Source organism: Phycodurus eques, chromosome 7 (genome assembly GCF_024500275.1).
Source record: "Phycodurus eques isolate BA_2022a chromosome 7, UOR_Pequ_1.1, whole genome shotgun sequence".
NCBI lineage: Eukaryota > Metazoa > Chordata > Actinopteri > Syngnathiformes > Syngnathidae > Phycodurus > Phycodurus eques.
This window is the reverse complement of record NC_084531.1, coordinates 30,368,011-30,484,053: the sequence shown is the minus strand read 5'-3', so window position 1 is coordinate 30,484,053 and position 116,043 is coordinate 30,368,011. Positions and strand designations below refer to the sequence as shown.

General features: G+C 46.7%; 9 protein-coding genes and 1 long non-coding RNA gene across 22 annotated transcripts; 2 read left to right on the top strand and 8 right to left on the bottom strand.

Moving 5' to 3' along the window:
• Window positions 1-3,043: 3,043 nt before the first annotated feature.
• Window positions 3,044-21,761, bottom strand: pak1 (p21 protein (Cdc42/Rac)-activated kinase 1). 2 transcript variants are annotated; one of them, XM_061681813.1, is made up of 17 exons: window positions 21,621-21,761; window positions 12,593-12,806; window positions 11,898-11,992; window positions 11,501-11,575; window positions 10,804-10,876; window positions 10,686-10,723; window positions 10,274-10,387; window positions 9,407-9,677; window positions 9,256-9,279; window positions 8,463-8,526; window positions 8,289-8,337; window positions 7,671-7,783; window positions 7,479-7,596; window positions 7,307-7,406; window positions 5,726-5,922; window positions 4,769-4,906; window positions 3,044-3,222 (listed from the first exon to the last, which is right to left on the bottom strand). In XM_061681813.1, the coding sequence occupies exons 2-17, from the start codon at window positions 12,783-12,785 to the stop codon at window positions 3,136-3,138; spliced, it is 1,749 nt and encodes a 582-aa protein (XP_061537797.1). In that variant the 5' UTR covers window positions 12,786-12,806; window positions 21,621-21,761; the 3' UTR covers window positions 3,044-3,135. The 2 variants fall into 2 exon arrangements, with proteins under 2 accessions (XP_061537797.1, XP_061537798.1); XM_061681814.1 differs by lacking the exon at window positions 9,256-9,279.
• Window positions 21,762-22,767: 1,006 nt separating this feature from the next.
• clns1a (chloride channel, nucleotide-sensitive, 1A) lies at window positions 22,768-30,608 on the bottom strand. 2 transcript variants are annotated; one of them, XM_061681449.1, is made up of 8 exons: window positions 30,208-30,608; window positions 28,716-28,852; window positions 27,091-27,246; window positions 26,755-26,865; window positions 26,346-26,359; window positions 25,296-25,467; window positions 25,079-25,142; window positions 22,768-24,646 (listed from the first exon to the last, which is right to left on the bottom strand). In XM_061681449.1, coding segments are annotated over exons 1-8 (774 nt in total). In that variant the 5' UTR covers window positions 30,327-30,608; the 3' UTR covers window positions 22,768-24,645. The 2 variants fall into 2 exon arrangements, with proteins under 2 accessions (XP_061537433.1, XP_061537432.1); XM_061681448.1 differs by lacking the exons at window positions 22,768-24,646; window positions 25,079-25,142; window positions 26,346-26,359 and having other exon boundaries at window positions 25,321-25,561.
• A 1,610-nt stretch (window positions 30,609-32,218) lies between these two features.
• Window positions 32,219-42,920, bottom strand: rnf168 (ring finger protein 168). 4 transcript variants are annotated; one of them, XM_061681974.1, is made up of 8 exons: window positions 42,842-42,920; window positions 37,640-37,878; window positions 37,284-37,485; window positions 36,868-36,932; window positions 35,717-35,872; window positions 35,263-35,348; window positions 34,539-34,611; window positions 32,219-33,865 (listed from the first exon to the last, which is right to left on the bottom strand). In XM_061681974.1, exons 2-8 carry the CDS (start codon window positions 37,820-37,822, stop codon window positions 33,299-33,301), a joined length of 1,332 nt encoding a protein of 443 aa, XP_061537958.1. In that variant the 5' UTR covers window positions 37,823-37,878; window positions 42,842-42,920; the 3' UTR covers window positions 32,219-33,298. The 4 variants fall into 4 exon arrangements, with proteins under 4 accessions (XP_061537958.1, XP_061537956.1, XP_061537957.1 ...); XM_061681972.1 differs by lacking the exon at window positions 42,842-42,920 and adding an exon at window positions 42,195-42,274; XM_061681973.1 differs by lacking the exon at window positions 42,842-42,920 and adding an exon at window positions 39,742-41,302.
• Window positions 42,921-43,318: 398 nt separating this feature from the next.
• On the bottom strand, window positions 43,319-50,872 carry LOC133405203 (zinc finger protein 345-like). 2 transcript variants are annotated; one of them, XM_061681968.1, is made up of 8 exons: window positions 50,775-50,872; window positions 50,341-50,652; window positions 48,688-48,871; window positions 47,253-47,569; window positions 47,076-47,145; window positions 46,263-46,444; window positions 44,713-45,296; window positions 43,319-44,131 (listed from the first exon to the last, which is right to left on the bottom strand). In XM_061681968.1, the coding sequence occupies exons 2-8, from the start codon at window positions 50,470-50,472 to the stop codon at window positions 43,321-43,323; spliced, it is 2,280 nt and encodes a 759-aa protein (XP_061537952.1). In that variant the 5' UTR covers window positions 50,473-50,652; window positions 50,775-50,872; the 3' UTR covers window positions 43,319-43,320. The 2 variants fall into 2 exon arrangements, with proteins under 2 accessions (XP_061537952.1, XP_061537954.1); XM_061681970.1 differs by having other exon boundaries at window positions 47,253-47,566.
• Window positions 50,873-51,912: 1,040 nt separating this feature from the next.
• exoc3l2b (exocyst complex component 3-like 2b) lies at window positions 51,913-74,556 on the bottom strand. Of its 3 annotated transcripts, none has more exons than XM_061681358.1 (15): window positions 74,359-74,556; window positions 66,332-66,799; window positions 65,653-65,891; window positions 60,202-60,461; window positions 59,361-59,612; window positions 58,318-58,436; window positions 58,132-58,246; window positions 57,079-57,189; window positions 56,706-56,806; window positions 56,478-56,594; window positions 56,147-56,288; window positions 55,324-55,446; window positions 55,107-55,262; window positions 53,717-53,838; window positions 51,913-53,460 (listed from the first exon to the last, which is right to left on the bottom strand). In XM_061681358.1, exons 2-15 carry the CDS (start codon window positions 66,772-66,774, stop codon window positions 53,136-53,138), a joined length of 2,625 nt encoding a protein of 874 aa, XP_061537342.1. In that variant the 5' UTR covers window positions 66,775-66,799; window positions 74,359-74,556; the 3' UTR covers window positions 51,913-53,135. The 3 variants fall into 3 exon arrangements, with proteins under 3 accessions (XP_061537342.1, XP_061537341.1, XP_061537343.1); XM_061681357.1 differs by lacking the exon at window positions 74,359-74,556 and adding an exon at window positions 72,806-73,042; XM_061681359.1 differs by lacking the exon at window positions 74,359-74,556 and adding an exon at window positions 66,895-69,243.
• Window positions 74,557-75,201: 645 nt separating this feature from the next.
• Window positions 75,202-77,889, bottom strand: LOC133405408 (claudin-7-like). Its single transcript, XM_061682310.1, has 5 exons — window positions 77,673-77,889; window positions 76,694-76,858; window positions 76,532-76,613; window positions 75,526-75,645; window positions 75,202-75,378 (listed from the first exon to the last, which is right to left on the bottom strand). Exons 1-5 carry the CDS (start codon window positions 77,887-77,889, stop codon window positions 75,279-75,281), a joined length of 684 nt encoding a protein of 227 aa, XP_061538294.1. The 3' UTR covers window positions 75,202-75,278.
• Window positions 77,890-79,409: 1,520 nt separating this feature from the next.
• LOC133404917 (presenilin-associated rhomboid-like protein, mitochondrial) lies at window positions 79,410-86,413 on the bottom strand. 3 transcript variants are annotated; one of them, XM_061681443.1, is made up of 11 exons: window positions 85,881-86,413; window positions 85,516-85,692; window positions 83,447-83,666; window positions 82,588-82,728; window positions 82,463-82,511; window positions 81,691-81,786; window positions 81,456-81,605; window positions 81,316-81,386; window positions 81,090-81,191; window positions 80,909-81,006; window positions 79,410-80,219 (listed from the first exon to the last, which is right to left on the bottom strand). In XM_061681443.1, exons 2-11 carry the CDS (start codon window positions 85,590-85,592, stop codon window positions 80,096-80,098), a joined length of 1,128 nt encoding a protein of 375 aa, XP_061537427.1. In that variant the 5' UTR covers window positions 85,593-85,692; window positions 85,881-86,413; the 3' UTR covers window positions 79,410-80,095. The 3 variants fall into 3 exon arrangements, with proteins under 3 accessions (XP_061537427.1, XP_061537425.1, XP_061537426.1); XM_061681441.1 differs by having other exon boundaries at window positions 81,456-81,786; XM_061681442.1 differs by having other exon boundaries at window positions 81,456-81,786; window positions 85,891-86,413.
• LOC133404916 (nucleotidyltransferase MB21D2) lies at window positions 85,956-92,700 on the top strand. The gene is made up of 3 exons (XM_061681440.1): window positions 85,956-86,338; window positions 87,159-87,541; window positions 89,282-92,700. Exons 1-3 carry the CDS (start codon window positions 86,089-86,091, stop codon window positions 90,161-90,163), a joined length of 1,515 nt encoding a protein of 504 aa, XP_061537424.1. The 5' UTR covers window positions 85,956-86,088; the 3' UTR covers window positions 90,164-92,700.
• Window positions 86,844-94,870, bottom strand: LOC133404920 (uncharacterized). 2 transcript variants are annotated; one of them, XR_009768890.1, is made up of 5 exons: window positions 94,405-94,870; window positions 94,250-94,323; window positions 93,235-94,167; window positions 89,222-91,005; window positions 86,844-87,543 (listed from the first exon to the last, which is right to left on the bottom strand). It is a non-coding gene; the product is annotated as an uncharacterized LOC133404920 (long non-coding RNA). The 2 variants fall into 2 exon arrangements; XR_009768889.1 differs by having other exon boundaries at window positions 94,250-94,870.
• On the top strand, window positions 93,993-114,892 carry LOC133404919 (fibroblast growth factor 12-like). 2 transcript variants are annotated; one of them, XM_061681444.1, is made up of 6 exons: window positions 93,993-94,777; window positions 95,509-95,855; window positions 110,634-110,744; window positions 111,536-111,639; window positions 113,197-113,395; window positions 114,652-114,892. In XM_061681444.1, exons 2-6 carry the CDS (start codon window positions 95,828-95,830, stop codon window positions 114,807-114,809), a joined length of 600 nt encoding a protein of 199 aa, XP_061537428.1. In that variant the 5' UTR covers window positions 93,993-94,777; window positions 95,509-95,827; the 3' UTR covers window positions 114,810-114,892. The 2 variants fall into 2 exon arrangements, with proteins under 2 accessions (XP_061537428.1, XP_061537429.1); XM_061681445.1 differs by lacking the exons at window positions 93,993-94,777; window positions 95,509-95,855 and adding an exon at window positions 107,718-108,866.
• The last annotated feature ends 1,151 nt before the right edge of the window (window positions 114,893-116,043 follow it).

The window sequence follows — 116,043 nt, the reverse complement described above, 5'->3', positions numbered from 1 at the left end:
GAAACAAACAACCGTTCGCACTCACATTCATACCTACGGGCAATTTAGAGCCTTCGATTAACCTAGCACGCATGTTTTGGGGATGTGGGAGGAAAGCGGAGTAAATTGTGATTGGCCGGCAACACCGGTTATATTCTACCGTCTATTGAACGCAGGATAGGTGGACTCAGCAACATGAAACTCGGTAGGCACGGCCTTGACGAGAACCACCACCACAAAGATTAAAGACGCAGGAAGTCAGCCATTTTGGCTCAAAGTGGACATTTGAAGTTCATTTTGCCCATTTGCGGGTTCCTTCAAAGCTTTCGAAAACTCAGCCCAGCGAAACCATTTCGACTCAGCGATATGAAATTTGGTTCACACGTCTATCCGGAACGGCACCGTGGACGACCGGTGAGCACATCGGCCTCACAGTTCTGAGGCCCGGGGTTCAATCCGGCCCCGCCTGTGTGGGTTTTCTCCGGGCACTCCGGTTTCCTCCCACTTCCCCAAAACACGCCTGGTAGGTTGACAACTCTAAATTGCCCGTAGGTGCGAATGTGTGCGCAAATGTTTTTTTTTTGTTTTTAACATGCCCTGCGATTGGCTGGCGACCAGTTCAGGATATACCCCGCCTTTCGCCCGAAGAGAGCTGGGATGGGCTCCAGCACGCCCGTGAACCGCATGAGGATAAAGCGGTACAGAAAACGGATGGATGGATGTCCATCAAGAGTTGACCTGCAAAAAAGTCTCAGGAAGCCACGCCTGAAAAGACACAGGAAGTCAGCCATTTTGGTTTGAAGCAGCCATGCGAAGGTTCCCAAGGTTCTTTCAAATATGACCTTAACACGAAGACAATGTCTTCTATTAACGTAACAATGTCGAATGTCAAATAGTTGAATTGCGCGTTTGTACATTTTGTGTTGCACAGTATGAGGTGCCGTGTGGTTCAGTTTCAAGGCGGGAAGCAAAACACGACACGGACTCGTCGCACTTTATTTCCGCATTTGTGGAACTGGAAGAGTCGTCATCACTTTTCTAGCGTACCGAGAATAAAAAAAAAATAAAATAAAATAAAAAATCGAACCAAAAACATGCACATTCTTTGCATCACCGACTGCCTTTTGGCAGGTTGCATGATGGGTAATCATCAGCTACTTCTCATCAATTAAAGGAGACGTATTATGTTTTGAAAAAAATATCAGGGTTAGCAGTTCTTTTAAGATTTTTTTTTTTGAAGCTTGGCTGAAATTAGCCCGTTTCGGGGGGCGGTTCTGTCTCATGCAAATGCGCCACTGCTCACCCCGCCCCCTTCTACAGTGGGGCCAATGCCTTCGTTACCGTGACAACCAGGTCACGATGAGGCGAGTGGCTACTGCGCGCCCAAAAGTGAGTAGTCATTAAGATTCCATTTTCGCCGGTAGAGGCAGCACTTCATCACCGAGCCGCCAAATTGCATTTCGTGAGTAGCGGATGCGCGCAAATAGCCTAAACTTTGAACTAGCTGGATACATGACTTTGAAAAGTACATTTTACATAATATGTCCCCTTTAAATGCTGACTTGTTGGACTTCATTTGTCTTTTTTTTTTTTTTTTTGCATCAACACTTAAGAGCATTCACGCACAATTTCTTCTCTGCGCTCTCTAGTGCAGCTTTGCAAACGTTTGGGGTCCAGGGACCACTCACAGGGGAGACATTTTTCCAAGGGTGCCCTCATAATCCAACACAACCACCATGTGTGCCACTTAAATCCAATGGGAATTGGGAATTACAAAGGCGTAAATGTCATGAAGGAAACGAGTCTTAATCTTTACAAGAACAAAGATGGACATAAAAAGACGTACTCTTATCAGAATAGTCATATTTCTCCAAGATAAAGTCAGGATATTATGACATTATCAAAGTTTAACAAAGGGAAAGAAATTTTTCATCAAGTGAATTTCAAAAATATTTAAAAACTTTTTTTTTGGGTTTTTTGTTTTAAATGGAGAAGACTCCTTCATTCTCTAAAACAGTCATTCTAAAAGTGTGGTACAGCTCGCTCTAGTGGTACATGAAAGTTGTGTTCAGTTGTCCAAACGGCGAAAATCACTACGAAAGCATTGAAAAAAAATATATATATATTATTGAATTCATGGAGCTATGCCGCCAATAAGTGTTTTTGGGCTCGCTCCCAACCCCTCCCCAAAAAGGGGAAAAAAGAGAAAACAACAACAATACAAATTCAAGAAAAATTAGCGAGAGAAAAAAAGCAAAAAGAAAACTATGAAAAACAAAATCCGGGAATAGGTGAAACCGTGGGTGCCCAACTTCGATGTTGCCCAACATTTGAATTCAATCATTTAAGTTCAGTGTGTGCATAATGTTACAGTGGCTTACAATGACATTTACTTTGGATCTTTTTATAGAAGACCCTTTGCCTTTGTTTTGATTACCACTTAGGCCGACTATCCAACTGTCTTTGAATGATTGCGGTACGTTGAGCGCTAAGTTATGTTTTTAGGTTGCTACATGGTGTGAAAACGTAGGACTCCATTCTCCCCCAAAATACACTTTTTGTTTGACCCCTCCCCCCACAAAAAAAACTTTTTTTTCAAACAAGGACGTCACAATCATATCAGAGCTTTTAATTGGTCCAAAAGTTAAGGGAGGGAGGAGTCATTGGTTGGTTTATTTTTTTCCCATTGGCGCGCCAGTCCGCTTATGTAGGTCGATTATTTTTGCCGTCCCCCAAGCTTTGGCCCGTGGACCCCAGTTTGAGAACCCGTGCTGCAGTCAATATTATCACGAAAAGAATTCTTATTCATCGTCGTCTCTTCCTCACAGTGCCGACTGGACCACGGACGCAGCTGCGCTACGCGAAGCTAAGCCGCGTCGATGCTACAATCACTTGATTTCCCAGCATGATCGTTTCTCTTGCTCTCTCTCGCACACGCACGCCGATTTTAAAAAAGAAAATAAAAACGACAGCTGCACATTCAGATAGCTGACAAAACAGACACGCGCGCGCGCACACGTAGAAAACAGCGAACCGAGTCTCTCTCTGCTGATGACATCATCGATCGGACCAATGACATAATTGGCTGGGTGCCCGCCCCCTCCTCCGAGAGTCCGGCGTAGAGGAGGAAGAGGAGGGGCGGTGGGCGTGCGCCAGCTAGCGGTTGTTCTTGGCGGCCTCCTTGGCGGCCACGATGAGCGGAGTCAGGCTGGAGAGCGGCTTGGCCATCTTCAGGAACTGGTGCTGAGCACGGAGGGGGGAGGGGACAGATGCTTGTCAAGAACATGGCTCAGAATTCGGAATTACACCGAGCCCGCAATATCGCTGGTTTTTAAGCCAGCTTTTTTTTTTTTAAAAACACTCCTTACTGCAGTACCGCGTCGTGCCACAAAATGCCGACGGCACCGAGCTCTATACCGGAAGACATAAAGCGGAACGAAAAACAAGAAGAAGAGACGGAGGAGGTCCCGCGTTTACCGCAGTAATCGTGCACGTCACAGAGAGAATGGTCCATACGCCCCGAGTGTCCTTGTCTGCTGTTCATGTGTGTTGCTGCTCCATGAGTGTAAAGTAGCAGTTGTCGGAGGCTTCACAATTACCGCAACATCTACCGCTATCATCATTTACAAATATTTTCAGAGACCCTCCTCTGTTATTCGCTGAAAAACTAACATATCCGTTTGGTGCTCAGGCCAAAGTCCTGTAAAACAACAAACAAGTATTACTTTTCTTCCATTTTGAGGCATCTTGGTGCCAAGGAACTATGTTGAAGTGAGTTGAGAAGTGTCATTCAGACAAAAGTAGCAGTTTGCTGCCAACTTGTGGCATATTTTGGCACCACTTAACTCTCTTAAAGTGAGTTGAGAGCTGCTTTTAGACAAAAATAGTGCTTTGCTGCCATCTTGCAGCATTTCGGTGGAAATGAACTATGTTTAAATGACTTGGGAACGTTCCTTTAGACAAAAGTAGGGCTTTGCCGCCATCTTGTGGCCTTATATACCTTTTTGGCAGACGCAGCATCAATATTGTCGCAATTCGCCGCCCTCTAGCGATAGTGAGGAAACACTACCTATGCTTTTTTGCTCTTTACAGATTAAAAAAAACAATTCCAATTTGTCAAAACATGCGCATAAACATAATCCTGAATAAAGGAGCAATTTAAGCGGTCAAACCTCATGAATGCATGAGTGACACTGCACTCACTCCACCTCCATTTTCTTATGGAGCGTTTCGGCCGTGTCGGCAAATCTTCGTTTGTTTCATATTTCTCATTTCTTTTTCGTGTAAGCCACGGGTGTCCAACTCATTTTTTTTCACGGACCAAACTTTCCCTTAAAGGACTGTTATGACTGTGAAACCATATAAATGTATAATCGCCCCATCATATTACAGTATTACAGACTATATACACACACACCAAGAAAATTGATGGATACCCAGTTTTAAAATACAAAGTCAAGGAAATGTTCGGCTATTGTTCAATTTTAAGAAAGTGGTTTGGTGACACAAAAAAGCTCGCAATCTCTCAACATGATTAAAAGTGCCGACTACTTGCAGATTCGGAACCGATTTTTAGCGAGAAAGATGAAGTCGACGAACACCATTTTCTTTCGCGGGCCACATGGAGCGATGCGGCGGGCCGCGGGTTTGAGACCTGCGGTGTAAGCGGTGAGCATCAACGGGGCCCCGCCCGCTCTGATCTACAAAAGCCACCAAAAACAAACAAACCAAAACAACTCTCCGTGGCAGGTCCAACGGGAATGTGCGTGCGGTTGTCGTTTTGCGGTACCTGCAGCAGCTCCTTGGCCGAGCCTCTCTTCTCCACGTCCATCTCCAGACATCGGTTCAGGAAGTCCCGGAAGGTGGCCGAAAGTTTCTCGGGGTTCTGCAGCTCCGGCGTCCCGTTGGTGGCGATCAGATACAGGGCCTGGATCGGAACAACGCACCTTTGTAACGACGGCAAAGACCGAGGCCGCGGCCGTCAAACCGGGTTCGGCAGGAATTGTTTGTAGCCGACTGTTGCGCTGTATCAATTTCTAAAGTTCAGAGCTAAATATGAGGACCGGCGCTACAATAACAAACCGATGACTCCGCCCTACTTTAGCTTTGGCCCAATTAAAAGCTCTGAAAATGACTGTGAGGTTTCCTCACAGACATCTCTGCATCAATAAAGTTGTTTTTTTTTACAACATAAGGCAAATTATTACTGGAATAAAGTTCTTTTTTTTTTTTTTATAAGAACAAGAAGCTACTACATAGTCCTATTCCAGAATAAAGTTGTATTTTTCATTGTTCGCTGACTCGTCACCATTTTTGTGCTGAAGCCAAATGACAAAAGTAGGGTTTTGCCGCCATCTTGTGGCATTTTGGTGCCAAGGAACAATGTTGAAGTGAGTTGAAGCGCTTCCTTTTGACAAAAGTAGTGCTTTGGCACCACCTTGTGGCCTCTAGGTGCAATTAACCAGTTGCAGATTTGCGGCAGGGCTACCCAATAGTTTTCCATAAAGGCGTCGTATCGCCGGAGCTTGAAATTGAACTTCAAATATTTTCTTCCCCAAGGAAACATTGACTTGGCAAAATGTATCCTACGTTTTTTTGTTTTTTTTTTACTGAAAATGAGGCAACTTTTTAATTCATAAGGCATCTGTGGCTACACGCGAGGGGGTCCTAGGGGAAAACGTAACCCCCTGTGAGTTTAAGAAGCCGCGTGCTAAGAACATGCAGGATTGTAAAGAAAGGCGCTGACCCTGAGCGGGTTTTCGTTGAGGTAGGGCGGCTCGCCCTCCACCATCTCGATGGCCATGATGCCCAGGGACCAGATGTCCACTTTGGGCCCGTAGGCTTTGCGGGTCACCACCTCGGGAGCCATCCAGTAGGGCGTGCCCACCATGGTGCTGCGCTTGCTCTGCTCCGGGGTGATCTGAGCGCAGAAGCCGAAGTCGGCTGCGAGGCAACAAAACAAAATCAATAAACTTCTTTACCGGAGCTTCAATTGTGCACTGAGGAGGAACACGAGAAAAGCTGCCGACGATATTTCCAACGGCACCGCAGCTCCTCCTACTGGTCCGAATGAGCAACAGCAACAACAACAACAACAACAACAACAACGCGAGTGAGCCGCTGACGTGGACCAAAGCATCGGGTCACGTCGAGATTCTCCACCGGCGACGATCACCGAGCGGGAGGCAAAAGTGGCTCGGGAATTTCAACTGCGTCAAACTTTTCAAATCCAAGCGCTTTCATTCCTCATTTTCCTCGTTCACGAAATATGCCAGTATGTGGCTTTATTTAATGCATTTTTCATATCAAACTTCATCATTAATAATGTCTATCTAACGAGCCAAATAACAATAGACTAACTAATTAACTGACTCACCAAATGAAAAACTAACTATCAACTTTGTAACCAACCCACTAACTGACTAACAGCTTGCATATGCTGTAAATGTCCAAAACGTATAGCACACTTTACACTTGCGTGAATGTGTCCATCGGGCCCGACCGATATGGATTTCTGGAGGCCGATTGCGATATTTGGCCGATTAATTTTAAAGATACATAACGAATAAAATAACTTCTTCTTTGGTCCTCTCATCCTTACAACAACAAAGATACGAACATTTTACCATCCATCCATTTTCTACCACTTATCCGAATTCGGGTCGCGGGTCAGTAGCTTTAGCGGGGACGCCCAGACTTCCCTCTCCCCGGCCACTTCGTCCAGGTCTTCCGGACCCCGAGGCGTTCCCCGGCCGGCCGAGAGACGTAGTCTCTCCGGCGTGTCCCGGGTCGTCCCCGGGGTCTCCTCCCGGCGGGACGTGCCCGGAACGCCTCGCCGGGGAGGCGTCCGAATCAGATGCCCCGGCCGCCTCGTCCGGCTCCTCTCGATGCGGAGGAGCGGCGGCTCTACTCTGAGCTCCTCCCGGATGACCGAGCTTCTCGCCCGTTCTCTCAGGGAGAGCCCGGACGCCCTACGGAGGAAACTCATTTCGGCCGCTTGGCTTGTTCGTTCAGTCACGACCCGCAGCTCGTGACCAACATTTTACCGTTTACAATATTTTGCCCTTCACAACAGAGAGAAAACTGCAAAAATCTTCACATTTTTTGGAGCGATTTTTGCTAATTTTACTTTGAATGTTTGTTTGAACGTCATTACCTTTGTCTTGGGTAGTAACGTGTTAATTTGTTCAAATCTGCCAAAATTTGGCCGCTTTTTGACGGTTCGAAAAGGGCCAATATCGGCCGACTGCTTAATCGGTCGGGCCCTCGTCAATCACGCAAATCGATCTGCGCTGATCATCCTGGTCACAGAAGGCGGGCTACTGACTGAGCTTGACGGATCCGTCCATGCCGAGCAGGATGTTGTCGCTCTTGATGTCTCTGTGGATGACTTGGTTGCAGTGGAGGAACTCCAGCGCCTGCAGACACTAGGGGGCGACACGGCCCGTCACCGGCCGCTTCCATTTTCAAAACCGTTTTTTTTTTTCTTTTTTTCGTACCTCTCTGCACACGGCCGCTATCTGGGCTTCGTCCATGCAGGTCTCCGTGACGACGTCCGTCAAGGAGCCGCCGGCCAGGTACTCCATCACCACCCACAGCTCGTCGCCCACCAGGTAACTACGGCGACCGACGGCAGGACACGGATTTAGGCGCGTTCCCTTCGGCGGCGAAAAGGCGAAAAAGTGTCCGACCTGTCCAGGTAGTTGACGATGTTGGGGTTCTTGTTTTCCCTCATGACCAGGATCTCGTTGATGATGAGTTCTTTCTTGGGCTGCTGCTGCAGGTTCATCTGCTTGATGGCCACCTGCCGCGCAACAAACACGGTCGCTGTCGTCATCATCCTCATTTACACTCCCAAGACGAGTCAAGTGTGACACAAAAAGCGCAAATCAACTCCCTTTGTGCTAACCTAAGCCCGGTCTGCAAGACTAGCTAATTAACTTGAACTAACCAACCGATTAATTAACTAACTAACTAACTAACTGACCCAATAAACAATCGCCCTACTAACCAAATAACGATCAAACTAACGAAACAACCCACTACTTTAACTCACCAGCTTCACCGAGCAACAAACTAGTCAACTGACCCTCCAACAAATTGGGTCACCAATTAATCAAATCACTCATACAAGTAAATGGTAATCCATCTAACCAACAAACATAACTAAAGAAACAGCTATTTGACCAAGTACAGAAAGAGTAAACTTTTTTTTTTTTTTAACTATTTGACTATTTTCAGTGCACCAATCAACACACAGCATGTTACCTAGCACAATTTTTCATTTTTATTTTTCTAAACGAACTGACCTCTTGTCCGGTGGCGACGTCGATGGCCGTATAAACAGTCCCGGACGCGCTGACGCCACGTAAAAAAAAAAAAAAAAAACAGCAACAGCAAGTGAACGATAGCACCTCACATTCACAAATCAATTGGAACTTTCCAAACATGAAGAAAACATCCGGAGCGAGCCACTCCCTCACCCCTGTCCGATCTTCTCGAAGCGGGTGTACTTCTTCTTGGGGTCGCCGACACTCACGATGGTCCCTGCGGCGCGCGCGCACACACACACACACACACACACACAAACACACGCCTCACAGTCAGTATTATTTACCAAATAGTAAAACCTCCACCGGGTAAGAATTAGGATGTGAAAAGAGCGACGGCGCGAGCGTCTCTCATCCTAACTGTTCATACGTCACACTAGGCGGCATGCTGGCCGACACGTGAACACAAACGACAGCAAAACGAAAGAAAAAAAAAAAAAAAAAAGAGAGAAATTGCCGCCAATAACATGAAGATACCGTACTACAGAAAATGAAGTGCAACATAAATACAAATAATAAAAAAGGAAGCAATGTACATAAATCCATCCATAAATGAAATGGCGTAGAAAACAGAAATATTCATGAAATATAATGGCAAAAAAAATATCGCAATAAAATTGAAAAAGTACACAAGCAGATGAAAATGAAAATTGAAATGGAACAGAAATCGGCTACACTAGGACGAGTGATACAATAGGATCGGATCAAAATAAAATTTGAAAAAGAAATGCACACATACAATAAAAATGGGAAAAAGGAAATAGAATGTAGAAAGGCGAGAGAATGTGTTCAGTTGGGCAGTTGAGCACAGCAGGAAAGTTTGGGACGAAACCTGGAAGAACAACCAATCAGATGAGCGGATTGCACAAAGGGGGCGGAGACAGTGTGGGCAGTGGATATCGCGCCTGTCAATTATAGAGGCAGACAGGCAGTATCTTCATCTTACCAGCAGAGGGCGGCCTGAGCACATCTGGACAGGCGCGTGCGGTTCAGGAAAATATGACATATTTATCAACTTTTTTTTCATTTGTTTTTCCTCCATTTTGATGTTTTAAAGGTCCATTTGTTTTTAGGAAATTGCTGGAAGTGAAACTTACTGAGCTTCTCCAGGATCTCCTCGTCCGACATCTTCTTCTTGCGGCCTTTGTCCTGAAGGCGGGGCAGGGAGGGCCCGGGGGCGGGGATCCCGCCCCCGGGGGGGCTCCCGGGCGCGGCGGCTTCCGCGGCGGGGCCGCCGGGCGGCGTGACGACGGCGGCGGACCCCGAGGAGGAGGAAGAGGCGGCGGTGGCCGCGATGGGGGACGTGGCCGCGTCTTTGGTGGGGGGCGGCGGCGGCGGCAGGGGCTCAATCACTGAGCGCGTGTAGATCTGAAAAACAACAACAAATACAAAGATTGAGCTTTTCATATACTTTTATATTTTTCGATACAAATTCCAGCGGGTTTGCTTTTTGTGTTTGTACGTTTGTGATTGTGTGCATTTCTTTTGTTTCTGTGTTAGTGTGTGTTTTTGTTAGTTTGTGTGCGAGTGAATGTATTTATTTATTTATTTTTTTAATATTTGTGCGTGTTGGTTTTTGTTTGTCACTGATGGTCCACTCGCCTGACTTCTTTTGTGCATTTGTGTGCGTTTCTTACTGTGTTTGTTTTTGTTCGTTGGTTATTGTGTGCGTGCGTCTGATTTTTGTGCATGTGTTTGGGTTTTATGCGTTCTATTTTTTGGTCTTTTTGTGCATATTTGTGTGTGTCTTGCAGTGGGGTCTGAACAAGTTGCATGGTGAGGACAAAAGTGCAACAATGTAAATCATCAGTGAAAGTTTGTCTAAAAGCTCGTGTGTGTGTGTGTTCCAATCAGGTCCAATAAAGTCATCACCGTGGAGACGCTGGAAGGCACCGTAGCAGCAGCGCGTCAACCGCCAACATGTCTAAGGACAACCGTGTGCGTGCGTGCGTGCGTCCTCTTACCGACTTGGTGTGTTCCGGCCGCGGAGCGATGACGGGCGGCGCCTCGGCTTCGTCTTCGTCTTCGTCTTCGGACACGGTGGCGATGGCGGGCGTCTCCGAGACGTTCTTGGAGATCTGAGACGAGGACAGAAGACGACCGCCGGTGACATGGTTGAACTGTGACATCACTTCCTGCCAGTCGTCCTACTGAAGGAAGCACCTTTGCCCTCAAAAACAAAAGTGCCAAACTAATAAATTCCATTTCAAACTATACTATTCAGATTCCGTTTTCCTGTGCGATTTTCAAATTAAACGACACAAATTGAAATGATGCAATTCCCGGTGACGCATAATATTGCAGCTCTTACGATACGAACAGCGAACGCGCGCGACGAGGCGTTCAGGGACACTCGAGACGATCGCGTGTTCTTACCGCTGCGGTGGACGATACGAAGACGTCCGCACTTTTGTCTGCGTGAAAAAACACAAAATGTTACATGAGGCCAGGAGACAAGGTGGGTGCGCGTGCGTGTGCGCGTGCGCTTGCATACCAGTGAAGCTCATGTATTTCTGGCTGTTGCTGGTTTCCTTTGAGTCGTAGAACTTGAGAACGTCCAGCACGGCCTGGAAAAACAAGCTAGTTACTTATGGTCGATGGGCAGGTAAGTCGTTATGGAAGCTAATTCGACAGCTGTGAAAGGCAGATAGGTAGGTAGCTAGGTATGGTAGTTAGCAGTTGGTAGGCAGATATGGTAGGTACAGTAGTTTAGTGGGCAGTTATACTAGCGAGGTAGGTAGTTAGGGTTGCTAGGTGGGTAGCTATGGTAGATTGACAAGTAGCTATGGTGGGTAGGTAGGTAGCTATGTTAGCGAGTAGTTTTGGTTGGTAGGCAGTTATGTTGGCTGTAGGTACGTAGGTATGGCGGGTATGTTGGTAAGTACAGGAATTACGGTTGGTAGGTAAATAGGTATGTCGGTGAGGTGGGTCGTTATGGTAGGTACTGTACTGCTTGTAATTAGTCTTAGAAGTAAATGGTGATTTCTTCACAGTATTCAATTTTTTTGAATTCCTGATTTTGTGGGTTTATCAGCCGGACACCCAAATGATGTAAAAATAAACAAATAAATAAATACCTGTGGGCTCTGAATCTATAATCTCTGAAAGTTTAATTTATTGAGTGGAACGATGGAACTAAAGAAACTTTCCCGTGACACTGTCCTATTTTTTGGGAAAGGGTGTGCATATACCTGAGGATTCTTCTTCTGCTCCAGTTTGGTGATGTTGGACGTCTGCAGGAGGCGCGCCCACTGCTCGGGCATTCCCTACGCACACACGGCACAAATGGGGCGCACCAACTTGCTCTCAGACTGGGTCAGCACATCCAAATTTACACTTCACTAATTCTCTGCTCAAACAATTCAACTGGAGTGACTTGACTAAAACGCGCGCACACACGCACACACACGCACACGGTAGCTAAAAGAGCCCAGTGAGGCGGATCAAGATTGAAACTAAACAAGGCCTCTTTGTCTGATGAGATTTTTGAAAGAAAGAAAAAAGTTCATTGGTGTGAGACTAACACACATTTCTATACACACACACACACACACACACATATATATTGACACGCACGCGTGCACTTACCGTAAACTCCCCGGTGACGGCGTCAAACCCGACATGGATGGTGTGTTCGAAATCCGACGGCAGCGAAATCTCAGGCCGCTCTTTCTTCTTGTACGCTGAAACGAGATTCACTTCAGGAGAGGATTGTGGGTAGCTACGGTAGTTATGGAACATGGGTACGTACTTCCACCTAGTTGCTCGGTAGTTATGGTGGTTAGCTAGGTCATTTTGTAGTCATGGTGGGTAGGTCAGTAGTTGGGTAAATACTGTCGAAGGTAGTTATAGTGGACAGGGAGGTAGGTAGATAGTTATGGTACATCCACTTTATAGGTACAGTAGTTTTGGTAGGGGTAGTCACGGTGGCTACATCAGTAGGTCGTTACGGTGGGTAACTATAGTAGGTATACAGGTAATTGTGGTGGGGAGTTAGTAACAACGGTTGGGTAGGTAGGTACGGTAGGTGTTTAAATATGGTGGGTAGGCATTTATGATGAGTGTGCAGTGACAGTACAGTGCGTGGGTAGTTAAAGTAGTTATGGTGTAAGAGTGAACGTGAATTGTAGCTCACTGAACGTTGCCACTTAATGTGAAATCCTAATTTCAACATGGAGTGTTGCAACCTTTGTGATGTCCGCGTGAAAGGCACAGGCCGACAAATGGCCAATTTGGCGGCGTCTCCGCACGAAAGTGGTTGGAAAAACACTTCTTGGACTCACTCTTGTCGCCGCCGCCGGTCAGGATGAAGCGAATGGATCGATCTTTCTTCTTCTTGTCCTCGGGGTTGGGGGGCAGGGGTTTGGAGCCGTGATTGACGGGGGCGGGGTCTTTGCCGCAGGAGCCGATCATGGTGCTGGTGTTCCTCATGGGCGGGGCCGGCGGCTTGTCCTCCACCTCCCCGTTGTCGCACATCTTCTGCTACTGCGCCGACGTCTGAGAAAATAAATAAATAAATTAATAAATAAATCACATTTATAACATTTTTTTTACCGTCATTTTCCACACAACAGTACACAATTTTTTGTACATTTTCACATTACAGTAATTTTTGTAAACTAATCTAAAAGATTTTTTTTTACACTAAATTTAAGATTTTGTTTGCCCCCTCAGTAAAAAGTAAGTTTTCAGCTTTTTTTTTTTTTTTTTTAAAACACCAAAGAATTTAGCATTAAACCCGGGAATTTTTTCACACTCAACTAAAGTCATCTTTATGTCACACTCAACTAAAATCATTTTTTACATCACACTCAACAAGTAATTTTTTACATGAAGTACATTTTCACGACAATAATGTTGTTATTCTTAAAACTAAATGTAAAATTATTTCACACCAAATTTTTTTTCACTTTTTTTTTTTTTTTACACGAAAGTAATTTTTTACAAATATATTTTTACAGAAGTTGATTTCACATCAAACGAGTCATTTTCACACTGTGATGTCACCAGGTGAGTCACATGACCCAAACACACACACACACACACACACACACAGTGTCATGTGTGTTCCCCCCGAAAAGACAACATGACAGTTGTGTGTCCCAGACAACAATCAAGTGACACATTAAATGAAACGCTAATACAGTATTTTGCTTTAACCTTTGAACTTTACACACATGGAATCTTCCTGGAAGAGTCACAGAAAGCCTCTCACACACACACTGCACTTTGTTTGAGGGCTATCAGACGTTTAAACGTTTACCGTTTCCGAGGAAGTGACCAACTCTTTGTTGTTTGTTGGTCTTGAACACACACGAACACACACACACACACACACACACACACACACACACACACACACACACACACACACACTTGGTCTCAACGCTTCGGGGAGGTGACAATCGAATGCAACACGGTACAGTTGAGTCCTGTTTCGACTGTGAGCATTTGACTGCAATTTGCAATGCAGGCTTTTCTTTGCATCCTCTTGACACGTTTACCACTCTGCTTTCTGTCGCCACCAACACGGCGAGCTTAACAATTTCCACATTTGAATTACCCCCATGAGTCATCGTTAGGCATCCTTGGGTCCCTTGAAAAACGCTATTTAAATCAGACCTATTATTATTATTATTATTATTATTATTGTGTGAAAGGCGAAGAGCAAGCACACACACACGTTACTTTGCACCCAAAAAACCCAAAACATTTGAATTATTATAATTATTACTCCCACTTTTTAAGGGCATTCGACTGTTTTTACATTTCTCAATGGATTCAAACTTAAAACGCATCACAAAGGTTAGAGCATATGAGGAATTACTTTCCACCAGAATTCCACATTCTCCGTGCACACAAAAATAAAAACAAAGCGTGACTTAAAGCCGCAACAAAAATGGCAGACATTCAACAGAAAAGTTGTCAATCTTTTCAACTCACTCACAACATCTTGGGAACCGTTCCGAACCCATTCCGATTATTCCCACGTTTTTAAAATGCCACACTTGTCGTGATCAAATTCCCAAATTTGATCATGACAAAATTTCACATATTGAGCTCCTCCCACACCGATGCAGACCATTCTACCGTCAAAATATTCAGCTCATTAAGGTCATCTTGGCAAATGTTGAGTGATAACCTTCCCAATTTCCCAAATCTTTGCACTAAAATGTCCAAATTAGGCACTCATTTCCATATGAAGCTTCTGCTCCCACATTTCTCCGCCATCCCAACTACAAGTCTCACATTTGACATTTCAACAATTCGCAGCATTTCAAGTCAGCTGCTACACAAATGACATCCTCGGATTTTGATCGCAGCTGGTGTGATTTACTCAGCAACAACTATTCTCAAACTCAATTCGGGCAGCAATGGATTTACCCCGATACGCCCGTCTGCGGCGAGCCGTGCGTTTCGGAGCTGGACCGCCACTGGCGACCGACCGGACTTATTCCACCCCAATTGTAGAAAGCGGGGAGGGGGGGGGGGGGGGGGGGGGGGGGGGGGGGGGGGGGGACAAAACTGCAATACGTGCAATTCATGACGTGATGTCGGGGCCGTTCGCCAAGCGGTGACAGGGTGGCCATGATTTTATTGCTACTGTACTTTGAAATTGAGGTAAAAACAATATAGTCCGCATTATTGAATGTGTGACTTGATTGTCGTCTGGGACTCGCAAACCTGTGTGATACTGTGTGTTAATGCGTGCGTGCGTACCTGACAGCAGCGTCTGAAATGCGACACTCTGTCAGCACCTCCCTGCTAGCTTCCGTGTGTGGACTATAATGTTGGTGAGGACCACACCTTGCTGTTCTTCACAAAGCTGCATTTGTCCTTCTGCTCGAAAACCCGAGACACTCAAACGCCATTAGCTAAAAGCGACCTCAGCTCCAGGTTGCAATGGAGCCAGTAGGGGGCGCAGATGAGTTTCTTCAGGGTGGGACATTCGCTCCACGCACACGCGAGCCATTTGGTCAACTTACTTATTAGCGTATCGAACTTTGTCATCACGCTCCGCCTCCTCCTTCAAACCTAAACGTGGCGTCTTGAGACTTTCTTGGGCGCCCACTTTACGATAGACGCGTCGACCAAATTTCACGAGGACAAGTCGAACTGGCTTCGAAAGAGGACACGAGAAGAAAACGAAACGGGAAGTCATCAAGTCAAATGGCCCAAGAAACCAAAGTCTTCATTATTGTGAACCGTAAGATGTGATGTGGTTTTGTGCGCGCGTGTGCGTCAACTTCCTGGAAGGAGGCCTCACCGACTGACAGCCAAGAAGAGCTTATCGCCTGCCAGGATGCATGACGCCCCGCCCGACAACAACAACAACGTCGCCACGGAAACCAACCTCTAACCGTGTGTGTGTGTGTGTGTGTGTGCGCGTAAGGTCATCAAGGCTATGTAACGAGACAATGAGGAAGTGGAAAGAAGGGAGTAAAGTGTGACATGGAAATAAAAATATTGAACAAAATGGACAACGAACACGCACGCACGCACGCACGCACGCACACGCAGATGTCTCAGCTGGTCCCTAATTGCAATACGCAGACGGTGAGGTGTGATAGATGGTTGTGTGTGCGTGTTGCTCGGGTAAAACAAAAAAAAAGTATGACATCATTATCAACATCCCAATAATAATACAATAATGTGACATAATTCCAGTGTGTCTGTTTGGTATCCGCTTCATATTTGACAGCCACGCCCAGACCAGAACAACGCAAGTCGTACACCAACATTGCAAACGACATATGTCAACTTCATATCAGGATTAATGGACTCCCAAGTGTGTTTCTGTAGCAAAACACTGAAAGCGCTGCCCAGAAACAGTCGACGAGCCGAGGGGCTGGGAAGCTAACACGCTAATACGTAGCATCAACATCAGCAGTCACTCAAGAGAAAAGTTTCTAATAGGAGCCAAGAGTACAAACTGCCAATAGCAGAAAATAAGTAGAGCACTCCCTCGCTTTATCGCGCTTCGTTTATTGCGGATTCAGTGCATGGCAGATTTTATTAAAAGGTCAGTGTAGTGCAGTTAGTCCACTGCAAATCCAGGAAAGAGGCCAAATGGCAAATGTGGCAGGAAGACTCACACAAGGTCAATTGGGCTAATCTTCAAGAAAAGTTACGTTTAAAACACAGTTTTATGAAAGAAATTCCCAAATGCCAACCCTAGCCTGATGGCTAACGAATGCACACACTCTTAACATCGACAGGAACAAATGCAAGTGAGGAACAACGTTTAGCTTGAATTTTTTATTTTTTATTTTTATTTTTTTATTTACAACTACAGGACTGCAGTTAAAAACATCACCGCGATGAATTCTGGGTAGCCGTAAAGCTTTTTGCCAGGAACGCGAGTGTGAGGAACGGTGCCAATGGTGAACCCAGGAAACGACCTGTCCGCACCGCGTCATTTGTGGCCACGCGCTTGTGTTGCCTTTGCAGGTGGCGACCTCAAGTGGACACATCAAATACCTGCATTACTGTAGAAATGTTTGTTCATTTCAGGAGTTTCATTCCACAAGTCAAACTCATGAAAGAATAGTGGTGCCTTGAGATACGAGTTGAATTAGTTCTGTGACCATGCTCGTAACGCAAAACACTCATATCATCCATCCCCAGCGAAATGAAGTGAAATGCCTTAAATCCATTCCAGCCTCCCAAAAAAAAAATAATAATAAATACTTGTCATGTTTTTTTGCCCAAGAAAAAAATAGCACTATGATATTTTACTTTGCAAAAACACACTAATGACATATTAAAATAAAATGAAAGAAATTAAACTGTTTTTGCCACATTTTCTGCTTCAATTCAACATACATTGTGCTGCTCCTTCTGGTGTGCGCACCTTGGCCACCAGGTGGCAGTATAATACAGCCATTACAGATGTACAGTACATAGAGACGGTCACAACTCCTCAGCAAGCTGCGGCAATAGTGGGGCTTTTTTGCCCCAACAGAGGATAAAGAATATATTGCTATATATTGTTCTGTCTCTCTACATGTGCAGACTCCACCGTTTGTGTTCAAATATGCATCGCGTAAAGCGTTAAAACAAGTGAGACATCGACGCTAGTTTCGTTAGCCCATCGAGTCAGGTCGTACGCATCTCGAGGCACCACTGTACGGTATGTACAAGTACTTTTCAGAAGGCCAATTCCAAACTTGTTTCTATATTTTTCGTTAGCTGTAAGCTATAATTATCCAAAATATATATTTTTTAAATGTACTGCGTGTAGTGAAACTACAGGTTTCACTTTTGAAATGCAACTTCTGAAATAAATTCAGTTTTCTAACATATTCTGATTAATTGAGATGCACCTGTATGAGTATTATAAAGATTGTATAACATGACTACAATAAACATCAATTTTTATTTTGGGTATTCCAACGCAGTCAATGTGCGTTATTTGCTGTATTATGTAAATGATTAAATGAATGAATGAATTAATGATGGGAACAAGCAAAGTGCTTTAGGACAGAAGCGACAATAGCAGGCATGAAAAACACACAAAAGGGGGAAAAAAAAAAAAAAAGAAAATGATGGGCACAAAAGAAAAGAAGAAAAGTGGTGCCGACTGAAACTTTTCTCTCGCTTTCACACACTTTTTCTCGGTCGCTGAACCTCGCTCGCCCCTCTCTCATTTCTTTGAACACATTGTTACACTTTTTAAAGACTCACATTGTTATTACACGCACACACACACACAGCTGTCGGGGCGGTTATCGTGGCAACCGCATCAATAATAGAGGCCGCCCCAGTGCATGCTGGGAGAGCTTTTTTTTTTTTTTTAATTTAAAAAAAAAAAAAAAAAAAAAAAAACTTTTACTGGGATTTCAACGCATTTGATTTGATGATTTTCACAAAAATGTTGGGAGGACGTGATTTGTGATTCGATGCTAGCAGCTTAGCACAGCTCTGCCCAACTTTTGCCCAGTGGCTTCAAAGACACAATTCATTGATTGCAGCACAAAGGATCAGTTCTTTTCAATTGATTAATCAATTGATTCTTCGGGAAAAAAAACCTTTTTTTTAGGTTGTTGGGGAGCTGGCTGATATGACCTTAAAATAAAACTCCAATAAATAGTTTTTTTTTTTTTTCAGCATTAACTTAAAATGTTCAACAATTTAAGATTTTTTAGTCACTAAAGGAATCGGAAAAGTCACTAAATCTAGCGACCAAATGCCAAAGTTGTCAACTCTAGCGATTTTTGGTTTTGTTTTGTTTAACTAGCTCCTCTCTTTTCACAGCTATGTTGTTAGTGTAAGCAGTGCACATCAACCGGGTTGGGCTTTCAACTGGAAGAAAAAAGAAAACAGAAGGCCGGCAGCTGTGCACACGTTCACACCGCAGCGACACAATAAACACAAACGCGCGCGCGGTGGAGATTTAGCAGCCGCTAAGCTCTCATTACTTCGGGCTAAAGCTACATTTCGCCACCTGTGAATCTGCGTTTAGCGTACGCGTGTGTGCGTCTGTGTGTCTTGATCACTTATGTTAAATACGCGCACGCACACATTTAAAGTGTCGGTGACAGTCGGCTCATCTGAAGCTTTTGCTAATCGTACCGCAAGCTAATCTCACTCACACACACACACACACTTCTCATTCTTCCTTTAACATTTAAAAAAAGTGTGTACACTGTATATACTGTATGTTTATGTGTGTGTGTGCGTTGCGTGCACATAGAGGACGTGTAAAAGGTGCGGCGTGTCGGCGTGATTTTCTAGAGTTGTGAACAAATCAAACGTTCGCTTTTCTGCCGGCGGCGCGTGGCTTACGGGAGGTGTCAAAGGATGAACAAGAAAAGAATAATAATCCAGGAAGAAGGTCAAGACAGCGACGCAAAAGTCACATTTGGGAAAAAACCTGGGAAAAAAGAAAAATCGAATGAAAAAAAAAAATAATAACTAATGGGTTGTCTAACCAACGGACAAACTCACTAACTGCATAGATTAACTAGCTAACCAACTAACTGACTAAACTAACTGGCCAACTGACTAAACAATTGACTGACTGACATTTATGGAATGACTAATTGGCTAACTCACTAACTGACTGACCGACTAACAAACTAACGAGCCAACTGACTAACTAAAATACTAATACGTGCCAACGAACTGACTAACAAACCAAGTGTCCAACCAACTAACTAAACCGACAGTAACTAACTAACAGACCGATTAACTGACCAACTGATTTACTGATTGACCTTCCAACTAAGTAAACCGATAGCCTGGATGGCCAACGAACCCACTAAATGGCTAACTAAAATACTAACCAACTAACTGACAGACTAACTAAATAACTATGTAGCTCACCAACGTACTCATTGATACTGACGGACCAGGACACAAACCAACTAACTGACCAACTAACTGACTACGGGACCATCAGACTAACTGACCAATTAATCCTAACCAACTGACTAACTAATGGCCTGTCTAACTTACTGGCCAACTAACTCACTGTTAGCCTGGATGACTAACTAACCAACTGACCATCCTGTCACATCTTTGCTCTGTTTTGCCAATTTTTCTGGGAGCTAACGCTAACAGGAGTGATAGATTTCCCCAGGTCCTGTAGGTGGCGCTAACGAGCATTTCAAAGTGCTTGACCACAACCATTTGTCTTTTGACCATTCTTTTTTTACTTTGAATCCTGGATTGTCACGGAAAAAACTGCGTGGTTTCTTCCTCTTGCCAGAGGTCCTAAAAGTCACTTTCGATTCTTTTCGGGGACGAGAGCAGGAGCGACGTCCTGCGTGATGAGAGTATTTATAGATGACAACATTAGCGCTGCTCCACTGCCCGCGTCTCACTCACACACACGAGCCTGAAAGCGCCGGAAAAGAGCTGCAAAAACCTGAGGAGCAACACGCCAGGCACCAAACATCTCGGACGACGTCGGACTGGCCTGAATTCTTCCGGGCGACAAAAGCCAAAGCTTCACATGCGGTGCCGTTAGTACACCGAGCCTTCCGTGTCATTTGACCAAGACGTCGGCTAATTATGCAAAATGGCTTGATTGATTGATTATTCGACTAAAATCGAAAATTGCGGGGGAGGGGGAGGGGGGGTGTGTGCAATGGGCTTTAACTAGAAAACTTGGCTCTCTCCAGGAGGTCAGCAGAGATGCATTCACTCGTTCACTAATTCACTCATCCATCGACTGATCGATTATGTAAATGAGCGGACCGGGCGCTTTGTGCTGAGGAGTGTAGAAAAATCGAAGTCACGTGACCATCGGGGACCGTTCGCCGCCATCCGTCAGGCTCGTCCCGCTGACTCGCTCCGGATTCAAACGCCAACTTTTGACTTCCGCCGAGGGAGAGCTTCTTTATTGATCCGCTTGTTCGTGTGCAACTTCCACTCTAGTTTACGATCGACATCATCAACACGGTCTCGTTCTTCCCAGGATGCCCCCCCCCCCCCATTGTTACAGTATATACAAGTATGTATTATTATGTGTGTACATAGTATGATTTATTATTAAAATCATATTTGTGTGAAATCCGGCCCAATATCAGTGAAATTCAACACACAAGCCGTCACATCACGCCAGATCGAATCCGGATCTGATCCAGATTGTGTTTACACTGGTTTAATAGGACAAAGCCACTGAACAACATTCTGTGCACGTTGACCGAGGTCTGCACTCGCTCAGCCTACTGATTGTGGTTTTCTCAATTTACAGGCAGATAGATAAATAGATAGATCTAACGTAATTCCATCATCTATATTATTATTTTATGATCTTTATTTATTACCTATTTACGATCTTTATTTATTACCGATAGTAGCTGTCTTAGTTCTATTAACCTATCCAATCATTTAGCCAATCAATAAAGCTGTCACATTATACCAAGTTGAACCCGGATCTGATCACACTGGCTTAAAACAACAATGCCATTTAGCACTCTTCTTCTGTGCCCACCCTGAGGCCTCTGCGGTGCCTAATAAAACTTCAACGTGTCTTCTACGGTCACTTTGTCATCTTTTGATTTTATTTTAATTTTTTTGAAACACAACATGACCACAACACTTCAATTAACAGCCAACGTGACCGCAGCACTTTCTGTTTCGATTGAGCGATTAGATGACCACAACACGCACAGATTTACGAGTATTAAAATAACGATAGTAGGCGTTTAAAAAAAAATATGTAAATAAAAAACGACAGAATGAAAGCTATGTTCCAGTTTGTGTTCTTGGAAGCCTTCTTGAGCCTTTGCTCCGCCACACCTCGACCGGCTCGAACATTTGACCACAAGTTGAATGAAAAAGTGGAGAAATGAAGCTCACCTTTCGTCTTCGAGCTCGTTAAAATCCACGGGAATGGAAGCGGGGCGAGGTACGTCTCCAACACCGGGCCACGCCGTCTGTACCGGCCGCTAAAGTCAGCTCCTCCACCGGGACTGCTTCGTCCTGCTCCCCCAAGCCGAGCCGAGCCGGCCTATTGTTAGCTAGCCGCCCCGGAGCCTCCCCGGCGACGGAATCCCCGCCCCCTTCTTCTCAAAGCGGCCATGCCATTGGTCGGAGCTTCCTTCCCCTCGCTGCCGATTGGCTGTTGCGGGGGCTCTCCAGAGAGGGGAGCCCTGGTGTTGCGTTCAGGGACAATGGGGAATTAGGGCGGCCGCATGCGCATGAAGCGGCAACGCCTTCCTGGCTCTTGTCCACCTGCTCATTTTTTTAATATTTCATGTCGCGCTGCCACGTGATGAGTTTATAACCAAAATATCATCAATAATGGATCAGAGCTCACATTTGTAGATGTTCTATTCTTATTGTTTGTCTTTTGTCAAGCTTTCTTCAAAAAAAAAAGACGACAATCCCATTGGAAACCATTCAGCATTTTGTCACACAAAGCACAAATAATCCTTCAATTGCCGAGTCTAAAATTAATCAGCTTTAAAGTCTGCAGTGGTAATAAAATCCACTTGGATCTCTTTGGAAGTAGCTTGTTTTTTTTGTCCATTAAAACCAACATCAGCGAACCCTCTACAATCAAAAAGTGGCAATATTAATGCGAAGAAATCATATTTGTGTCAAATCCAATTTGACGTGACAAGATGTCACGTTAAACCCGGTCGATGTTCTTTCTATGTTTCAAGCTGTGGAGTGTAGGTGAAGTCGAACCATAGCGACATCTAGCGGTCCAAAAGAGCGCCTCACTCAGAGGATGAGACGAGCTTCAAAAATTCAACATTCACAGTGGATGTTGAATTAGCAACTGAACATGTTGAATTTTTCAAGCTAAAAAGTGTACATTGCATATTTTGACAGTGATAAAATTTAGTGTTAGTCCTTCAAATTCAGAATCTGATGGCACAGATATACTTTGATAAATAAGGCACAAACAGGATATTGTAGGCCTACTAAAAGTAACACACACAAAAATCAGTATACATTACATTTACTAAAAAAGGGTCATCATTTTTGAATTGTTTTTAGTATTTTTGGATTGAAAGAAAATTGTAAGCAAAAATAATTTGTAGTACATGAAAACAAAGTGCATCAACACATAAATCACTTGCATACGTAGAAATAACCTCAAATGCATAAAAACAGTTCTAAATTAAGGATGAAATATCTTGCAAATACTTGGATCAACGTTGCAAATGAGCAGATGTGCCTGAAACAAGGTGACAAATAGGTCGAAAAACACAACTATAAAGTGGAATAATGAGTATTGAAAACTAGGTTAAAATCATAATAAACTATCTTAATTCAAATATGTAACTTTTTGTTGCAGTTCTTTATTCATTTGCGCTTGGAAGTAAGTACTGTACATATTTTTGTAAATTGCTCTTGGAGGCCCTCTAGTGGTCCAAGGGCGCGACGCAGGTGCTTTTTTCCCAATAAATTATCATTTTGGGGGTTATTTCGATGACGTCATGATAACAAGCAGCAAGTCAAGCAGAGTAGAAAGAAACGCTGCGTCACTGTCACACAAAGGCCATCATTCAGAGTTGGGGGAGGCGCGGGACGAGCAAATGGGGGACAATCGGCTCTCGCTCACTTACGCACCATGTGACCGAGCCAGCGGCACTGACGCTCCTCAGTGGCCGGCTGCACGCGTCCTTTGCCGGCGTCGAGGCGCGGCAGGCCCCGCCGCGGCAGCCAGCATGTCCGCGGATGTCGCCGCACGGCGGCCGTGGTGCACAAGCAGGTTTTAAACATTCATTAAATGTAAATGCATGGGCTTCAAATTCAACTACAGCTGCAGTGTACGTGAAAGAAATGACTGTACGGGATTTAAAAAAAAAAAAAAAAAAAAAACAAAAAAAAAAAAATACTTCATCAGGCTGTAAGGATGAAGCTACAAGCTTCATTCTTATATGTTTGATTGTATTTGAGGTTTTAAATGCATACTTTTTGTATTTAATTCAGTGATTTTTTCGCATAGCGCAAGAGGGAGCCTGTGTACCACTGTGGTACTCGTAGCACACTTTTGAATTATTCTTCTAGATGAATATGGTTTGAACACCCCCCCCCCCCCCAAGTACATATAAAATATTGAGGGCCAGAATAAATACAGAAAAACATGAAACAACACATTTACATTATATACTTATGTTGTTTATTTGTTGTTGTTTTTTTTTAATATAGAAATATAATGAGTAACATTTATTATAGAATATACAGCTCTGGGGGGGGGGAAATAGGCCACTGCAAAATGATCATATTCTCACATTTTACTATTTGACAAAATTCTATATTTTTGTTTTATTATATAAACTTCTGAAAATAAAAAAAACACCCAAATTCCCTAATTCAAATATTGTCATTTAGAGCATTTAATCAGAAAACGAAAAACAGCCAAAATACTGAAAAGGGTCCAGTGTTTTTTTGTTTGTTTGTCTTATACTTTTTTTTCCAGAGCTGTATACAATCCATATTTATGTATACGACATGTTGATAGTTATAAATGATGAGCCTCAGCATTTTTTGGTGGTATATTTCTAACAGTTGATAAAGTTACAAGCTATTTTTACAATCACAAAGCAGATCCATCAGTCATTTTGGATTTTTAAATTATAATACTAGCAAAATTGTTCAGACTTTGGATTTCAGAGCAACCATAAATGCAGCACCAGGTTTGTGAATAAAAAGATGAAAATGAAAAAAAAAAAAAAAAAGTAGAAAAATTAATCTTTTATTGATAATTGACTAGAAAGTATACCACACTGTTATATTGTTTCCATACAAAAAGTAACTTGATGGGAATGAACTAGTTTAGTGACAAACGAGTTGGGATGATTGACAGCTACAAACAGGAAGTGCCTGAAACAAACAGGAAGTGCTCCCATGATGCACCTGTGGTCCTTCTGCACACACAGGAAACAATCTATTTAGTACATCTCGCTCTATAGCTAAGCAGCTACACTGGTTCCATCTAGCGCAGTTTCTACATCTAGTGATTTGCTCGTAGACGCCCAGATATCGTGAATAGCGTGAATAGCGAAAATCCACAGATAATCGACGCCCATTAAAATAGCATTGGAGATAGAAAATCAATAATAATCTTCAATAATCGAGGATGAACTGCTATGTGTATGGATGAACTATGTGTTTTTGAGGTTGTTTTCTCCCTAAATATGAAAACATTTTATTTAAAAAAAAAAAAAAAAAAACCTGCAAATAGGTGAATCCGTGGGTGCCGCACCGCCACTTCTTGGGGGTCCACTGTACTGTGTATCCAGCTCACTTTCTATATTAGTTGTAGCTACGTGTATATGTAATGTGTGTGTGCGACTGACCAGTGGTCAACGTCCGCGTCCTCGAACTGTCCCGCCTCGGTGTCGGCGTCCACCTCCATGCCATCTACAACACACACACAACACACGTTTTTGCACCGCGAGCTGACCAGTGTCAAATTGCACAATCGCGCCAACCGAGCCGGCAGTGTGCCAGTACGGTACGGCGGGGGCAGCTTTGAAAATGAGCAGCCCGAGCTGGCTCCATTTTCAGCCCCACCTTCAAAGCGCCCGTCCCCCTGCTCGGTGCGTACGCCGCCCATGTGGTAGCGCTGCGCCACGCTGTGCGCCAACATGCCCTCCAGCCTCTCCAGCGTGGCCTGGCCCTCCTGGGTCAGCGCCGACAGGCCCTCGTCACACGTGTAGAACGTCGGGATGTCGGCGTGGCCGTGCTCTGATTCGGACGGGAATAGGCGCGGGGTTTAAAAGGGATGCCGGTCGCCGTGGCGACAACGGGTTGAAGTGCGGTGAGTTGCTTACCGGCCTCTGTAAGCACACGCAAGGAAAGACACAAAGATAGATTGAGTTCATTACACTCTTGGCAGAGAGACGTAGTAGGAAAGTTTGGGAGGTAATTAACTCATTCACTGCAGTGGACGTTTCTATTCGTCAACTGGAATCCAAACGTTTAATGCCACCAAGGGACGGCGTATATTCATCAAGTACGTTTTTCAACGGGGAGGTGCGGCAGACGGTCTCGGCCAGCTCGTCTGCCAACTTCAGGTTCTTTGGATTTGAGATCAGCGCAGCTTTTGTGTAGACGAAGATCAGGCGGTGAATCTTCGCTTGCCGCGTCGATTACAAGGGGAACAAATGCTAACACGTTGGCAGTCGGACAAGTTTAGGCACCTGACGCGCCAACAAAATATGTACATGTAAACTATAACAAAGTATCTAAGTAAATCGAATTCCTTTGCTCAACGAGGTAAGGCAATTGAGAACAGCTTCTCATTTACAATGCCAACCTGGAGGCAATTTGGGGTTCAGTGTCTTGCCCGAGGACACTTCGACAGCGGACAGTCAGAGCCGGGATTCCAAGCGCTGACCCTTCGGTCGGTGGATGACGCACGCAGCGCTCGCCCGCCCGTGCCGTGTCTCGGTAAACGGAAGAAAGCGGGTCGTAATCGTGACTTTATGGAGCGAATGGCGAACGCCGTGTAAAAAAGCAACGGCCGTTCAACTTCAGCCACGCGCTGGATGGTTTTTGTTGTTAATAGATTATTTTGCCACAAAATATTATAGTCAAGATCACTGTTATGTTACGTGTCACAAAGAGCTCCTTTTCTCTGCTTTTGGGAAGGAACCGGTGTTTTTGGCCAAACCAACCCATGTTCAACTGCTGCTTACTAAATAACAGAAAAAGCTAAAGATATATTTTTTAATGAATTTATTTATTTGTATTTTTTCCCCCCTGGTGAAAGACGAGAGTCTGCTCTTTCTTTTAGTAAGTTAGGTGCTCATTTTGACATGACAATTTTCTGTGGATCTTGAAAGATCAGTCAAAATGCTCTTAAACAGCTAGCAGTGAATGAGTAAACTAGGGTGGGCAGGTAGTTATGAAAAGAACATACTGTCGTTTTGGTAAGTAGATGTAGACAGAGATGGTGGGTTACTTAGTGGGTTAGTTAGTTATGTTAGGCAAAGTAGTAGTAGTATGTAATTAAGTGCGTCTAACTCACCGGCCTCCTCCACGTCGTACTCTTCTCCTTCAAAGTCGTCGGAGTCGTCCTCGTCCTCAGGATCGGGATGCAGCGCCTGACACTCGCACATGGCCGCAAACATTGACTCCACTGAACACACACAAACACAAGTGTGGACCGACCGGCAGACAAACAGATAACGAGGCAGATAAAGAGGCATAAGAGCAGATGGAGCTAAAAATATATACCCCCCCCCCCACAACCCCTCCCCCCCAAAAAAAATTATAATATTCTATGACACAGCAGTGGGCACGAATGATGAATCGCGATAAAGTGGGGTTTCAAAACGTAAAAACCAACAACCAACGAACTCACGTGCTGCTTTGTCACCAGGCACAAATCGAATCTCTGTGATGCCGCCTTCCTCTTCATCATCTCCACCACCATCCTCCTCCTCCTCCTCCTCCTCACTACCCACTCCGTCATCCTCCTCGTCCGCTTCCTTCTCCGCCATTTCTGCCTCATTCTCGTCTGGAAGGAAGGAAGGATATCATACGCCGTTTGAGCATTTATTTCATATCTTTGATAGTCAGCTTAGGGTCCACGTACTAGTACGTGCTTTTTCCTCACAAGTAGGACACCTCTAACATACTAGTAGGAGAACTACATGTTACTAGTTAGGAATAGGAAAACAATGTGTTAAATGAGAAAACTGCTGCTCTGTGTGTTTGGACATTGGCTGTGGAGTCCCTCAGGGGTCAATATTGGGTCCCAAACTGTTCATATTATAAGCTAATGACCCATGTAAAAGATTTCAACAGTATTATAACGCACCAAAATTCAGAAATTAGCCAATTGAAATCATGGTTTAAAATGAATACATTATCATTGAATCCAAGCAAAATAATGCTATTTGGGAATTGCAGTAAAATTTGACAAACAGATATTCAGTAGATGGGATGACTTCACATTCTCCACTCCTCATTATTGTCACCATATCTAAGTAAGCAATACTGTGCACTAGTTGACACCTGCTTGCTACCTGTACTGCTAGTGACATAAGATTGCACTAGTTAACATCTAGCGCTCGACAAGTAGTCCTGCTGCTACAGTAGCACCCAGATGTCAACTGGTGCACAATTTTGCTCCACTAGTAACATAGTTTTCTTACTAGCATCAAAGTTCTCCAACTTGTGTGCAGAAATGTCACAGTGGTGGAAAAAAATTAGCCCCCCGATTAAATCAGCTGGTCGATTTGATCGCCCGATATTAGCTCTTTTCAAATCAGCACATAAGACAAAGACAATGATATTCAAACAAGCATTAACAGAGGCAAAAAAAACTAAATCTGTAGATTTTCTACAGCTAAACAAATATTAACGGACAAAGTATTGTAAAACAGTCTGCCTGTAATTCATATCATTAAGTTATTTTATTCTTTATATATTTTTAAATGAATCCACTGATTAATCGCTTATCGGGATTTTATCCCGCCAAATATCGGAACTGGCCCAAAAAAAATATATATTTTTTTTCTTTTTACTGTAGGACATGTTCTACTAGTGTGACCTAGTCGTTGTACTGAATCGTCCTACAAGTCAGGACAAAAAGTGTACTAGTACATGGACCTTAAACTGGATATCAAGGCTATGAAGTCAATACCCCAGGGCTGAAGCCATCTAATAGTCTTAGATTTGAGTATTGTACCGATCATTCCATTGATTAATCGGAGAGTGATTGATTTTATATGATAAAAAACAAATTGTGTGTGAGGTGCAGGTATTATTTTTCACATTGTTCTCGTGGGATATCTGACTAAGTTGTGTATGGCTTTGAAAGGGCAGGGCCACCTGCAGCTGAGTCGACCTATCGAATTATTTGAATAATCGTGGCAGCCCTAAAATGTTCAAACGTCTTTCTGTGGAAGCAAAGACAAACTGAGAAGCCCAAAGGAATGACCAAAGAGTTAAAAGCAAACTGTGTGTGTCGAGTGTCCCAACCGGTGAGTTTTCCGTTGACCATGACGTAGAGATGTTCTTGGGGGTACGCGCTGACGTCTCTGGAGATGGCGTGCAGGCCGATGGTGGGATACTCCAGACAGAAACCCAACCCCGCGCCGTCAAACCACGACAGACGCCTGCAAACAGTTCAGAAAAATGTCAACTTGACCCCACAATATTAATTATACTGTGAACCCCCGCTTAATCACAGTTTAGCACTTGCAGATTTTTAGTTTTCTGTTTTTTTTTGGGGGGGGGGCTTTCTTTTTATTCGCTGAAAAAAAAAATCTGTTTTGTGCTCAGGCCAAAGTCATGTCCAACATTAACATACTGCTTTGGTGCCATCTTGTGGCATCTTGGTGCCAAGGAACTACAATGGAACCTGGATAGAACGGACCCTGATATAACGGATATCGGCTAAAAGGGACCGTCGGGACTGAACAATGTTCTCGAAAACAGCTTCCATTTGTCACGTAAACTGCCATTGACAAAGCCTGTTAGTTCCAGAATTGGCCACTGTTGTTTACTGGCGCTGTAGCGCAATGCAGGCAGAGAATGGGACCGACGTATTTCTGGGGTCACAGATATACAATATGACTAGATCCAACACCCATGTCATGATGGTTATAGCTATTGTCTATTGTACAAAGAGTGAGCGCGAGCGTCATGGCTGCGGTGTTAACTTTGAGGAATCCAAACCAGGAATCTCTGGAGTCTGAAACATACTAGTTTTTTCGCCAAGCAATTCGCCTTCGGCAACAGATTTGGAAGTAGGAAGCACGCTAATTCATCATGGCTTATGAAAGCGACTCGCCTACGATGAGTACAATGTCACCACGTTTGGATAAAATGTGAACCTTTAAAACATTTTCAAGCATTTTTTATATTTATTTACGAGAACTTTGTACTCTACTGCCGTTTTAGGCCACGACAAAAAATGTACTGTACAATAACATGGGTGCATTAGACTCAAAAAAGATCTTCAATGTAACGGACAATGAGCTATAGTCACACGACTGTTCTATCGAAGTTCCACTGTACATTGAAGTGAGGGGAGGAGGCCGAAACTAAACTAACGTAAACCGGTTTGGATTTAATCCGTTTTTAGTTCCTTGGGAGTATTTAGCGTTTTTTTTTTTTCCCTGAAGGTTTACTTTAGTGCAGGACTCGCTAAAGACAGAGTTAATAAATAATTTATCCGAAAGCAATATAAATCCCAACCCAAGTAACTGTTCCGAGATCCACGAAAAGTGCGATATGAATTCAAACCTTAACGTAAATACAATTTGAATGTTGCCTTTTGTGCTTTTATTTTTTAAAGTTTCCGATGATAGCTACAGAAGAAGTTCTGTTTGCTTCTGTCGTGTCCGTAAATCCGACATTTGTGTCCTGCTTAGCAATCGAATTCAACATCGAGCTGGAAATGAGAATGAAATGTGGAAAAGCAGCATGAAGAAGCACGAAGAATGGCATTCCGAATCCGCAGACTTACGTTTCGGCGACGTAGAGCGTCCCGTTGCCCAGCTTGTGTCCGTCCAGGACGGCCGCCGTGTCGGCCTGCTGGAGCCGAACTCCCTCGGTAGGAGGCCGGAGGTTCTTCAGCAAAACCATCGCGCGTTGAAACCCTCGACGAGGACGCCGACAGCAAACAAGCTCTCCGTGTGGCGAAACCTTAGCTTATTTTAGCTTAGCTTAGTTTAGCTTAATTTATCGCGTGCACAACAAATCCCGTTCATTTATTTAGGGAGCACGCGGTGGACCTGAAATAGCCAGCCGGGCTGTGCGTGGACTTCCAGGACTCAAAGGACCAAACTCGTCGCGTTGTTCACAAAAAACGAAGTCGAAGGAAACGTTCGCCACTTAGCTAGCTGCCGCTCCAAGTGGGACGTTTTTGACGGCTTCGCGAGATCTCGCGAGACCACCGACGCGACACGACGTGACCTCACAACCGTAATTGCAATCATAAGTATTTGGTTTCCAAAGTACTCAGTCACTGTCACCTTCATTTTTTTGGTCATTTTGTACAAACGGTCTGTAATTTAAAATATTTTTTTCTAATAGTTTGGCTTCTTTTACTGCATAAAGTTTTTAACTAACATTAGTTCTTGTGAGTATTAAATTGTGTTTTATTTCAACATACTGTAAACATTCACTTTCAGCAAATCAGCTCGGTTTCCTGAAAATACGTGAGTAGGCAAATTTGCAAATGCCAAACTGCCACAAGATGGCGCCAAATATTTTTAGCTTGGTCATGGCTTTGGCCGAAGCACAAAAACAGCAAATAGTTAAAGTTTCAGTTAATATCCATCCATCCATCCATCCATCCATCCATCCATTTTCTACCGCTTATCCAATGGGGTCGGGTCGCGGGGGCAGTAGCTTTAGCAGGGACGCTCAGACTTCCCTCTCCCCAGCCACTTCATCCAGCTCTTCCGGAGGGATCCCGATCTCCCGTTCCATTCTTCCCTCACTCGTGAACAAGACCCCAAGATACTTGAACTCCTCCACTTGGGGCAGGATCTCATCCCCGAACCGGAGACCCCCTTTTCCGACTGAGGACCACGGTCTCAAATTTGGAGGTGCTGATTCTCATCCCAGCCACTTCAGACTCAGCTGAGAGTTGGAGATCACGGCTTGATGAAGCCAACAGAACCACATCATCAGCAAAAAGCAGAGATGCAATACTGAGGCCACCAAACCGGAACCCCTCTACGCCTCGGCCCTGACACGGGTCGTACAGGGACCGAACAGCCCGTATTAGTGGGTTCGGTACCCCGTACTCCCGAAGCACCCCCCACAGGACCCTCCGAGGGACACGGTCGATCGCCTTCTCCAAGTCCATAAACACATGTAGACTGGTAGACTCCCATGCACCCTCGAGGACCCTGCCGAGGGTGAAGTGCTGGTCCGCTGTTCCACGGCCAGAACGAAAACCTCCAGGATCTGAGATTCGACTTCCCGACGGAACCTCCTCTCCAGCACCCATGAATAGACCTTACCAGGGAGGCTGAGGAGGAACACACCATCCGGTCCCCTTTCTTAAAAAGGGGGACCACCACCCCAGTCTACCAATCCAGAGGCACTGTCCCCGATGTCCCCGTGATGTTGCAGAGGCGTGTCAACCAGGACAGTCCTACAACATCCAGAGCGTTGAGGAACTCCGGGCGAATCTCATCCACCCCCGGGGCCTTGCCACCGAGGAGTTTTTGAACCACCTCTGTGACCTCAAACCCAGAGATAGGAGAGCCCGCCTCAGAGAACCCTGACTCTGCTTCCTCATGGAAAGGCGTGTCCGTGGAATTACTAGAGCGGCTCCGACTACCGGAGACAGATTCCTTGTGTGTTTTTGGACATACTTGGCAAATAAAGATGATTCTGATTCTTCAAAGTATTCTCCCCACCGACTCACAAGGTCCCGAGTCGAGGTCAGCAGCGCCCCATCCTCACTATACAGTGTTGATGGTGCACTGCTGCTTTTTATATCAGATGGAAAAAAACAAACATTTTTAGTAACATTAATGTTTTTATTTTTTAGAAATAGAAAATAGCAGCGATCAAAGGGAAGTGACGTCACAGCAATGACACCACAACGGCTCCAAAACAGAGCTCAACCCGAAATTGAACAAGTAACAAGAAATGGATCACTCCAATTCCTGGAATGGGATCTATGTACCTCCGGGATACACAACACCTTTTTTTTCCTGACATTTTACATTCAGACAGCAGATGCAGCTTCCCGCCAGCAGATGGTTTAACCCCTTTTACATTACCCACCTAAGCTGCCTTTTCCCAAGTTTTGCGCAAAATACCGACAGTCTCATCAGGGGCGGGACGTCGCATGTGTGTTACGGAGACAGCGGGAAGCCAGGCAAGCTGACAGCACCACGCCTCTAATTATCTGAATCCGGCAAACCGCAGCAGCAATGTTCCACCGGGCAGCGTGAAAGTGGTTTGTGATGACAGTGAACAACACCCAGCCCTACCAAAAGGGTTTGTAATTGCCTACAGATGGAAGCAAAGCACTTTTCTTTTATTAGACAAGTCTATGGCCTGACTAAATGAAGCTGCTCACCTCAGTTCCACTTACAGTAAACATTCGCTTTCAGTGAAAAACAGACGAGTTTCCCCGAAAATATGCAAATAGGCAAATGCCAAACTGCGAATATGTGAAGATAAACTGTAATTCCAACATACCAGATGATGCCAAAGACTTTTATATTACAAATGGCTTTGGCCTAAGCACAAAAACAGTGAATAGGTCAACTTTTTCAGTGAATAACAGAGGATAGGCTCCCCAAAATTATCCGCCAAGGGACAAATTTGCCAATACCGAACCGTAAATATGCGGTAGTCCATTGTAAATGTCACAAAATGGCAGGAAAGCAATATTTTTGTATTAGACATTGCTTTGGCCCGAACACAAAAACTGCAAATAAGAGAGTTTTTCAGCGAATAATGGAGGAGAGGTTTGGGAAAAAAAAAAAAAAAAAAAGAGCTCACAGGCAAATTTGAACAGCAACAATGAGGAGGTTCACTGTATTGAAGGCTCACATTGGTTTGCTTTTCCTCTCCATTGTGGGGCTTCAGCTGCCAAGCCCAGGGAACATGTCGGTGAGGGTGGGCTGTCGGTTTTGGGGGGAGGAGGTGGACGCTTCCCGAGAGGACGAAGAGGGCGGGGACCTGTGGGAGGTTTTCGTAGTCCTGGTGCGGGGGTCGGGGGTCCCGCGTCTGAGCGGGTAGGCGTCGGCCGAGCCTTTGCTGCGGTCCGTGCGTCGTTGCGTCTCCTCCTGGTCGAGCTCCTTCTGCAGGAGCAGCGCCATCTGCCGGTCGGCCTCCTCCTGCTGACGCCGGCTCTCCAGCTGGGCCTCCAGTTGCGCCTGTAGCACCAGTGCGCCCTCTACAGGCGAGGAAGACGACGATGACGAGGAGGAAGCGGAGGGTGGATAGTGGCGGCCTCTCTTGATGAGAGCGTCCTCTGCGAGTTCTGCGCTCTTCCTCTTGGACGTCCCTTCGTCCGCGTGACGGCTCCCGCGGCGTCGCGCTTCCAGCGGAGAGGCCGGATCGGGACGGGGAGGTTCCGCCGGGTTCCGCTGAGTCCCGAAGACGTCCGCATGAGGGAGGCCATCCCCACCAGAGACCAAAATGTTCTCCTGGAAAACAAAAAGCAGCGGCTTTTCTCAATAATCAGTTCATTTCGCACTTTATGTACATTTTATGCATTTTGTTGTTGTTTTCCTAACAAATTATAATCAAATAATTAGATTCAAACATTCAAAAAATAATTCATTTTAAATAATTAGAATCTGATAAAACACTGATTAGTTAAAAATTTACTTTTTTGCATTTTCTAAAGGATCGCTTTAATCTGAATAAATATATCAGAAAAAAGTGACTTAGTAACTAATTAAAATAAAAATATATAATTCATGATTTTTTTACCATGATTAACTGAACTCAAATATATTAAAACAAGTACATTTATTCATATGCATTTGTGAAATTACATAAACATACAAATACAATAATACAAATTTGATCAAATAATTTTGATCCACTAATTGTACTTATGTTTTCACTAAAAGAGAATTTGTTAACTGATCAAAAAACCTTTTTTTTTTCAAATATATTTTTACATGTAATTTCCTTTTACAAAAAGTAAATACATTTTAGGTTTTTAAAAGTTCCATTATTTCCTAGAGAAAAATAAAATAATTCTGGATATGAACAGACAGGTGACAGATTTTATTAAACGTTCTTCAATTTTGTTCTACCTGCTACAATGACAATAAATATGTTCTTATTCAGAAGTGTTTTGTGACCGACCTTGTTAGAAAACAAAGTAGAAGCCGAGCAGCAGTCTGACGGGTCCGACTTGGACGGAAGTCGACACAAGAACCTGGAAAACATACACACACTAGCTATAAACGCTTGTAGAAGACCACGCCGCATCCACCCTAGATGTTCTCTCGTGTTAAAAAAAATAAAAATAAAAAAAATTAAAAAATATATATATGCAACATGATTGGCCGTTTGCGAAGACGAGCCTGTGACGCGCTAAACAGTCAGCCTCTTTGATCTTAATGAGGAGAGCCGAGGTGCGTTTTTTTCCCATCCTTCGCAGCTGAGCAGAGGGGGGAGGGGCGGCAGAGACGGTTACGCGAGACCAATGCGCTGATAGGGAAACGAGTGACACCGGCAGGAAAATGAGACAATTCGATTTGATTGACAATACAAATTCTGGAGAGAAAAAATGTCAACAAAGATGCCAGTGTTGCTAAGAGTCCCTTCTGAGAGAATCTTCGCCAAAACAGGGCGGACCATTTCCAGACCAGATCAGCTGTGATTAAGAATAAAATTGTGCTCATTGGAGAAAAAAAAAGTTATTTTTACTGACCCAAATTTTTCAAAATTAAATATTTTAGAGCTGGAATTTAAATACAGTGATGCCGCGGTATTTTTGCTAAAGGTCATCGTGACGTCGGAATCTGATACCGTGTTTGAGACAAAAACAGAATTTGAAAGAATTTGTCGGAAATGAGGCACTTACTTCTCCATGTGTCCCGTGTTGACCTTCTTCCTAGCTGGAGTGACGTCGGCGGGACGCCGCTTGTCCTGGGAGACGGGAGCAGCGTTCTACAACAAGAAATCAAAGACATGCATCACGCTGGATTTTCTAGAACGGACAAGTTCAAGGTGTACCGTGCCTCTCGCCCAAAGTCAGCTGAGATAGGCGCCAGCACGCCCGCGACTCTAGTCAGGATAAGCAGTACGGAAAATGGACGAATTAACATTTAGCGCCATCTACAGGGTGACTCCATATTTTAAAATACTTAAAAGGTTTCTAATTCCCTATCAATGCGATGCCACAAGATGGCGGCAGTGCACTACTTATGTCTAAGTAGTGCCCCCCCCTGCCCCTCCCAAAAAAATCAGTGATTTGCGAATGAGGAGCAACGCCCTATTTTAAAATGGGACGTCTCCAAAGACTGGCGGTGACCAACCAGCTCTTTGCTGAGCGTCCTGGCCAGAATCTCGTCTTCCACCCTCCTCCTCTGCTCGTCCAGCAGCAGCTTCTCCTCCTCGGCCAGCAGCCTGTGGATGTACTCCTCGCTGGCGCGCCGCTCCTTCTCGTCCAGCTCTCGCTTCTCCTCCGACAGCTGGCGACGGCAACACCACAACACGAGCGTGTCTAGCTCATCTTGACAATGTTTTCCTTTATGCCTAGATCAGACTACAGGATTCTAGCCCCGATATTGGCTCGATTTCCCAAATCGGGCCCGAAATATTTTGTCGGGAACGACAAGACTTCTTGTAGTGTGACATAATGCAGGACCAATAGATTGGCCCAACAATTTTTTGGATACCTTCCGTGTAGTGTGACATAACGCCAACTCTCCGACAGCGCACCTCGACGGCGACCAGTAGGATTGCGTATTGCGACAGGCGCATCGCCTCCCGTGCTTGCCGTTACTCTCCGACAGCACACCTCGACCAGTAGGATTGCGTATTGCGACGGGCGCCTGACCTCCCGTGCTTGCCGTTGTCAACATTTATTCACATGCACAAACCAATGGTTACTGAAGCTTTAGGGCATGATTTGACAGAACGCTGGCATGTTTACGTACAACCCTTAGTGCTAGCACTAGCTCGTTAGGCTACATAACGTTTTGTAGTCTGCTTGCGAGCCGTATCGTATTAAAAGCACGTGAACGTAACTCACGCAATGCTTGAATAAACGTCCTCTCCCGAACACAGGTGACGACCAGCATTCTGTGTTGTGACACAATCCATAACATCGCTTAATACATTTAACATTAACATCTGTAAACTAATTAGATAATTGTAGGCGCGTTTCCTAATTAATACAAGATGTACTAGCGGATCAACTCTTGTCGCCGATGTTATGTGTGCTTCGCGGTTCCGCCGGGACCGCAACCCGCAGCACCTCAACGCGAAAATATAAAAGACCAGTGCAACAAATACCACACTGGCTGATCTGATGAGCAAAAATGTTGCTTCAACGTAAGAGTAGCAAGAGAAGATGTCCGCTCCAGAAGTGGGGAGAGTAGCCAAATATTGGACTCAAGTAAGAGTACTGTTACTTGACAATAATGTGACTCAACTAAAGGTTTTCCATGGAGATCAAACTTACTTTGCTGATCTGTTCCTGATATTCCTGTCTCAGCTCTCCAGGCTGACTCACCTTGGGGGAAAACACTAACACACACACACACACGGACATATTGAAACAAACAAAACACACACACACACACACAGGCAGACATGCATGGAGACACATACACACACAGAAATGTACAAAGAAACAAAGGCAGACACACACATGGAGATACACACAAAGACAACCACATTCAAATGGAGATAGAGGGATGGAGGTGCTCACACAGACACATACACACACACACACAGAGAAAAAAAAAAAAAAAAAAAAAAAGGACACACACACGGACAACCACATGGACGGCCAGGCAGACACACAGACACACACACACACGTGAGATCAACACCTTCAGGTGCCACAGTGCACCACTGCGTATTACGGGACAGTACCCGCCAGGCCGCGGTCGTCGTCGGCGTCCTGCCCGCTGAGACGTCGCTGGCAGTGCTGCGGGAAGCTGATCTGGATGCGCTCCCACAGCTGCTGGTTGACCAGCGTCTTGTTCTTGTTGTTCTGCCGCGCCCACGTGGACACGCGTCGGCGGCACACGGGGCAGTACAGCGTGCTCTTGTACACCGAGTCCAGGAAGCAGCCCTGAACGCAAAAAACCGGGCCGGACGTTAACCGCCTCATTTTGTCACGGCCGTTCCTGCGGTTTAGCTAGCGACGGACTCGTCGTTTGTTTACATTGACAGCGGACCCCCGCGCGCTCGCGGTCGGGCTGTGCCTGTTTGTTGTGTGTAGTCACCTTGCAGAAGGTGTGCGAGCAGGGCAGCGTCACCGGCTCCAGAAACATCTCCAAACACACGGGACACAGACAGTCGTCCAGGGACAGAGTCTCCTCTCCCTTGGCCTTGCCTTTCTTCCCCTCGCCTTTGCCACCCGACGCGCTCGGGACCACCGCCTCGGCGTCCGGATCTGCCAGCATCATCCTCCTCGTTCCCGCTCCTGTGTGGCCCGTCGAGGCAGGAGGCGGTGCGGCGAACACTGCGGCCGTCAATCACAAAAGCACATTTAACGTCCAACGAAACGAGAACTACAGTAAACCCTTCCTAGAAATAAGCAACTTTTTTCTCCTGAAAATATACAACCATTTTGGGGGAAATATTCAACTTTTCACCGAAATATGACCTCATTTCAATACATACACAACTCTTACCAGAAATGTATGGCCTTCTTTTTGTGGAAAAATACAACTTTTTAAAGTTTTTTTTTTTTTTTTAATTATCCAAATTTCTTGGACATATATAAACTTATATTCTTGGACATATATAAACCCCAGAAAGGTACAAAACTTTTTCCAGAAATATCGGAATTCTTTTCAGGAAGTGTTATTTTTTATGATTAATTATACAACCCTCTCTTTTGTGGGGGAATATGACTTCTTTTGGGATAATATCCGACTTTTTTCGGGGGGGGGGGATTCTTTTTCCCAGATATACAGCTTTTTTTTTTTTTTTAGTGGGAGGGATCCAATTTTTTTTGGGCCAGAAATAAACTGCTTTCTTCCTAAAATATACACTGTATAACCATTTTTGGAAATATACCACTTTACTACCCCCTGAGTTCCCCCCCGCAGAAATATGTGATGTCATTGAACATGATCTTTTTCCAGCAATGATATAACTTTCCCCCAGAAATATACATTTTTTTCAACGCAAATATACAACTTTTAACACCCCCCTCCAAAAAAAACCCAACTTTGTTTCCAGGAAAAAATATACAATTAGTTTCCCCAGAAATTTACTTTTTTCCCCCCTGTAAACAGTCACCGTCACCAATACACAAACCAGCGTTCACAAACTCACCTTGCGAATGTTTGTGTTGAACAAAAATTTAACTTTCAGCATATTTTGTGCTCTTTCTGTAAAATTCTAAGGTTTTTATCTATGAATATAGGCATTTATATATATATTTTCTGAGGGGGGGGTTACTTTTCACATTTTTTTTTTCTTTTCGCAGCCGGTGTGACAAAATGTGAGACCGTCTCTTCATCTCACTCTTCAAACGATAATCTATAACCGTCAATGTGTGTTTGTGTATTAAAATATGGTGATGGCACATTTGAAGATTGGTTGAGTGACTGATAGAGACTTCAATTTCCACATTTAGTAATATATTAATTATGCAGAAACGCAGGTTTATAACAGCTCAAACTTGACACTTTTAACGTAACTATTCTTCTTCTTTTTGGCTGTCCATCACTCCAACGCAGGCCATGGCCAACATCGCCCCCTGGCTAGCATACCGGGTACGTCCTGGTCTCAGATTTTCTGGGGTCTCACTTTTTGTCACACAGCCGGTCGTGGTCTACTGTAACGCCCGCGAATAGCGAGGGTTGGCTACATACACTTTCCTGAATACACTGCATCACCCAGCCCATATTCCCCAACTCAAAAGAAACACGTGAATCACAATAGTTGCAAGAAGAGTCCCCGAAAACAAGTGGATGAGTACTGGGAGAAAAAAGCTTAGCTGCTAACTTTGGCATAACACCGCTGTCAAATTAGCCTTGTTTGTCAGGTCACAACTCCCCCCCGACAGAATACGATTCGGGACACTTTTAAAGAAAAGCTTCCTATATTCAAACGTTTCCGAACAAACTTGTATTACCTCCTGAGTTGGGTTCCCTCGACGTCTTTATTAGACGATGCTATTAGTTAGCCGCTGAACGAAAACAAGCAGTTAGCCGCATTAGCCGTCAACTCTAAAGCTAGCTCACGCTCGGACGAACTGACACCAGAGTGCTCCAACAAAACGGTTATATCGATATATGCAGTCCCCTCACACCAAGGAGTTCACTAATTGTATTTGTTTCGTGAATTTGAGGAGAAAACTCTCTGCTATTACCCGCACAATCCAGCAGGTGACGTTGTGCGCACGCGCAGTCGGCATCAGATGGTAAACGTCGTAAAGTATGACGAAGTGTCGGAAAGGGCCGATGACAAGTTGACCATTAAAATCTTCAAACAAATTTCGACATTGAAATTTCATGTTATGTCTAATTTATGCAAATACATACACGTTGCAATTATAAGTCAATAATAGGTCTATAAATCCTCCTTGTGTGAAATAGCTGTAATTACGCACACAACGTTGTCTTGTTTAGTTAACAGTTGGGAATATTGTTACAAAAATACTATTGACACAGTATATCAGCAGATGCCGCTGCATGGTGAAAAGAAAATAGTCATCTTAAATTTAGCGGAATACCTTTATTGTTTTGTTTTATGCTGTTGTGTTTGTTGTTATATCCTTTGACTAAAAATCACATAAATACATCAAATATATTGTGCAGTCCATTCCTGGACAGAAAATGTTCTTTCCTGCTTGACTGAGAGCCGTGATGTCATCATTGTTCATGTAAGTGTTAAATCCAGCTTGTTTATAATGTTAAAGTCTTGATGCTAAACTAACGATGTAGCCATGTTGCTAGGAGAAAGTGCCCACGGTTTAATTTTGTTAGCCTAATCGCGAAATTGCCTGAGCCATTTTTTTTTAAATATTTTTGGAAAACAAGTAACAGCACAACAAATTCAACAAACAAGAAGAGCCAAGTTGACTCGATTCTACGTCTGCAGATTATCATGAGCTGGATAAGTGAGAATTTACATGGACATGTTAAAAATAATAATAATTAAAAAGCACATCCATCCATTTTCTACCGCTTATCCGAGGTCGGGTCCCGAGTTTTTGCTTCAGCGACCACCAAAGCTGCATTCCGCTTGGCCAGCCGGTACCCATCAGCTGCCTCAGGAGTCACACAGGCCAAAAAGGCCCGATAGGACTCCTTCTTCAGCTTGACGGCATCCCTCACCGCTGGTGTCCACCAACGGGTTCGGGGATTGCCAGCACGACAGGCACCGAAAAACCTTAAGGCCACAGCTCTGGTCGGCCGCCTCGGAACACGGTCCAGTCGGACTCGATGTCCCACGCCATCCCCGGAACATGAGCAAAGTTCTGTCGGAGGTGGGAGTTGAAACTCCTTCTGAGAGGGGATTCTGCCAGACGTTCCCAGCAGACACTCACAATACGTTTGGGCCTGCCACGTCGGAGTGGCATCTTCCCCCACCATCGGAGCCAAGTCACTACCAGGTGGTGATCAGTTGACAGCTCCGCCCCTCTCTTTACCAGAGTGTCCAGGACATGCGGCCGCAAGTCCGATGACACAATCACAAAGTCGTTGATCGAACTGCGACCTAGGGTGTCCTGGTGCCAAGTGCACGTGTGGACAACCTTATGCTTGAACATGGTGTTTGTTATGGACAATCCGTGATGAGCACAAAAGTCCAATAACAGAACACCGCTCGGGTTCTGATCGGGGGGGGCCGTTCCTCCCAATCACGCCCTTCCAGGTCTCACTGTCATTGCCCACGTGAGCACTGAAGTCCCCCAGCAGAACGATGGAGTCCCCAGTGGGCGCGCTCTCCAGCACACCCTCCAAGGACTCCAAAAAGGGTGGGTACTCTGAACTGCTGTTGGGTGCATAGGCACAAACAACAGTCAGGACCCGTCCCCCCACCCGAAGGCGGAGGGAGGTTTCCCTCTCGTCCACCGGGGTGAACCCCAACGTACGGGCGCCGAGCCGGGGAGCAATAAGTATACCCGCACCAGCTCGGCGCCTCTCGCCGTGGGCGACTCCAGAGTGGAAAAGAGTCCAACCCCTCTCGAGAAGACCGGTACCAGAGCCCAAGCCGTGCGTGTAGGAGAGTCCGACTATATCGAGTCGGAACTTCTCGACCTCACACACCAGCTCGGGCTCCTTCCCTGCCACAGAGGTGACATTCCACGTCCCTAGAGCCAGCTTCTGTAGCCGGGGATCGGATCGCCAAGGTCCCTCCCTTCGGCCACCGCCCAGCTCGCACTGCACCCGACCCCTTTGGCCCCTCCCACAGGTGCTGAGCCCACGGGAAGGGGGACCCACGTTACCCTTTTGGGCTGCGCCCGGCCGGGCCCCGCGGGTGCCGGCCCGGCCACCGGGCGCTCGCCTTCGAGCCCCACCTCCAGGCCTTGCTCCAGAGGGGGACCCCGGTGACCCACGTCCGGGCAAGGGAAACCTGAGTCCATTTTTTGTCGTCATCATAAGGGGTCTTTGACACCGCACAAAGAAATAATACATTTGTATTTATTTAATGGATACTGTGGCAGTAGGTTAAAAATTGCTCTGACAATTAGCTATTAGGCTAACAATATAGTGTCTGTTGTCGTGTTTAAAACGCAATGCTGTGTAACGACTAGTCGGGTCTGGAGGAGTGCATCATTTTTCAGATTGATGCTAAGATAACCGTGTCGCAGGTGCTTACATGAATCACTTTTTGACGAAGCTGTCGCTCCACGGGAAAAACTCGCCCGTTTCTCAGAAGCTCAGTCCAAGCTCCGGTCAGGCCCGGAGAAGTGAAACAATAACACTGCCCTTAAAGCTAGCATTTTCTGATTGGTGCTAAGCTAGCCATGCCACCAGTTGTTCGCTGAGATGAATCCCTTAAGCCATCGCTCTATGGGAAAACGCTTGTCTGTTTCTCAGCAGCTCAGTCCAAGGACTAGTTGGTGGACTGAATCATAACATTGCCTTTCAAACTGGCATTTTCCCGCATGTTTTCTGATGTCTCTGTTGCGGATATGAATGGCTCATTTTCGAAGAAATGGACCTCTTCCCAAATAAAGCACTGGGTCATTGTGCAAGATCTCAGCCTAAAAGAGAGTAAAGCTCGGTCTACGGGTGAGTGGGACCTGGATGAATACGAAGATACGCTTCTCTGTTTCTGGCGAACTGGAGCAGGCCCCAAATGCGGAATATTCCCATGTCAGAGTTCAATGCAGACATTTTTCAGGATCTCTGTTAGAAAGGGACTAGTCGGGCCTGGTGGTAAACCAGCACTTTCCTGCCTTTTTTTCATTTTTTTTTTATTAACGCCAAACTAACCGCAACTATTGTGCGGATAGGACTCACCGTTGCTTTTTGAGCTGCCTGGAGTCAAAGAAACATGCTCAGCTCTGCCTTTTCCTGACTGATGCTAGGATAAACCATGTCTTCATGAATCACTCGTTCGAATCGCCTGATGGGGGCTTTTTGCGGTAAAGCTCAGTCCAAGAAATAGTCAAGCCTGGAAGATGGCTAAGCCACATTGCCTTTAAAACTGGAATTCTTCCGCCTTTTTCTTATTGATGCTAAGCTAACCACGTTTACTGAGACGAGTCGCTCATTGAAGCCCCCAGCTCTGCCTTGCAAACTAGCTTGTCTGCCTTTTCTGACTGATGCTAAGCTAGCCGTGTCCCTAGTGCTGAGAAGAATCAATTGTTGAAGTTGACTCATTGGATCTCTGTATCAAAGAGGCCAAGTCCAAGGATTCGTCAGGCCTGAAGGAGCGAGTCATTTGGACTTGAGGCATGTTTTTGCCTTTTCTCTGATGTCTCTGGTGCGGACAGGAATCACTCGTTGACAAAACCATCGCTCCAGGGGAATACCGAGCGCTTCTCATTCTTGCATTTGCTTCCCGACTCGAGCGAGCCATTCACGCCGCCCCCGCAGCGGTGCTTCTTGAGCTGCCTGGAGTCGGAGAAGCCGCGGCCGCAGGTCTGGCACGAGTACAACTTGACGCCCGTGTGGATCTGCATGTGCGACTTGAGTTGGTTGGACTGGCGGAACCTGCGGCCGCACGCGTCGCACTCGTAGGGCTTCTCGCCCGTGTGCACCAGCAGGTGTCGGTGATAGTTCTGTGGAGTCCGGAAGGCTTTACCGCACTGCTGGCACTGGTGCGGCTTGACGCCCGTGTGCAGCAGCTCGTGCTGGCGCAGCTGCGACTGCAGCAGGAAGGCCTTCTGGCACACGGCGCAGACGTACGGCCGGTCGCCGCTGTGCTGCCGCGTGTGGTAGATGTACAGGTGGCGCAGGTGGAACGACTTCCCGCAGGTCTCGCATACAAACTCCTTGTGTTCGGCGTGGCTCTTTTCGTGCGTGCGAAGCGTGCTGACGCTGCTGAAGTTCTTGCCGCAACTCTTGCAGATGAAGCCCTTCGTGCCCGACGAGAGCCGCCGCCGCCTCCTGCTGCCACCGGACGCGCCGCCGGCCTTGGCGCGCTCCTTGTTCTCGTGGACCAGCAGCTGGTGCTTCTGCAGCTGGCAGTTGTAGAAGAAGGTCTTGCCGCACAGGTCGCACATGAAGGGCTTCTCCGCGCCGTGCACCAGCATGTGCGTCTTTAGGGCCCACGTGCCCGAGAAGCCTTCGCCGCACTTCTCGCATCTGCCGCACAACAAGTCATTCAGTTGTTATTCATAGGGAAATTAACTCATTCGATGTCAGCCGTTTTAAGCGTTTCATCTTTCAAGACCTAAAGAATACTCTGTTCCTTGACAGTATAAGCACCGAACCTTCCAAAAGAAAGAGTAGAAGTTTTTTCCCGTTCTTTAGGAATCAGCAGTACAGACGCGAGAAGACTGTAGGAGAGTTCATTGTATTTCAGCCATAAGTGAAACTCACATTCAGAATCATATTGGTACTCGCCCGTACCCATCGATTATCAAAATAACAATTTAGCAATTGATTAGTTGTCGATGAATTGTCGCACCTATACTTTCTACAAGACATGCAAAAACGAGTGGCTGCACGAAAACTTTTGTTCCTTTTTTTTTTGCGTCGAAATCATATCAATCATATGAAATTCAGGCCCTACAAGAACCGAGGTTCCACAGTATTGTAAAAAGAACGGAGCAGGCCATATGCATACTTTGTCCACCCCTGATTTAGACAGTAGAGTTTGCTGCGCTCTTTGACCCTTCCTGATATAGAAGGCGTTAGGATCCGAAAAGAACGAGAGCTCTTACTTGAAGGGTTTTTCTCCGCTGTGGAGGCGCAGGTGTCTCTGGAAGTTGTACTTGAGTCCGAAGCTCAGTCCGCAGGTCTGACAGACGAAGGGCTTCTCCCCCGAATGGACCACGCGGTGCTGCAGCAGGCCCATGCGGCACTTGAAGGTCTTGTCGCACTCGTCGCACTTGAACGGCCGCTCGTCCGAGTGAGAGCGCTTGTGGACGCGCAGGTTGCCGGAGGTGGAAAAGCGTTTTCCGCACGTCTGGCAGGGGTACGGCCGCGCCCCCGTGTGGACCGTCTGGTGCTCGCGCAGGCTCCTCTTCCTCCGGAAGCCTTTTCCGCACACGTCGCACATGAACGGCGTGACTTCGCCGTGCGAGATTTGGTGGTAGCGCAGCACGGCCGCGGAGGTGAAGGTGCGGCCGCAGATGGCGCAGCGCAGGGGTGTTTTCTCCAGCCGGTGCGACGCTTGGTGGGCGCGCAGCTGCCGGGCGAGACGGAATTTACGACCGCACTGCTCGCACGCCAGCATCTTGTCGGGGTCTCGCTCCTGGGCCTCGCGCAGCCGGTGGGCCTGCTGGTGCTTGTGCAGCGTCGTGGCCTGCGTCATGGAAAAGTCAAGCCATCGGCTTTATTTACAAACTCGAGATCCGGGCATAGACAAACAAGATACAGAATGTAAAGCCACAAGGTCCAAATATTCTGACACACTAAAATAATCATAAGAAAATGTATACATATCGGTTTTAAAAAAAAAAAAAAAAAAAAAAAAAAAAAAAAGCATCATAGAAGAGGCAGCGGTACCAAGGTTTTCAGATCTGGGAATGGTTTCGTGTAGCACTTAAACCAATGATTCCCAACCAGTCTGCAGGTGTGCCGTGGGAAATATAGAATTTTACTTGATTGCTCCCAAACAAATATTTCCAAGAAATAATGTATCTTTATTCCTCTATTTATGCCAGTGAGGCAAAATGACAGACAGAACAAATAAATGCTCTTCTATTAGATGGCAGGAAGTACATACAGTAATTAATGCATCCACTTTTTGTTGGGGGTGTCCCGTGAGATTTGTCAATTGTAAAATGTGTGCCTTGGCGCCAGAAAGGTTGGAAATCACTGACTTAACGTCATGTTTGACAAGTCCCAAAAGACTTTAACAGTAGGAATGTCCAAACCTTTTCTTCTTTACCTTTAACTCACTTCAAAAATTAAAACCAATCCAGTCACGAGGTGATAAATCGAAAAGTCAAGGGTTTGTCCCGATTTTGGAGTTGCCACGGGGATAGATCCGTACTGTAGAATCACATCTCCATATTCAGAACCAAATCAAGAGCAATGTGTACTAAGCTGATGTTGACACTAAGCAGAGAGTTGAGCAAACAATTGTGATTTAATATTATGAAACAACTGAATTATCTGTATTCCTAAGGGCCTTAGAAATAGAATTTTTGTTACTGTTCTAGTTGTGCCAGTGTAGAAAGCAAGCAGTAAAATCCAGGTTAGCAACACGGTTCACTGTGTTCTATGAGCACAAGTAGTTATTGTTGTTTTGTTTTGGGCACAACACCTGGTAGAAGCCTTTGTCACACAGCGTGCAGGGGAAGGGCTTGACGTGGCGCGACGTGTGTTTCCTCAGCTGGTGCTGCTGGTGGAAGCCTTTGTTGCACAGCTCGCAGAAGAAGCGCTTGTGCTTGTACAGCTCACGCCGACGCTTGTTCTCTTGCTCCTTCAGGTCTTCCTCGCTCGCACCTGCGTCGCAAAGCAGACATTCCACGGCATCGTCAGGTCCGAGGCGACGACGTCACGTGTGGAACCCCCCGGAACGTGAGCGACCTCGCGCCGGACGCTTCGGAGGTTCCACTTGCATTTTAATTGTGGACGCGTCAAATCAGAGGCTGAACAACAGATATCTAGTAATATATAACATGACCCTTTTTCAAAATTATCTTTAAAATAGAGATAGATCGATATGGTTTTCATCAGGGGCCAACACCAATACCGATTATTAGTAGTCAAGGAGGCAGATAACTGGTATTTGCAGCCATTATTTATTTGTTGTCAACATCAAAAAATAAACAAATCTTTTTTTCCCACTTATCTTTGTTTCAAGTTAAAAGGAAAACAAAAATTGGGGGGACTTTCCAGGGTCAGCAGCCTCTCAAATAAAGTTCAATGAAATGTTCAATAAATAAACAGTGACCTAAAGTTAAGCCAGTTTTAAATTCATCTCTTATCGGCTGTCAGATGTAAAAAAAATAAAAATAAATAAAAGTCAGATGCCGATATGCGTCAAAAATATCGACCCGTTTTGCTTGCGGGTGGGCAGATCGGTAGGATTCCGTGATTTTTGCATTTTTTCATCCCATCAGTCCAAACTCACCGAGTTGAGCGAGGGCCACAAAATCCTCTTCGGTTGTCACTTCAACTGTTTCTGCTGTCCTCGCAACCTCCTGAACAACGCAATGAAGAACAACAATGAGATATTCAGCCCCTCATTAGTGTGACCAAAACTGATAACAAAACAAACTTATGAAATGTTCTATAAAACACGTCCAACCGTTGCAGCGAGCGCCATCTCATTAGTGGCGGCCACCGACGCCTCGGGACACAGCCGCTCATCCGCCGCCGCGGGAAGTGACATCATGCAAGAGGATTCATCCTGCGCGTCTCCCCCAAAGTTGTTCTCAGGTGGCGTCGCCGCGGGGCCGCTCGGGGCCCCCAACGCGACGTGAAGCGGCGGGCTGACGATGACCCGCGGAACACGAACGGTACCGCCGTCGCCGCCGCTCGCTTTGGCAGAAGACGCTTTGGCCGTGTTGATGATGGACACGGCGAGGCTCGCGGGAATGGCGGCTGGTCGCTTGGCGTCTGCTGCTGAGAGACAAAAGACAAATGTGTCAACTTAACGCTTACGTAATTTTGGACACGTGATAACAAACGTCAATCTTTCACTCTAAAAGTGACCCAAAATACACCACAATCTAAATGTTTCAAAATTCCTTTGAGCGAGTGTTACATTTTGTGTACACTGAGGTTGTTTCATTCATTCCGTGACCACGCTTGTAAATCCTAACATTCGTATCTCAAATCCTCTTTCCCCATTGAAATGAATGGAAATACCATTAATCCGTTCCAGCCCCCCCACCCCACCCCCAGAAAAAAAGCAATAAAATTGTGTCATTTGTTTCTCAAGAAAAAAATAGGACTCTAAAATATTGTACATTATAAAATATATTTACAACAAATTTCAGAATACATTATTTTTTTTTGCTTCAGTTAAATGGATATTGTGCTCAGTTTCACAACTGACTCAGTAAGCCGCACTAATTTTTAAATTATTGATAAAAAATAGATGCTTGTGAGTATTGTTGTATTGCGTGTCCACATGGGTTTGTGTTCAAACACGTGTCGCATAAAGGGTGACAACTACTCCGATGCTAGTTTCATTCGTGCGTCTATGGGGTTTTGCATTGATTGTTAGCAATAAGCTAAATGGACTGCCGTAAGGCAACGCTATGTGCTTGTTTCAAATTCTCTACCTGTAATTGTCTTTGTTTTAAGTTTAATTTGACAGTCAACTGGGAGTGGCACTAAACAGCTCGAAGCCTCCCTTTCCAAGAATGGTTCACTATCTTTTCCTGACATGACTTGGCTTCACTGCCTCCATACAGCGCTTGTACATCAACGTTTTTGCTCGCACTTCAGCACAAAAAAAAAATATGAAAAAAAAAATCAGCAATTTTTAAACAATTGGCCAAACGATGGCTCTCGTATCTCGGAAATGTCCCAAGTTGGGTTACTCTCATCTGAAAGCAGCAGTATATGAATATTACTATGAAAAGTGAGGTCGGTGTTCACGGGTGGAGCTTGAAACAGTCCACATTCGAAGACATCTTGTCGTTGCTGAACTCAAAGCATACCACGCGTACATGGAAAATGAACAGGGCCGATGGAAAACTTTCTTCGCATCCTCTGAGCATTGTGTCGCTTACTTTTTGTTTTCTCGGCCGCGGTCGTTTGCTTGTCCCTTGAACTGAGCTCGGCCTCCAGTCGGCCCACTTTGTCCCGCAAGGTCTCGTTCTCCTTGGCCGAGCTGGCGAGTAGCTGACCGAACACGCTGCAGATTTGCCGGACGGCCTCCTTTGCCGCCACGCTCAAGGTGGCCGTTAGCTGAGGCTGCGGAGGGAGAGGCTACTAGTACAGGTTTCAGCTCATATCTACATTTTGCACTACTGGGTACTTTCTTGTAGATTCAGTACCAAACATTAATGCCATAATTGAATAATAAACAGCTACATTGTACAGTGATTCCCCAGTATTTGTGGGGGATAGAGACATAGCCCTGGTGCAAATAGCAACACCCCACCCCAAAAAACAAAATTGCCAATGGATGCCAGTGCTATCGTCAAAATGAAGCGCCTCAACTCACTTCAGCATTCCTTGGCAACAAGATGCTTCCAAAGCAATCGGTCAGCAGGTTCTAGCGCATTCTAAATTCAGGTTCCAGTACTCTGGAAATCAATCAATCAAGACCATTATGTGATCAGAAAAGAAAAAAGAATAATAAATAAATAAATCAATAAAATGTCAGGAGCGTCTGTGGTGGGCTAAAGAGAAAAAAAGTACTGGTCTGTTCCAAGTCCTCTTTTCACACGAAAGTCAATTTTGCATTTCATTTGTAAATGAAGATCCCAGAGTCTCAAAACTGGAGAAGCACAGAAGTCAAGCTGCTTCAAGGCCAGTGTGAACTTTCCACCGTCAGTAATGGTTTGGGGAGCCGTGTCGTTTGTCATGTCCGCAGTCGACGAAGCTGTCTACCAGGACATTTTAGAACTTTTTGGAGACAATTATTTGATTTTCCGGCAGGATTCGGCACCTGCCCACAAAGCCAAAACTGCCAATACCTGGTTTAAGGGCCATGGAATAACAGTACTTGATTGGCAAGCAAACTGGCCTGACTTGAACACCATTGAACATTGTTGGGGTATTGCCAAGAGGAAGATGAGCGGGCAGAAACCCCGATGAAGGCCAATATCAAAGCAACTTGGGCTACAATAGCACCTGAGGCTGGAAGTCATGCAAAACGAGCCCCAACAAAGTACTGAGGGCATATTACTTTCAGACACTTTCCGGAAGGCCAACATTGCTGCGTTTGACATCCTTTTTGTTGGTCACGTGAAATAGTCGAATTTTGTGAAATACTGGGTTGGTGTATTTTTGGTCTTTCTGCCATAATCGTCAAAACTCAAACAAATAAAGGCTTGAAATATTTCACTTTGCGTGTGGTGAACTCGTACAACAAACAAGTTTCCCTTTTTGAAACAAATGGACTCTTTTTGGGGCACATACCTGGAGAAACCAGTCTAGCATATCACAACACAATGTCATGGAGCACAGAAGACGTTTATTTGAGTTGTGTCAACCACGGCCGATTTAATGAAATACAGACAAGTCAAATACGATCATAGAAAACGATATTATATGTACGTGACTGAGAACTAAATGACACTTGGCGGTGTTGTTTTATTCGCCCCGGCGAAAAGGGAAGCGACGATGGGATTTCCATCTGGCTCTCTTCTCTCCTCTCAGATAAACTTCCAGCCTCTTCTCCATGCGGCGGATTCCACCCAAAAACAGCCGCTCACCTTCAGCTCGACGCCGGCGAGGCTCCCGTGGAGGATCCCGACGGCCGCCTCCACCGCCAGCTCCATGATGAGCGCCGCCTGTGAGCGGAAAGTTTCGGCGGTAGTCGCCTCGTAGTCGCTCGGCCGCTCCATACAGACTGTCGACAGCTCGCCGTGAGGGATGTCAAGTTAGAAAATAATACTTGGAGGAAGCTGGCGAGTTCGGAAGCCGGGTCAAAAATAACACTCAATCTTTTGGGATGGTCGTCTTCATTCGGGACGTCCAATATGGCTGCGATGTTTACATCCGGGTCGCCGCGGAGTCATTCGCAGCTGACGTGTGACGCAATCAAGAGGCGACAGTGAGTGTTGTGTTCATTGAACAGGTGAGGAGAGGAATGAAAAGGTGGTTAGTTTCGTGACAACTTAATAATTATTCTTGTAAAATGTCATACCCACAAATCCAAATTTCCATCCATCCATTTTCTGAGCCGCTTCTCCTCACTAGGGTCGCGGGCATGCTGGAGCCTATCCCAGCTGTCATCGGGCAGGAGGCGGGGTACACCCTGAACGGGTTGCCAGCCCATCGCAGGGCACATAGAAACAAACAACCATTCGCACTCACAGTCACGCCTACGGGCAATTTGGAGTCTGCAATGAATGCATGTTTTTGGGATGTGGGAGGAAACCGGAGTGCCCGGAGAAAAGCCACGCAGGCACGGGGAGAACATGCAAACTCCACACAGGCGGGGCCCCGCGGGGATTGAACCCGGGTCCTCAGAACTGTGAGGCTGACGTTCTAACCAGTCGTCCACCGTGCCGCCCAAATCCCAATTTAGAAATTCAAAACAACAACAAAACCTGACAATACATGCGTACAGGTTAAAACTGTTATTTTATGCTTCTCATTTCTCGTTTTATGAAAAATGTCCACGACTCCTATTTTTGTATTAGTTTATGTTTATTAGTTTATAACGTCACGATACTGAATTCTCTGTTCTTGTTTTCTGATAAATTGAAAATTTTCAATAAGGTGCTTCAAATACAGAACAAATAAATCAATTATAACAACATTTTATAGTTTTCAACAGAGTTAATTGAAAAGTAATGAAATCAAAGTAGTTTATGGCCATCTGTGTTGTGACGTTGTGACCATCTGTGTTGTGATCTGTGTTGTGACCTCTTACAATATTAACGATATATAGCTAGATATTTCGCCTCACAACATGAATTTGTCTCAAGCCGAAAATCAAACAATACTTTTTGCCGTCTCGGTGCAATGCATCATGGGATATATATTTGGTTTCCTCGTGACCAACGTAGTTCACTACTTCAAGATGCATTGTGGGGTACAACAAGGGCACTCTATAGGGGACAAAATCCTGATCTCAGTGGATAAGGAAGGGCAAAAGGCTATTTGCATTCTAGGTGTGGTTTAACCAAATGCCAAATTGTAAAAATACGTCTTAAATCGAGATTTTAAGATCTCTACAGACGTAGCCGGTCTGATTTCAGCGGGTACGAAACTCCACAATACTGGAGCCCGATTACAGTTCTGTGTATGACTTTTTTAATTATAAGAACACAATCCAATCGACAGAATCTACTTTTATTGTCGCTAATCAATTTACATACGTCCACATATACAAAGTTGACAGAAGACGAGTCAATCAATAAACTTTCATCTGCGTTTTATCCTGGAAAAAGTGCCTATTTGGTGGGCAGATGTCTACTGAGTAACTAATTTTTAACGGAATGTTCATCAACAGCCACAAACAAGAATCAGTGCCAGTTACTACTAATAACTTACATGTGAGTTAGTCTTCTTTCCTGCTGTTGATCTTTCAAATCCATAAAAAGAAAATCTGCATGTACAATAAAAGTTAATCATTAGAATGTCAGTGAATTGTTTGGTCTTTTTTTAACACGACATCTCAATCAGTGATCATAATTAACCACCCAAACATTTGTCTGAAATACAATCAGAATGACGTCATCTAGTACCGTGATTCATATTTCTATGCGTTTTCCATCATGTGCAACAACAGAAGGGAGAAGAAAAAGACAGAAGAGTGTCCAATGTTCCTGATGGAATCCTGCTCCCAGATCATCACCGCAGGAGCACAATCAGGAATGCTGGTCAGAAAAGATGAATTCATCCGAAAGTTCGCCCCTCGCCAAAAAAAAAAAACTTCCTTCAGACATTTGGAAGTAGCCAGAAGTTCAGTTCGCTAAAAATGCTCCTTGCTATTAGTGTAGCATTAGCTAACTTTCTTTCTTTGATGTTTCTTTCATTCATCCATCAATCATCTCTATCTTTTCCTTCAGCCATCATCCATCCATCCATTTATCGATTGCTCGTTTTTTTTATGTGGTCCATCCATCATCCATCTACTTAGATTTCTTTAATGTGCTCATCCATCCATCATCAATACATCCATACACAGTATCACCTGATTATTCATCCATCCAAATCTTTCTTTTGTGTTCTATCCATCTCTCCCTCTCTCTGTCATGCATCCTTCCATACATAAATCTATTGCTCTCTTTTGATGTGGCCCATCCATCCACACATACAAAAACACGTTTTTCTTTCTTTGAGTGGTCCATCCAACCATCTGTCATCTCATCATCCATCCATCTGTCCATCCACGTGCATTTGCTTTTTTTGGGGGGCGGGGGTTGTCTTAGCTTAGCATCGAGGTGGCCTACATAGAAACAGAGTGAAGAGAATTTGCGGAGGCCTTGAAGAGTTATTTGACTTCAAAACTGGTGAAAATGCATGAAAAGCAATAGAATGCTTTGAAATCTTCGCCTCAGAGGACGTCGTCCGGGTTGTCGCGCGTCGACGTCCGGGCCTTCCGTCCGCGGGGGCACAGCGCGACGTAGCAGGAGGAGGCGGCGAGGGCCACGCGGCTCAGGCCCACGTTCAGGCAGTGGACCTCGGAAGTCACGGGCACCTCGGAGAAGAGGGCGCGGTCCCGGGTCACCCGGGCCAGACCCCCGCCGCCGCCGCCGGCACCCCCGGCTCCCGCGCCGCCGTCGCCGCTCTCGATGTCCTTGACGATGTTGAGGATTTCCTGCCGCTCGCGTTGTCGCGTCATGCCGCGGATGTTCAGGATGGCCGACACATGCTTCTTCCTGAAAAGGGGAATAACGGTGCTTTCACAGGTGTTGAAAATAACTGTTTCTATATCAATTCTGTAGAGTTTCAATGAAGCTAACACACTGAAACGTTTTTGGAATGTGAGAGGAGGGCCGGAACCGAGATTCGAACCACGAACCTCGGAACTATGAGGCAGACGTGCAAACCATTAGCTCACCATGTGAAGTTGTTTTTTGTTTGTTTTTGTTTTTAAATGAGCCCGATTGGCGTGAAGCGGAAACTTAGACTCACCTGACGTCTGGAAACTCTTGCACCAGAACTCCGACCTCCATCTGGATGGAGGGAACATCCTCCAGCTGGATGAGCTCCGAGATGTGAGACAGAGCTCCGTCCAACCAGCTCGACGGAGACTCCTGACACACACACACGCACACACAACATTTTACTAATTTATGCATCTATTGATTATTTCACATCGCTGATGAGCTCCAACATCTAAATGTGTTAGCTCCGATGAAAACCTAGGCAGAAAGAACAGTTTTAACAATTGATTAGCTCGTACCTAGCGTGAGCTTAGATACTGTAGTTTGGACAATTTTATGTCGGTAGCTTGCTTGAGATACATTCTATGTACTGTATATTGTAAACAGTCTATACAGTTAAGTTAATTAAAACAGCTAAAAAAAAAAGTTAACAGCTAGCTAATCTTAGCTAACATACAGTGTCGCTATAGTTAACTAGCTTTTGCTACTCTAGATTGAGCTCTTTTGGGCTTCGTCACCAACCGTTAGGTAGTTTGAGCTTTTTCCGTAAGTACAGTGCGCTACTTTGGTCGACCTTGCATACTGCTTACTCATATAAACTACTCTATATGCAGTTAGCTACCCTTTATTCATGTAAATCAAGTTAGCTAGGATGTACCACTTCAAACAAAGTTAGCTATTTTGAAGTTTGTATACAGTTCGTAAGCGTTGACCACTCCATACAGTTAAGTAGCCTTTGCAGTATTTTATGCAGTTAGCTAGTTTGTATTAGTTTGTATACAGTTAATTGGCTTTGACTACTTTATATACAGTTAGCTAGTTTGCATTGGTTTACTAGTATAGACAGTTAGTTAGCTTGAAGTAGTTTATGTACAGTTAGCAAGCCTTGACCTTTTTGTGTACATTGAACTAGCTTTGACTGTTTTAGCTTTAGCTAGTTTGGCTTAGGTCACCCTCAGTTAACTCATTTAGCTTTACATATATATATATATACATATATATATATATATATATACAAAGTGTACTAGTTTTATCTGTCTAAACGGATATGAATTACATTATAAATAGTTCCATAATGTTTTGCACATCATATGCAATTAGCCAATTTCAAGTACTTTAAATGCGGTTAGCTGACTATTAGCTACTTCATAGAGCAAGTTTTAGCTTTTTATGTACAGTGCGCTAGTTTTAGTTTTCTTATATACAACTTTATAAACTGTAAGCTATGTTTTGGCTACTTAAAAAGTTTCATATGCTGTTATCTAGTTTAGTGTATTAGCTTTAACAATTGTTGAATGCGAACGGTCAATCAGTATTCACTTAAAAATGAAATAAGAAATTTATTAAATCTAGCGAGGATAAGCGGTATGGAAAATGAATGAATGAATGATTTCTTTTGTGCAAGGTGAAGCACGGACCAGGTCCTTGAAAAGGGCTTTGATCTGCCGTCCTTCGTCTCGGAGCCGTCCGGCCATCCTCTTCCTCATCTTGAGCGACGTGCAGATGATTCGCCCTCGCATCACAGAGCGAAGGTACTCCATCAGGACACGCCGGTGAACCTCCGCCACCAGCAGCTAAACACGAGAATCAGTTGCACTAGTACACACTCTTCCCCAAAACTGTGTGCGTGTGTACCTGGTAGGGAGGGTCGTCCATCCTGTGATATTTCTTGAAGTGCTCCTTGATGGCCGCTTCAATCTGTTCGTACGCCTCCGTGTTATTCAGCCACTTTCTCTTCACCAAGCGCTCGAAGAATGGCTGACGCGCACATACGCACACCCACACACACACGCATGGACAATACACAGGAAGTTAGCCATGTAAAGTAAGAATTTAAAGTGCCTCTGATTAACCCCGAATAAAGTTACAATCCCCCCCCCCCCCAAACTGAGTTGGACAGGTTATAAGTTACATTAATGGTGGAAAAAAGTTTTGAAATGATTTATCTTGATTGATTTGATCTTTTTCCGTGTCACAAAATCCTGGCATTGAAACATGGTCAATAATGGAGTTAATCATAAGATGTAAGCAATATTTATCAGATTTTTGGGGGGGACAATTCTGGCTCATTTAACATGCTTTGAGTGACAGGGACCCAAGAAACCCTAACCGCATGACAACACCCCCAGGCATATATTATTTCTGCTCTGTGGAAACAACGGCTATATTGCCATTAAATAGGCTTCATCTCGTCCAGTAGAGCTCGCTCAGTGCTGCCCCACCTGTTGTGGCATAACATGTTACTACACTGAAGGCACGTAACTTTAAAGTCTGACTTTAAAGTTTGTAACTTTGTCAGTATACTGTAAAACCCATTAAGGAGAGCATCGCTTAAAAAAAACGCGATAGCGCAAGGGGTCACCGTCTTTCCTGCATGTTTAATGAAGGTTTTATGTTGACCCTAAAATGAATTATTACAATTACATTAGTCAATGGGTGGTGTGTGCATGTGCGTTACCCTGATGTGGAGGAAGAGGCGCTCGGAGAGCACTCGCACCCCCTGCTGGACGATGTGATCGAGCGCTCTGTAGGCGCGCCGCAGCGAATCGTCGCTAGCCGTCGTCATCGTCTCGCACGGAATGCAACGCTGCACGAAACCTCTGTGCACACGTACACGCACTCTGGTCAATGTGATATGGGGACCGGCAGCGGCACATAAGCGCACCCGTGTGGTCACCGGCCGTAACGACATCTTGCCGTACAGTCATGCTGTTTTAGAACAATTTTTATGACATTTGTCTTTCTATAATCATTGAGACTGTGTGTCAGAGGCGGTAAAAAGTAAAAACCTGAACGGTGGGCAGCAGTTGACGAGCGCAACTGTTTTGGACACGTATCCGTCTTCGTGCTCGCCAAACATTCCGCTCTGCATCCCCTCGTGAAACATCTCAACTTTACGCTGGAAACTGAAAGACCACATTATCAACTTTGATCCACTAAACTCAATTGAAGTCAATTTCCTGAAGTGTGTGTGTGTGTGTGTGTGTGTGTGTGTGTGCGTGTGTGTGTGTGTGTACCAGTAGAGGAAGTCCGCCAGGCCATTGAGGCTGCACTGAGCCACTCTGGAGCCCAAAGTTCTGTTGATGGAGGCGGAACGTTCCAGATCAATTTGTAGCCTCTGTAAAAACGACAACAACATTTACTGTATATGTGTGTGTGCGTGTGTGTGTGTGTGTGTGTGTGTGTGTTGGTGGGTGGGGGGGTTATATATGATGATGAAGTGTGTGTTTGTGTGTGCAAAGAGGAAGCTACTCATGTTGACTTTGGCATCAGCTGAAGCAGAAAGTCAGACCAGACGACAATCACAGAACAAAATCAATCGGAAAACATCTTAACGTAACAAGACTAAACAGTGTGTGTTACCATGACAACAAAGGGGAGGTGGGTCACCTGTATGATGTTTTTTGCCAGAGGGATTTGGTACTCCTCCACGTGCAGCGTCTCCATCCACCTCCTCTCCTCCTCGTCCAGCACCTGACTCAACTCGGTGGTGACTTTAGCCTGCAGGTCGGGTGGGTGAGGTTAATAAAACAAACGCACCTTGCCGCTAGACCGGAAATGAGAGGGTTTTTCATCATCCTGTTGAGTCGGCGATTGGCCAGGAGCTGTCAATCAAACACGGACACGCCCCACTAACTGCTGTCAATCAAAAGCAGACCGAGACCAGAAGTATTGCTTTGGTGCCATCTTGTGGCATCTTGGTGCCAAGGAACTATGTGGAAGTGAGTTGATGAGCTTCGTTTTGACAAAAGTAGTGCTTTTCCGCCGGCCGCTGGGATCTTGGTGCCAGGAAACTATGTTGAAGTGCGTTGAGTAGCTTCATTTAGACAAAAGTAGGGCTCTGCTGCCATCGTGTGGCACCTTAGCGGCAAGGAACTATGTTGAAATGAGTTGAGAACATCATTTAGACAAAACTAGTGCTTTGAGGCCATCTTGTGGCATCTTGGTACCAAGGAACAATGCCGCAGTGAGTTGAGGAGCTTCATTTAGACAAACTTAGTGCTCTTCTGCCATCTTGTGACATCTTGAAGCCAAGGAACTATGTTGAAGTGAGTTGAGGAACTTCATTTAGTTACAAGTAGTGCTTTAGGGTCATCTTGTGGCATCTTGATGCCAAGGAACTATACCAAAGTGTGTTGAGGAGCTCCCTTTAGACAAAAGTATACCTTTGCCACTGTCTTGTGGCATCTTCGTTCCAAGGTGCTGTGTTGAAGTGAGTTGAGGAGCTTCATTTAGACAACAGTCGTGCTCTGTCTCCATCTTGTGGCAGCTTGGGACCAATGAACTGTACTGTACTTCAAACATTCCCCAGCTTAACTTCCCATGGAAATTTCCCCCTTGGAAGTTCCCGTCAATCAAACCCCCGAACGCCCACGTCCGGTTGGCTGACAGTCAAAGTCGGCTTGTCGTGTAGTTGTCGTGTCGTTGCGCTGTGCGTCTCACCCTGACAGAGTTGAGGCAGTCTTGTCCCAGCCTGTCCACGACCTCCGAAGGCAGCAGAGGTCCCAGCTGAGAGCCTCTCAAAGGGTCGGACACGCACACCTTGGCCAAAACATCCCTAACACACACACAACATGAGTAAGCACACGCACACACACAGAGAGGCGTGAGCCGTGTGTGCGCGTGTACCTGTTGTATATGTTGTACAGCCAGTCGAGCAGTGAGTAAATGTCGGTGATCTGCATCTGCTGCTCGGTGATGGCCTGCAGTCGCCTAGCGACCGCCTGGTGGTAACTGCGCGTGTACACCTGAAAGGTCACAAATCAAAAAGATTCATTGCCATTCGCCACTCAACCGCTGGTGAACTCACAGACTCGCAAATTTCCCGGTAGACCATAACAACAGTGCGACCTTGACCTCATTTCTATTCATTTCAAATTGCAAATATGCAGATGAATTGAAATGATCTCATTGATATATTTTATTGAAAAAAAAAAAAAAAAAAGCAGGACTATTTTGACACGACTTCATTGAAATGAATAAAATTAAGAAATACATTTGAGTATCTTTGATATAATAGTTGCTTACATAATTACAATAAAATTCATGCTAAATAATACAAAACAATGAGGACCAATTATGTTGTTATTAAAGTATTCTGACATTTATTACACATACATTTATTGTAAATAATAAAATAAATATTCCTATTGAACTATTGTATGAAATAATTTCTAAATTGATTATTATTTCATTAAATACCGTGGAAATTAGAAATCTAGAAGGGTTTTCAGAGTTAAAAAAATGACACCAAGATAAATCATTTCAAAACTTTGAATGTGACAATCTTATCAAGGGGGGCAAAAACTAAGCTAATGTTGTTGCATAAGTGTGCACACCCCCAGTACCTGGGGCTGTGTTCATATTGAACCAATAACATTCAACATGGGAACAATAGGAGTCAGCATTTTCAGCGGCCCTCGGATTTAACCCAAATAAAGTTCAGCTGTTCTAGCGGGCTTTTTTTCTCATCTACGAATGACCTGATTTTTCAACGTAAACATGTGCCTACCCCTGACTGAAACTATTAATATGGACAATTATGAAAAAGAAATCGCGGACTGTTGTCGTCGTCGAGCGGCAAACTTTTGTCATCGGCGGCAGCTCTCGGTCCGCCGATATGGGAGGCCCGCTGTAGGATGCGCGACCGTATCCCTAATTTCCCGCCTCACCTGCAGGGCCTGGTACTCCCCGGGGTAAATGTCGACCACGTTCCTCTTGGCGGCGTCCAGGTCGTCGACCACGCGGGCCCGGATGCTGTCCAGGTAGCCGGCCAGCTCCCCGGCCGTGAACTCGGTCTTCTGAGGCAGCGAGCCGTCGGCCGCGTCCTCCACCGCTTCCCTCCAGCGCCGCTTCAGCTGCCGCGGTCTCGGACCGCCCGCGGCCGGCCGGCCCGCGTCTACCAGCTCCTCCTGCTGCAGCACCTGCGCCGGATCCCAGAAAGCCGAGTCGAGCCGTTACTTCGCTCGACCCATCGTGCTCAGTCACAACAAATGAGCCACTGGGAACTAGAGGGGGCTAACTCCACTTCTGCAATTTTTCAAAGTAAGTGCAGAAATACGTTGAGAAAAGGCCTATCTTTCAGATGAATACTGGTCGAAATAAAGGTTTACTTCCAATTTGGACATTTCGGGGGACGTCCAACTCCCATTTCCAAGAAGACCACGCCCGTGAAACGAGGCTTCACCTCCCGCAAAAACATCAACGACAAGAAAATATGATTCTTATTATTCATTATTCTTTTCTCGCGAAATGTTGATAGATTTGACAGATGTTTAGACTTCGACCACTGTTGCACTACACATGGCAAGCTTCAATCAAGCAAGTTTCCTTCACAAACTTGAAATCACTCTTATAAAATGGCATTCATTCATTCTTTTTGACAAAATCGGGTGGGATCTTGATGCAGCAAAGGACTTTCGGTTGGACTAAACGAAGCTCCTGCTTTCACTTCAACCTAGGTCCTCGTCAGCGAGGTGCCATAAGATGGCGGAGGTCGACCGGGGGCCTCACCTGAACCACCAGGCCCAGGTTGGGCCCGGCGGTGGGCGAGCGCAGGGACTCCCGGACCACCGCCCACAGCTCCTTCTGCAGCTCCTCGTACAGCAGCTCCACGTCCTTGGCCTTCCGCCGCCCGCCGTCCTTCACGGCGCCGCCCGCGTCCTCCGGGGCCGGGCCGCCCTCGGGCCCGCCGCACTCCTGCTCCAGCTCCAGGATGTGCGTGTCGGCCAGGAGGAGGTCGCGCTTCTTCACCAGCTGGAGGATCTCCAGCACTGCGGGACGTCGGCACACGAGGGCGTCAGCGCGCAACTCGACTCGGCTTCGTTGCCACAAAACTTGAAAAACACAAGGAGGTCAAGACACGAGGAGGCAAGGAGATGACACGCAAGGTGACAAGGACGTACGGGTCAGGACACAAAGTGACAGCAAGCTGAGGCAACCAGGAGATTAGGACGTAAGGATACGAGGACATAACCGGATGGCGACGCAAGGGGACGAGGAGATAGCTCACAGGAGAATATGGACGCAACTCGATTCAACTTAATTTCTAGCACTTCAAAAAACAAGGATATGAGGACACGAGGAGACAAGGGGATAAGACAAGGCAAGGCAAGGGGACAGGTACATAAGGACATAACGAGATGAGGACGCAAGGAGACAACAAGATGAGGAAACAAGGGCGAAGGGAGGCAGGGACACAAGGAGATGCGCGCTCAAAGAGAAAAAGAGCCGAGGCAACCGGGAGATAAGGAGACAAGGAGCTGAGGACACAAGGAGATACGGACACGAACAGATAAGGGAACAAGGACCCGAGCACAAAACGAGAGGAGGGCACAAGGAGAGACAAGAAGATGGGGAAGCAAGGGAATGCGGGGACTCGAGGACATAAAGACAAAAAAACAAAGAGACAAGGGAACAAGGAGACAAGGACACATATGAGACCTGTTCGTATCTGTGTGTGTGCGATTGAGGATGTGCAAATGTTGTGTGTTTGTCTGCTTTAGCGTCCAAAGAGGAAGACCGGATGAAGCCAATGAAGAGGGTGTTGGAAAAATTCATATTTGATATTGTCGAACTGGTTTCAATGTTATTATTTACCTTTAATAGTGAATCTCAACATTTGGCTTCAGAAAAAAAAAACCTCACTCCAGCCAGTGCTCAAGAACAACACCGGAAGGTTGAAACGTGAAGCCGACATCTGCTGCAGACTCGACAGCGGCCGCCGACCTCAAAGAATCATCAGCAGGTTGCAACAGAGAGACCGGAAGAGTCACAGAAAGGCATACGGGCGGGCGTCCTCGGAAATGCATTTGTGCATTAGGGTTCAAACGCTAGTCGGGAATTTTGCCGTTCTGCTCCTTGTGCAAAAAAAGTGCTGAAACACTGAACAGTCGGAGAGTCAAACGTTTACAGGCGGTCAAAAGAATTCATCCTGAAATTTCCACCTAAAGCCCAATAGAGCAGTGCCTCGTCTATCGTGGCGGGTTCGGCAACGTAACCACCGAGGAAAGACAAAAACCCGCCAAGTACCGACCATAGAGTACTGTATTTAGTTCCTTATTTATATATATATTTAAGGCTTCACGCAAACACAAAATACGCAGGTGAAGTGCAGCAATGATTTTTTTTGGTCCACTCGGAATCACCGTCCTCACGCGCTACACTGTAGTACCTGTGACTTTGAATGCGTCTGGCTTTAAAAGGGCGGGGCCCAGCCAGGTGAGTGACGTGGGAGTCGGCGAACGAGAGCGTAGAATTGCCTGCCGTTGGCATAAGATGGCGGCCGACTGCTAATTCTGATGTTCGAGAACAGCAAATTGTGCAAAGACGACTAAAACGAGTGTCACATTAAATTCAGCTGTCGAGGTCGTAGTGCATTTTTGGTTCATCTTGAAATTTCACCCACAAAGCCCAGTACCCATAGTTACTCGGCGTACTTTGACCGGACCGAGGACAGGCGAGGTCCGCGGTGACAGGGTGGGGCCGCTGTAAGGTGATATCGGTGCACTTCAAGCACCTTCGCTGCACACACACACACACACACACACACACGTGTCGCGGCGGTGCACGCACAGTGCTCTTATTGTTCCGCTGCAGGAAATGTCTTCCATCTGGGCGGGTGACCCCCCCCCCCCCCCCCAACCACGTCCACCCGCTTCCTCGTACCGTCGTCGCCATGCGCTCAATTGAAATCACTGACTTCCTTGGGCGGCCACCGGCGGCGCGCTAACGAGAGCGTGCACAAATAGGAATGCCGACTTGTGTCGAGTACTTAAAAGCAATACTTGAGTAAAAGTACAAGTATCTTCACGTTTGTAGGAGTTCATATCAACTCAACTGGTAGAATATTCATGGAGTAAAAGGCTTAAAGTATTTGCTGTTCTTAAGTATCAAAAGTCATTTTCTGATATGAAATGCACTTAAATATTCAAAGTAAAAGTATTTTTTTGAAAGTGAGTGGTTATCATTTGGATTATGCTTTTATTGAGTTAGTTGTTATGATTTAGTTTTCATTTTAGCGGTGTAGTTACTTGCGTGTCGGCTAACGAGTGAAGTCACAATTTCTTTGGCTTTTGGAACAAAATGAAGATGGTTGGGCAAAATGTATCGCAGCAAAAGCGATTCAGGAAATGTCGTCGAGCAAAAGTGAAAGTTGCCAAAAATACGGTCAATAAAGCAAAATACAGATATGCCAAACGTCTACTTACAGTAAATACAGGCACGGAGTATGACGATTGTGTAAAGATGCCTTTGACCGAGCCCACTGTGATGTCACAATCTGGCCAATTTACATAATCGCTCCTCCCCAACAGTTTGGCATTAACTATTAGCGACACTAATTGACAAGTGTAAGCAGTGGAGTGTACGAAGTGCTGCCTTTACGAGCGAAAATGCTTTACGGGTGCTCACTTTTTTTCCACACTTGGGGCTTTTTATGACAAAACAGTTCACATTGAGAGGGGGGAAAAAAAGGGATAATCTTACGAGAAATGAAGTTGTACTTTGGCGTACCGCCAGAGAGAACCCGCGTACCTCGCAGCGCACTTTGACAATCCCTGCCCTGGCTCTACTCCTGGTCAACGTGGGCGGGGGGGAATATACGGAACATTCTCATTTGGAACAGAACGTAAATTCGCTGCCGTCGTTTAGAAATCTCATGAATTTGACTTGAGAATTTTGCGGCGGCTTCAGCAAAGCGGGGCAGACGTCGCCCGTCCTCCCGGCTCGGACTTTGGACGGCGGCGACTTCAAGCGACTTTCTGTCCTCTGAGGCGCGCGGGGAGTGATTAACAGGAAGTCCACGTTTCAGGGCCCAGGACGTGCTAATCATTGACCGCGTCTTATCCGCAATCGAAACGTTACGCAACCGGGAGCTAAATAGAACCCCGCAACGACGACATGGAAACGTTTTCACGGCTTTTTACAGCTTCCGTTGTTTCAAGACTTCAGACAGTTTCACACAGGGAGCTCGCAAAGCAGAAGGGCGCTGAAACCACGCCTGGAAAAACGGATGCGAAGTTGTTTAGCATCTTTCGTATGCCTACGCGTAGCTCCATGTTTGAGGCGCAAAAATATCTCCTTTTCGTCTGGCTGAAATAAATCCAACCGGGTCGTCACAGGGCTTTTCTACACCACAACAACGAGGCGCTCTCAAGCGGCTATGCCAGCGCGAAGGCCCGTATAACTTTTGTCACGTCTCGCTACTATCTAACATAAGCACATCGGTCGGCAGAGTATTGACCTTCGTGTCCACGGATGTAAGATGAGGCGTACATCTCGAAAAGCCTTCTCGAAATTGCCGCTCGGCGCTTGGCGGACGACTTCAAAATGCGATGTGCGTCTGCAGTGTGAGTTGAGGCCAGTCTTGTGTGCTTAGAGAATGCAGTTTTTCAAAAACGGAACAGGCCGAGTCGCAAATCGTCAGCGAGGGGGACTACGTGCAAAGAGCCCGCTCCATGTGGCACAACTTTCATACGGAACGGCGACATGGAAAAAGGTGGAACATTTACGACTTTTTCGGCAGTGTCAAAAGTCATTTTTGACTCGTGTTATGATCAGCTAACCCGATACAGACACAGAGACGGATTAGCATTAGCATTAGCATTCCAGTGGATGAAACCATTTTGAGTTGAATTGTAGCATCGGTGGCTTTTTTCTGTCTCGTTATCTTGGTGTGGCCATCAGAAGCCTGCAGAGAACTTCATCGTCTTCATCTTTTCCTCTTCATCTACTTCTTCATCGCCTTCTTCACGCTCACGGGCATGACCACAACAAGCACAACGAAACCTTGTCGGTTCTTGTCGGATCCCAAAGGTCCTCTGTAGGACACGGCATCCAGCGTGGAGGCGGTGTGAAAGGGTAGGAAGTGGGCGTGGTCGCATCCCCCCCACCGGCCGTGTGTCAACAGTACACAACCCCGATGAAGGTGCAAACAGGATCGTGTTTGGAAATCACACATCAACGCACGTCAGAGGATCTGATGACAACAAGCCCACACTTGAACAGACATACTGTAGAACATTCTCAGTTGGAACAAACACCAAGAGACCATGTTGAAAATTCCCAGTGGGAACAAATACTTGGAGAAAAGGTCAAACGTTCCCTGTAGGAACAAAAGCGAGGAGACTGAGTAGGAACAAACACCAGGAGAATATCCTGAACATTCATAGGAGAAGAACATCTAGACAATAACCAGTAGATACAAACGCTAGGAGACGATGTAAAACTCCCCAGTTGGAACCAACACTATGAGAACATTCAATTTAGAAACAAATGCCGAAGGATAATTCCCAGTAGGCACAAACACGAAAAGAACATGTTGAACATTCCAAGTGGGAACAAAAGCTAGAGGACCATTGACGACGTAGAAATAAACAGTGGGAGAATATCCAGAACGTTCCTAGTATAAGAACATCTGGAACATTCCCAGTAGGCACAAACTCTACGAGAACATTTTCAAGAGGAACAAACTCTATAAGGACAATTACAACATTCCCAGTAGCAACAAACACTAGGAGAACATCGAGAACATTCCCAGTAGGAACAAAGACCAGAACAACATCTACAACATTCACAGGACGGACAAACAATAGAAGAACTTCGAGAACATTTCCAGTAAGAACTAAGTGGAGACTGTGTAAAACTTGCCAGTTGGAACCAACACGAGAAGAACATTCAATTTAGAAAAAAAACACCAAAAGAACATCGACAACATATCCAGTAGGCACAAGAGAACATATCTAACGCTCCAAGTGGGAACAAAAGCTAGAGAACCATCTATGACATTCTGAGTAGAAACAGTGGGAAAATATTCAGAACATTCATAGTAGAAGAACATCTCGAACATTTCCAGTCAGAACAAACCTAGGAGAACATCTGCAACATTCCAATTAGGAACAAACACGAGGAAAGCATGTAGAAGATCACCAGTGGTTAGAAGCGCCTTGCATGTGTCGCTGTTACCTGACAGCGGCTCCCTGGGCTTGACCTCCACCTCGGGCTCCTTGCGCGCCGACTGGTCCTCTGCGGCCTGGGAGGACGGGTCGGCCCCGGACTCTCGCTTGGTCTTGCCCAGGCCGACCATCTTCATGAAGGACAGGCGGCGGCTGGACGTGTCGCACTCGCTCTCCGAACAGTTTGTGTCGCCGTTGGCCAAAGACTCTTTGCGGAAGCTCAGGGTGTCGCGGTATTTGCCCGCAAACCTGCACAGGAACCCAAGAGCGCACGGTTACTGTGACTGTCATTTGGCCCGTACTCTGACACTTTTTTCTGTCCTTGTGCCTGCGCAAAGCGATGACTACATTCTCCCAAACTTCAGAGTCATTTTCCCGTCTCTGCGCCTGCGCAAATATATGACGACAAATTCCACGGTCTGATGTTGTCGTTCACTGCGCCTGCACAATTATGACTACGTTTTCCAAACTCTGAGACTTTTTCTGTCACTGGGCCTGCACAAAGTTCCGACTACATTTTCCAAACTTTGAGACTTTTCCCACGAGTGTGCGCATATACCTTTTCACGTCACTGCGCCTGTGCAATTCTGAGTTCATACAGCGAAATTAGCACCGCATTTTCCCAATTTTGAGACATTTTGCGGTAACTGCTCCTGTTCAAAGTCATGACGAGATGTGCGCGCGAGTACCTCAGCAGGCTTCCTTCCGAGCTCCTGCGACCCCTCTTCTTCTTGTCGGCCGGCGACGGCGTTCCCTGCGGCGACGGCGATCCGGCGGCGCCGTCCTTCCCTCGGGCCGACAACCTCAAATTCTTGCCCAGCTTCCCCAAACTCTTCAGGGGCGACTTGATGAAGGACCCTTTCCCCGAGCCGCCTCGTCCCCCTTTGACCTTCTTGCCCTCGTTGGCCTCGTTCTCGTCCTCCTCGTCCTCGAACGGGTTGCGGTCACCGGGAACGTCGCCGTCCAGGAAGGATCCGCCCGGCGACCAGGATCGGTCGGCGGCGGCGCTGTCGTCGAAGGGGCTGCGGTGGCGCGGGCTGATGTTGAGGCTCATCCTGCGAATGAACAGGGCGTTGTCCAAAGTGGGGCCGCCGCCCTTCAGGCGCACCGGAAGGTTCTTGAGGACGGGCATGACGGAGCCGGCGGCTCGGAACAACCTGGAACGGGGACACGTGGCGGGTTACGACGCACGCTTTGCGACACCGCACCGCGCAGAAGGTGTGTTGACTGCGAATAGGCTTAGTCCGTGCACCTTGGAAAACAATCGTCGACGGTGGTGGGACTTCACGTCTCCAATTACATTTTCCCAGGGTCGGATTGGATGCCCCCCCCCCCCCCGGGTGGTGGCCACCGCGCGTTACTCACTCGGTGGATTATCTCCAGCCATTTTGCTTATTTCTATTGTGACGATTATCATTAATAACTGGCGAGAGGTGCGATCAATGACGACTCGTCAAACTGCAAGAAAAACATGGCGGCCAAGCCCAAAACACTGAGGCCAAGTTAGTTCGAGTTGTTCTGTTGATTTGGGTCAGGGTTATTGCACAAAGTGAGATATGGCCATCAGATTGAAATTACAGGACATAAAAGCTCAAACGCAAACGCATCTATATACACGCACAGACACACGCACACACCTAGGTTGACAGCTGCTATGACATGTTGCTGTGGCAACAAGCCATAAGAGTTATAAAGCCTTTAAAGATTAACAAGCAAAGTCTTGGCTGTGCTGGGATCAGCAAACATTCACCGCAACGCACACACACAAACACGCACACTCACACACATGCGCGCACAGACACACACACACATTGGAAATCACAAATGTACGTGTGTGCTTGTAATATGTGCGTGTGTGTGTGTGTCAGTGCATGCATGTGTGCGTTTGTGTGTGTGTGGGTGTGCGGATGTTGTTGTCGTGTAGTCAGTTTCCAGTCTCACCATCACAGGACACACTGCTGCTGCCAGAAATAGACACACACATGCACACACACGTACATGTAAATAAGAGGCGCATGCACACACACACACACACAGACGTGCCAATGTGGAGGGGAAAGCGATTTTGTGGCGCGGCTTTCATAAATACCCAGCAGCCTCAGCGGCAGGCCAGGAAACGCACGGCGAGGCAGCGCGCTGTTTTCTTCAAGAGGGTCGCAGGGCATCGCGGAAGCGTGCCGACACAAACAATGAAGCGGAAAGGACGGCGATAGCGTGAAGGACATCGAGAGGCGGCGGGGCGGAGGAAGGGGGCGCCACTGAGGCGCTCCGGGTGCCCGCCGGTGGCAAACGGCCAGGGGCGGCCGACGTACGGGAGGGGAGCGGGCCGCCGCGTTCGTTCGCCTTGTTCGAGCTCGCGGCAGGCACCCAAAATCACCAAGTTGTGTGAATCCTGGCGGCCATCTGAGCGAATTCGGAAAACGAGTCCCCGACCCCCGTTTCGCCGATGGACACCGAATCGGGTGGACGTGCCTATCAGAACAGGACGCACCCAAAAGTCTCAAGGACACCGGGCCCAACAGACATTTTAGTTTGGAGGAGCTGTTTTAAGTCCATTTGGACATTCACGCAACGGTTTCCCCATCGACATCGAATTGGACGCACATCCCCGTTCTAACAGAACCCGTGCCCGAAGCTGAACAACAAGTTGGCCATTTTGGTTTCAATTGACCCTTTCAGGCAAGTCGTCCCGCCCAGTCGTCCCCCGGAAAGGAGGACTCAAGTGAACGCTTGAAGAAGTCTCAAGGACTTGACTTGTGCCCACTTTTGCTCAACTCCAACACTGAGCCGCCGTAGCACGAGGAGGCCAAGAGGTCGCCACCTTCCGATGTCACAACGCACAAACAGGAAACCAGGAAGAGAAGACGAGAGCCAATCAGATGGTCGCCCAAACCTCGGCCTCGACCTGCCCAATGTGTGCGTGTGTGCGTTTATGACTAATGGCAGAGCAGATAAGCCGACGATGTCGAAGGAAGCGGGCGGGAACACATAACTGGCACAAATAAGTCATATGAACTTCCTGTAAACTTTATCATCACTTCCACTTCGGCGCTCGTCTTCTACTTGTGCAGCAAACACCAAACATGGCGTCAAGTGCCACGCGACGTCTCAAAGCGGCCGTCCGGTACGAGGGAAGCCGCCTTTTGTCGTCATGGCAACGAGGACGGGCGCCTCCTCGGAGCGTTGCCTAAAAGTCCGGACGTGAAGAATCGCGGCTCGACAACGGCGACAAAGATGAACGAAGTCATCGATTCAAGCAAAAGCCGGAAAGGTCCAACGTGAGCCTGAAATGACAACTTCCAACTATAACGGCAAACTCTAACGTCCGGTGTCGTTTTTAGACGGGACTCGCGAAATTAAAATGGCTTCCGGCACTGAACCCTTCCGGAACTGAGCCAAAACGGCGGCTTCAAAGCAACATGGCAGACTCTGTGTGTGTGCGCGTGTGTGTGCGTGTATTCAGGCAAGGCATCTTGAGATTTTGTTTTCTCCGACTGCACGTGATGGGCATGCCTACCAAATGCCCCGTTGCCAAGTCAAACTGGCTCTGGGGGCTGAATTTTCAAAAGAGGCGCTACCAAGCTCATTCGAAAGTGAGAACAATGATGAATCAAGACAATTCCATCGACTCATCCCGGTGAATATTGTGCAGAGTAGAGCATCCCATAATAATCCCAGCAGCAGTGCGCCACGTGATGAATGAGCGGAGCATTCCAGAAGGATCACCGAGTCACCCGTCGGGATCTTTGGCGACTTTGCCCAAAGAGGAACGTCTGCTCGCGAGCGAAAAACATCTGCGAGCGATCCCGAAAGTCACATGACCGGAATGACGGACACGCCCGGGAAGTCTGTCGCTGCCAATGCCGGGTGTTAATCCAGTCCAGCCTCGCCGATGTCACGTGACAGAATGCCCCGCCCACAATCGCAGGATGAATCCTCTCCAAAGCTTTTCCGTCGTTATAACCTGTACAACTCAATTGAATAAATATTTTCAACAACTGACATCAAGTTTCGGACCAGAACAAAATCTGGAAAACCTTCTATGGTCTGAAGAAACCAGGTTCAACTTTTTGACCATAATTCCAAAAGGTATGTTTAGCTAGAAACAGAAACATTCGAACATGTCAGGAAAAGCCTACTAGAACATCCCAACGTGCTTTGGGATTAATCAGAGGCACTAGAAATGGTGGCAGGTGTCTGCTGACTCTGAATGCGATTTGAGTGCAGTTAATAACAGTCGCAACATCCCCAGTTACAAGAGGGTGTGTGCACTTATGCAACCACATGATTGAAGTTGTTGATTTTCACTCTCCCTTTCGAAAAGATTGTTTTCTTTTTTGTCATTTGAACTCCGCTGCAAAGGTTATACGCAGGTCACGTTAATGGTGGAAAAGTTGTCCAAATGATTGAGCTTGGTCTCTTTTTTGATGACATTGGAATCGGGGTGTGTAGACTTTTTATATACACAGCATATCACTATGTTGGTTTCCCTGACAACAAGTGTGTGTGCCCTGTACTCCTTTTGTGTGTTTACAGTCGGGCGTGTCGGCGTTTATTGCAGCTCAAAGTCCGCACAGTGGCCTCAAAAGAAAACCTGACTCTTTTTTTTTTTTTTTTGGTTCCACAAAAATTCCAATTTTGATTGACTTATCGATAAAGCAAATGAAAAACAACATTTCTATAAAACTGGTTCTGCTGACTCCTGATACCACTTTCTATGTAACAGGAAAAAAATGCACGTCCACGACGTACGTTTGACAAAATTAGCCTCTGTGTTCCATGTTACGTTTGACAAATACAAATGCATGTTCGAGTTCATATTTGACAAGCAGTCATGTATGTTACGTGTTGAATTTGACATATAAAACACATATGTCACATGTGGCAAATCGGGCACGTATGCTCCACGTTGCCCTTGACAAATATAACACGCGTGTCACGTCTTCAATTTGACCAATGAAACATATGTTGCGTGTGACAAGTAAAATGTGTGCTACATGTTAAGTTTGCTCATAAAACATGGATGTTTACCAAATGGCTAATTGTGTAACGCTGACAGCGCTTCGGTAAACGTGACAACAACGGAAGCTGCGATTAAAAAAAAAAACACCAAAAAAAACAACTCAACTTGATACTGAAAACAAATGTTTGAAAAAAAAATAAACATTTCGAGACAAAGTCGAATGAAATGGCGAGCGCCGGCCGTCACACTAGCGGCGGGGTCGACAGTGAGCGCTCGGCGGACGGGGTCACACGAGGTCAACGGAAAGTTCTTTGATTTTCACCAGGAAGCGAAACATACCGACGTCAGCAGAAAGAAAAACAAACCCCAGGGGGCTCTTTTTTGTCGTTTTTCTTGTTTGTTTTTTTGTATTTATTTATTCATGAGCGCTTTTGAGGGGGGGGGGGGGGGGGGGGGGGTTTCGGGCTCGTTCATCCATTCATGCATGCATGCATTCATTCATCGACGTTGGTGCTGGAGAGAAAGGCCGGAAATGGACCGATGAAAAAAGACAGATGTCGACGTCCAACTGCTTTTTGTTTTTCGTGTGCCAGCAAGAAGACCCCAAAACAAAAACTCCCGCGTTTTGTCTTTGGTTGACGCGTGAGAAAATTCCAGTGACGGCTTCGTCGAAGTCATCCCGCGTAAAAACGAGCTCCTTTATCGCTCATTTATTGCGCACTCGGACCGCAAAACACTTTCCGCTTGTGGCCACGCCGGCTTGTTAAACAACTTTCCTGGAGACACCCGAACGCGCCACCGCCACCGGACACTTGATGAGGTACACTATAAATCAATTCTCCCCGCAGGGTCAAACAAATGTCGTGACGATGATGCTGAACGAGTCCAAATATTAGAAACATCGCTGACTAAATGAAGAAAAGTGACAATTGCCCCCAATCGGAGTCCCTGAGACGATGTACCTAATGAAGTGTCCGGTGAACATTCCTGCCGAGAGCATTTGACCCCAAACGCGCCTTTGCCCTTGACACACATTCTTAGCCACGAATTAACCTTCGAGGGTCTAACGCACGCACACGCAAGAAAGACCAAGTCCACGTGCTGTCAAATACGACTCAAATCGGTGCTTTTGGCTCCTCCTCGATTTAACACCAAATGAGTGACATGAAATTCGACGCTTGAGGGCCAACGTGCAGCCAATACGCAAGACAATACAATTGTCCTACAATCTTGAATGCGACACGCCTCGGATGGGAAAAAGAAATCAAAAAATATGATTTCCTTTCTTTCAATTTGTAATATCCATTTTCCGAGCCGCTTCGCCTCACGCGGGTCGCGGGCGTGCCGGAGCCCGTCCCGGCTATCTTCGGGCGGGAGGCGCGGAAACACCCTGAACCGGTCGCCGGCCAATCGCAGGGCACACACAAACAAACAACCATTGGCACTCACGTTGATCTTCCATCAACCTGCCGCGCATATATTTTAGGATGTGGGAAGAAACCGGAGTGCCCGGAGAAAAGCCACGCAGGCACGGGGAGAACATGCAAACTCCACGCAGGCGGGGCCCCGCGGGGATTCGAACCCCGGTCCTCAGAACCGTGAGGCAGATGCTCTAACCGGTTGCACGCCGCGCCGGCTGGTCATGATCTAATTGGGAATTATAAAATAAATAACAGTCAAATGCACGTTTTACCAACCACAACCCAAAATCGTATCTTTATGCAATGCACATTACTTAATGACTGTAAAATAAATAACAGTCTGTGATCTTAAAGTTGCTCCTTTGAACAAAAATCTCAGAACAAAAAAACAAAAACTACTTTGCAGATCTACCCTGAAAAAAAGTATTTAATCTGCGGTTGTGCACGATTAAAACCTGATAAGTGACGTAATTATGCCCTCGTGTCCTTGAACATAAGAAAATAATAATAATAATAATTCAATGAATTCAAAGGACTTTTTTTCAGTGTAGGCCAACTTTAGATATCTTTGTAATGATCTTTTTTTTTAAAAAAAAGATTCTGATTCCCGTGCAGACGTTTAAACGAATTAAATTATTTGGATTGTCCTCACAAATGTAAAGGTAAGGCGTGTTGTTGACATAAATGTGTTTTGTGAAGCTCCTCAAACCAATTTTGGTGCGACTCTTTTCATCGGAAGGCAACGAAGTGAACGACGGGGTTCGAACGCGCTCACTCACCGCTGCGAGCCATCATGACGGATCGCTGGCTCAACAAACGCTCACGAGGAGGAGAAGTAGAAGAAAAAGAAAAAAAGAAATGAGAGCGTGAGTGGGTCTCCCCGGGGGAAGATGGTCCCGGTTGGGTTCGGTTCGGTCCCGGTTCGGTTCGGTCGAGGAGGACGAAAGAAAAGTTGCAACGAGAGCCGCGCGGGCGTCGCGATGCCTTCACGCTCGCTCGGAAATGTCGAAATGTAAAGTGGCTGACGCTGAGTGACATCTTGACTTCCTGCCTCTGGAGGTCACATGCTCGTCCTCTAAATGGGCCACGCCCACTGCACCGGCAGGAAAAGTACAATTGAGCGCGCGTGTGTGTGTGTGTGTGTGTGTGCGCGCGCGTGGCAGCTGATGACTGATGAGCCCGAGTCGCAGGAATGCGCGCACACAAAAAAACAACAGTATATTAATGCACATGATCACAGCGTGCGTGTGAGTGTGTCACCACGACAACAACAACAACAACAACAACAACAACAACAACAATAATAGTCATCACGATATGAATAATAACAATAAGATAAGGTCATATTCCGCAACAAGGGGTCGCGCGACAGCGGACGTTTGTGCTATTGCAGCTTAGCATGGCTGACGTCACGCTGCGCTTCTTTTAGCTAGCAAAGTCCAACGGTCGAGTTACACAGGGGCGTCGAGTGGGGACGGGGGGAGGGGGCAAGTGTCATTCGGGGGCCCCGCGGCTGTCAGGCGGGGCGCCGAACTCCCCGTCGACACATAATATCTTGAGGAAAAACTGTGACGGTTGAGGAGTATTTGTCAACGGGGGGCCCTCCCGTCCGGGGACCCGACGCCCCCGGCCGAGCGCGGTGAACGACGTCCAGCTCATCTCGCCGCAAACGATCGTTATTCGCGAGCGTGAAGCACGACCCCGATGAAAGCGCACCGGCGAGCTCGTGTGCGTGTGTGTACGTACATTCAAGCATGCGCGAGCGAGCGTGCGTGCGTGCGTGCGTGTCGCCGCAACTTCGCGCTCCGTCGCCTTTTGACCCTTTCGCGACTTTGCTCCCACGACACGGCTTCACGTTACGTAACGTCGCACACGCACGCAACTTCGGCGGTGGGAAGCGACAATTGATTTGTTGATGTAAAAACCTCGACGTTGACTCGACACCGAACTTGACTCGAAGGGCCGATTTGGAACCGACAACAATAAGCCCGGAGCTTCAAACCCCCTTTTGACACCAGAACGCTTGTTTCAAACCCGAAACCCGACTAATTCGACACCCGGACCCTGGTTCGAAAACCGTACCCAAACTTGAAACGTTACTCGAAACCCCTTACCTGACCGGACCCTTGTTTGAATCCCTAACCTTGGCTTAAAACCCCAATTTGAAACCCAACCCAGCCTTGAAACCCGACCTGCTGCCATTGAACATAGTGTCCAGTCCACTTCATGTCATTTATTTGTTAAGTGTCCATTAAGACACTTTAAAACGGATCCAGAATCAGCACTGGTCATGGATTCATCAGCCAATCAGGGAGGAGAAAGACCTTCTGACCTGAGCTCTCTTTTCTTCTTCTTGCTGTTTTCTGACGATGAGAGGAACGTTCCAAGATGGCTCCTCACCACTCCAACATCTCCCCGCGAGCGTGCCTGCGTGGATTTCCTCTCTCCGAGTCAGGTTCTGGTCTCGGTTCTGGCGGTCTCCTCCGGCTCCCGGTCAGGCTCTCGGAGAGTTGTGGGACTGGTTTCCTGTTTGCTTTATTTTCTAGCGGCAACAGGAAATGGTCACGCTTTCCTCTTCCTCCCCTATTGACACAAACGCGCATCTATAAATACACGTGACGCCCATACAGTAAAGAGTGAGCTGGAAATAGACAAGACAACGATGTCATCCACGGGGGTTGCCGCAATATGCCACGATGCTTTCCGTGAGGCAGGCGCACCGAATAAAGTGACTTGACTTGAAACCTTAACCTCCGCTTAAAACCGTACTTTGCTAACCTAAGCCTCGGTTGAAAGTGAAACTCAACTTTTAAAAACCGGGCCCGTGTCTCAAAAGCCTAATTTCACACCTTAGCCCAAGTTTGAAACCGTACTTTTAAACTCGAACCCTTGCTTGAAACTGTCATTTGAAATCCTAACCCTGTCTTGAAACGATGACTTTCTTTTTTACCCTCACTGTTGTTTGCAACCCAGCGGTGTCAATGTTAATTGCTGTGTACTTCAAACCAAAAAAACTTGAAACACAACAAAAGTTGGGGTTAACGCAAGACATTTTTATGAGGAAATGAATATGAAACCTCTTTATTACTAAACAGATTACGATGAAGTCGTGAGTCTCAATTTGGGCGGCACGTGGCCTAAATCACAACACGTGAGGCAAAAGTCAAAGAGCAAAACGGTTTTAAAAACACACAAAGATCTTATATGATGACTCCTGGTGGAGCTGCGACGGTGCGTTCAGGGACCGCCCGCTCACACGTAAGCTTTGGCGCCGTCTTCGCAGGAGGCGGCGTGTGGCGCTCGGTAGATGTTCGCGCCGTGACCTTGACCGCTTTTCGAGGACGAAAAATATCTGCAGGGACAAAGGACGTCATCACGTGACGTCACATACACGACAACATTGGGCGTCTAATAATAGAAAACTAGCAGTGGTGAATGAGCTGCCCGTCAGCGCCCTCGTTGTGTGCGGAAGGGGTACTACAGGCTGAATGGAGAGTACCGTGCGGGAGGAGAGGACGAGGAAGAGCTCCTCCTGTAGGAGCAACAGAGCATTGCGCCACCCAGCAGCGCCACACCGGAAGCTGCCCAGCCCAGATAAAGACCCGTGCCCAGCTCGAACCTGCAACACGCGCACATCACGTCACGCCGTCACGACCAATGAATACATTGTCACATCATTTTGCAAATTACGTCATGTCAGGAGCCGGACCAGAAGACCTGCACTTGAAACCTTAACTTCGCAACCCTAAAGCGCCAAACTTGAAACGGTCGGGGTCCGGACCGAGTCGAGGTCTCTCGCGGACCCGTGCTCGTGAACAAGTGAGCCTTTCGGGGATGTGCTAAGTTCGCCGCGATGTGAACAACTGCGTGAGCAAATAGTCCAACAACGGTCCTCAACGTACAGTTGCAAGAAATGGCGCCATTTCTTGCAACTACACTCCATAATATCATCAGAAGATTTCCGGAGAAATCTCTGCGCGTGAGCAGCGAGGCCGAAAAGCGATATTAAATGCCCATGCCCATGACCTCTGACCTCTCAGGTGGCACGGCATTAAAAAGCGGCATCACCGCGCCGCGACCGGCGAGCCGACAAAGAACAGACGAACGTTCCCTCCGGAGGAGCGATTCGCCGGCAAAGAGGTTCCCGGAACGTTTCCATGTTCGGACCTTCGCCCTGGGAAAACCTTGGCGAGCGAATTTTTAGTGGCGACCCTTGCCCTAAAGCTTGTTTAAAACCCTAACCTTGACTTCAAACCCCTCGTTTTGGTTTGGGTTTTGAAACCCAAACCTTGTTAAACACCCTCACCCAAGCTCAAAATGCTAAGTTGATACTCGAAACCTGACTTGAAAACCCAATTTGACACCCTCGCTTTTGTTCTAATTCGACACTTTTACCAAGACCCTAGTCCTGACTTGTAACCCTTATTTGAAACCCAACCCTTGTTAAAACCCCTCAGCAGGACTCAAGACGCTAATTGGTGGTCGTGGTCACCGTCGTGACTGACCTGATTCCCGCGTACAGAGGATTGTGGAAGTCACGGATCACTCTGCCAGCATACCAAGACACCGCGATCAGGGTGGACACGCCTGCGAACGGGCAGACGGACGGACAGGTCCACGGTCATCTGCGCTGTCGTCGTCCATGTCGCGGGCTAGCGTGCGCTCACCTGACAGGATTAGCATGACGCCTCCGCTCAGCACAAATTGCGCTTTGACGCGTTCCGAGCCGCCGCCCGCTCGGCTGCACTTCAGACCCAGAGCCGACACGATGACGGAGGCCAGGCCCACCGCCAGCGATGACATCATCAGAGCGCGACACACCTGCACATGCACTGACACAACACGTACACGTGGGCGCATTCTGCAGTGTCTGATGTACCTTTGGATTTGCTTACGTATCAAATGTGCATGTAGACATACGGTAGTGTCGGATGAACATGTTGACATACTGTAGTGTCTAATATACGTGTACACGCTAGTTTCAGATGTATATGTGGCCATACTGTAGTGTCTGATGTACAAGTGGATACACTTTTGCATCAAAAGTATGTATGGACATTTGGTAGTGTCTGATGTACGTGGAAATACTTTGCTCTCACTGTATGCATGGACATACCGTCGACTCTGATGTACACATGGATAGACTCCTACCAAATGTACATTTGGACACTGCCGTGCCCGATGTACATGGCGACATTCTGTAGTGTCTGATGGACACGTGAATACCCTTTTGTATCAAATGTAAATATGGATAAACTGCAGTGTCTGATGTACGCGTGGATATACTTTTGTATCCAAAGTACATATGGCCTTACTGTAGTGCCTGATATACACGGTGACATTCTGTAGTGCTTGATATACATTCGGATAGACTTTTGTATCAAATGTACATAAGGACATAGCCTTGTGTCTGACGTACACACGGCTATACTGTTGTGTAAAATGTACGCTTGGACATACTGTAGTGTGCGATTTGCATGTGGGCATACAGTAGTGTCTGATGTGTGTACACAGGGCCGTGTCAGATCTACATATGGACGCACCGTAGCGTCTGATGTACATTTACACGTTTGATGAAAATAAAAACAAGCACACAAATATATGTGGACACCGTAGCATCCGACGTCAGCGGATACTGCGACCGACCTGGCAGACCGATCAGCGTCTTGAACTTGGTGCACTGCAGCGTTCCGAGCGAGGTGGCGACGCAGCTCATCCAGAGGCCCTCGAACTGCCACTGGCTGCTGCTCAGAGATTCGGCCCGACTGCGGACCTTCCACAGCTGCGACGACGTGCAGCTCGACTGAAGGCACCACGACAGCACGCCCGCCGCCAGGCCGCAAATGAGCAGGCCCGCCGCCATCGCGCCCTGCGCCCGCAGACGCGACACAAAATGACGTTCGACTCGTTGGCGATTGGTGGACACGTCTATCATGAGCAGAGCCACAAAAAAGCGGCCAAAAGACACAGGGAGTCTGCCGCGGTGGTTTGAAGCAGCCATTTTAGGGCTCTTTTGCTTGTTCCATGTAACGGTGAACGACTGTTGTCGTAAGGCGGATCGATTGTCAGTTGATTTACGCTGGAAAGCAAACGCCGAGGACCTCGAACGCCGCATTGTGTCGTGTTTTTGTTTGCCAGTGTTTATGACACTAATATAGAATTTACAGTCCTGCAAAAACGAACGCTGTACTTTTATTGGTATTTTGAGCATTTTTTATATTCTGAAAATAAACACTATATAATAACAATTTGTATTTGGAATTTGATGATGTCAGTGGTTTACACAATAACACAACAATGCTAATCTTAAGTAGCAAAGTCAACGAAACGGATTATGCAGCGGTCGCTTCGTTTTTTTGTTCCCAGAGTTGAATCTTCAAAAACAAAAGGCTTTTTGAATTCTACGTTAAAAAAAAGATCATTTATCAGTTTAACTTCCAGAATGAACACTTGGTAAAGCACCCCAATGACGCCGTCAGGGGTCCGGTACCAGCGGTGCCGCTCACGCCGCCGACGTCGCGGAATCGAGCGCTTTTCTCATTCCAACCGATTCCGGCACCGAGCTCATCTTTCTTCACAAGTTCTGACCGAAAACAATAAACGCGACCCAAACGGTGGCGTTCTTACCGTCCCGCTCGAGTCTGGAAGTGGAGGGCGAAGTGGAGCTGCGGCGCTTTCGGGTCGCTCGCTCAAAGCCGGCGCGAGGAGGCCTCGATGGCTCTGAGGCGCGTTTCGGGTCGACGAACTCCGCAGGAGGTCGACCCTCCAGAACACGCGTCGGTGTTTACGCGGCAAAGTTTCACCTCGAACCTCTGCAACAGCCTCAAACAAATCATTCGCGTCATTAACATTGACACCGACTTCACTTCATGGGAATTTGATTCGATGACGATTTGGAACTTCTTTCAAGATCATGAGTTATGAAGTTGGATTTTGATTGTTTTAATTAAAAAAAAAATAATAATAACCCACCTTGTGTGCGTGTGTGTGTGTGTGTGGACTTTGTGGACTGTCAAACAGACTTTGTTTGCAGGTCATCTGCTGTCAGTCAAAAGGAACGTATCCAAAACAATGCTTAGAAAGATCAAAATCATTCTCAACTTGACTTAACGTGTCACGAGATTTAGTGGCGATTTGCGAGTTTAACAGGCAGGAAACAAATGTTTGGGTGCAATTTCGTCTCATTTTGAGTTTATACCATACAATCATAAGGAAATGCTCCCCGGCGGAGGTCAAAAGCGAAATTCATCACTTTCACTTCCGCAATGACAACGATGAGGAGGAGTTTGCGAATAACGTTGAAAAGTCACCCCAAACTTCTTTCAAAATATGGAAAATATATCACCTTGGAATAGTAACCAGTCCTTTTCTTCCAAACGCTTTCAAATGCGTCTTTATTGGTGTCGCAAAAATCCATCAACAACACAAAGCAGCAGGCCAAACGTCAATTAACGACGACTGCGCGTGAGCGGGCGTCTTGCCAAAGTGCTGCGCCGCATCACGGCACCGTTTGTCACTTTCAGAATTAGCGCCGTTTTCCAGCAAAAAGCTAAACTCAACTTTTTCCCATCCTATCCTCATTTAAACAGTAGTTTGTTTCAATTCATGATCTAAAAAGCCCTCACCCTACAACCACGAAGATCCATGATCGGAATCGCGTGTTCTGGTTCTGCGGACAAAGCGAGATTGCCTCGGCTAGCGCTTTGGCAAGACGATCGGGACAGAAGTCAAGAGATTTCCAAATCGGCTGTGCCACCTTCAAGACAAAGAACATTTGCGGTCAAGATCGAATCTTTTGCTTCCGATTCCTACGTAAGGGGAGTCCAAAAAACAGACGAAGCAAGATCTTTGTCTTTTTTGGCAAGACAATCCGGACAGGAATAAAGAGATGAGATTGTACTAATCGCCTTATAACACATCATTTTCAAGACTTCAGTGACAAAGTATGAAATCAGCTGGGACATCTCCATACACCAAGTGGCTGGCTGGTCTGGTCTGGTCTGTACAGCGGCGACTGTTTCTCAAGTTCCCAACGAGTATCGGTCACGTCGGGCCCACCGTTCCGCGTCCTACACGGAGCCTCCTCGCTCACCTCCGTTTCCGCCGCCGCGACCGGTCCGCAGCTCGTGCCAAAACTTGACAAAGGGCTCGCGGTTCTTCCAAATGTGCTCGTGGCCGGAGAGGATGTACCAACTGTGGGAGGAAACAGATCGGACGGGAACAAGTCGAACTTTTTGGGGGGATTAAATATAAACTGCAGTACTATGAGTTGTTCTTCACAGAGCATAAAGAATATGTGCCTTTAAGTAGCGCGACGTTTTCTGTCTACATGTGTTGCTGCAGCGTTTGTGATGAAATATCTGTTGTTCTAAGGTTTATAACTACTGTGACATGAATACCAGTTTGTTAGCAAGTCTATGGCGTTTAGTATCGCGTGTTAGCGTTAAGCGAGCAGACTTTCACAGTTATGTGGTTTGGTGAAATAAAAACTTGACCTCTCTTGTTATGTTTAGTTTTAAAGTCAACTTCAACTGGGAGTGGCAATAAACAGCTTGACGCAAGCGCACTCGGCCTCTTTGTCGAAGAACTGTTCGCTAGCTGCCAAACCGCGAGCTGTCGTGACTCGCGAGACGAGGCAAAAATATCGGCAGAGCGACAGCTCATGTCATCGAAAGTCATACTTAAAAACAACTCAGAAATGATGTCTACACTCAAAATCCTGGCGTAGGGCAAATAACGCAAGCTACGAATACAAAAATTCACAGAGTACTGAACCGTGATATAGTGAGGGTTCACCCCCTTTCATTCCCAAATGAGATGTTAGCTTTTGGCGCCTCGTGTGGAGCCGCGATGTACCGTCGCACGGACGGCGTCGGACTCACATGCCAAACAAGGCGCCTCCCAGGTGCGCCGCATGGTCGAAATACCTCCAACCCAGCACCAAACCTGCCGTATCCATGGCGACGATGGCCTTCAGCGCCTGCGCAGAGACAACGAGACAGACGAGTGGACGGACAGGCGGACGAGCGGAAGGACGGCGGAAGCGCGAACGGACGGTCGTACGTTGGCGGCGCTGAACGTGAACATCGGGAGGAAGACGACGGCCAGTTTGGCTTCGGGCATTTTGGTGCAAACTGCGGCCAGGATCGTCATGATGGCGCCCGACTGAAAACGCAGGCGCACACAACACGTTTGACATTTCATCCGTCGTGTGGCGACATCGTATCACGTGGCTTCTTTTCCGTGGCCTTTGTGGCAATGAGGCACGACGAGACAGGAAGTGGCTCACCGCGCCCAGAGACGGACCGAACCGCCCGCTGGCCATTTTGCTCACGTAGCTGAAGAAGGTGGAAATCACGCCTGAGGACACACACACAACCGCATCAGCGCGTGCGCATGTACGCGCGCGTGCGCCCGTCGAGCTCTCACCGGCCGACAAGTAGACGGCCACGAACTGTTCCCTCCCCAGCATGGAGACGGCGCTGCTGGAGAAGCTCCACAGGACGTACATGTTGGCGGCCATGTGGAAGAAGGACACGTGGCTGAAAGTGGACAGCAGCATGGGCCAGCACAACGTCTCTGGAGGCAAACACGCACAATACGTGAAGAACGCAAATACGCATTCGATGGGTCTCCTCAAGTGCCAACGACGAGCTTGTCTGACTGGAGGCGGGGTCTGCGGTGAAGTACTTGAACATGGAGCGCTGCAGCCGCGGGAGTCGCCAGCAGCAGAAAACCAGCACGTTCGCCGCCACGATGGCTGAGGAGCAAACACAACGAAGCGGAAATCTTCTCCAGCTTTCAAAGGCGACAATGAATCGATGATCAAACTATTTTGATAATGGATTCATCATTCGGGGCAGGGGTCGCCGAGCATTTTTGACACAGAGCTACTACTTCTTGGATGCCGATGAATGCGAAGGGCTACCAGTTTGATACACGATTTTGAAATAACAAATTTGCCGAACTTACCTTTAATCGTGTTATTATTAATATTTAATGCTGCGAGCCTCGCGAGCATAAACAGTCCAGAAAATGGATGGATGAATTTTCATCTACGTGAAGACACTGACCATGTTAATCACTTGTGGTGAGCCACAAGAGGGAGCCGTTTTTTACTTCTAATAATTGTGTATCCTGTAAAGTGTGCGTGTCGTCGTATTATATTATTTACCACACTCCCACAAACGGATGATTTAAAACGGTATTAAAGTGAAAAGTATCACTATGCAACCCTTTCATTCCGTAAACATCTGTCAGCATTTACATTTTCAAACGAGGATTTCTACAACATTCCTAGGAAATCACAATGTTCCACTCGTGGCGAGATACTTGAACCATGGATTGATTTAAATTTCGGGGTATTTTATCCAATTCTTCAATGAATCAAAAAAACAATTGACAGATGAATGGATTATTATTTTCGGTCAACTCACCTGTGACCGTCCTCTGTCCCTCACTCAAACTGTTCCACCACTGGTTGACCTGAAACACAAGCAGCCAATCAGAGATGAGATCGGAGCGGGCGAGGGGATCAATCGATGGACCGATTGTCTCTCACCTCCTTGCGGACGTCCCCTCGCTTCTGCGGCCGCACCCTCTCCAGCCAATCGGCTCGCAGCTCGTCGAAGTAGTTCTGCACGCGCAACTTGAGCGACTCGTACTGCCAGATGGCCGCCGAGCCGAAGGAGCAGCCTGTAAACTGACAGGAAGTCAGCGCGGGCGGGCCGCCACACGACGTGAGTCGGACCTCCGGCTGTCGCTAACTATTCATACGTACGCATGACTATCTGAGAAAAAACAGCCTTTATTTTGCTTTCTGCTATTGTGGGAATGCAAAACGGCTGCCTGGGGTGTATTGCAACAACATCACGAGGCTCTCGCCAGGAGCAATAACGGTAGCGACGACTTGAGCGACGTTTGTAAGACAAGCGAAGAAAGGACGTCTTTCGACACAAGGACGCGTTTGTGTTCGTTTTCATGGAAAAGGCGAATGAAGCAATTGGAGAAAAAAATAAATCCAATATATACAAAAATGTCATTAGCATCTTCACAAAACATGTTGGAAATCATAAAACTACAGTTCAGATATCGAACAGTAAAGACATTTTGCCACTGAAAGTTTTGAACAATATTACTTTAGAATATTTTTTCTCTCTTAGAAACAATTATGACCTTTTTATGCTTAGCAACTGCCAATAATTTCAATTCTCACAAAAGTAAAATATCAATTCGAAAACAGCGTGAAGCCTTTTTTTTGGACAAATGAATATATGATAAATCTATACAGTTTTGTTTGCCTGTCAAATCAAAAAAAAATACAAATAATCAGCTGAACAACTGCCCGTATAGCTTGAAAAAAACGCGCGGTGACCTGTAGCTCAAGGCTTCACTGCGTATGCATCAATGGCGCCACCTACCCCCACGGTGAAGAGCAGCGGGCGCACCAGGCGGCCGAAGGCCCGCGGCGTGCCGGACGACGGAGGCGGCGCCGATTCCCAGTGAGGGCTGGACGTCCGCCGGCGGGACGCCGCCTCCGACGAGTTCAAGTGTCCAAGTTCATCCTCCCCTTTTTTGCTTTCCGGCTTCCTGACGACTTTCCGGAAGCCGGAACGCTGCTCGAAGCTGGGAGTCCACCTGCTGGACACTCGGAGAACAACAACACAAAACTCATAACTGGGAATGGGCGAGTACCAAAACCAGATATTGAACATCCCTACCACGTAACCAGTGCTGGGGAGTAACGACTTACATGCAATGACTTTACGTAACTGAATTACAAAAAATACACCATTGCGATCCGTTACAATATTGGGAGAACGTGTCATTAAAATACAGTTGCTTTTGGTTCAGTCACATTTGAAAAATGATTTTCCTTCATATCAATTCCTGAATCTAAAACCGACACTTGCGATCGGCTCCCTCTGATCATGTGCCATTCAGCCGTAGTCTCAGACGTGACATACTTTTCCAAATATGACCTTGAAGTGGTGACCTGGTGGTGCAATCTATGAGTAGTTTATCTGTTATTTGGAAAAGGTTAGACTCACCGTTACACTTTTGAACACAACGGAACACTTACTTTTCAACATTTTCGCTGAATGTTTTTTGGAACATTCACTTGGTTGTCATGAGGTCAACATGGTATCATGTTTTCCACAAGCTGTACACATATAATGCCACAAAAAAATGTTTTTATTATGTAGTTATATTGTCATGTTTTGTTAATTTATTATTTACAGTTATGGTTTCAATCCACTTTTTTTGGGGGGGGGGGGGGGAAACATCTAAAGGTCCCGTTGATGCAGTCGTTCAAAATTAAGAAGAGTCATTCAAATGTAATCAAATCTAATTAAGTTATATTACGTCGAGAAAGTAATTGAAATAGTTCCACTACAATTACATTTTCAAGAGGCTAACTTGTAATTAAAACTGCATTTTCATAACTCTAAGCGTGTTTTTGGAATGTGGGAGCACGCCGGAGTAACCGGAGAAAAGCCACGCGAGCACGGGTTTTCTACGGGTACTCAAGCGAATGTGCGAACGCCACACGGGAAGGCCAGAGCCTGAAAATGGCAAATAGCTGGAAAAAAATAACAAATGACCAAATGAAATTGAGAGCCCACTAAAAAAGCAAAGTTGTTGACTATGTTGACTATTTTAACAATAACATCTTTATCGGAACTTATTTCAAAAATAATAAGTGAAGAATGCAATTTGATTAGAAACTACATGCGGTTGCTGTTAAAATGGTTAAAATGCTGAACGCGACACTTGAAGTTGGCATGGTTCTAACACATCAGGTAATGTGGAATAAAGAAGTAAATATGTAACGTATCGCTTCGTTTGGGAATTTTATTGTGAAAATTGCAGACTGTTATAAATCGTTCCCAAGATGTGCTGAATGTGATAACATTTTGAAGTTGGAATGGTTTGAGTCGGTCAAGAATTGTGGAAAGGGGAGGTAAATGTGTAAAATATCTGGAACGTTGTCATGGAAATGTGGAATCATAAAATAAAAGGGATTTTAGGTCATGGACAAAATAGTTCCCAAGATGTCTTGAATGACCTGAACAGTTTGAAAGAGCTTAGAATTCTGGAAGGAAAAGTTAAGTTGGAAAAACGTGTCCGTTCATTTCAATAGGAATTATTTTCATGGGCAATGAGGAATTGTGTGGAAATTCGTGCCCAAGGTTTCCTGAACGAGAACATTTTCAAGTTGGAATGGAACGAATTGGTGGAGAACTGTGGTAGTAGAAGGGTGAAAATTGGCGAAATACTAATTGAAAAAAATGTTTCTCTTTAAAGCACTGACACAATGAATAAACCCCGCAGGCATCTCAGAGTAACAAGGTAGCGTTAGCGGATCAGCACCCGTTTCAGTTGCACTGTTCTAAGATGCTAACACTGCTAACAAACATGCGGATCAGCGGGTGTTCGCATGTATGACAGCCGGCCCGGGCTCCCTCCATTCGGCCGCGTCTCGCACCTGCTTCCCCTCACGCTCCGGAGAACGTCCTCGCCAGTCCGGCACACCAGAACGAAATAACTCCTCCACGTCGCCATGTTGGAGTGAATGTTCACTTCCGGGTCAGGAAGCGAAGCCCTGTCGAGCGCGGTTGGCGGAATAACTACAGCGACACTTGCAGGTCAAAGTATGAACAGCCTGAGTAACAAAACAACAGGCAAGTGACGAGCCAGTGTGAACGACATCACAACATCTCCTTTCAATAGCTCTAGTTATTTTATTCTTTTACTTTTTATTTACTTCATAGGACTAAACCCGGAAACAGGTTAGCGGGCTTCCTATGCATGCCGCAATAACAACGGGTTGATATGATACGATTTACGTACATTTTCTTACGTTTCATACGCTGGACGCGCGCCCTGTTGAAGCGGAAGCTTTTATTGTGACGGCGCCGTCGCCGGAAGTGCGGTACTCTGTTCCGGTTGTTGTGTGAGCTGATGTTTGTGGCTGTGATTGTGGGTGCGCTGAGCTGGTGTCGGTTCCGTTCGTTGACGCCCGTTTCGGCTCACCGTCGTGTGAAGGACCGCTGAAACCATGGCCGCCCCAGCTCTCTCCAGTCGGGCCGGCTCGACGGGAAGCCTCGGGAACAGCCCCACCGCGGTCGTCGCCGCCGGCAGGCTGCCCCACGGCTGCGCCGGGCCGGAGTTGGACTTCCGGTCGGCGGCCCGCATGGAGGACCTGAACCGGCTCATCCAGGAGTTTAGCAAGCACGACCAGCGCGAGTACGACGACCAGCGGGCCTTGGAGATACACACGGCCAAGGACTTCATCTTCTCCATGCTGGGTGAGGAGCGCGCACGCACAGATCCACAAACATATGTAAAAACACACACACACCGCATACAAATACAGGAATACACGCAAACATATATAAATAGAGCAACACACATGCACACGCAAACACACACAGACAGACGCACATTTATACACGCCTACTGTACATGCACGCATTTTGGCCAAAGTTTGTAACATCGCCAACGCGTTTAGTGTAACCAAAACCTTTGAAAGTGTGCTTTCGCACACGCATGGATAAACGTGCATTAATAATTCACCCGAGTGTCTCCCCAGCCTCCTTTGTGTACAATTGTCACCAATTGGTGTAATACGGACGTCAGTGTGAAGGTTAGTCGAGCAAAAATATCTTTTGTTATCTGAATGCGCAGACAGGTTTTTCAAACCCGCCCTTCCACCATATAGTGTGAAAAAGACGATTCCCCCCCCCCCCCCCCCCCCCCCCCACAATATAAAAGACTTCCCAGGTGTCTTAAAACACTTTACCACCCATTTCTTGTTTTGCGGTCCCATCCGATTGTTTGTGTAGAGAAATGGACCCATTTCACACACTTATGTAACACGTCTTCATGCTTGTGTACATGTTACGTGCATGCTTTTTATTTTGCATCATCTCTTTGTTTGAAGCGCTTTACTTCCATCTTGTGGGATCTATACGCAATTACGAAACCCTTGAAGGAAGGCGGGCATCAGTTAGTCGCGGCTTTCGCCATTTGCGCCAGTGGTCGGTCCCTACGCCCCGCGAATAGCGGGGGATCACTTATTTTCTTTTATCGAAACGTTTGTTGCGTTTGTGCCGCCGGGTCCTCCAGGAATGGTCCAGAAGCTGGACCAGAAGCTGCCGGTGGCCAACGAGTACCTGTTGCTGTCGGGCGGCGTGCGCGAGGGCGTGGTGGACATGGATACGGACGAGCTGAGCGTGTACGCGCGCGGCGCCGACTACGACATGGACTTCACGCTGCTGGTCCCGGCGCTCAAGCTGCACGACCGCAACCAGCCGGTCACGCTGGACATGAGGCACTCGGCGCTGGGACATTCCTGGCTCAGTCTGCGCCTCTTCGACGAGGGCACCATCAGCAAGTGGAAGGACTGCTGCACGGTGGTGGAGCACATCAGCGGAGCCGCAAACTACTTCTTCTCGCCCACGCTGGTGGCAGACTGGTTCTACCAGGCCGTCTCACTGGTGCTACTGGAGGTCTGTTGGTATTGTAACATAATACAAATGATTTTCAAATCATTATTTGTTTTTTTATAATTTGAATTGGAGCCAGTTTGTCGCAACTTAGTTTTACAAAAAGAGCAACAGAATATGAAGAGAAGCAGTGATATAGGTGATTCTTTTCGACGAATAGCTGAGGATGGGTTGAAGGTTCCTCGGGGGGGGGGGGGGGGGGGGGAATGTGACGAGGTAAATTCGTGAATAGTGAGCCGCAAATATGCTGGGGTTCACTGTATTGATTGTAAATCAGTGATGTAAGACAAAATCTTAGGGCTCTGCATCGACCCTTGAGGCACACCAGATATGACCTCAAAAAAGGAATTTGCATGTCCAATTGTCAAAATGTTTCCGCCCACACAGGTTCAGAAGAAGCTGCGTAGGGCCTTTTTTCTTGACAAAAATTCGATTGAAACTTTTCTCGGAAAAAAAATCAGACTTCATTCATATAAAAAAAAAAAAAAAGAAATACCAAAAGTACAACTTTTTTATTCTGGCAAAATTACTTTTAGACTTCAATATCATGGCTTTTCTTAGAAATAAACCATGCTTTTTGTCATAGTTTAAATATTACTAAAGCGACAAACAAATTAGTGGCCATTCAGATTCACTCTTAAATCCCCGTGAAAAAAAAAAAAGAATAAAATACTGTGGTGCCACATAGGTAGCATTCCAGTGGTGGAATGCTACCTATGGGTGCTGCCATTTGGTCTTACTGCGCATCGCTTCTGTGCACGTACGCGTCGTAGCTTCGCTGAGATCTCCATGAAGTTTTTTTATTATTATTTATTTTTTATTTTTTTATAAACAGCTCTCCACCGAAGGAGGCTTATGTTTTTTGCAGCTCTACAATGAGCTGCACGGATAACGTGTAAGCACCACAATGGAAGCCATCGCTCGAGAGGGCAACTGTGGCAGATTGATTGAGAGAATGTTTATCCAACACTGCGTTGCAGATTATGAGAGCGGCTAGCTCGACAGCAGGCTAAGTAGCGGCAGGCTAGCTGCAACGGTGGCAGCTTGATTCGGTCCGCGAGGATTTATGGCACCGACAAGTGCAAAACAGACCCGGGAGTCTATCTGTGGGCCAGGTACAGCGAGGGATCTTCGTGAAAGTAAGCCGTTTTAAACAAAAAAGAAAAAAATCTGTGTACGGAGACGTGGCAGCTAAAACACTTCGGTCAAAACCTTCCAGCGTACCCTCTTACCGGTTCAAAAGATTGTTTTCAAATAAATCAGATTTTCCGATTATTTTGGAATAGTACGAGGAGTAATGATTCGATTGTGATTCGCTAGGCAGTTGCCCTCGCTACGAATAGCGAATGGAGTTTTAAGGTGTGAGCCCGCCTACTAATAATGACCATATAATTGCAGTATGGCCTCTAAATTGATGTCAGTTAGAAAAAGTTTAGGGCCAAGTAATCGACCCTTGAGGCACGCCCGATGTAACCTGAAAAAGTTCCGAATTTGTATTTTCAATTGTCATAAAGTGCTTCCGCCGATACAGGTGCAAAAGAAAGCTGCAGAGGGGTTTTATTCTCGGAAAATATAATTTGATCTGATGGACTTTTCAAGCAAATATCTGCCTTTATATGACACATTTTTAAAAGTAGGACATCAATCTTGTAAGTATGGAAAAGCTTAGGGCCAAGCACCAACCTTTGAGGTGCACTTCCGATTTGCAGCGCCAATTGTCACGAAGTACTTCCGCCCACGCAGGTCCAAAAGAAGCCGCAGAGGGGCGTTCCCCGCGTGGAGAAGGTGGAGCGCAACGGCACCGTGGTGTCGGTCATCTTGGGCGTGGGCAGCAGCCGAATGCTCTACGACGTCGTGCCCGTAGTGTCCTTCAAGGGCTGGCCGGCCGTGGCGCAGAGCTGGCTGATGGAGAACCACTTCTGGGACGGCAAGATCACGGAGGAGGAAGTGATCAGCGGCTTCTACCTGGTGCCCGCCTGCTCGCACAAGGGCCGGAGAGAGAACGAGTGGCGGCTGTCGTTCGCCCGCAGCGAGGTGCAGCTGAAGAAGTGCATCTCGCCCGGCCTCATGCAGGCCTACCAGGCGTGCAAGGCCATCATCGTCAAGCTGCTGTCGCGGCCCAAGGCGGTGAGCCCCTACCACCTGCGCAGCGTCATGCTGTGGGCCTGCGACCGGCTGCCCGCCAACTACCTGGCGCACGACGACTTCTCCGCCCACTTCCTGCTGGGCCTGATAGACGACCTGCAGCACTGCCTGGTCAACAAGACCTGCCCCAACTATTTCATCCCGCAGTGCAACATGCTGGAGCACCTGTCGGACGCCGCCGCCGTGCTGCACGCCCGCAAGCTCTCGTCGGTGCGCTCCGACCCGGCCGAGCACCTGCGCACCACCATCGAGCACGCCAAGGCCGCCAACAGGCTGACGGTGGAGCTGCAGTGGCGCGGCAGCACCGGCAACCTGCCGTCGCCGCAGTCGGACGCCGGCGGGGAGAACCAGCCGGACGACCGCCTGGCCAAGAAGCTCCAGCAGCTGGTCACGGAGAACCCCGGGAAGTCCATTTCGGTCTTCATCAACCCGGACGATGTCACGCGGCCGCACTTCCGCATCGACGACAAGTTCTTCTAAGAAAAAAACAAAAAAACCCACCTCCCTCACCACAGTTTTTGTTGTTGTTGTTGTTGTTGTTGTTCCTCCTCTGCCACACTGTCAATCAGGTGTTTATTTTCTAGTGTTCTTAGTTGTCCTTCCTCACTGTGTTCTTACCCACTGGAGGCCTTCAGACTGACATTTGTAAAGCCACCCGCAGGAATCCACCCGGACAGTTCCACGTGAACATCTGCTGAGCTGTCAGGCTGACATCCACATTTCCACCGGGTGAAATCCCCTTGAAGACATCCACCTCTCCGCTCGGACACTTGCATCGAAACAATTTCACTTGGAGAAGTCCACTCGGAGTCATCCATCCTGAAGAATTCACCTGTTGGAATCCTCCAACAGAAATGCACCAGGAAAAATCGACTCCGCGTCGTCCACCCGGAGAAACCGATCCGGAGTCATCTACCCGCAGACGAAGAATCCACCTGCGCAAGTCCTTCAAAGAAATCCACCTGGAGAAATCGGCCTGTCTTCATCGTTCGGCGACTTCGACGCGGACAAATGAATTTGGAGTCATCCACCTGCTGAGCTGCGCCCGGGTCATCCAACCGCAGACATCCACATGAAGGAATCCTTCAAGAGAAATCCAGAGACATCCACCTGCAGACATTCGTCGCAATGGATCCGCCATACGGAGTCCGCCCGGATGTCCGCTCGGCTGTCGGGAGTGACGGCAAAACGAAGGAGCCTCGAGAACTTGCTGAGTGTTCACACGTCAGGATCAAATCGCGATGCGCGTACGTCGGCTCGTCACAGCCAAAGTCGCCGTCGCTCGCAAAACCAGAAGAGGAACAAGACGTTTTGGGGCCACACTGAAAAGAAAAGAAAAAAGATATATATTACCAGAAAAAAGGCATGAGAAAACGGTTGAAGAGTTTCTATGATTAGGATTTCTATCACAAACAAATCCATCTCATATAATCATCCGGTAGGAAAATAGTGTTGTTGTTTTTGTTTAGTGCGGCCTTACTCTACGTCGGGGGGGGGGACGACGACGACGACGACCTTATCTTCTACTTCACAATGTGCACCGAAAAGCGTAGAGCATTCATTCGATAAGACCGAAAGGGAAAATCTTCTCCAACTTGGAATGATTTCCAAGTGCGTTTTTCTCACAATAGAATCTTGTATTGATTGTTACAAACCGAATGTGAAATCACTTATCATTTTCGAACCACGATGTGCGAATGTAATCGCAGATATTTCCCTTTTTGACTCCACGTATGGTAGCAGTGTGACAAATTCGTAACTTTTGGCTTTCTTTTCAAACAGCGGCCAGATTGTCACCGTGAAGCTTTTTTTCACCGTTCCATTGTCAATGAGCCTTTTTGTTAAAAAAAAAAAAAAATAAGGTGCGGATACGTGCAAATCATCCTGACTACTACTTATCATCTGACTCTTTTTAAGTTTGCACCGAATGTAAAAAGCACCAATCGCACTCCTTTTGATTGTAGTCGCACGCTAATGCGAAATAGGCTACTTTGTGTGTGTGTGTGAGAGCGAGCGTGCTAGCGTATGCATGTTAAGTGTGTTTGCACGTGTGTGATAGCATGTATGTGTGCGTCTTGTGTTAGTCTGTTAGCACGTGTGTTTTGTGTTCGTGTGCGTTAGCATTGGTGAGTATGTTAGCGTGTCTGTGTGTTGGAGAGAGCATTTATTTTTTATTTTTTTTAGAGAGAGTTGGCATTTTGGACAGGAATGCATTCGATTTCAAACTCGGTTCACCTTCTCGTTTCCACATATTTTACGATAAATAAGAAGGGGAAGAAAACAAAAAGTTACGGTTAAGGTGTAATCGGGTTAGTTTTGACACCAAATCAGACATTCTGGTAAGATTTTGAGTTTTGAGGAAAAAAAGGAAAAAAGGTACTGAAGCCCTGGCACGAAGGCAAGGAGAGCCGATCAGATATTTATTGAACAAATCAATCATGAAATACAAAATAGCAACATTTGCAAGGAGCTGCTGTAGTCCACAAGTCACACCCAGATGCTCACACACACTGACTGGATTTGTTCCTGATGTCACTCACAAGGCCACGCCCATTAAAAGCACACGCAACACTGTTTTTTTGGGGAGGCTGCAACGTGTTGATGGAATTTCGATTAATTAATTCATAAATTCACACGCTTGGTACGAACGAATGATACGCCTAAATCAAGGTACCGCGATTCAAGATGCTTTCATCTAGGAAAATCATCTATCTTTATATCACACCACCACCTAGTGGCCTGGCATGCACATTCCGCTTTTTTTCCCCCGCGCGTGAAACCTTTTTCCAAGCTGTCTCCCCTTTCACACGCGCACGGTAACGGCGGCAGGATCGGTCTTTTATGCAAACTCCGGAGCTCAGCTCAGATTGTACGCCCGATCCTCGGTTTTACCGCCACGTCTCGTACCCGCTGCCCGCCGGCACTCAGGATTGCAAATCTGCTGCATCGTGAACGAATGTTCCCGTTACACGACGTGCACTCATCTCTCATTTGTTTTCTGCCGTTTTTGTGTTGCACTGCTGCAGCTTTTTTTTTTTTCATCTTTAATGTATTTGCTCCAAAATGACATATCTGCTGTATATTGTGGACTTTGTAAATTGACTTTTGTTGAGCCTCAATGTTCTGATGAGTTTTTTGATTTTTTTTGGTGTGCTTATTTGGTTTGTTGTCGTGTTCCACGCAACCAGCTCAGACACGCCTACATACCTCGTATAAATGTACTTTTATTTTTGTTCCAGTATATACATTTCAAATGACAAAAAGAACTGCAAATTGCGGGTAAAAAAAAAAAAATTGCAAGTTTTATGTCATTCTGGTGCATTTTTAAAAGGTAAAAATCAGACCAAAGTATTTTTTTCTTTTTTTTTTTGGGTGTGTTACAATCTAGTTAAAGCCTGGGCAAACTTTTGGGGTCAAGGGCCACATTAGATTTTTCAAATAGGCATTTGTTAGAGAAAAATTGTATGTAAAATAGCTCGGGATGACCAAATTAATGCAAGAAACTTTACAAAATTCCAAAAAGGCTTTATAAGAAAGTGAGCTGCAGTTACCAGAACCCTCTTGCATCAAGGCATCATGGGAGTCGTCGTCCTTCCTGAGCTGGTTGGCTTGAGCGCAAGTTTTGTACATTTTTTTTGTTTCTTTTGACGTTTGTGTTGTGAAAAGTCTGAAAGATTTCCATCACATTAATAATGCACAAAGAAGAAGCAGAGAAAATCTAATCGTGGCCGTGCGATTCTCGTTCCCTCATCCTCAAGTGCAATTAGTGAAAAACACACCCGCCCAAACACACGATGTACGAGCGTGCACACCACTAACACAACAGAGAAGTGCCACACACACACACACACACACTCGTGGTTGGTGGCGATGTAATCCATGTGTTGTGCGCTTTTGTTGCTAACCTTTGAACTGTGAGTTGTTGTGTTGCTGCTCTGAATTTTTATGCAAACGTACACCACGGAGCCAGATTGTCACTCCTCCTCCTCCTCCTCCTCCTCTTCACTGTACAGTAGAGTCACTATAAAGTCTTAACGATGAACAACTCGCTCATTTGCCAAGCCTCCTTTCTGACTTCCTTCCCTCTCGCGCCGGGTGAAGTTCATTTTCTGATTTTTTTTTCCCGATTCACAGGCGCACAACAACAACAACAAGCCTGGATATTCCCCGCTGAAATATATCGGCGCTATCAGTCGAAAATGGGTTAGCGCGACACAAAAAGTGCAGATAAAGGCTGTTCTATTCAACTGTCTCCGCTCTGTAGTACTTCTATCTCAATTCTACCTCTGTCGCAAGGCCGTCCTCCTCCTCTCGGCGTCACCTTAGTGACGTCACGGCCCGGCACAAACTGCGCCAGCGACATCGAGAGAGAGCGAGAGGCATGGGAAAAGCGAGATAGGAGCGGTCCGTCGGCCGGACGTTTTCAGGCGGCTGCTTCGCTTCATTTGCAGATCGGTTGGAAAAAGAGCCACGGTCGGTGAAAACTACAAAGGGGCACAATATCAGTTCCAAGACCGAATACAACGGCGCATACGAGTATCTTTCTGCAAACACAAAGATACTGACCTCGTTCCACTCGCCAAGAGATCAAATCTAAGATTCAAGATCTGAACTTTGTTTCTTCTTTCAGGGGCTTTGGTCTGTCGTGGACGTAGACAGAACATTTTATATTCAAGCGAGGCCTGCTCGCCGGCTCACAGTGACGTCGGCATTTTTCTGACCTCTGATTGGTTGCGCTAAGTAGATATGCACAATAGCTAACAAAGGACGACGGACGTGGGACATGAATACAAATTCACATTCAAGTCGACTTTTCAAGAAAAAGTCGACTTTGTGAGGACGAGGTCGGTCGACGCCTTCGCTGGCTCGCTTGTTTTGGAGCCGAGACAGCAAGCTTACGGGCGGAAAGAAAGAAAGAAAGGTGGATTATACTGCGAAATAGCAGAATGCGGCTGTGAAAACAGTATTCGACCTTCAGGATATGGCTGAAAGGGACCGGGACGTCACTCGAACACCCGCAGTCCGGGTTCCATGAAAACAACGCTCGACATAAATGTAACCCGACAGCTCAATAAGTCGCACCTTCGACAAACCGTGGGTAGCATAAACGCACCATTCACGTTACAATAAGATAAACGTACTAATTACGGCAACAGTTGAAGATTGCGTGGCGCAATGCGTGCTGGGAAAAACACGTCACTTCCTGTCATACGACGTGCTGATTGCTTTGAAACTCCACTAATTTATTGTTATCGCAGAAAATGGTCTAATACGACATTTTATTGCGAAAGAACAGGAAAACGGTGTTTCTGCAATCCAAATCTTGATGTAGAACGTTTTGGGCAGATAATACACTGAAACAATGATTTCAGAATGATATTTGCAATACGGTATTTTAGTGTGAAATCAAAATATTGTGAAAGTCTGCTAACATTTTACAGTGTGCTAAATAATCAGCATCGGCGATTAGGGGATCAAGGGTTAACTATATTTCTTGCTTTAATAACAATGGTATTCATCTTTGTCTTTGTAATGCCGTGCATTGTTGTATTACGTTTTTGAATTTTATATTTTAAAATTGGGACGCGCTAGTTGTGCTGTTAAAAGGTGGATTAGGTCACTTATTTAAAAAAAAAAAAACTTTATTTAACAATATATCAAATAAAATCTAAATGTTACGGTGCAATACGTACATATTGTGTAAACAAATACAGTGAATAAACAAAATGGCAAGGCTCTCACATAGAACAAAAAAGAAATGGAAACATTTTGTAAAGGGCAGCATAAATGTAACATCTTGCTGTACTTCCATTTGTTTGCTGAAGGATGAGCTCACTCGAGTCTCCCACAATGCACTGAGGCAGAGAGAGAGGGAGGGGCCAGAGAGAGCGAGCGAGCGTTTGATTGGCTCACACAAGCAAGGGGCGACAGCGCCAGTGAGAGAGGCGCAGGTGAACGCGCGTGTCCTCCTCTCGCCGCCTTCACCAACATTTCCTCCCGTTCGTGGACGTCCGCTCGCCCAGCTGAGTCAGGAGGAGGAAGAGGAAGCAGAAGAAGCAGCAGCAGCAGGAGCAGGCGACGGCGACGACGACGACGACGACGTCGACGTCGGCGAGTGGATTTTCGCCAGGACTGAAGCGCGAGATGGAGGGCAAAGAGAAGGCGCCGGCAGGTTGGTGGCCAGGGAAGTTGGGCGACGGAGGGCGGGGACGAGCGCGATGCATGCCGGGTACAAGCGCACAGTACTGCGGTATCGTCAATGCAGCTGCTGAGCGTGAGCCGAGGTGTGGTTATTATGGGATGGGGATGGGCTTGGGCTTGGGCTTGGGCTTGGGCTTGTTATGGGCCCGACAGTCATAAAATAAAAAAAAAATAAAAAAAAAAATCCTGATGCAGCAAAACGCAGACAGACAGTTGGGGAGATAGACCGGCAGAAAGATGACACAGCACCACTATAAAAATGGACGCGAGACGGGTAGGGACGGTGATGGGGAGGCAGACACCAGGCCGGGTCGCCACAACGACTTCCAGGAAGTTTGACGTGACGGGCAGCTGTGACAACAGGAAGGGGAACATTCGGCAGGATCTGAAAGACGGGTAGGGGTCGCCAGGGGCAAGCGGACGGGAACTCGACGAGGGAGGGAAGACAGATGGGTGAGAACCTGTCCGTGAAGCGGAAAGACCGTTCAGACGGAGACAGACGGACGCCAGTGCGAATTCAAAACTTCCTGACGCACGGAGAAAGCGAGACAGCTAAGCAGGCAGACATTAGTGAGGGTTCGAATTGAGGCAGGAAGGCCGCTGAGCGAGAGACGCGGGGCTGGAAAAAGACAGACAGCCATTAGTGCGGACTGGAACGAGGGGACGGGTGAGACAGGCGGGTCGCTGGAGAGACATTGGTGAGGATTCCGATGGCAAAACAGCCCCTAATTCATTATTCATGAGCACAAACGCTGGCGAGACGCGCGTGAGGGGGCGCAACAGAGAGCATTCTGGGAAATGCAGTTGTTAGTCACTGGCAACCAATGACGAGCCTTAATTTGATACCGCTCGTCTCCATACACACTAGTATGCAAATCAACTTGACTAGTAAACTACTGTGCTGCACTAGTCACACTACTAAGCCCGGCTAATAGGCATGCGTCATGCACTAGTAGTTTTGCCTCACAAATATCGAGTTGTCCTACTAGTGTGCTGAAATGTTAAACAGTGGTGGAAAAGAAACCTTCCCAGTAAATTGTTCTACTAGTGCACAGTAATCATACCACTAGTGTTGAATTGTCTTACTAGTGAGGGCAAAGGCCGTCCATCTACTAGTAGGCCCTTGTCCTCACTAGTAGGACAACTTTGGTCAACGAGTCTAACAACTATTTTACTAGTGACACAAAATGACACTAGTTGACAACTACTAATACTACTGGTGAAATCCTAAAATTCGACTTCACTTGTACCAATAGCACAGTAATAGATCTCAACTCGTGCACACTTTTGCTGCAATAGTATCATGTTGTTGTCCTACTAGTGCACAGTGGTGGGCGAAAACACTATTGCGCTGATCAATATATTTGCTATCCAGCTTAAGGTCCATGTACTAGTACGCTCTGTCATTACTAGTGAGGCAACTTTGGCGTGGCAGTAGGACGGACAACTATGTCACAAGTATGGCAACGCTGCACGAGTTGGCAACTGTGTGCCACTAGTACTGCTAGGGACATACTAGTTAACATCTAGCACTTTACTAGTAGAGCGAGTAGTGCGTTGATGTCAATTTAGTAACTTGTCGTTGTCATACAGTAGTGGAAAATTATTACTAGTAAAAGACAGTTGTTCGAGCAGCGAGGACGAAGAGTGTACTAGTACGTGGACCTGAATCTGGATATCAAGGATGTGGAATAACTGTACTAAGTATTTAAGGACATTTTCTTGGCGTATCTGCGGATTGTAATGAAATGCCGCGACGTATCGCAACAACTGGTGAGCGTATCTGCCTCACAGTTCTGAGGACCGGGGTTCGAGTCCCGGCCCCGCCTGTGTGGAGTTTGCATGTTCTCCCCGTGCATGCGTGGCTTTTCTCCGGGCACCCCGGTTTCCTCCCACATCCCCAAAACACGCGTGGTAGAAGCCGCTAGGAGCCGAGATGCTTTCCGGAGCGCGGACTGCTGAGTCATTCCCGCTTTTGAGAGTTTTGCCAGCACGGGCGCAGCGTTCGTTCACTTCCTGAACTCAACACGGCCGCCGCCAAAACGCATCGGCCGCTCTTATCAACGATCGTAAACAGAAAAAGTTCAAGTGAGCTGTTCTGAATTCCGATGTGGAGCGAACGGTCATCGTCGGCGTCCGTCTTTGTTTACGACAGACGTCCGCGCGCGCGCGTGTTGTATTGATTGCGAGACGAGACGGACGGCGTCGTGGAATCTTCAGTCAAAACGTGTGTGCGCGTGCGTGTGTGATGGTCACTTGCTAAAAACCTGAAGACAGTTTGTAGATGTCGGTGCCAAGTGCACTTTGCCAGCCGTCGATGACAGACGGTTGACATCATTCCGCTAATGAGCCTGAAGTGGCTTGTTAGCAGTCCGTCACCATGACGATGTCTCACTCTGCTGTTTTTGTGGGAATCTAATTCAATATGCGAGTGGTGCGTCTCGTCTTGAAGGCCGTCTCTGCGTTTGCGTCCATCTTTGTTCAGTGTTTGGGTTTGGGTCGATCTCGGGTTCAAGACTGATGACGTTTCACGGACTTCGATGATGCTCGTGCTAATAACGGAGATGAGGTGCGGTGCAGCTAAAATGTTCACCGCCTGCGGAACTTTCCTCTCGTCTTGCCTGTGGAAATTGTCGTTCGCCCAGGTCCTTTCGTTCTCAGCGCATTGAATTGATCGCAACTGGACTCGAAGAAAATCGGAACGGTTCAGTCGCGATCGATTCGATGCTCGGAGAATTTCTTGTCTGTATCAAAGCAGTCAGTCAGGCAGTCGTCCGCCATCTTCCGTCAACTTCAGTTAACATTCGCTACTTGTAATTAATGTCGGTCAATTTCCACTCACTCGCACTAACGTCCATCAACCGTCACTGAAATCGGACAACTTCCGTTGCTGTTAGCAATATTTGCTTCAAGAAATGAACTCAATTAATCAACTTCCAATACCTGCCATTCATTGTCTTCATCAACCTCCGGTTCCTTCGGTCAACTTCCAACGAGTTGCAATTAACAACCACGAGAGCTCAGTCTTGCCCTCTAAATCCCGAGTCGCGATTCGTTTTTGACAGTAATGAATGACTTCCGAATCACAATCGAATTGTTGTAATTTGATTGTTTGAAAACAATTTCTTCAACTGAACTGGAAAGAGAGTATATGCTGCATTTCGGCTGGCACGTCTCCCTTCCGGCAAAGTAAACAAAAGGCTACAAAGTGTGAAATATTTTGTTGTTGTTTTTTTCGGAAGTAAGTGCGGCGTGGCAGCATTTGCGGCTCTTGTCGGAATAACTTCATGAGTGTATTATGCGATTTGTTGCGATTCGTATCCAAAGCTTCGGATTCAACGTTTGTTTATTTTGGCATATGCGATTGCCAATTCGTGAACAGCCCAAACTTCCACTCGCTGGAATCAACTTCCAATCCCTTCGATTCACTTCCGCTCACGTTAACGACCTTCGAATGGCTTCAGTCATTTTTCCGTTTATTTTCATGAACTTCTGCTACCTTCCATTCACTTTCACTAACTTGAATCCAGCCCTCACTTCAATCAACTTCGGCTTTCATCCGTGACTATGATTCGTACTGCGGTACGCTATTCGGTTGACGCCCACTAGAGTTGCATTCACTTCCACGTGCTACCATTGTCCTCCATTGCCTTCCGCCGACTGGTTCTTCTTCCATTTACTTCCGTGAGCGTCAATAAGCTTCCGTTAGCTTCAATTAACTTCCACCCACTGCAATCAATTCCCACTCACTTTCTCTGCCTTCAGTCAACTTCCGTGATCGTTTGTCCAGTTCATTTCCGGTACCTTCCTCAGCCTTCAGTTTCCACAATCGTCCTACGACTTCCACTACGTTGGGTCAACCTCCACCTGCTTCCGCTCCCTTTCACGAACTTCCCTTATCTTCCAGTCACTTCAGTCAAGTTCCAATATCTTCCGTTTGCTTCAGTCACCTATCATCTATTACCTTTTATCAACTCCCACGACCTTCCGTTCAATTCGCTTAACTTCTGTCAACTCCCGGCGCCTCCCATTCGCTTCCTTTCACGACAACCAACGTACGCTACTTTCCATCTGCTGTCAATAACTCGGAACTTCTCTTCACTTGAACTAACTTCAATGATCTTGTCTACCTTGAATCAACTTCCATCAACCTCCACCAGGTGCAGTTTGCTTCAGCTATTAATCGTCGCTTTTGATTTTCGGATCACCTTCCGCAACTTTCCGCGAGCCTCGCTTTAGTAGCAGCCACGGCTTTAACGGTTATCGTTGCTCGTGTTCATTACCTTCCGCGGGCTACGCAATAGCGACGAGACTTGCAGCAGCCTTTCGCTCTGCGAGTCCAGTCAAGAAGGCCGTTTTGGACGTCGCAGTAGCAGCTTCCGTTACAGGGAGGGGTCAGGTCCTGTGCCAAAAGCCAGGAGCAGACTCTTGCGTCTTAAAGGCCGTCGAGTGTTCGAGTGTTCATCGATTCAAAAGTCCCATTAAGTTGAAAATATGTCATCGGCGCCGACGCGCAAGGACGACGTGACCGCGAAGTCGTATCGGGAACTTCGGCGCGCGACCGTACGGAGACCGTCGAGGGATGGCGAACGAGAGCGACGGTAACCTTAAAGCGCGTCGTCGTGTAGCGACACTTTCCGAGATTTATGAGACGCGCGGTAATACCGCGTAACGTACGCCTCTCCGTGCACACTCGAATGCAACGAGACGACGTGGCCGCGGCGGACGGAGGGCAGAGTTGCATCGACGCCCCGGCGGCGCCGCTGCTGCAACGCGTCACTCCCTGAATGAGGAAGCATTTTGCTTCATGCGGCGCCGATATGAGAGCGACATAATAAATCGCAATCCATCCGACCAGCGTGGCTACGGTCAACTAAGTACGGTCGTGATCAAGCTCAATTCACGTCATTTAATTCCTTTTTTTCCCCCCAATTGAAATTCTAAACATTAGTTCCTCCCAAAATACCATGAATGTTTCATTTTTTTAAAAATACAATCACGCTTTCCATTGAACCCGTTCAACGCTGCGGATATTTTCCGAGACTAAATAAGAGAGTTAAAAAAAAAAAAAAAGTCTTACCCCTCCCACACAGTTTGAACATATTTCAACTTAAAAGACACTTTTAAACGTATTCCCTAGTGCCTGTTCTCACTCTCTTCCTGTCGAGAAATGGAAGTCGCTTTGAGGAAATGAAAAAGACACTCGCACAGTCCTTCAAATAAGAGGCACGGCGTGCTTGCTTCAAGCTAGCTGTTTATTTTTTTTCCCGCTCCCAGTTACAGGTACATCTCAAGCAATCGGAAAAGTGCTACAGACGCTTGCAGATAACTACATATATGATTTATTAGCTGGAAAATGCAAACGGGACGTAGCCTGAAGCCTCACACAGTTCCACTACAAATTGCAGCGCAATAAATCACATCTATACTCATCTGCAGTCTTCGTTTGCACAATTGATTGAGCTATGTCATCTCCAAAAATTACAATAAACGCATTCCGGTTTATTGCGCTGGACCTGCTATGTTCAGTGTAAAACGGACATTCAACAAACATCGCACAGTAAAGTGTTCCCCCAAAACATACCATCACAGGTCAAAGTCTGCTAGCTTAATGCTAATATATCATGGGAGATGGCATCGAACGACGAAAATGAGCATAGCTCTTATGTTCACTGTCCACCCGTCCGCTTTCTGTACCGCTTCTCTTCATTATTGTCACATTTGAAATTGGGTGAATTGGTGAATTTTAGAGGCCTTTGATGTGCTTATTCCATAGTTTTGAAATAATTCCACAAAGATGGCGGTGACTTTTCACATTGCTACTTTAAGAAATCAAAGAAGTAGAAAGGCCATACTTTTAGGAATATAAAGAGAGAGAGAGAGAGAGAGAGATGGTACTATACTATACAATATCTGAAAATGTTATTTTTGAGGTTGTTTTCCAACCTGTACTGAAATATGACTGGAGATTTTACATTAACAACAAGAACCGATGTTGGGTAAAAACTCGACACGGGAACAGTAGCAAAAAGCGCAATCTTCAAAATGATAGACTAGGACTTGAACAAGGTGGAAAGGTCGCAAAACGCGCGGGTGTTCCGCTGCGGTTCTTCCTGACACCGCGTCGCAGTTTGGAGACGGCAGCGCGACGCTGCGAGATATAAATAGTCGCCGCTTCACCTTCCAGTCCCGAAATAACCGCTCCCCCTCGCGCTCTCCGACCTCACCACCGCAGACAAATTTCAAATTGGGCTTTCGACTGCGCGCATCAGGAGATCTTTTATCAAGCAATAGTCAGCGAGTGATTATGTAAGTTGATTACAAAATGTATAAAATTGTGGTCCATGACATTACTGGGGGGGGTGTCATGAAATTTCAGTTGCTTTTGGCAATTTCCATTATGACAAACATGATATTTTTTTCCGAATACGACCCCGAAGTGCCACTTTGTGGCGCGATCTCTTAGTCGTTGATTTTTGAACACTTTTGAACCTACGAAAGAAAATTGACTTTTGAACCGTTTCATCTTTATCATTTTCGACTTTATTTTATGGAAAATTCACTTATATGGTTGTCATATCAAGACTGTCGAAATTGTGCACATTTGTCATTAGGTCAACATGGTATCATCTTTTCCACATGCTGTGCAAATGTTTTTTAAATGTATTACGCATTGACATTTTCTCCTGTTCAGCTATCAGTTTATATTTGTGTAAAGAACAAATGCGTTCATTCCAAAAGAACGAGCTACGCTTTCAATCCGCTTTTTTCGAGGAAACGGCCAAGGGTCACGTCGGTGCGTGCATTCAAAATGAAGTCATCCAAATGTGTCATTAGTTAGGAAAGTCATTGAAATAGTTCCACGACTGTGACATTTTAAACGGGTTAACTGGCAATTGCAGCGGACTACATTTCCAAAGTCGTACGGGTCGGCGGCTGTGTTTGGTCTTTTATTAGCCGTGATTCCTCAGCGTGTCGACGCCGTGGGCGGCTAAAATTGTTGCGGTGAAAACAGCTGAGAGGAGTTTTGGAAGGCCACCGCACGACTTCGGCCGGGCGACCCAATGAGTCCGTACTGCGGCCTGTGCGAAGAGACCAGCGGGGAGGCGCGGCGGGACGACGGCGGCGACGCTGTCGGAGAGAGCCGCGCGCCGGGTGAGGCGTCGCGACGGTCAAGTCGTCGACTTTCATCAGCTTGCTCGCCTCTCCTCTCGCTCGCGACGGAATCGGGTGACAAAAAAACCCAAAAACTCAGCGGAACTTGCACTACTGACAAAAACGTTTGGGATTTTGGGCATCGGCGTGACATTTGAGGATGACCCTAAATGTTCTGGTCCGATTGGAATGAGTCGCTTGTTGACAATTTGTACGAGGTGTCGGCGGGCTTAGAGTGTCACGGAGACTGGGAGAGTCACAGAAAGGCAAATACTCAGGAAATTCTTCAAAAGCGTATATTTAGATAAAAATGTATCATGTATGCATTAACGTTTATTGCGATTATTTTTTTTTGGGTGGGGGGCGGGGGGGGGGGGGATTGTCGTTTCTTATCCAACTGTTGTTGTTTATTTGGTATTGTTTAACACAATATCACGTACGACAGGGAGTGCTGTCGTTCTCTCCAACCTTTTGGAAACGGAGCTTCTTCTCGGCTACCGATTCCTGCGGACGAAGGGCTACTAGTTTACTACTAGTTTGCGCAACACTTGTTGTCCAAGTCATTCGTTCATTCATGCAAATAGACATTCTTTTTGGAACAGTTGTTTTATTCCCATACATCGATTATGATTCTGTTACTGGTTCGGTCCCTAACGTCCGTCAGAAAATCGGCAAAAAATGTTCGTCATCGTTTTCCGAAGTAAAAACAGGTGTTTGCGATTGTCTTATTTTTTTGAACAAAAACAAAAAATCACCAAGATAATCAGTCTGCTCGCGTAGAGGACGACGGAAATCCGAAAATCTTGACTGTTGACAGGAATTGAGCAATTTTAAGTTCAACAAGGTCTATGCATTGCGAACCAGCGTCGCAGAAGCACTTGTGTCTTTGGAGCTTGGGCCTCTGTCTGCCTCTAGTGGCCAAAATAATATTGCGTGTGATAAGTGATAAGTACTGTATCTCGTGTTTGTGAGTTGATCTGTGTTTCAGTGAATATGACAAAGAGTTGCGGTGAAACGCGAGAACGCCGAGCCCGCTCGATGCGGCGCCGGCTTCTTCTTCTTCTTCTTCTTCTTTTCGCTCTGATAAATGTTGCAGGAGCTGAATGTCCTCAATTAAGGATTTCTCATCAAATATTTAAAACGCACTCAGGATCTACTTTGTTACTCTGCTGTGTACTTTGTGTGTGTGTGTGTGTGTGTGTGTGTTAACCAACTCACTTATAACTGACTAAAGGCTTGTACTTGGTCACAATTTAAAAAAAGGATCAGATTAGCAAGGTCAAAAAAGGTACTAGTGCCACATCTGGCCCACAAGTAGGCAAATTAAACCATTAAGATGCGCTGGTAACACTACTAGGCCCCACTAGTAGGCATGGGTCACACGCTAGTAGCCTCCTAGAATCTACTAGCGGCACCAAAAGACAACTCGTGGTCTTGCCTCACTAGTAACATGTCCTACTAGTATGCAAAAAAATGTCATACAGTACGTCCTACTAGTAAGACCCATTCTACTAGTGCGCTAAATTGTCTAACAAGTGAGGACGAAGAGTGTCCATGTACTAGTAAACTCTTTGTCTTCAGCAGTACGTCAACATTGGCATACTAGTGGGACAGCTACATTTGACTAGTAAGGCAAAACTTACAGGCACCATTTGACAACCGTGTGCTGTTAGTCCTACTAGTGACATTATGAATTTGTACAAGTTATTATCATGCACTTCACTCGTCGTACTAGCGGTGTGCAAATGTCAACTTGTGCAAAGTTTTGCCTCACGAGTAGTCACGCGTAGTTGTCCTACTAGTACGCCAAAGTTGACCGAAAAGCGTGCAGAAATGTCATCCAGCGGCGGAAAAACCTTTCTACTAGTGTGCTGAATTGTGCAACCAGTGAGGACAAGGGGCATCCGTGTACTAGTAGACTCTTCATACTAGTAGGACACCGACAACTACATGTTTTACTAGTGAGGCAAAACTGTTCACCAGATTACAACTGTGTGCTACTAGCACTATTATGAAATTCTACTTAACATCTAGTGCTTCATGAGTACTAGTGGCACATATATGGTAAGTAGTTCATAGTTGACGTAGTTGTCCTACTAGTGTGCAGAAATGTCATTTTACTAGTGCACTCCAGTTGTACTCCCAGTGAGGACAAAGCGCGTACTAGCGAGATGGATACGGAACAGGTGCAATGTTGGCGGGACCCTTGCAGCTGCGCTTGCGTCCGGCAGATGGCGACGCGTCATCACTCCGCAGCGCACTCGTGGTTCCGCGCGTGGAAGAGGTCCGGGCTTCGAACGGGCTCGAGTCCGGGGCCGACCTTACTTCTCGGTCTCCTCCTCCTCGAGATGAACGATCGGATTCGATGGTCGACTGTCGCGCATTGCAGATTCACAAGGCTGCCTGGCAACTCTGCTGAGCACGCGGGCCCCCGACCCGCTTTTTCATATGACCGACATTGTTCACAATTCATCGTGATGAAGCTGATTAAGCTGACTTTATCTTGCATTCTTGACGAGCGAGCGAGCGAGACGCACGCAGGTTTCGTCTTTACCCGGACGACTCGATCCCGCCCTCTCATGTCGGCACTTTGCGTATTGATCAGCAAACGACGACGCGAACGTCCCCGAGCGCCAGCCGTCTCGCGTGCGTCTCGCAAAAAAAGCCACAGTCATCATCCGGTCTGTGTACTACTGCCGTTTTGGAAGTAGAGCGCTGACCTCCTCCAAGGCTAAAAATACGCCTTTGAGCGGGGATGGGAAAACTCGTCCTCATGGGCCGCCTTGGATTTTCAACACCGTTACATTTGAGCTTCCCCGCTTTAATGTTTAAGATCAGACATCGTCATCGAAGATGAAACACCCAAGGAAACCAAATGCACTTTTTCAATGGGGAAAATAAACGACTCGAAGTTGCCTGGCTGGCCCCCGTGTGGAAAAAGTAGCGGCCCCGCTTTTCTTGTACGACGTTACCAGATTTTTATATTTGACGCTGCTACTTTTGTTGAAACAAAATAATGGTTTTGTGTTTTGTGTTTTGCGGGTGGTCGCAACGGATTTCACGGTGTTTCGATTCATTTCGAGAAGGAACGTGGACTTGATATACTGCTCCGGAGCATTCGGTTGAGGGAGTTACCGATTCGTCAGTGTCTCAATAAACGTTTGGAAAATCCGGCTGAAAGTACGCTCGACCCCGTTCGGGCGTCGAATATCTGTGCGGCCGTTCCCAGCGCGCCGTAACGCAAATACATGACGGTAATTGAAGGCACTGACCTGTTTCTTTAAAAAAAATAAAATAAAATAATAATAATCATAATTCTTCAATTTGATCTGCGCGTCGTGGATGCCGAGGCGTGCGTGCGTGCGCGCGGCCGCCTCGGGCAAAGTGATTGGATGCGGTGGATTAGTTTTTAATAGCATCAAAGTGTTTGTGCCGCTTGCTGAAATATTCGGCGAACATGCGGCGGCGCAAACGTTTGGAGCTTAAAAGCGGCAACCGCGTGCGTCCGCAACATCGTGGAGCGGAGAGCCAACGCTGCTTTTGGGGTCCGGGAGACGTCGGGCCGAGGGCCGCCTCGTCATTCTCACACCGAGTGAACGGAACTAACGTGCGAGTCTCGAAATCAGTATTTATTTTCGGAAACGGAAAAGGATCACGGGGGAAAAAAAGGTCCCAGAAACTTAAGAATCAAAGTCACGAAGAAACCCCAGAAAAAAATACTCACCGAAACAAGAAGCGAGGCACCGCCACGGATGTTGCTGGCAGCGACAAAAGCGACCCGACAGACGCGCCGAACGCAGGGAACCGAATCCAAACGAATTGACCAGACAACGAGGCACACGTGGACAAGACACGAGCGGATGGAGGGAGCCGGCTGGTTGACGAACGTGTGACGCAAGAAAACCCGACGGGAAGAAAAAGAAACAAACCAAATCAAAACCAAAAAAAAGTCGACGAACGAAAACGTCAAATCAACGATAAATATTTTTTAGAGGGGGAAAAAAAGGGAATGTGAGGATAAAAATCTTTTTTGGGCGTTGAAATTAAAAAAGCACGAAAGTCGGATTTCACCAATGCACACGTTTTTAACCTAACCCGCTATTTGCTGAAAAACGATTAAAAGTAGCGCTTTGCCGCCATCGTGTGGCATCTTGCTGCCAAGGAACTATGTTGAAGTGAGTTTTGAGGAGCTCCGTTGAAAGTAAAGTAGTGCCTTGGCGAGACGACGCCACAGAGTCTTGACATCCGACTTGGAAGCGTTCTCGAAGTGCCTTCGACGAGAACAAAGTTGCTTCTGCTGCATCCGCTTTTTTCATCCTCTTACTTTCCGACATTCACTCAACCGCATCGGCGTGGAATGAATTCCTTTCCATTTTTTGGGGGGGCGGGGGGGTCATCCACTAAGAGTCGGCATTGGTCGATGGAGTGAAACGTTGTGATGTGGGAGCAACATGAAACATCAGGCTGACTATTTTTAGGAGCTTCTTCCACACCTCCATCTCTCTCTCTCTCTCTCTCTCTCTCTCTCTCTCTCCCCCTCCCCCTCCCCCTTCTTCCTCGTCTCTCGGAATCCCGCCACACTCGGCTGCGTTCGACGGGCGACGAGGACCCGAGACCGGTTGAGCGTCAAAGCTCATTTAAAATTGTGGTGTTTTTTTTTTCCCGCGTCAACTTCTCCGTGTTTTGCCGCATTGTGCCGGTCGAAGTTGAAGCCGCAGAAAAAGCTCCTGCCGGGCACGGAGCCGTCGCGCGGGCCGCTGTCCTCATGAATATTGACGGTGAAAGCTAAAGCGGAGGTTTGTTTCGTCGTCTTCTTCGTGACGACGAGCGAGGATGCATCGTGACTGTGGCGTCGCCCGACTCGGACGAAGGGGCGTTTTTACCGTGCATCCTTCATTCCGATCATCTTTTTGCTTTCGCGAGTCCACCTGAGGGCATTCGACGGAGGCCGACCGCCTCGATTTTCAGCGTCTTCGCTCTCGGACGCAACTTTTCAAACTTCTCACCGACGACGGATGGAAATAAAGCCGACGCGTTTTTGATTGCTCATCATCGATAGAAAACATGAATGGCGTCTAAGTCGAGGAGAAAAAATAAACCGTCATCCGGATTGAAACGGGCGTCCGCGATGTAACATTTGTCATCGAGGACCCTTCAGACGACGACGTGACGGGGCCGCTCGACCAGGGAAAATCTATTCGGAAGTTTGTGGCTGAAAGCGACCGCGGAAGCGTCCCGATGAAGCAAGCGGAATTGTGATCTGGCATGAAGCGGACGTCCGAAGGTTTGTCGTCGTCGAGGATCCTTTAGGTGTTGTAGAACTTTCTCCGGATCTCATGACGCAACAGATCTCAATGAGGGGAAAAAAGCTCTTCTTAAGTTTGTGACTGAACGTCTCACAGAAGCACTTGGATGTCCGCTTTCGCACATACGGACGAAGTCGTCATCCGGGTTGAAACGCAATTCCAGAAAGTACATTTTGTCAACATCGAGGATGCTTCAGGTGTCGTCGTAGAACCTTCTCCAGGTCCCTGCGCTCGATGTCCTGAGGCGACCGTAGTCCAACCCCTGGGACCCTCGGACATGACGCCCGCCCCGGCCTGAAATCCGCCCCCGCCCGGCCGGGGCATGGCGGCGGCCATCGCCAGCTCCCTGATCCGACAGAAGCGTCGGGCCCGCGAGTCCAACAACGAGAAGGTCGCCGCCAACAAGAGGCGCTCCAGTCCCACCAAGGAGGCCCGGTCTTTCAGGCACATCTTCAGCGTCTTTAGCAAGGTCCGCTTCTGCAGCGGCGGCGGCAAGAAGAAACCGGTGCGACGGAAACCAGGTGTGTCGACGGACGACTTTTGAATGAATGTCCGACCTTTTCGGCGCTTTTTGAACCACTTGCCGTTCTCCAAGAAGGAGCTCAACGGGCAGATTCAGAATAGCATCTGAGTTGCGACCCGCTAACGACACGCTAAGCTCAACGGCCGCTGCCGTTTGGAACACTCGGTGTAATATGAAATTGGTACGCAGGTGCGATTGTAATAAAAAGGAACGCTGCCATATATGGGCTGGGGTCAGAAGACGGAGATTCAGCTCAGGGCGGAAGGTGGAACTTGGCTTAAAACCCAGACGGGAAACGGGTACGATGCAGCACGTGACGTGTGTGGACACAAAAATGAGATCGGCAACAAACCATATCCAGTAGTCCGATGGAACGCAAGTCCACAATGGCCGAGCCGAAGTGTTCATGTTCATGCGCAAAGTGTCCCAAAAGCGGAATGAGCGTTAAGTGTATTCGGAAGCAGGCGAGAGCGCCACCTAGCGCACTCTACAATTGTTGCAGCGACTCCTAGCTTCTCCGGGCTCCTTGAAATCTTTGGCCACTTGACTCCGATTAGCGAGAACATTGTAGAAATTGGATTCGATTCAATTGACTGCATCTCGAAGCCGAGTACGTACATTTAAGGTTCAAAGAATCGGAGTATACTCCAAAATATTCTGTCAATACTGCAACATAAATTGCAATGCAAAATTCTATGGTAGTTACTTGATGTCAGTTTCTAAGTAAATAAAGCAAATTCAAATGAAACAAGTAAACTCGTAATATAGATTTAAAAAACAAACAAACAAACAACTTTTTGTTGACGCCAGCGCTCAGCAATTCATGTCTGAGTTCCGTTCTGTACGCAAAAGTTAGCAGCCGCGGCTAGCATGCTAATGACAACCGTTTGTGGCGGGGGCACCGGCGAGTTGATAGCCAAATTAGGGCAAAATGCAGTTTTGACATCTTCCTGGCGAACTGGTGGTCCGCGCGAGTCGTGACGGCGTCTCTACGCGTCTGCGCGACATCGCAGCCCACTTGCTGTGGAGCTGATGTGCGCCACACGCAATATTTTGTGCTCCTGTTTACGCGCTTCGCTCGGTGCCGCTCTTTTGGTTAACGACAGAGTTCTGGTGTTAGGCGATATTTTGCCGGCATTAGCCTTTTTTTCTTTTACCCCGGAGGGAACAAGGGGCGCGTTTACGATTTGTCTCCAAATCATTTCACCCGAGAGACGCTTGATGTACGTTGCAAGGTGCTGCTGTTTTGGTTAGCAACAGAGTTCCAGTGGGTTCCGTTTTGCCACGAGTCGTTATTTTCTTTCCCTTGATGAAAAAAGGCAGGAAATTGTAAGCCTCAGTTTTGTAAATTAATTTAAAAAAAAAAACCATATCTCAATATATATAATATTGTAATAATAAATCCCCAAATTAAATCAGCCTAATTGTCACGTGGCGCAACATCTGCCGGTTGCTCGTCTGTCAGTGTTCTTGGCACCGTCCCGCCTGCCCTTCTTCGCGCTTGACGGAGAATGTAAAAAAGCTGAGCAGCTTCCTACAAGTCAGACGAGGAAACGCAGAAAAGCACCGACGAGGCCCGACCCGAGGAGAGGTCAAATGTCCGGCCATGCGGCGGCGCGTGTCGCCCGCTGCGCTGACGTCAACTCTGATCCCTCCCTTGAGTTACGGATGCGCTGAAAGGCTTCGGAGCGGACGGACGGGTGCCGATGGCTTCGAAGCACTCACTTGTATCGTTGTGTTTGTGTGCGCGCGTGTTGGGTCGCAGAGCCGCAGTTGAAGGGCATCGTGACGCGTCTGTTCAGCGAGCAGGGCTTCTTCCTGCAGATGCAACCCGATGGAACCGTCAGCGGAAACAAGGACGAGAACAGCGACAACAGTGAGTTGCGCCGCCCGAAAGCGAGAAAAAAAACAATAGTTGGACGTCTTCCTTTAGTTTTGAATTTACAACCGCCACCGTATAATTGGGGAACATTGGGTATATTGACGCAAGTGGGTGAAATATCTACCCCGATTTTTTTTTAAATGTAAAAAGTGTTTGGGTCCAAATTTTTCTGCTGTGAATAATGCAGATAAGCGCTATAGAAAATGGATGGATGCATGTTTTAAATGATTTTCTAATTGAAAGTCCTCCATATAATTGGACAATACTGAATATATTGACGCACGTGGATCAAATTCACAATTTGTACACAATTTCTTTCAAAAATATATGACGCTTATTGCCATTGTAGTTCATGTGTTTTCAGCCACAAACATGAAGCGTGGCTAAGTGTTTGAGCTCCAGTTTGCAGAACCGATAAACGGCTTGAAAACAGCGCCGGCTAACCAAGTCGGACTTTTATACCGCAGGGTAAATGCGTGTGCCCAAAAAGAGGAGGCCAGCGAGAGATGAGATCTTTTTTTTTTTTTTTTTTTTTTTTCCCCCCCCCCCCATCTCACGTGGTCTTTTGTCTCCCAGTTCTCCCTGAGAGGATTAACGCCACGGGCTGCTTCCTCGTCCTCCTCCTCTTCCTCCCCCACAACGCCGCGCTCTTTTTATCTTTGAGCTCGTCGGCGTGCGTCCAAAAACTGCGCGCAGACGTTGACGCTCTTTGCTCCGTGACGGGGCGAGCGCGCGGTGCCCGTTTTTGACGCAAAGACGGTTGTGGTGTTTGTGTGCGTTTGCAGCTCTCTTCAACCTGATCCCGGTGGGCCTGCGGGTCGTGGCCATGCAGGGGGTCAAGGCGGGGCTCTACGTGGCCATGAACGCCGAGGGCTTCCTCTACACGTCGGTGAGAACAGCCGGCCGTCCGTTCGCCCGTCCCGCCGTCGTCATGTCGCCGTGATACAAACCATCAGTACCGCAATGGAAAATAATCACCTTCTCAAAACAAGTACCAAAAAAAAAAAAAAAAAAAATCTTCAAAACAAAACATTGTGTCTACTACGAATTGACTTGAGAACATTCTTAAAATGAGGCCTTCATACACGTATTTCTGTCTCGGCGAAAAAAGTGTCTGCAAATGAGATGCTTTCGCTCGAAATGAGAGAAATTCACGAGGTGAGCTTTGACGTCTTCGCAGCGCATACAAAACGGGCAAAGTAACAGCGCACAACTGAGCCAAGTGCGGTATATCATCTCTCTCTCTCTCTCTATCATCAGTATATCATCTTTCGCAATAGTTTTCGAATAACATCCCAAAACATTTCAATCGAGTACGTCGTATTCGCTACAGATGCTGCTTATTCAGTTTTCTCTGACCAACCAATCAGAGGACACACAATGCCGAGGTCATCAATATGAGGACAAATTTAAAACGCGATCGGTTAAAGCACGGGTGTCAAACTGGTGGTCCGGGGGCCAGATCCGGCCCTCCACTAAATTTGGTGGGCCTACAAAATTAAATCATGTGCGGCGACTTTGTTTCTTGCGAAAATATCAAAGTTGCAAATTGTCTTCACCTGTAATAACATTGAAATATTTTTGGGGGTTACCGAGCCTCCTTTTAAAAGAAATGTAATAGTACAGGTTTTTACAGGCTTCTGATTTCAAAAAGTAGTCATCCATGAATTTTTCGCGTGAATGCAACGATACGAGATGATCGTTCATCAGTGGCTTGGCAGTCATGGCGGCCCTCCAAAGGGAAGTCGTAACGATGACGTGGCCCGTGACGAAAATGGATCGGCTTCAGGAAAGCGTCGCGTTGCAAACGCAGCGGACGTTCCGTGGGCCAGCGTTCCCGATTGTAAAAGGCCTGGGCAGATTACATTGACGTGGCGACACATTGAGGCTGGAATCTGATTGGGCCCCAAAAAATGGCGCATACAGGCAGCCGAGCCAAAATGCTTCAGTGCTTCTGATGGTGTTTAGGGTAATCGGGTAACATAGGAGGTTTATTTTTTGTTTCCCCCCCCCCCCCCCCCCCCCCGAGTGATATCGTACAAATCGCCAAAAAAACCCAACCTATTTCGATGTCTCCCTCCTCCATTTTGACGGCGGCGGTTGTGACGGCTCCTTCTCAGCGGAGCTTGTGATGCCGCGCTATGCATTATTCAGCTTCTGCTCGCATGAAACTTTAAAATGTCGTTCTTCGCTGACGAGAAATGTCGCGTTGCCTTCAAGTGCGCTCAAAGTGTCGGAACAATCGTATAGAGTGCGTCGCCGCTAATCTTTGCGGCACGTGATATGGCGTTTTTCTTTTTTCAAATGGATTTTTAAAGGGGCGGGGCGACTGCTTAGCACATCCGCCTCACAGTTGGTAGGACCCGGGTTCAAATCCGGGCGTTCACAGTCAACCTGGAATATTCAAGTGCGTGTGTTTGTGCGGGCGTGCGTGCGTGTCGATCAGGACATCTTCACGGCCGAGTGCAAGTTCAAGGAGTCGGTGTTTGAGAACTACTACGTCATCTACTCGTCCACGCTGTACCGGCAGCACGAGTCTGGCCGGGCGTGGTTCCTGGGCCTCAACAAGGACGGCGTCGTCATGAAGGGGAACCGCGTCAAGAAAACCAAACCCTGCTCGCACTTTGTGCCCAGACCCATCGAAGGTACCGCCGACTGAAACCCACGGAGAAGAAAAAACAAAAAAAGCCACACCCATTTTTCATTCTCTGTTATTCACTGGATTGACTCGTGTCATTCGTTCACGACTCAACATTTGAAAATATGAACTCGTCCATTGGCAGCCGATTCGTTGGTCAGGAAACAAGTTTGAAAGTGATGCTAGTTGAAAACGTGATGCAGTAAAGACACAAGAGATAAGCTGAAAGGGTATTAAAACCCATCAAGGCCTGAGAGATGATCATGTTTGTTGCCCGACGAGCCGGCGGCAGGCGGAGGTCGTCCGACGTGGACTTCCTGTCATTCCGAGGTCGAAGCGAAGCTCCGGTGTCACGCTCGCGACTCTCGAACGGGAACGCCGAGCTCCGACTCGGCTTTCGGCGCCCCCCCCCCCCCCCCCCCGCGCCTCTCGGGTCCCGTGGCGACATTTAAAAATATCTGTCGACTTCCTTCTCCTCTTCGTCCTTCAACCTCGTCCCCGTGGCTAACGAGAGGCTAATTCCACGCAAACCCCCGCGTGGCAAAAGCCGAAGAGAGATCCGACGGTACCAATAGGAAACAAATTCTTAAATGTCGTCTGAGCGAGTCGGAGACAACGGGGGGAACGGCTCGAACGATGATTTTGAACGTCTGACGCGTCCTAATTTACATTTCAGCAGGGAAGCCGATTCCAAAATAGACGCGGCGCAAATTCAAAGACGGTTAACGTGATCGCGAATTGACTTTTCCGCTGCTGCTCGCACCGATGTCACGGGCGTGACATCATCAGAATCCGAATCGTCTTCATTGGCCGAGCTCAGGTACGTCTCAATTATTTCTCGGGATGATACGACGAGTTCGACAGGAGCCCGCAGATGACGAGAGACGTCATTTATGGGCTGCGAAATGCAAATGGCCTCGAGTCGACTGCGGGCTTCTGTCGCGCCGTCGGTTGAGCGACGTCAGCTCAAGAAGCGGCGACAAATATATTCTCGTTTATTGCGACGGACTCGTATGTTAAAACAAGTCGAGGGAGAGACTTTGTGCTCACGTGGGATGGATTAAACTGTACAGTTGTACCTCAACTTACAAAAGCAGACAAACAAAACGACAACATAAAAACAAAAGTGGGGGGGGGGGGGAAATGTCTGAAAAAATATATATGAACAGCAGCAACGTACGAAATGCACACACAAGAAAAGAATCCGAGTAATGAAGAGCGAATCATTTCCAGGATGACTTTGTTGTGTGTTTTTGCGGCCAGTGTGCATGTACAAGGAGCCGTCGCTGCACGAGCTGGAGGAGAAGCTGCTCAAGTCGTCGCGGAGTCCCACCATCAACGGCGACGAGCCGGCCGGGAGCCCCCGCAGAGCCGACGACGACGACGACGACGACGACCGCACAGAGCGGGAGGGCTCGTAGCCTGCGGCGCCCCCCGCCGGAGGAACTCCCATGTAACGCCCCCACCCCCCACTCTTCAGCACCAAACAAGCGGGAAAAAAAGAAGCGTAAAAAAAGGGCAAGAATCCTCTTTCAATCTTCATTTGGCGATGACGATTTACATTTTATGCAAAAAGCCAGGAGGCTAGCACATCTACTCTTCATCGTCACCGTGACGACAAAGCGTCTGTTTGTGTTTTTGCGAGCGCTGAGAACTGCGAAGCTTTAAGCCATGTAGAAACCTCACCATCGCCGTCGTCGTCTTTCTTCATACGTCACGTGCGCTTTTTTTTTTTTTTTTTTTTTGCTGCCACGTCGCGAACACTTTAGCACTTTTCCAGCTTCTTTTTCTCGTGCCCGATTGCTTTATTTCGAGGGTGACGGGAGGAAGTCGTCCGTAGCTTTTCGGACGTTCGACTCGCTTCCCGTCTGTCAATTGGAGGCCGCGTCCGCACGTACGGGGAAGCCCCGTCTGTCACGGGGAATACGTCGGTGAAAAACCGCCAGATAACGTTCCGTCGTTTGACCGCTCCCACGTGCTATCAGCATTTAACATCATCGCAAGACTTAAACCTATTCAAACGGTTTTTGAAGATCATCGTATAACGTCACTTTGAGGAGACAAAAGGGAGAGGCAAAGTGTGCTCGCTTCAAGCCGTTCATTTGTCGCTCCCAGTTGACGTTCGCTGTAAAACTGACAAAACAAAAGAGACTTGAACGACGTATATTTAAAGGCACAATAACAAAAAGTCCACTCGCTCAATGCTAACCTATAACGCTAAACTCCGTTGACAAGCTAACAGAAATGATCATCAATGTCATCCAAACAACTTGAACACACGCGGAGCGGCAAGAGATTTAACACGATTTCAAAACCTCAATGTGTAACCGAACCGTATAACTAACCAAAGTCCGCTAGCTCAATGCTAACGTAGAACCCAAAACCCCAAAAAGACTGCGTTTGGTCCACACGCAAATGCTACTTTCGTCCCTTTTTGGTCCTTTGGCACAAGATCCAATAAAAAATCAGCTTCTCGAAAGTGCTCCTTTTAACGCTGACTTTGGATTGTCTTTTCAAAAATATTGTATTTATTTATTATTGCGTTTGCGCTGTACCACACTGAGAGCTGATTCGAAATGTTCATTTGTCCAGGAAGGAATTTGGGAATGCCGAATTTTGTTTTGTCCCGTGTGTTGGATCACATTCGGTTGAGTC

Bases quoted from the DNA above. Each gene is read 5' to 3' on its own strand.
- pak1 (XM_061681813.1), bottom strand. From the start codon at position 12,785: ATGTGCGACAACGGGGAGGTGGAGGACAAGCCGCCGGCCCCGCCCATG. The intron at 8,338-8,462 runs GTGAGGGAGTGG...ACGTGGCGTCAG, and splicing joins TTCGAGAAGATCGGACAGGG to CGCGTCCGGGACTGTTTATA. The intron at 7,784-8,288 runs GTCAGTTCGTTT...GTTGCGCGGCAG, and splicing joins ACGTCGCCACCGGACAAGAG to GTGGCCATCAAGCAGATGAA.
- clns1a (XM_061681449.1), bottom strand. From the start codon at position 30,326: ATGGTTTTGCTGAAGAACCTCCGGCCTCCTACCGAGGGAGTTCGGCTC. The intron at 28,853-30,207 runs GTAAGTCTGCGG...AACTGTTTGCAG, and splicing joins ACGCTCTACGTCGCCGAAAC to GCGTCTGTCGTGGTTTGACG. The intron at 27,247-28,715 runs GTTGGGACACTC...CCTTCCTTCCAG, and splicing joins GGTCAACGGAAAACTCACCG to ACGAGAATGAGGCAGAAATG.
- rnf168 (XM_061681974.1), bottom strand. From the start codon at position 37,822: ATGATGCTGGCAGATCCGGACGCCGAGGCGGTGGTCCCGAGCGCGTCG. The intron at 37,486-37,639 runs GTGACTACACAC...TTTTGCGTTCAG, and splicing joins GCTCGCACACCTTCTGCAAG to GGCTGCTTCCTGGACTCGGT. The intron at 35,873-36,867 runs GTAAGTTTGATC...TGCCGTCGCCAG, and splicing joins ATCAGGAACAGATCAGCAAA to CTGTCGGAGGAGAAGCGAGA.
- LOC133405203 (XM_061681968.1), bottom strand. From the start codon at position 50,472: ATGGAGCGGCCGAGCGACTACGAGGCGACTACCGCCGAAACTTTCCGC. The intron at 46,445-47,075 runs GTGAGTTTGGAC...TTTGCGACGCAG, and splicing joins TGTGGCCCTCGCTCAACTCG to GTGCGAGCGAGGAAGACCTG. The intron at 44,132-44,712 runs GTAAGAGCTCTC...GTTGTGCGGCAG, and splicing joins AGCGGAGAAAAACCCTTCAA to ATGCGAGAAGTGCGGCGAAG.
- exoc3l2b (XM_061681358.1), bottom strand. From the start codon at position 66,774: ATGCCCGTCCTCAAGAACCTTCCGGTGCGCCTGAAGGGCGGCGGCCCC. The intron at 53,839-55,106 runs GTCCGTGCTTCA...TGTGTGTGTCAG, and splicing joins AAGCCCTTTTCAAGGACCTG to GAGTCTCCGTCGAGCTGGTT. The intron at 53,461-53,716 runs GTGAGTCTAAGT...TCCCCTTTTCAG, and splicing joins CAAGAGTTTCCAGACGTCAG to GAAGAAGCATGTGTCGGCCA.
- LOC133405408 (XM_061682310.1), bottom strand. From the start codon at position 77,889: ATGGCGGCGGGCCTGCTCATTTGCGGCCTGGCGGCGGGCGTGCTGTCG. The intron at 76,859-77,672 runs GTCGGTCGCAGT...GTGTTGTGTCAG, and splicing joins GACGCTGATCGGTCTGCCAG to TGCATGTGCAGGTGTGTCGC. The intron at 75,379-75,525 runs GTACTCTCCATT...TTGTCCCTGCAG, and splicing joins TCGTCCTCTCCTCCCGCACG to ATATTTTTCGTCCTCGAAAA.
- LOC133404917 (XM_061681441.1), bottom strand. From the start codon at position 85,592: ATGGCGACGTGGAGGAGTTATTTCGTTCTGGTGTGCCGGACTGGCGAG. The intron at 82,729-83,446 runs GTAGGTGGCGCC...ACTTCCTGTCAG, and splicing joins CGCTGCTCTTCACCGTGGGG to TTTACAGGCTGCTCCTTCGG. The intron at 81,192-81,315 runs GTGAGCCACTTC...CTGCGTTTTCAG, and splicing joins TCGGTCCGTCTCTGGGCGCG to TCGGGCGCCATCATGACGAT.
- LOC133404916 (XM_061681440.1), top strand. From the start codon at position 86,089: ATGGCCGCCCCAGCTCTCTCCAGTCGGGCCGGCTCGACGGGAAGCCTC. The intron at 86,339-87,158 runs GTGAGGAGCGCG...CGGGTCCTCCAG, and splicing joins CTTCATCTTCTCCATGCTGG to GAATGGTCCAGAAGCTGGAC. The intron at 87,542-89,281 runs GTCTGTTGGTAT...CCGCCCACGCAG, and splicing joins TCTCACTGGTGCTACTGGAG to GTCCAAAAGAAGCCGCAGAG.
- LOC133404919 (XM_061681445.1), top strand. From the start codon at position 108,668: ATGGCGGCGGCCATCGCCAGCTCCCTGATCCGACAGAAGCGTCGGGCC. The intron at 108,867-110,633 runs GTGTGTCGACGG...GTTGGGTCGCAG, and splicing joins ACCGGTGCGACGGAAACCAG to AGCCGCAGTTGAAGGGCATC. The intron at 110,745-111,535 runs GTGAGTTGCGCC...GTGCGTTTGCAG, and splicing joins GGACGAGAACAGCGACAACA to CTCTCTTCAACCTGATCCCG.